The following is a 144,179-nucleotide window of genomic DNA, read 5'->3' as shown; positions in this document are numbered from 1 at the left end:
AACTCTATCATGGTGCAGGTGTATTTGCTGTATGTCACGCTGCTGATGTCAGTGCTCTCTATCACGGTGCTGGTGTCAGTGCTGTATATCACGGTGCTGGTGTGAGTGCTTTATGTCACGCTGCTGATGTCAGTGCTCTCTATCATGGTGCTGTGTCAGTGTTGTATATCACGGTGCTTGTGTGAGTGCTTTATGTCACGCTGCTGATGTCAGTGCTCTCTCTCACAGTGCTGGTGTCAGATAACTCTATCACGGTGCAGGTGTCATTGCTGTATGTCACGCTGCTGATGTCAGTGCTCTCTATCACGGTGCTGGTGTCAGTGCTGTATATCATGGTGCTGGTGTGAGTGCTTTATGTCACGCTGCTGATGTCAGTGCTCTCTATCACGGTGCTGGTGTCAGATCACTCTATCACGGTGCAGATGTCATTGCTGTATGTCACGCTGCTGATGTCAGTGCTCTCTATCACGGTGCTGGTGTCAGTGCTGTATATCACGGTGCTGGTGTCAGTGCTTTATGTCACTCTGCTGATGTCAGTGCTCTCTATCATGGTGCTGGTGTCAGATCACTCTATCATGGTGCAGGTGTCATTACTGTATGTCACGCTGCTGATGTCAGTGCTCTCTATCAGGGTGCTGGTGTCAGATGACTCTATCACGGTGCAGGTGTCATTGCTGTATGTCATGCTGCTGGTGATCATCTCCAGCACCCTCTTCTTTGCCTACCTTGACCTTCCCTCTCCTCCATTGCCTTCATGCGCTCCACAGTCCTGAATTGTCACAACAATTTCACATATAAAAAAAGAATGCTTGTAGTTGTCAATCCCAGATTCACCTCATACATGTGTTATGTCATTGGCCATGTGGTGGGACTATGTTTGCACAGCTAGTAATTATTTTGTGGCTGCAAATTTGACCTGTAGGTTTGCAAAGTTTGCCTCCCATTGAAGTCAATGGGGCCCGCCGCGAACGTTACGGTTCGTGAACTATCGGCCGCGTTCGCGGTCCGCGTTCGCGAAAACGTCCCGTCAGAATTTCGTCCATCACTATTCCAGAAACCGCATCCTGTTGTGGTACCACAGACTGGGTACATACACATCCTTTGCTGCTGCTCCTGATTTCATGGAAGCCTGGGCCTTTTTAAGCTCCTTCCTATATGTGCTTCTCAAGCTACCAATTTTCTTATCCACAAACTCGATGTCTGCGTTGGGGACCTGCGTCTTCACAAATTGCAGTTGTTTCTCCAGCGATGCCTTCCTAGCTGGTTTATTTTGATATAAGCAGTTTTTAACTTCCCACAGCTTTCTCATATCCCTGTATCTGTCTATGAATTCCATGAATTCAGGGTCTTTGAATTGTTTCATCTTTTCTGCAAGACAAAAACACTAATATCAGGCTAAACTCTCCTAATTGTATCCCAATATAGGCCTCAATCACGTATCAGTATAGGCCACTGATGTCCCTAGTTAAAATGTTACCTTCATTAGAACGTACCTCCCTCCTCCACACACAGAACGTACGTACGACACACGCGTGTTAACTTTATATACACTGCACATGTGTGAAACTCTGCCCGCATTGCCCGCCCCTGACGTTCTTTCTTGATTATTCCCCATCCCGTTTCTTTTGTCGCATTGGGAGAGAAACATGGCGGAGACACAGCTGGTGCGTAATAGCAGTAACGAGGAGGAGGAGGAAAGCCCAGAGCAAGAAGAAATATCCTGATCCAGGAGGAGATTTAAGGTGTCAAATATGTCGGTTGGTAAGATGGTGGACATCTTGAAGAGAGCCGGCTATGATGGGAAGCATGGACCGTACCCAAACCCAAATGTGAGAAAGGCCAAGATCATGACTAAAGTTGTGAAGAGTCTGCGCCGGAATTTTGGGGTACGATGTTTCAAGGAGCAATTGAGAAAAAGCTGGTCAGACCTGAAATTGAGGGAGCAGGATCAGTACAGAAGGATCAAGAAAGTGCTTCTAAAAAGTAAGTATTTGTCGTGTGTTCCTATTATTATTATTACTTGCATGCTTCTCCATGTGCTTTTCTTTACTGTTGCACAGTTTTAAATGGCTACTTTCATGTTCGTGGGCACAGTAATCGGTCGTAGGAAGCATTAATCGTTTGCCAACTAAATATGAGGTTTTTGGCAGATACAGGGTTAACTACATTTGGTCATGCTAATTTTTATGAACAGATGTTTAGGACATTGTTGTCTAGATGTCTTTGAAACTAGAATGAATTGAAAACTTGATTCAGTGTAATGTAAGGAGAGAACACTAGTGTGGGACACAAGAGCAAAATGTTTAGGGTGACCCACACAGGTGGTCCAGTGGATACTTGGGGTATCTCTATGTGTGAAACTTGTCCAAAAAAGGTAAGTATTCCAGCTTTGCTAAAGGAAAAAATCATGTCTTTAGCTTGGAACTCTGCCAAAACAGACAATTGTACCCCACTTCCAAGCAATGTTTCATATTCCTACTTCTGGCCTCAAATATCTGTTTGCTAAGTATACCTTTTGTTCCATTCTCATAGCGAAGAAAAGACTAGAGACTTCGGAGATCAACAGGAACCACCCCAACTCTGAAAGAAGGGGGACAGAGGACACCACAACCTCAGGATGTGGAGGAAGGAGAGGTGGAAGAAGTGGTTCAAATTGGCACCACAACAGGTCAGTGTCAGACACCACAGATTCAGGTAATAGAGGTATGCCTGCATATTTATAATACATGGTGTGTGTTTTTTATTTTAGGTGATGTGCGGGTTGTGGAAGAACAATCTCCTAATTTCACCAGGGACAGTGAACAAAGACTAATCCAGGACATAATGTGGTGTAGTTGGGATTTAGACATCATAAAGCAAAAAACAAATGAGATTGAACAAAAACTGAAGAACATGATTGATGTATTAGGTAGAATCTAAATAACCACAAAATGCCACCATTTTTTTTGTAACATTTGTAAAACATTTTTCTCACATTTTAAAAGCCAAATTTTGAAGATACACACAGTGGGGGTTATTTACTAAAGGAAAATCCTATTTGCACTGTAGATCTGAGGGGGATACGCAAAGAAAATAAAAAAAACAGCATTTTAGCTTGCACCTGATTGGATGATAAAATCAGAAGAGCTTCCCCTCATTTCAGATCTACCCCTTAGATTTAGAGTGACTACACTTGCAAGTGCACTTGCAGTGCAAAGTGGATTTGCCTTTCGTAAATAACCCCCAGAGTGTCAACATGTGCTATCTGCCATCAGGGGATTTCAATATATGCATTTTGTGGGTGCAACCCCTTCCTCACAACTCTAGTAGGTGTGAGGAAGTGGTTGTATCCCCAAAACATGTCCATTGATCCCCCATGATGGGCAGGGCCGTCTTTAATACTGATTGGACCCTGGGCAAAAATTTTCTTGCCCCCCCCCATGCACTTTTGCTCTCCATCTGCTCTGAGACATACAATAAATAGCAGCTAGACTTAAAATCAGTTTACTGTATCAGATCAGGCAGCAATTGCGATTGGTTACCAGCGGCTACAGCATATCATTACTGTGTAATGACTGGTTCCTAGAGGTAACAGCACACATTATGGCTCACTGATTAGTTGCTTGAGGTTACAGCAAATGATTTCTGCTTGTTAATTGGTTACTAGAGATTACTGTAAAGTAATACTGCTCAGTGAATGGTTGCTGGAGGTTACAGCCCATCATCTCCTCACTGCAGGGGAGCATGATACACATATGAATGCCACCTTTATTTACATATCAATGCTGCAGACCGCATCTATTTACTTAGTAATGCCGCCACTATTTACATATGAATGCCAGTTATTTACATGTAAACACAGGGTCTGCAGGTGAGTTACCTGTACACAACAATAGGGCAGAGCTAGGAATTTACACTGGGATAGTTGGCAAGTATGAGGCAGCTGCTTTGGGCCCCACAACAATGACAGGGCCCAGGGTAGCTGCCCCTTTTGCCCTGCCTTAAAGACGGCCCTGATGATGGGAGATAGCACATGTTGACATTAGGCATGGGATCAGGGGGGAAATCCCCAGTCTGACTCCCTATTTGTGTGCATCTTCAAAATTTGGCTTTTACAGGGGTGACATCACCCCATCTGATGAAGGCAAGTTCAACACATTTTTGACACTATAATGTGTGATATTGCCTTCAGCTTTTCAATTTTGAACTTTGTAAGTTTCTGAGTTGTGTATGTTATGTTTTGAAACATGCCTGTTTATGTACTTAAAAAACTATTTCAAGGTAAAAACCAAGATGGTGTTTTTTTTACCAAAATGTTTTCTAACACATGTGCACCGAGTAAAAAGGTTTTATACTCAACAATGTGTGGCTTCTTCTTTCAATGATCAATACCAGTTTTTTGTATTAAGTTGGTGTTTACAGTGACAATGGGGGTTAGTTAATAATGTAAAAACCACTTGCCACTACAAGTGCACTAGGAGAACCTAGGAGACAGCTAAAAGAAACACAAGCAGTAAATCAAAATCAAGATTTTATCAGATAATTTTTTTTTTTTAAATAGAAATTATTTACAAATCTGCTGGCATAGCAATGGCCCCCCTACCTGTAAAATAAAACACATATTTGTATGCAGCATGCTAGAACAATGTGGTTCAGTTTGCACTCCTCCATATTTATTGCCGTAAGAAATAGGCCAAATATCCCAAAGGCATTCTCCACGACTCTTCAGGCTCTGGCCAGCCAGTCATTAAAAACCCTCTTCTCCAGGGTGAGGGTCCTCAGGGCCCTTATCAGGTGATCACCTAGACCAAATGCTTTATCTGCGACAAACACAAATGGGAGTCCTTCCACGTTCTCTTCCACAGGTGACAATCCCAAGCCACCATTCTAAGGACGTCGGTAGATCTAGGTCTGGGCAAAGACAACTCCATCCGAATTCTGGCCATTCTTCCTCACGTCCACATAACAGTATAAAAATTCATATGTCGCCAACACTGCTGCCACCAACACAATACTATTAAACCCCTTATAATTAAAATAGTATGACCATTAATATGACAAAGTGTTTCCCTGTTATCAGTCCAGCTACCATCTTTTCCCCTTGTTTTTCTTTACAGGGGCCCCTCAGGGAAGTGTATCTGGGATTTTCTGTCCTGGCAATCATTAATGTGGAATATTAATGATACACCTTTGCTCCATTACATCCCCTGTCTTCCCCTCTTTGGGAAGCCCTGAACACTGGAAAAACCTGTTATCCATCTGATATTGCTCACTGCTCTTTTTAAAAAAAACTGCGGGATACATCCAATTGTTGTCGCAAGCTTTGTGAGTACCATTTGCATTCCGTCTTGTTTTCAACCCTCCATGTTATATCATCTGCCTGTTCGATTATTTGCCTGCTCTAATATTCTGTTATCTGTTATTCAATAGAGTCCTTTTGTTTATGTTGCATTTACACCCCTGAAGAAGGAGACTACCTACAGCTCCGAAAGGTGTAGGGTGATCGCATCTACATTTGACTATGTATAGTCTTGTATTTTGTTACCCACTGTTATAAATTTCCATGATATGTATCCATTTTTTATCGTTATGTGATTTTATATATATTTAATAAAGTAAATGAAATTGTTTTTGATTTTAGTTTGTACGTGCCAGTAAAATCCACTATTAGGGGGTCCTCTCTATGTAACTGCCTAAATTTAAGGACAACAATAACATTTGTACACATTTTTCGAGGTGTTTAGGGTAAAGCACTACAATGGAGTTAACAAAATACATTGTTAAGTGACTAGGCTAGGCTATCATGCTGGGGAGTAGGGATGAGCTTCGTGTTCGAGTCGAACGTACGTTCGACTCGAACATTGGCTGTTCGTCCGTTCGGCGAAGTCCGAACATTTTGGTCCGTTCGCGTCAAATTCGTGTGGCGCTCACGGCCCACTATGCACTGTGATGGCGCAGTGCATTGCTGGCTCATGATTGGCCAAGCATGCACTGTGACCCCCGCATGCTTGGCCAATCGCAGCGCCAGCAGCGAGGAGAGCCATGATTGGCCACAGGCAGGATGCCTGTGGCCAATCATAGCTCAGGCTGTGTAGTGCACGCCCCACACTATATAAGGCCGCCATCGCGGCGGCCTCGTGTAGTGTGTTGGCGTCTGAAGCAGTGGGTGTTCTGTGTACCTTCAACACAGTACACACCGATCGTTTTCGGCCGATTTTCTATCTTGCTGTTGTGTAGTGGTTATTGTCTGCGTGCCCTGACCGCAGTATACACCGCTATATTCACCTCACCTATATAGCTAGTGATCTATCTTTTATAATAGAGCTTGCAGTCAGTAGTGTTAGGAGATAGTGCGTGCTGTCTGCGTGCTCTGTACCCAGTAGTCTTAGGAGATAGTGCTCTGTACCCAGTACATACCGCTATATCCACCTACATAGCTGTTTTCTATTTGAGCCCACTTGCCATCTGCAGGAGTTATTGGAAGTTGTGTGTGCCTCCAGCACAGCACAGTATACATCTGTATATACCCCTTTATCTCTGGTGTTCTATAATAAAGGCATCTGCAGGAGTTAGTGGGTGTTGTGTGCCTCCAGCACAATATACACTACCCAACTGCTGTTTTACCCAACTCCCTTCAGGCCATTACCATGTCTGGAAGGCCAGCAAGGAGAGGCAGACAGGCGCGAGCCGATAAAAGAGGGCAAGCAGGCTCTGTGTCTAGAGACAACAGTGCTGGTCGTGGACGCGGTGCATTGTCATCAGCACGTGGCCATGGGACATGCTTGTCCTTCTTTTCGGCAGCTGGACATGTTGAACCGCAACATGCCAACGACTTGGTAGAGTGGATGACCAAGCCCTCTTCATCCTCCTCATCCTCTCTCACCCAGTCTCAGGGTAGTAGCAAAGCAGCTGCCAACGCATCGTCTTCCCTCCTCTCAATGTCATCATCAGTGACTCCTTCCCTAGACCCACCACGTCCTCCTGAGGAGTCTCCTGAACTCTTTGAGCACAGTGTTGGGTACATGCTCCAGGAGGATGCCCAGTGTTTTGTGGGCTCTGATGATGACACTCAGCTAGAGGAAGGCAGTAGCGTGAGCGCAGAGAGAGGGGATGCTCAAGAAGGACAGCAATCTGGCAGTCATGTTCCACAAGCTGCAGCATACTACCAGGTTTGCTACAGCGATGAAGAGGGAGGGGATGATGAGGGCACTGACTCCACGTGGGTGCCTGGAAGGAGGGAGGAGGAGGAGGAGGAGGAGGCACATGTCCAACGAGGCAGGATGCCCTCCGAGGGCCAGCTTAGGGGCAGCACACCGACTGAATCACACTGCAGAGCTCCGCCTGTGCAGAGTGCTGCCTCTGCGCGTTATTCTAAAAGTTCTTTGGTGTGGGCCTTTTTTGAGACGAGTGCATCAGATCGCACCGCTGCTATTTGCAACATATGTCTCAAGCGTATCTCACGTGTCCAAAACATCAGCCGCTTGGGCACCACATGCTTGACCAGACATATGTTAACCTGCCATGCAGCTCGTTGGCAAGCGTACCTCAAAGACCCACACCAAAGAACAAAGCGGACCTCTCCTTGCTCCTCATCAGCTGGCATCTCCAACCCCACTAGACCTTCAGTCCTCTCTGAAACCTGCTCTGAGAGGAATGAAGGTGTAGAATTAGGTATGTCACAGCCAAGTGCTTCCGGGAACTCTGCTAGCGGTACACCCACGTCCGATTATAGCAGGCAAATGTCCCTGCCCCAGCTGCTGGACCGGCGGAAGAAGTTCACTCCCAGCCATCCACATGCCCAGCAGTTGAATGCTAGCTTGGCTAAATTGCTAGCACTTCAACTGCTGCCTTTTCAGTTGGTAGACTCGGCCCCCTTCCGTGAGTTTGTACAATGTGCGGTTCCTCAGTGGCAGGTCCCCAAACGCCACTTTTTCTCGCGGAAGGTGATTCCGGCTCTCTACCGGCATGTGGAAGGCAATGTCTTTGCCTCGCAGGACAGGGCAGTCAGCGGTAAGGTGCATATTACCACTGACTCATGGTCCAGCAGACATGGACAGGGACATTACCTGTCTTTCACGGCCCATTGGGTCACTCTTCTGGCAGCTGGGAAGGATGCAGGACAAGGTGCAGTAGTGTTGGAGGTTGTTCCGCCACCACGCCTCCAAAATGCTACTATTGGTTGTGACACACCTCTCTCCTCCACCCCCTCCTCTTCTTCTTCCTCCATGGCCTCTTCCAGTGCTCTGTCCTCAGAACCAGCGGTGCTCCGTAGGCGTTCCAGGGGCTACGCAAGTACGCAGGCAAAACGATGCCATGCCGTGCTTGCGCTGGTTTGTTTGGGGGACAGGAGCCACACTGGGGCGGATGTTTTGTCAGCTCTGCAGGGGCAGGCCGAGAGGTGGTTGACGCCACGCCAGCTTAAGCCAGGAATGGTGGTTTGCGACAATGGCACCAACCTCCTCTCCGCCCTCCGACAGGGACAACTGACCCATGTGCCCTGTGTAGCTCATGTCCTTAACCTGGTGGTGCAGCGGTTCTTGGGCAGGTACCCCGGCTTACAGGATGTCCTGAAGCAGGCCAGGAAAGTCTGTGTGCATCTCCGCCGATCATTTAATGCCTGTGCTCGGCTGGCTGAGCTCCAAAAGGAGTTGAACCTGCCCAAGAACCGCCTTATATGTGACAAGGCCACCAGATGGAACTCAACATTGGCCATGCTGCAGCGGCTGCACACGCAGCAGAGGGCCATCAATGAGTACCTGTGCGACTACGGCACCAGGACAGGGTCAGGGGAGCTCGGTTTTTTCTCACCACGCCAGTGGGGCATGATCAGGGATGCATGCACTGTCCTGTCACCGTTTGAGGAGGCCACAAGGATGGTGAGCAGTGACAGTGCATGCATCAGTGACACTGTACCTCTTGTCCACCTCTTGGAGCATACGCTGCGTGGAATAATGGACAGGGCACTTGAGGCAGAACAGAGGCAGGAAGAGGAGGACTTCCTTGCCTCTCAAGGCCCCCTTTATCCAGACAGTGTTCCTGCTGTGCCACCCATCACACAGGAAGAGGATGAGGAGGAGGAAGAGGAGGAGGAGGATGATTGTGTCAGCATGGAGGTGGAGGCTGGCACTCAGCATCAGCAGCAGCAGCAGCAGCAGCAGTCTTGTAGGGATGATTTACATTCCCAAGAAACACGTGGACTTGTACGTGGCTGGGAGGAGGTAGCTGCGGATCATGTTGCCCTTAGTGACCCAGAGGACTCCGGACTGAATGCCTCAGCTAACCTACGCTGCATGGCCTCCCTGATCCTGCAAAGCCTGCAGAAGGATCCTCGTATTCTTTGGATCAAGGAGAGGGACCATTACTGGCTGGCCACTCTCCTTGATCCACGGTACAAGGGTAAGGTTGCCGACCTTATCTTGCCATCGCAGAGGGAGTAGAGGATGAGACATCTCTGGGAGGCCTTGCAGAAAGGTCTGTGCAACGCGTTCCCAGAGACTGGGAGGTTACAAACTCCTGGTCCTGGACAACGTGTTGCTGAGGCATCGGTCAGAAGGAGCGGTGGAGAAGGTGGCCGTCTGACTGATGCTTTCAGACAATTTTTTAGTCCGCAGCCCCAAGGTATGATCGTTTCCAGCACCCATCGCCAGCGTCTGATTTACATGGTGCAGGAATACCTAGGGACAAGGTCAGACTTGGACACCTTTCCCACCGAAAATCCTCTGGCTTACTGGGTCTTGAGGATGGATCACTGGCCAGAGCTTGCACAGTATGCAATTGAGCTACTGGCCTGTCCTGCATCCAGCGTTCTTTCGGAACGCACCTTCAGTGCTGCTGGTGGCTTTGTTACCGATCACATGGTGCGCCTGTCCACCGAATCAGTTGATCGACTGACCTTCATCAAGATGAGTCTTGGATCACCCACAGCTACCAAGCACCTGAAGCTGATGTAACCGAATAATTTTTTTTGAAATACCACATCCCTTCAAGACTGCCTATGCTGATGCTGAGTGACTGTCCTGTTATGTTGATTGTCTATCCTCTTCCTCCTCCGCTGATATGTTGGAAGAACATTTCTGGTTCTGGTTGATGCCATCAGCCCAATTTTTCTGCCCCTGTTTAACAGGGGCGTTTAAGTACAATTTTTGATGCAATGCTTTGCAGCAGGGCTAATTCCTGCAATAAAACTAGAGTATATGGCAGAGGTTGCAGTGTGGTGGCACCAGCACCAGTGCCTAAGGCCCAATTTTTCTGCCCCTGTTTAACAGGGGCGTTTAAGTACAATTTTTGATGCAATGCTTTGCAGCAGGGCTAATTCCTGCAATAAAACTAGAGTATATGGCAGAGGTTGCAGTGTGGTGGCACCAGCACCAGTGCCTAAGGCCAAATTTTTCTGCCCCTGTTTAACAGGGGCGTTTAAGTACAATTTTTGATGCAATGCTTTGCAGCAGGGCTAATTCCTGCAATAAAACTAGAGTATATGGCAGAGGTTGCAGTGTGGTGGCACCAGCACCAGTGCCTAAGGCCCAATTTTTCTGCCCCTGTTTAACAGGGGTGTTTAAGTACAATTTTTGATGCAATGCTTTGCTGCAGGGCTAATTCCTGCAATAAAACTAGAGTATATGGCAGAGGTTGCAGTGTGGTGGCACCAGCACCAGTGCCTAAGGCCCAATTTTTCTGCCCCTGTTTAACAGGGGCGTTTAAGTACAATTTTTGATGCAATGCTTTGCAGCAGGGCTAATTCCTGCAATAAAACTAGAGTATATGGCAGAGGTTGCAGTGTGGTGGCACCAGCACCAGTGCTAAGGCCCAATTTTTCTGCCCCTGTTTAACAGGGGCGTTTAAGTACAATTTTTGATGCAATGGTTTGCAGCAGGGCTAATTCCTGCAATCAAACAAGAGTATATGGGAGAGGTTGCAGTGTGGTGGCACCAGCACCAGTGCCTAAGGCCCAATTTTTCTGCCCCTGTTTAACAGGGGCGTTTAATTACAATTTTTGATGCAATGCTTTGCAGCAGGGCTAATTCCTGCAATAAAACTAGAGTTTATGGCAGAGGTTGCAGTGTGGTGGCACTAGCACCAGTGCCTAAGGCCCAATTTTTCTGCCCCTGTTTAACAGGGGCGTTTAAGTACAATTTTTGATGCAATGCTTTGCAGCAGGGCTAATTCCTGCAATAAAACTAGAGTATATGGCAGAGGTTGCAGTGTGGTGGCACCAGCACCAGTGCCTAAGGTCCAATTTTTCTGCCCCTGTTTAACAGGGACATGTAATTACAATTCTTGATATAATATTTCACAGGAGGGACCCTTCCTGTGCCCACCCAGAGTAACGGTGAGGACTTATAGTGTTGTGGCACCAGCACCACAACCACCAAAGGTCAATCTTTCTACCACTGTTCAACAATGGCATGTAATTACAATTCTTGATATAATCGTTCACAGCAGGGCGCTCCAGCGCCCACCAAGAGTCACTTTCAGGGCTTACAATGTTGTGGCAAAACCAACACCTTGTTCCGCCATTTCTGCAGAGCATATAGGGCAGGCCCCTACTTTCAAACATCCAACTTACAAACAAGACAACAGCAAGTGAGATGAAAAAAGTTGGACGACAAAACAAATTATACAGGGGTGATAACCCTTCCCTATGTTTTCCAAAAAGCTTAAAAATTGTTTTTTTGACTGGAGCTACACTTTAAAAATGTACCAGTTGAAAATTACAAACAGATTCAACTTAACACAACAAACCTACACAGTCCCTGTCTTGTTTGCACCGCCTGTATACTGCTGTTCTTAATATATAGGGCCTGGGGGGCCACACGCATTTCCTTTTTTTAATATGGGTACAGGGTTCCCCTTAATATGCATACAAGACCCAAATAGGCTGGTAATGGGCAGGTAGGGCTACCCATGCCATTTTTCTCAATGATTTTCAACCATATTGCAGGAACCAGATATAACATTAAAACCGCAAGCAGTTTTAAATGGTGTTATTTCCGTTTAATGTCATTTTGTGCAGGGACTGTTCTAAACACGGGAAACACGTGGCACTTCACAGGCATACTACAGACACCCCCCAGGCACGATATTTAAAGGAATATTTCACTTTTTTTTCACTTTAATCGTCATTAAAATCAGTGCTCCCTCCAAAACGGCCATTTTTAAAAACATTTTAGGCATTGACCCATGTCCCCTGGGGCAGGAGCCAGGTCCCCAAACCCTTTTTAGGACAGTATCTTGCATATTAGCCGTTAAAATTAGCACTTTTCATTTCGAACGTTCGAGTCCCATAGACTTCAATGGGGTTCTAACGTTCATTCGAATTTGGGGTCCGTTCGAAAGTTCTGGTGCGAGGTTAGTGAAGGCAAATATAGCATGTAGGCCAAAAAAGGAGCATTAAAAGCTTAAAGCATGCATGGGGATAAAGAGGACATTCACAGCCTATTCCAATCATGGTAATTAGGGAATGATGAAAGAAATACAAAACATTAACATACATGAAATACATAGAATGTGATGGTAAAGGAGAAAACTTACCCTAATATAGTCCTTCTGCAGGACCTGAATGATGGCAGAACAGGTCTCGGGAATAATGATTCCGAGAGCCTGGGGGGAGATGCCTGTCAAGAACTTGAGGTCCTGCAGACTTTTCCCTGTTGCCAAGTACTACAAGGTGGCGACTAGCCTCTGCTTTGGAGTGATGACTTGCCGCATGTAGGTGTCCTGCTTCATAATATAAGGGTACAGCAAAGCCAGCAGACGGTGAAAAACGGGATCCGACATCCAGAGAAAATTCCTGAAATCATCGTCAGGATCTCCTGCAGAAAAGGCATATGAGAGAATTAACAGAACTAACAGAACGCACTGAAAAACAGCAAGGCCTGTGAAGAGTGAGCTGAAAATCAGAAATGAGCAGAGAAGAACACACTGAAAAACAGATACAATCTGACTACACACAGTGAAAACCAGATACAAACCCACAGACACAAACTGAAGAGCAGTAACAATCGGAAAAGCACAAGTCTGAAAAGCGCAAATCGTCTCTCACCAAACTTCTACTAAACAAGATAAACATGAGATTAGCAGGAGCCCAAAGGGTGGCGCACTGTGTATTGAACTTCCATCTTATAGCCCCAGTCGTACGTGTTGTATGTCACCGTGCTCTTGACGGTCGGAATTTGGTGTGACCGTGTATGCAAGACAAGCTTGAGCGGAATCCCGTTGGTTAAACCATCCAAGGCTTTCCCGATGAGAATTACGATCATGTGTATGCGGCATTAGTGTGGAGCAGGTGTGTTAAATTTGGTGTTATCGCTCTCACTCTCTCATACTGGTCACTTAAAGTTCAACAAGGCACCTCATGGCAAAGAACTCTCTGAGGATATGAAAAAAAGAATTGTTGCTCTACATAAATATAGCCTAGGCTATAAGAAGATTGCCAAGATCCTGAAACTGAGCTTCAGTGCGGTGGCCAAGACCATAAAGCTGTTTAACAGGACAGGTTCCACTCAGAACAGGCCTCACCATGGTCGACCAATGAAGTTGAGTGCACATGCTCAGCATCATATCCAGAGGCTGTCTTTGGAAAATAGATGTATGAGTGCTGCCAGCATTGCTGCAGAGGTTGAAGGGGTGGGCACACTGCATCAAATTGGTCTGCATGGCTGTTATCCTAGAAGGAAGCCTCTTCTAAAGATGATGCACAAGAAAGCCCACAGTTTGCTGAAGACAAGCAGACTAATGACATGGATTACTGGAACCATGTCCTGTGGTCTGATGAGACCAAGATAAACTTATTTGGTTCAGATGGTGTCAAGCGTGTGTGGCGGCAACCAGGTGAGGGGTACAAAGACAAGTGTGTCTTGCCTACAGTCAAGCATTGTGGTGGGAGTGTCATGGTCTGGGTCTGTATGAGTGCTGAGGGCACTGGGAATCTACAGTTCATTGAGGGAACCATGAAGGCCAACATGTACTGTGACATACTGGAGCAGAACATGATCCCCCTCCCTTCGGAGACTGGGCCACAGGGCAGTATTCCAACACGATAATTACCCAAAACACACCTCCAAGATGACTACTGCCTTGCTAAAGAAGCTGAGGGTAAAGGTGATGGACTGGCCAAGCATGTCTCCAGACCTAAATCCTATTGAGCATCTGTGGGGCATCCTCAATCGGAAGGTAGAGGAGTTTAAGGTCTCTAACATTCACCAGCTCTGTGATCAGGGCCGCTGATAGAAATCATGGGGCCCCGTACAGCCTACCCGACGGGGCCCCCTTCAGGTCCACTCTGGTCCCTCCCCCAGTCCCTCCTCCAGCCCCACTCCTCGCCCCTCCCTAGATGGTCAGAGACTGCAGATATTCCACAGGAGATGGTCAGAGACTGTAGACATAGTACAGGAGACGGTTAGGGATAGTAGAGGAGATGGTCAGAGACTGGATACATAGTACAGGAGATGTTTAGTGATCGCAGACATGATTGATTCAGGAGATGGTCAGAGACTGCAGACATAGTATGGTAGATGGTCAGTGACTGCAGACATACAGTGGTGTGAAAAAGTGTTTGCCCCCTTCCTCATTTCCTGTTCCTTTGCATGTTTGTCACACTTAAGTGTTTCGGAACATCAAACCAATTTAAACAATAGTCAAGGACAACACAAGTAAACACAAAATGCAATTTGTAAATGAAGGTGTTTATTATTAAAGGTGAAAAAAAATCCAAACCATCATGGCCCTGTGTGAAAAAGTGATTGCCCCCTAAACCTAATAACTGGTTGGGCCACCCTTAGCAGCAACAACTGCAACCAAGCGTTTGCGATAACGTGCAATGAGGCTTTTACAGCGTCCTGGAGGAATTTTGGCCCACTCATCTTTGCAGAATTGTCCTAATTCAGTTACATTAGAGGGTTTTCGAGCATGAGCGGCCTTTTTAAGGTCATACCACAACATCTCAATAGGATTCAGGTCAGGACTTTGGCTAGGCCACTCCAAAGTCTTCATTTTGTTTTTCTTCAGCCATTCGGTGGTGGACTTGCTGGTGTGTTTTGGATCATTGTCCTGCTGCAGAACCCAAGTTCGTTTCAGCTTGAGTACACGAACAGATGGTCGGACATTCTCCTTCAGGATCTCTTGGTAGACAGCAGAATTCATAGTTCCTTTTATCACGGCAAGTCTTCCAGGTCCTGAAGCAGCAAAACAGCCCCAGACCATCACACTACCACCTCCATATTTTACTGTTGGTATAATGTTCTTTTTATGAAATGCAGTGTTCCTTCTACGCCAGATATACTTGGACACACACCTTCCAAAGAGTTCCACTTTTGTCTCATCGGTCCACAGAATGTTGTCCCAAAAGTCTTGGGGATCATCAAGATGTGTTGTGGAGAAATTGAGACGAGCTTTGATGTTCTTTTTGCTCAGCAGTGGTTTTCTCCTTGGAACTCTGCCATGCAGGCCATTTTTGCCCAGTCTTTTCCTGATGGTGGAGGCATGAACGCTGACCTTAACTGAGGCAAGTGAGGCCTGCAGTTCCTTGGACGTTGTTGTGGGGTCTTTTGTGACCTCTTGGATGAGTCGTCGCTGCGCTCTTGGGGTAATTTTGGGCGGCCGGCCACTCCTGGGAAGGTTCACCACTGTTCCATGTCTTCGCCATTTGTGGATAATGACTCTCACTGTGGTTCGCTGGATTCCCAAAGCTTTGGAAATGGCTTTATAACCCTTTCCAGACTGATAGATCTCAATTACTTTCTTTCTCAATTGTTCCTGAATTTCTTTGGGTCTCGGCATGATGTGTAGCTTTTAAGGATCTTCTGGTGGACCTTACTGTGTCAAGCAGCTCCTATTTAAGTGATGCCTTGATTGTGAACAGGTGTGGCAATAATCAGGCCTGGGTGTGGCTAGAGAAATTGAACTCAGGTGTGGACAACCACAGTTATAGTATGTTTTAACAAGGGGGGGGCAATCACTTTTTCACACAGGGCCATGATGGTTTGGATTTTTTTTCACCTTTAATAATAAACACCTTCATTTACAAATTGCATTTTGTGTTTACTTGTGTTGTCCTTGACTATTGTTTAAATTGGTTTGATGTTCCGAAACACTTAAGTGTGACAAACATGCAAAGGAACAGGAAATGAGGAAGGGGGCAAACACTTTTTCACACCACTGTACTACAAGAGATGATCAGAGACTGCAGACATACTACAGGAGATGGTCAGAGACTGCAGACATACTACAGGAGATGACCAAAGACTGCAGACATACTACAGGAGATGGTCAGAGACTGCAGACATACTACAGGAGATGGTCAGAGACTGCAGACATACTACAGGAGATGGTCAGAGACTGCAGACATACTACAGGAGATGATCAGAGACTGCAGACATACTACAGGAGATGGTCAGAGACTGCAGACATAGTACGGTAGATGGTCAGTGACTGCAGACATACTACAGGAGATGATCAGAGACTGCAGACATACTACAGGAGATGGTCAGAGACTGCAGACATACTACAGGAGATGGTCAGAGACTGCAGACATACTACAGGAGATGGTCAGAGACTGGATACATAGTAGCGGAGATGGTCAGAGACTGCAGACATAGTACAAGAGATGGTCAGAGACTGGATACATAGTAACGGAGATGACCAGAGACTGCATACATAGTACAGGAGATGGTCAGAGACTGGGTACATAGTACAGGAGATGGTTAGGGATCGCAGACATGATTGATTCAGGAGATGGTCAGAGACTCTGTTTATGGCTGAACCCAGTGTACAAGTATATTGTTATGTCTCTGGATGGTGAGTCTGACTTGGTGGAAGGAGACCTCTCTTACGGCTCTGGTTCGAGTCTCTCTGAAGTGGGGAACAGAGGGACAAGAGCACAGCGGGGTAGGAGCGTCTGGCCAGATGCAGCAGCGGACGCTGATGAGATGGAGATCTTCCAGATGCAGGAACTCTCCGCAGCAGATGGCAGCCGAAGATGGTTGGCAAGCTGGCTGTGAGATGGACAGTCCACGGACCTGGAGAGGTAGTAGCAGGCTCGGAAGGGTCTCTGAGCAGGAGGACAAGCAGGACCAGCAGCAAGCAGGAACCAGCAGGGGAGAGGCAGAAGAATAGTCAACAAGCAGAGGTTCAGCAACAGGTATCAGTCCGAGAAAGGTCAAGCAAGCCGGGGTCAGAGCAGGAGAAGGCAGCGGAGTCAAACAGAAGCTGAGTCGGGTATCAGGTAAACTTTCAGGCAGAATAACAGGTTGCTTCAGGTACTAGCTGCAGACGAACAGCACAGAACATCTGCAGCTGTACCTTTAAAAAGGGCCACTGGCGTCAATCGCGCTAACGCGCACACGCGCCGCGCGAGCATGCGAACGGCGTGCACCCGCACGCACCTGGGGCGCCCGGCGGCGCGCGTGCACGCGCCGACCCACGGCGCGAGTGCGCAGGCGCAAGCAGCGATCCGCTCGCACAGAACGGACGGATCCCTGACATTGCCCCCCCACAAGGGGCAACCTCCGGGTGCCCCTAGCGACTCTCTTTTCCGGATGTGCAGAAAAGAAGGCCTGAATTAATCTATCAGCATGCAGGTTAACAGCAGGTTCCCATGAATTATTCTCCGGGCCATAGCCCTTCCATTTGATCAAGAACTGACCTTGTCCCTGTCGTCTTCTGAAGTCCAAAATGGCCTCCACCTCATACTCTTCATTGCCATTAATCAACACAGGCTCAGGCGGTCTCATTCCTCTACCGGGAAAGGGATCAGGTACAGCAGGTTTGAGCAAAGATACATGGAAAACTGGGTGTATTTTCATGGAGTCAGGTAAGGACAGTTCATATGACACTTCATTAATCCTCCTCTTAACTGGAAATGGCCCCAAAAATTTGGGTGCCAGTTTCTTGGAGGGACAAGCTAATTTCAAGTTAGAAGTGGAAAGCTATACCTGATCCCCGACTTGAAGAATCAATTCTCCTCTTCTTCTTTGATCGAAGTTCCTCTTACTGTCCGCCTGAGCCTTAGCTATGGCTTCCTGTAGGATCCGGTTGTTATGATGGAGAAAGGACACCGTGTCCTGGACTGCTGGAACATGAGATTCTGAAAGGATATCAGGAAGAAAAGACAGATGAAAACCATAGTTAGCAAAAAACGGGGACTGTCCTGTGGTAGCATGACTGGCGTTGTTATAGGCGAATTCCGCCAGGGGTAAAAGGGAAACCCAATCGTCCTGGACAAAGGACTTAAAGCATTGAATGTACTGTTCGAGGGTTTGGTTGGTACGCTCAATCTGCCCATTGGTCTGGGGGTGATAGGCGGAGGACAAGGCCAGTTCTATTTTCAAGGTCTCACATAGGGCTCTCCAAAAACGAGAAGTGAACTGGACCCCCCTATCTGATACGATATTAGCGGGTACCCCGTGAAGTCTGATTATCTCCCTAATGAAGATGTGGGCCGTCTCAGATGCGGAGGGGGTTCCCTTCAAGGGTAGGAAATGGGCCATTTTGGACAAGCGGTCACAAACCACAAAGATGGCTGTACAGTTTTCAGAGGAAGGAAGTTCTACAATAAAATCCATTGTAATCATCCGCCAGGGTCGATCAGGTGCGGGAAGTGGTTTAAGCAGACCCCAGGCCCGGTTTCTGGGAACCTTACTTCGATTACACACGGGGCAAGAGTCTACATATTGTTTGCAGAATTCCCTCATGCCTGGCCACCAGAAGGTACGCTGTACAAGCTCCAGTGTTTTGCGGAAACCAAAGTGCCCTGCGAGAGGGTGATCATGAAGGAAACCCAGGATCCTCATTCGGACGTCTTCAGGAACAAAGATTAAATTGTCTTTCCAAAGCAGCCCCTCTCTGGATACCAGCGTAATTCCTGGGGGACAGGAGGATATGAGGGAAGCTCCTCTTAACTGGGACAACAGGTCTGGCTGGACGAGCAAAAAGGTGTTGGCAGGAAGGATGGTGTCTGGAGGTGCGATGTCCTTGGAACTATCAAACATGCGAGAAAGCGCATCCGGCTTCACATTTCTTGAACCAGGACGATAGGTAATGTGAAAGCAGAACCGGGAGAAGAAGACGGCCCAGCGGGCCTGCCGAGGCTTCAGGCGTTTAGCGGTACGGAGGTACTCAAGGTTCTTATGATCAGTGTAAATGAGTACGGGGTGAACCGCCCCCTCCAGTAAATATCTCCACTCCTCCAAAGCAGACTTGATGGCTAGTAACTCTCGGTCCCCCACGTCATAGTTCCTCTCCGCAGGAGAAAGTTTTCGAGAAAAGAACCCTACGGGGGGCATCAGATCATTTTTACCTTGACGCTGGGAAACCACCGCCCCCACTGCTACCTTAGAAGCATCGACCTCCAAGATATAGGGTCGAGACGGGTCCGGATGGCTGAGGATGGGAGCAGAAGTAAACAAGTTCTTGAGTCTCTCAAAGGCAGCCTGTGCTTCAGGGCCCCAATAGAAACGTACGTTTTGCTTAGTGAGCTGGGTGATGGGGGAGATGATGTCCGAGAACCCCTTAATGAATTTTCTCTAAAAATTGGCAAAGCCCACAAAGCGCTGAATCCCCTTTTTATCGGTGGGGGCTGGCCACTCAAGAACAGCGGAAACCTTCTGCGGGTCCGTTTTGATGCCTGCTGGAGAAATTTCAAGGCCAAGAAATTGAATGTTCTGCTGCTCGAACTTGCATTTTTCGGCTTTGGCTTATAACCCGTGTTGTCGGAGCCGAAGCAGCACCCTGCCAACGTGCTCACGATGCTGTTCCAGAGATCCGGAGAAAATCAGAATGTCATCTAAGTATACAATGACGAAAATGTCCAGAAAGTCCCGGAAAACATCATTTATCAGATGCTGGAAAGTGGCTGGGGCGTTACAGAGCCCGAAAGGCATAACCAGGTACTCGTAGTGCCCAAAACGAGTTCGGAAAGCAGTTTTCCACTCGTCGCCAGCCCGTATACGGACCAGATTATAAGCTCCCCTCAAGTCCAACTTGGTGAAGAAGGTAGCCGACCTCAGCTTTTGAAAAAGTTCAGGAATCAAACGGTAGAGGATAACGGTTTTTAACCGTAATTCTGTTCAGCTCCCGGTAATCCACACAGGGCCGAAGTGTCTGATCCTTCTTCGTGACGAAAAATATTCCGGCGCCAGCAGGAGATGTGGAATGGCGGATGAACCCCTTCTTGAGGTTTTCGGAAATGTAGACCTTCAGGGCTTCTTGTTCTTTCTCAGACAGGGGGAAGACACGTCCGAACGGAATCTCTGCTCCTGGAAGAAGCTCAATGGGGCAATCATAAGGGTGGTGCGGAGGAAGGGAATCAGCCCGCCGCTTACTGAAAATGTCCAGAAACTTATGATAGGGTGCAGGAACTGACTGACACAAGTCCAGGTCTGGGTCCAGACAGAGAAGCGTTCTGGGCTGAGCAGGAACCCCAGGAAGGCAGTGATCCAGGCAATAGGGGGATAGAAACCTCACTTCCCCGGAGGACCAGTCAATGGAGGGATTATGTGCCTGAAGCCACGATATGCCTAGGATCACTGGAAACAGTGGTGAAGAGATAACATCGAGTGTTAGCAGTTCCGTGTGCTGGCAGGAGGTGGTAGCTAGTAGTGGAAAGGTCTCCTGGGTGACTTGACCGGATTTAATTTGAGAATCGTCGGCCAAGAAGATGGAAAGTCCATGAGATTTTTTCCGAAGAGGTATGGAATGTAAGTCGGTGAAGGCAGAGTCAATGAAACAACCGCAGGCCCCGGAGTCAAGGATAGCATTGACGCGGACTGTTCTTTCCTGAAGCTGAAAAGAAAGTAGAAGGGCAATATGGGAAGTGTTGGCAGGCAAGTTTACGGAACTGTTGGACACAGAAGAAAGGCACTTGCGTGTCTTAACAGGGCAATTGGTCACGTAATGTCCGGATCCGCCACAATACAGGCATAAGTTCATGTGCCGGCGTCGGGCTCGCTCTTCAGGTGACAGGGTAGGCCGCAGTAGTCGGAGCTGCATAGGCTCCTCAGAAGTTTGAGCAACACTGGCAGGCCCCCCTTGAGGGGAAGGGGTGAAGAAAGGTGCCGGAGTAGGGGTTCTAGCGGTCATCCAGGCTGGTCTTTAGGGTTGAGAGGAGCGTTCAGCCCTACGCTCACGAAGTCTCCGGTCAATCTGAATGGCCAAAGCAATTAGGCCTTCCAAGGAGTCTGGGGTACCAACACGGGCCAGTTCATCCTTAAGACCCTCAGACAGGCCCATACGGAATTGATGTCTCAGGGCCGACTCGTTCCACTGGGTGTCTGCGCTCCAGCGTCTAAAGTCCGAAACATAGTCCTCAGCCATCCTACGGCCTTGCTGGAGCGCAGATAATGCAGATTCCGCGGTGGCAGTCCGTTGGGGATCGTCATAGAGCTGAGCCATTCCCTCGAAGAAAGAAGAGAGGGTCTGGGTAAGAGAGTTGTCGTTTTCCAGAAGGTGATGGGCCCAGGACTGGGGTTCTCCTTGCAGAAGGGAAATAATGAATCTCACTTTAGTTGCTTCCAGGGAAAAGGTCCTGGGCTGAAGGGCGAAATACAACTGACAGGCGTTGCGGAAAGCCCGAAATTTGGAACGGTCCCCTGCAAATCTCTCCGGGATGGGGACCCTTGGTTCAGGTGGAAGCATCATAACGGCAGAGTGGGTAGCAGGCTGAGCAGGAGGAGGCTGAGGTGCTGTGACTGCTGGACCGGAAGCAGATAGATGCTGAACCTGCTCTTCCAACCTGGTGTAACCTTCCTGAAGGGATTTCACGGCCTGGGTGAGAGCCGCAAGGTGCGAACAGATCTCCTTCATGGCGGAGGCCCCTTCCGCAGACTCAGTCATGGCTGTTCGTACTGTTATGTCTCTGGATGGTGAGTCTGACTTGGTGGAAGGGGACCTCTCTTACGGCTCTGGTTCGATTCTCTCTGAAGTGGGGAACAGAGGGACAAGAGCACAGCGGGGTAGGAGCGTCTGGCCAGATGCAGCAGCGGACACTGATGAGATGGAGATCTTCCAGATGCAGGAACTCTCAGCAGCAGATGGCAGCCGAAGATGGTTGGCAAGCTGGCTGTGAGATGGACAGTCCACGGACCTGGAGAGGTAGTAGCAGGCTCGGAAGGGTCTCTGAGCAGGAGGACAAGTAGGACCAGCAGCAAGCAGGAACCAGCAGGGGAGAGGCAGAAGAATAGTCAACAAGCAGAGGTTCAGCAACAGGTATCAGTCCGAGAAAGGTCAAGCAAGCCGGGGTCAGAGCAGGAGAAGGCAGCGGAGTCAAACAGAAGCCGGGTCGGGTATCAGGTAAACTTTCAGGCAGAGTAACAGGTTGCTTCAGGTACTAGCTGCAGACGAACAGCACAGAACATCTGCAGCTGTACCTTTAAAAAGGGCCACTGGCGCCAATCGCGCTAACGCGCTAACGTGCACCCGCGCGCGCCTGGGGCGCCCGGCGGCGTGCGTGCACGCGCCGACCCGCGGCGCGAGTGCGCATGCGCGAGCGGCGATCCGCTCGCACAGAACGGACGGATCCCTGACACATATAGTATCACAGGGCTGATCCACTCTATTTAAACCACCTCTGCAAGATCAAGTCAGTGATTTTCCTTTGAAAGTACAACCAAGTGACAGAACACAGCATCACATCCAATTTCCAAAATACAAATTTTCTTACAAACAGTGAAGTGGTCAGGATTACTGAGGACAGTAACCAGTTAATGGGGCTGTGAAGCTTCTGCCTGATTCAGTAAGTAAATCCTTCTCCAAAAAAAAAAATCAAACAATCTGTGCAGCACACACAAAGCTCTGGCCAAATAGTTGATTATAAGCTGAAATGGTTAAAAGCTGCTGCAGAGTCTTCCAGAAATCGTATCAGTGTGATCAGGCAATGTGCAGGTCAGGTTAGGCAGATAAAAAAAAAGTAACCAGCAAGACGAGAGGTAGGGGAGGTTGATCGATAACCTGTACACTGGCTGATCACATAGATATCTGGAAGACACTGCAGCCGGCCAGCTACATGTAACTGTGCTCCAGACGATCCTGTTTCCTGCAGAACTTGTATTGCTGTAGTCATACGTGTCTCCCTCCTGGCTCCCCCACTCCAGAATTGTTTACAGTTAAAGGTGAGTTGGCTGAAGAAGGGGAGGGCTACACTTTTTTTTTTTTTAATTAGTTAATATGCATTCTTTCATTCCGTGTTTATATTGCCTGCCCCCCCCCCCCCTGCTGGCCGGGCCCGGTACAACAGGGCCAGTTGTACCGGCTTATCAGCGGCCCTGTCTGTGATGTCCTCATGGAGAAGTTGGAAGAGGACTCCAGTGGCAGCCTGTGAAGCTCTGGTGAACTCCATGCCCAGGAGGGTTAAGGCAGTGCTGGAAAATAATGGTGGCCACACAAAATATTGACACTTTGGGCCCAATTTGGACCTTTTCACCTAAGGGTGTATTCACTTTTGTTGCCAACGGTTTAGACATTAATGGCTGTGTGTTGAGTTATTTTGAGAGGACAGCAAATTTACACTGTTATACAAGCTGTACACTCACTACTTTACATTGTAGCAAAGTGTAATTTCTACAGTGTTGTCACATGAAAAGATATAATAAAATATTTACAAAAATGTGAGGGGTGTACTCACTTTTGTGAGATACTGTATATGTATGTATAATGTGCAATTCTGCACTGCTGCCTGCAGGGGGTGTGTGCGCTGCCACCGGCTGGCCTCTTTTGCTGTTATTATTCACAGCAGAAGATGTTTTGCAGGTGCCGGTCACTGGATGTCCTCTGGCACCCGCCGATGGCCAGTAAAACACACAGAACTGAGGTCTGCCTATGTAAACAAGGTACAGTAGATCTCCGTTCTGACAGGGGGAGGTGGTATTTTGAAATCCATCATATTCCTTAGTAAAAACACCTAACACAGTACACAAAACTGGCTGGGCACACAGTTAATCCTTTAATTGCCCTTGATGTTTAACTCCTTCCCAGCTAGTGTCATTAGTACAGTGACAGCGCATATTTTTAGCAATGATCATTGTATTAGTGTCCCTGGTTCCCGAAAAGTGTTAAAAGTGTCCAATTGTCCACCACAATATCTCGGTCCCGCTATAAGTTGCTGATTGCCACCATTATTTAAAAAAAATAAATATATATATATATATACCCTTCCTGCATTACACATCTCTAAATGAGAGCAGAAGAGGGAGGGGTGGGAATCTACACAGCCAATAGAAGCTCCTCCTGATACCCGCACTGTATGGACATGCTTTTAAAGTGGTTGTAAACCCTTACAAACCACTTTGACCTACAGGTAAGTCTAGATTAAGGCTTACCTGTAGGTCCAAGAAATATCTCCTAAACCGTGTAGGTTTAGGAGATATTTGCCGAAAGACAGGCACCGCTGTCTATGGCGCAGGCGCCGTAGACAGCGGCGCGCAGGCGCACTGAGCGCGCCGCAGTTAACGGCGATATGCTGCGAGTGGCGGCTCCCGTGCACATGCGCGGGAGTGACGTAATTACGGCTCCAACGAATGACAGCTCCGAAGCAGCAAGACCCACCAAGAAGATGGAGGCTCCGGACTACAGGGGACAGCGGTGACTTCGCTTGGTTCCTGTGTCAGGTAAGTGACACATAATGGACTACTATACGATGCATAGTAGTCCATTATGCTTTACCTTTGCAGGGAATAAAAGAGAAAGTAAACCGGTTTACTTCCTCTTTAAGTTGTAGCTTTCCTGTGCTTTCTATGTGGTGGGGCAGGATTTGTGGAGGATGGATAGTTCTGATCTTGAATCGGGAGGGGGGAAGGGGGATGGTCTCTGTATTGGAATCTGAGGAGAGAACTATACTTGGGGGTATACAGCACATCCCTCAACCCAGCAACCTATACATAGTACACCCCTCAACTCTCCACCCTGTACACAGCGCACCCCTCAACCCTGCTCTCTGTACACAGTGCACCTCTCAACCCTGGACTCTGCACTCAGTGCACCCCTCAACCCTGCACTCTGTACGTAGTGCACCGCTCAATCCTGCACTCTTTATGTGGTGCTCCCCTCAACACTGCATTATGAATAAGGCACACTGCTAAACCCTGCACTCCATACAATGCGCACTCTTCAACCATGCACCCTGTACATAGTGGCACCCCTCAACCCTGCACTCTGTACACAGCACCCCGCTTTAACCCTGCACTCTGTACATAGCACACCCCTCAGCCATGAACTCTGTGCACAGTACACCCCACAAACATGCACTCTGAACACAGTGCACCCCTCAGCCCTGCACCCTGTATGTAGCGCATCCCTTAACTCTGCACTTTGTATGTAGTGCACCCCTCAACCATGCACTCTGTATGTAGTGCACTCCTGAGATCTATACTCTTGAATGTAGAGCACAGCGCAACCCTGCACTCTGTAGTGCAATTCTTAACCCTGCACTCTGTATGTAGCACACTCCTTAACACTGCACTCTATACACAGAGCACCCCCCAACAATGCACTATGTATGTAGTACATTCCTCAACACTCCAATCTGCACGTAGCGCACTCTTTAACCCTGCACTTTCTACATAGCATGCTCTTTAATCTTGTACTGTACACAGCTCACTGATGAACTCTAAGTTCTGTATGTAGCCCACTCTTCAACCCTGCACTCTGTATGTAATGCCCTCTTCAACCCTACACTCTATATGTAGCACAATCCTCAACCTTGCACTCAGTACGCAGCAAACTCTTCAACACTGCACTTTGTATGTAAAACACCCTTAACTCTGCACTCTGTATGTAGGGCACTCCTGAACTCTAAGCTCTGTATTTTGCACAATCATCAACCCTGCACTCTGTAAGCAGCACACTCTTTAACCCTGTACTTTGTATGTAGCACACCACTCAACCATACACTGTGTAAATAGAAGGCCTAACTGGCAAAAAATGCTGAGGTAAGGGAATGGTGCCAGAATGTCATATGTGCAATAAAAGCACTAATCCTTAACCTCTACTGTAATTTGCTAAATAAAAATTATATCCAAGAGGTTGTTCAACAAGGCTGTTGTGTACTTAAATTACATAATGTTGAATTTCTTAAATTACTGTATTTATTCTGAATTGTAGATAAGAACTGTAATGTGTGCTTGCGATAAAAGGCATATTTTTTCCTGTTATGTGCTGCCAATAATGTCAGAATATATGTTATCGATGAAGTAATATTCAGACATATCTCAACTACGCAGAAAGGAAAACACATTAGTCTTATCAAATCTTAGATGTCTTGTGTATGCAGGTTTGTGTCTGGCTATAAGAGTGTCTCTAGGTCTCTGTTCTGTCTTCTTTTTCCGTACTCCCAAAGGAAGCATCATGGCCACAGGATTGTTTCTCGTAGTAGTCTTGTCTCTATTTTCTCTTTTTGCAGCTAACGATGAGTTTGTAGGAGGTCCAGAAAACATTGATCCCAACAACCAGGATGTTCTGAAAGCTGCCACATTTGCTGTTAATTCATTCAACCAACAATCAAAGAAGGACTACGAATACAAGCTTGTGAAGGTTGTGTCAGCGAAATCCCAGGTACAATCCCAAATATGCCCAACCTGCTGTTAAAGTAACATAGTCATTAAATGAACCAGCAAAGCTCTTAAGTATTTTGCTTAAGTGTTGTTATACTGTAGTTGCTACATTGTTTCAGTAGTAGTAGTTAATTGGACCCTGTCATTATATATAAAACTTCCCAAATATGTATTTGTAAAAGATAAAAAACATTTTTTACATTTACCTTTCCAGCTGCTTGAGCTATCAAACACCTCTTTATTCAGTAGTAATCTTTGGAAGCGTCAAACTCTGGACCCCAACAGCTCTTACTGTTTTTTCCTGCTGACCTCTACATCATTACTATATCATTTAATGAGCAGAGGTCAGCCAGAACCAGTGGGAGCTGAGGAGGACTAAAAAATTAATGTCGCTTACACACGACCGGTTTTCCCGTCTGAATAAACTCCAAAGGTTTTTCCGATGGAATTCCGCTGGAGTTACACTGAAACTGTCTTGCGTACACACGATCACACCAAAGTCCGATCGCTAAGAATGCGGTGACATACAACACGTACGACGGGACTAGAAAAAGGAAGTTCAATAGCCAGTAGCCAATATCCTCTGTCTCGTACTCGCTTCAGAGCATGCGTCGTTTGTGGTCCTTCGGAACAGCATACAGACGAGCGGTTTTCCCGATACGAATTGGTTCCGTTGGAAATATTTAAAACATCTTCTATTTCTAGGTCCGTCAGAATTTTCATTAAAAAAAGTCAGATGAGGCATACACACGATCGGAATATACGATGAAAAGCTTCCGTATGACTTTTTCTGTTTGGCCATACACTAGTACATTTTCGTACAAATATTCATCCAAACATTCTCAATACGACCGATAAATTAACGAAAGCCATTCTAAATGTATTCAAAAATTTGGTTTGCGTTTAACATTCCATTTTGGAGTGAATGGACCTTCCCAAAAATTTGTTTCTTCAAAAGAGAACATTTCCATCCATATTCTTTGAATTTTCTCATCACTGTGGTTGAGAACAAACATTGATTTTACTCCACTAATTATTAAAAAAATTAATGAATGTTCTTAAAATGAAAAAAAAAATGAACACAATTCTACTAGTGTATTGCCAGTTTAAACATATACAGGTATGTGTTTAGGAAGATTCAAATTTAATGAAAGGGTTTCTCTTAAAGACTATAGCAAAGTCATTAGGAATATTGTATCACAAGATATTTACCAGGGTTTCTCAACTTTATTCCCATATCGATTGCTTATTACTGTACATAAAGTATATCTAAAAACAAACTTTTTCCTTTTGGATAGTGTGAAAGGCTTAGTAACATGCTGGGGAGTTACCATGTATGTTTGCCCTTGCGACTATTGTGCTAGAGAAAATATTTACAGTTGTCAGTGCATTTTCGGAGCCCTACCATAGACTTGAATGGGAGTTGTTCAAGGGCTTCACATTCCTCCAGGCACGAAATGAGGCTTTGAAGTGAAGTGATGCGATGCGACATGACGCAAATGCTTCATGTTTTGATAATGTGAACAGGACCAAATTTTGGACTTTTATTTAGGACCATTTTTCTTTTGCTGATTTTTTCATGTATCAATTTATTATCGTATATGCACTGGTTGTTACAATGTAACATTTATACTATTGTAGCAACATTGTTTTGCTATATCACCTTTAGGCCTCTTTCACACAGACGTCCCGTTCAGGCCCGCCTGTCAGTTTTTCAGGCGGACCTGAACGGGTGCTCCATAGAGGTCTATGGAGCGTCGGATGTCAGCGGTGACATGTCCGCTGACATCCGACCCGCTCCGATCCGAAAAAGTGTAACGGAGGAAAAAGCTATTTTTCCATCCGTCTGCGGATCGGATCGGGTGACGACGGGCACTGCGGTCCGTCGTCATCCGATCTCCCATAGGGGAGAGCGGCGCTGTGACAGGTCCATCCCTGCGCAGTGTGCAGAGACGGAGCTGTCATCTCCCTGCTCAGCGGGGATCGGCGGAGTGATCCCCGCTGAGCAAACGGACATCCACGGGGCGGATCAGAACTGATCCGCCCCGTGTGAAAGGACCCTTACTTTAATGTTGGGGTTGAACAGCAGGCAGCTCAGTCTTTTATATCTTTTTAGTTTTCATTTGTTTCTTTATTCAGAAATTTAGAATTGCAGCAGTCTTCTTTATAATTATAATTTCATTCACTAAAATCTTTGAGCGAGAGGTTTAGGCCCCTTTCACACATGCTGTCCGATCAGGTCCACCTGTCTGTTTTTCAGGCAGACCTGATCGGATGCTCCATTCATCTCTATGGAGCGACGGATGTCAGCTGCGACATGTCCTCTAACATCCGCCTCTATCCGATCCGGGCAGCCAAATCCAGACAGGTGGAATCCCTATTTTCCATCTGTCTGACGGATTGGATGGAATCGGATGAAAATGGACAGTCTCACATAAAGGAAAGCAGGGCTCTGACAGGTCCGTCTCTGCACAGTGAGCGGAGATGGACCTGTCAACCACCTGCTCAGCAGAGGTCGACGGATTGATCCCCGATGAGCAAGCGGAGTCTGTCAAAACAGAAATTCCCTGTGTGAAAGGGGCCTTACTTGTTTAAATTATAATAAAAACACACCAGAAAATTATGCAAAGGAAAAAAGTTCATGTGCCTGGATCCTGACAGACTACCAGAAATGTTTTGTTCACTACGTTCATTACCTATATTACCTACTGCACTGTGCACAGGATGGAATTCTATTCAGTGTTTTATCTGAGGGGAGCAGCAGGCCTATGATTTGCACTTTGGTGGGATGTGTGCATAGTAGAATAGTCTCTACCAGAACCTACAGGAAACAATGTGCAGGTAACTCACTTCTGTTGGCATTGAGTTATGCGGGCATTGCCAAAGGGTGAGTTTATCATAGCAAGGAGAAATTGTTCCTCTGATAAGGATTTTGTTAATGAATGTAACATTGTTTCCAGTAGGTTGAGAGAGCGAAGATATAGCAGACATTTAATAAATAGAGACAAAAGATTGACAGAAAATAGAGAACGTGGTGATCTGATTGGGAATTCCTCTTCTATCAGTAAGAAGGCACGGTCCAGTGGGAGGGGAGGTGTTCACTTTGTGACCACTTACTCACAACAATACAATCAGATTATTTCTATCATAAAACACTGCCCCCCTTTCCTACATGTGGATAAAACTTTGCATCATATTTTAAGCCAGGGGTGCAGTTTTTCCAGTAGAAAAGCTCATACTTTGTGTACTATGCTTTCACCTTCTCTATTTCGTTCCACTTCCCCTTCCATTTCATGGTGGGGGACAGTAGGCTCCTATCTCTATGGTTATAACACCTGTAAGCAAAGAAAAAGCACATCTGTCATTTCTTTTTCAACAGGTAGAACATATCCAGTAAAAAGTTTTCTAAATTGTAACTCAAAGATGATTGTCTACCTAATTGATTGCAGTACTTGTAAAGTACAGTATGTGGGATGCACTATCTACGTATTAGAATATCAGAACACTACAATGACACTCTAAATAGCAAAGCAAAAAATAATTCAAATGTATCTAAACATTTTAGAACAGTTCATGATGGTAATCTGGAGTCTTTTTCATTTTGCGGTCTGGAACAGTCGAAAAGATCTGTTGGGGGGGGGGGGGGGGGGGGAATACACATCACACCCTACTTCAGCGGGACGTGTGGTGGATACACAGATTGAATACTTGATTTCCTAATGTAATGAACAGTAGAGTGAACCTGTTTTCAAAATAATATAACTTGATTCCACAGGAGGTTAATAATTGGTTGGCCTAGAGTTTTCAGTCTGTGTTTTCCTTTCTTTCCCTTCCCCCTTTTCTCTGGTTCTACCAACCTCACGTGATTTTAATTGTTAATTGATTTTAAATTGAATTGTACTGTTCCCTTTTTTCTTTTGGAGGAATGGACACCCTTTCCTATATAAACTTGATTTTATTGTAAATCTGTATACTATGTGGAAGGCTTTTGCCGAAACACGTTAGCGATTTGATGTCGCACTGCTGTTTGTGCTCAAAAAAGATTTAAGAAGAAGCAATCGAGATGCTGGAATTCTTTTTGCAATTTTGATGTATGGGACACAATGGCCCGAGCACTGTCATTCAGCTCAACATCCTATAAACATGTGGTAGAGCTTGGGTGAGTTTTTGTCTACATTACTACGATTTGCTATACTCAATTAAATCCAGCAGATGTCACTGGTGTAAAAAGGGAGCACCCAGGAGTTGTGGCTGTTCTTTAGCATGTCTGCTCTGTATTTCAAGGTACCTAAATAACAAAAGACCAAGAAAAGACTATAATCTTCATATAGGGCAGCGATGATATACTAAAAAAAAATTCCATTATGTCACTTAAAGGAGGCAGTGGGGGTTATTTACTAAAGGAAAATCCACTTTGCATTGCAAGTACACTTGGAAGTAAAGTCGCTGTAGATCCAAGGGGGAAATGCAAGGAAAATAAAAAACAGCATTTTAGCTTGCACATGATTGGATGATAAAATCAGCAGAGCTTACACTCATTTCAGATCTACCCCTTAGATTTAGAGTGACTGTACTTTCAAGTGCACTTGCAGTGCAAAGTGGATTTGCCTTTCATAAACAACCCCCATTGTCCACACATGGTTCCTTTATGGAAACCATGATGTTTACTACAGTAAATTACAATATAAGAAAGAGCACAGGACAAAGACATTGCAAAACAAAGTCCAGATACAAATTGCTGCAGAACAGCACTATGCATTCAATGGCGTGGTGTAATCAGGGGCGGACTGACAACTCATGGGGCCCCCGGGCAATAGGAGATTATGGGGCCCCCAGGCAATCAGAGATTATGGGGCCACACAGTAGACACAAACACAGTATACAATCACACAGTATACACAGACATGTTTCTATTGGCTGGAGAGGTGGGGTAGCTATAATCTCAGGATTTTTAGACCAAAAGGATGTCGGTAAGGGACATTTCAGAGACAGATGTAAAAAAAAAACACATTTTTACATACTGTCCCTGGTTTTACTGAGGCTGTCAACCCTGATGGGGCCCCCTAGTGGCATGGGGCCCTCGGGCAGTCCGTCCCTGGGTGTAATGTGTTATCAGCCCATTCACAAAACTGATACATTGCAGAAACATTTAGGAATTTTAATATTGCTTTTTTATTATTATTAAATTCATGTTCTGATTTAGCTTTAAAATCTGGTATTAATGTAATATTATGTCCAGTATTAAGCAATGTCAATGTTTTTTTCAGATTGTTGCTGGAGTAATCTATACCTTAAATGTAGAAATTGGAAAGACAGACTGCAAGAAAGGCACCACAAATGACATACAATCTTGCAGTTTGATGCAAGATTCACACCTTGCTCAGGTCAGTAACTCTTCCCCCTCTCCATTCATTATTTTTTATTTTAGTGTTGCTAGGAGGACCCTGATTTAACCACTTCCCAACCGCCGGCCGCCATATGACATCCTTGACTTTGAGCGGGTATATCTGAATGGGTACAGCTGCAGACATCATTCAGATTTTGGCTTTTTCAGCCGGCGATTCCCTACACCACAAGAATGATCATAGCGGCTGTTCCACCGCTTGATCCTTATGGGCAGTGAGAGGGGACGTCTCCCCCTCACGCCACCCTCCGCTACTTCTACCGTCTCACCGCTTGCATCGGTGAGTCGCAGAACAGATCCGCCATCCCCAGATGCTTACGGTTGAGATTTATGGTGGACCAGATGGTCCCTGGAATCTCTATGATTGATCAGAGGCCGGGCGCGATGTTATGATGTCACACCCGGCCTCTGCATTCAAAACAAATGGCGCCGCCTCGGCAGCCAAGATCGTTTTTTTTTTTGTATTTCAGGCTTCCCAGCCTAAAAGTGAGATGTGGGGACTTATTGACCCCATATCTCCCTGTAAACAGGGCCAATCATGCCATATTCCTATTAAAAGGGATGTTTACATTCCTTGTAATAGGAATAAAAGTGATCCCAAAAATTTTTTTTTGCAAAATTAACAATAAAGAAAAAGCGTCCCTGTCCCCGTGTACTCGCACACAGAACTGAACTAATACAGTAATCAAACCACACATGTGAGGTATCACTGCGAACGTTAGAGCGGGCGCAATAATTCTAGCCCTAGCCCTTATCTGTAACTCAAAACATGTAACCAGCAAAATATTTTTAAATTGTTACCTATGTGGATTTTTAAGTACCGAAGTTTGGTGCCATTCCATGAGCGTGTGCATTTTGAAGCATGACTTGTTAGGTATCTATTTACTCAGCGTAATTTCATCTTTCACGTTATGCAAAAAAATTGGGCTAAACTTACTTTTTTGTTTTTTCTAAAGCACAAAAAAAAAATTTTTGTCCCAAAAAAAATGCGTTAGAAAAATGCTGCGCAAATACAGTGCAAGATAAAAAGTTGCAATGACCACCATTGTATTCTCTAGGGTCTTTGCTAGAATACATATATAATGTTTGGGGGTTCTATGTAATTTTCTAGCAAAGAAATTATGATTTTTACATGTAGGAGAGAAATGTCAGAATTGGCCTGGGTGGCAAGTGGTTAAAAAGTGTACAGATGGGGGGGCGTGGCTTGCCTTGAAGAGAGATGGCCGCTTAACTTACCACCTCCGTCAGACTGTAGCCTTCTTTTAGCTATCACGGGACACTTACCCTCTCTTCTGAACTTCAGAGTATGGGGACGGCATCCCGCAACAACTCTGCCTCACGATCGAGATCCCCGAGAGGTAATAGAACCCGCAGCGGCCATAACATCCCGGAGCTATTCCAGACTCAGAGAGCCAATATGGCGACCGTCTCCTCAGCTGCCTCACAAGCGCAAGACGGGATCGTTCTAGCGCCGGCTACCGCACATTCGACCGACATAGCAGCGGGTCCCCCTGCTCCCCAACAACCCACTCTGCAGGACCTCCGAGCGGTGGCTTCCGACATCAAAGACACCTTCACCGCCGCGATCACGGACCTCCGCTATGAACTACAGGCAATGGCGGGAAGAGTGCAGGAGGTGGAGAAGAAAACAGCTGTCCATCAGTCTGTGCTGCGGAAGGTCACCACTGTACTGGATTCTCACACAGCCCACTTGAGAGATATGCAAAGGCATATCGAAGATCTTGATAACAGGGGGAGAAGGCACAACGTGAGAGTGAGAGGTCTGCCTGAGAGTGTGGATAACTCTCAATTAACCCCTACAGTGTCAAATCTATTCAATGCCTTATTAGAGAAACCAGCCACAGACATCATTGAAATGGAACGTATCCATAGAGCCCTCAGACCACGCGGTAGGGAATCCGATCCCCCTAGGGATATAATTTGTTATATCAATGATTACAAATTAAAAGAAGATATTTTAAAACAGGCAAGACTCAAAGGACCACTGGAATATGATGGATGCAAGATTACCATTTACCAAGATCTATCAACCATAACTTTGCGGCATAGAAAGGATTTGCGCCCTCTACTGGAAGTACTACAAGCTAAAGGCATACCATACCGATGGAAATTTCCATTTGCGTTATCTGCAACATACCGCGGCCGTACATCAGTGCTTAGGAACCCTGATGAATTAGATTCCTTTTGCCAAGCACTGGATATTCCATTCACTGCGGTACCGAATTGGTATGCAGAATTTCACACCTCCGCTCCGACTTCCAAGGTACTGACTGAGGATTGCATGGAAACACAGGCCTCTCACTTTAGAAGACGCCGCTCTCCATCCATCGCAAGACTGAGTCCTCATGCAACCTCACATCCACCACAACACAGCCCTACGGCTGCCCCGCTACCAAGAAGAGCTCGTAGAGATCGTTAGATCCCTTTCAAGCCATCTCTATATTCCCACCACACTAATGCGGGAAAAAGAACCTCCCCACCCCCCCCCCTTTTTTTTTTTTTTTTTTTTTTTTTTTTTCATACTTTGGGGTCTCCTGCATACTATAGACGCGCTCAACATTGTTTGCTGTCAACAGTGCTTCCGTAGGTACCGAAAACGTATGTACTATATCCAGATCACCTCGACTGCTTTACGGTCTTTATACTTTGCATCTTTTTTTGCTCTTGACCCTCGCATCTGATTTCATCTCCACGGTTGCTAACACCAGTGCCGGTTTAAGGATCCGATTGAGACTAATAAAGGTCATGCAAACTATGAAGTAACCAGCGAATGACCTACTTTACCTTACAAAACTACTTTCAACAAAAGGTAGCTGATACCTGTCTCGCCTAGACTTGCTCAACAAGCTCACTGAACTCTCACGATCTTTACAGTGCTTGTTCCAAAAGGACTTAACCTCTTATGGATGACATGCTAACTTCCTCTTATAAGGTCCCCCGTAGGTATACAGAACATACCAGGTTATCTACTATTGGGAAGCGACCCCGCCCTATCCTCCCTATCCTCTTCCCCTGTGTGCTTTCTTCCCCCCCCCTCTCTTTTTTATGTATGTCTATGTGTATATATATATATATATATATATGTATGTGTGTATGTATATATATATATATATATATATATTTCTTATATTGTTTTTTATATACCAATTTATTTATTTATTTTTATTTTTTATTTCTCGCTCTTCTTTTCTTTTCTTTTTCCCGCACCCTGATTATATTAGAGGAAGAAATATATATCTTGTTCTATATTATACTAACAATGATATAGAACTACCAGTAGAAGTGTTGTACTTAGCTTTATTGCTGGGTTATACCCGAGTTTTTACTGTTATAATCGTTCTATGGTTCTCTTACAGTTTGAAAATCATATGTTTCTATTTCAGACTGATATGCACCTACAGCAGTTCCTCTATGTTACACTGTTAATTATATGCTGGCTAATAAGTTGACCTCCGAGGTTTTACATTATTGTCCTAATATCCGACTTCTGAATGTACAGGCTGTACAGCCACAGACCAAGACATGCAATTCACCCAGTGCCCTTAAATATAACCGCATGGGCATTACGACCCATACATCCCCTTATCTCCCCTCCTCACATGCCAACTTACACCAGACGGTTCTTTCCCCTATACTCTATGTATCACATTTCTCCCCAAAATGCACTAACTTTCATAGCTCTGAGGCTCACACTCTGACGACCATTTTAGGAACACATCTCTTTTCAACCGAACCACCTCCCACGAAGTGGTACACTGTCTTGCTACTTTTTATCTCACCACATTTATTCTAGTCACCACTGATCTATTCCGGCTTTCACCCTTTTCCACTTGTATAGGTGAGCTGGTCCTCACCTATAGCCGGTCTCCCTATTACCTTCCACACTACCCCTATCCATTCTCCACCCCCCTGCCCCACTTACCCCTTCCTAACAAAATACTTAGGAGTGTTCTGGATTCCGATTACTTGACTATCCGCTTTGCCCCAAGTTCGGCCTTGACAATCCGAATCCCGAACTGCCTCCACCCATTTGGCCATTCCAAATAATTTTATTAAGGATACTTTCCACCTTAATTCATAATGACTGCCAAATCGATACAACCTCCTATACCACAATTAAAGATTATCTCCCTGAATGTTAAGGGTTTAAACATACCCGAAAAAAGATCACAACTCCTTCTCAATATGAAACGCAATCGTGCAGATATAATATTTGTACAGGAAACCCACTTCCGCACAAACTCTATTCCAAAACTTCACAACTTTCAGTACCCCACTGTCTTCCACTCAACAAATACAGAATCGAAAACGAAAGGAGTCTCCGTACTCTTAGCCCGACATACCCCCTTCCAAATTACAGATTCATATATCGATGATCAGGGCAGATTTCTCTTCCTTAAGGGTACCTATCACGTTCGGAAACTCACTCTGGTAAATTTGTACGCCCCGAATAGTGGACAAGTGCCCTTCTTTCGCGACTTAACACGACGCCTGGTAGACTTCCAAGAAGGTACACTAATACTAGGTGGTGATTTCAACACCCCACTGAATCCCTTAGTTGACACATCAAATGGTAACTCTTCTCTACCATATACCGCCCTAAAGGCCATTAAATCTGAACTACAATCGCTCCTAATCCATGATACGTGGCGCACACTTTACCCGGATGGCAAAGATTACACCTTCTTCTCTCCACCGCATGCCAAATATTCTAGAATTGATTACCTCTTTATATCCCAATCAGCCCTCCCTTATCTTCAAAAAGCATCTATAGATCCTATGTACTTATCTGACCATCACCCAATCTCGATAAGCCTAACATTTCCTGAAACACATCCCAGGCCCCAATCATGGAAACTAGATCCTTCCCTACTTACCGACATGACTATTGTCGCAGATGTCACAACAGGATTACAACATTTTTTTTCGGAAAATAACACCTCTGACGTCTCACCACAAATTACGTGGGAAGCACATAAATGTGTGATTAGGGGCATACTCATTGCTGCGGCCTCCAAAAGAAGAAAACTCAGGGAGCTACAGCAAAAAACTCTACTCCAAAAAATTAGGTCCTTAGAAAACCTCCATAAAAAGACCCTAGCCCTAGATGCCCTTGACTCATTAATATCTGCCAGGAAGGAATTGTCGCAATTATTAGGAAAACAAATTAGACGCAAATATCTTTTATCCCAAAAACGCTTCTATGAATTTGGCAATAAAGCTAGCAAACTCCTAGCTAGAGCCCTCCATTCCAAAAAAGCCACCACAACCATCCACTCTATCACAGACCCACAGGGACGTAAAGTTACGTCCAATCCAGATATAGCTCAACAATTTCTGTCATATTACTCCAAATTATATAACCTACACTCCGCAGAAAATAGACAAACATCCTCCGACCGAAAAACCATGATAAAAGACTTTCTCGCACAATACGGCCCTACTCCGATCTCGGAAACCCTTTCCCAAGATCTCAACAAACCTATAACTGTAGAAGAGGCGGATCTAGCTCTAAACATGTTAAAAGTTGGTAAAAGTCCGGGGCCCGATGGCCTGACTGTCGGCTACTATAAATCCTTTAAACAATTATTGACACCCTTTTTTACCACCACGTTTGATGCATATGCAACACCTACTACACCCCCTAGAGATTTATTAACAGCACACATTACGGTAATCCCTAAACCTGGCAAAGACCCTCTATTAGTTCACAACTACAGACCGATCTCCCTATTAAATGTGGACCTAAAATGGTACGCTAAAATACTGGCCAACAGATTGCTTCCCCTACTCCCTGACCTTATACACCTCGACCAAGTAGGTTTTATCCCGGGCAGGGAAGCGAGGGATAATACCCTCAAAGCCCTTAACATCCACCATTGGCTTAACAAAGCTGGCCAAAAGGGGTTTTTTTTGTCGTTGGATGCGGAGAAGGCGTTCGACAGAGTGGCCTGGGATTACATGTCAGAGACCTTGAAAGCCATTGGCATTCCTAACCGCATGCTCCAATACATTCTCATGCTTTACTCCAAACCCACTGCAAGAATCCGCATTAATGGCCACCTGTCGGACGCCTTTCCCATATCCAACGGCACGCGACAAGGCTGCCCTCTATCCCCACTTATATTCGTACTCACCTTAGAACCCTTCCTTCGATGTCTCAGAGCGAATCCGGATATCAAAGGAATCACAATACAAAATCACACTTACAAATTAGCTGCTTTTGCGGATGATATTCTCCTATTTCTTACAGAGCCATTGACAACACTCCCAAATCTTCTGAAAACACTGGACCTATTCAATCAAATCTCCCATCTCAAAATTAATTTCACAAAATCTCATGCATTAAACATTACTTTAACCCCTCAACAATGCTCCCAATGTCAACTCAACTTCCCGTTTAAGTGGAACACCCATTCCATCACCTATCTAGGCATCCAACTACCAGCATCTCTAACCAACTTATATGATGTCAATTATCTACCCCTGTTACATAACATCCAAAATGACCTACGGAAATGGTCGTCTGGACTTTTCTCATGGTTCGGTAGAACGGCCATAATTAAGATGAACATCCTCCCGAGGATTTTATACCTTCTCCAGACGATCCCTATTAAATTACCGCCCACGTTTTTCTCAACCTATCGTACATTATGCACTAGATTCATATGGGGACCGATTCGCCCTAGACTAAACTATATCAAACTCACATCCCCTAAACTCAGTGGTGGTCTCGGCCTCCCTGATATTGAAAAATATCATCAGGCAGCACATTTGACAAGAATTCTGGACTGGAACATACACGCTTCCACTAAAGATTGGGTCCAATTAGAAAATTCATTATCCCACATCCCCCTAGCTCAGACACCATGGATACCGAATGAACACACTCCAGCTATCTATAAAACACACCCTTTGATTTACCCTACACTCTCCGTTTTTCAAAAAGCATGCTCAAAATACAAGATATCGTCGATAAACGGACCGATGACACCCCTCGCAATGAATCCAGCTTTTACACCAGGACTACACGCTCCCTTTTTGAAGATTAAATGGCCGCACATACCTGTCCGGGCTACTCACTTCTTCACAGACGACAAAATGCTCTCATACTCTACTCTCTCGAACCAGCTTAGACCAAACACATTTTCATACTGGACCTATATCCAAATTAAACATTACCTTGACACACAAGCTTCAAAATTGGAGTGGTCCCGACCTCTCACCCCATTTGAGGACATGTGCCAACACTCAGAACCCCATAGACACCTTATCTCCTTTACCTACGGATTACTGTTCCCGAACCAACAACAACGAAATTGCTGGACCACGATGAAATGGTCCACTGATTTATCTATCAACCTCACAGATAAGGATTGGGAAACAATACTTACCATCACACACAAAGGATCCTTGAACGTTTCTGCGCAAGAAAATGCATATAAACTGATTTCACGATGGTACCGCACACCTCTTAAACTCCATCACATTTACCCTTCCCTCTCACCGCAATGCTGGCGCTGTGGCACTGAAATCGGCTCACTGTTACATATATGGTGGGCCTGCCCTAAAATCCAACCGTTTTGGAAGAAAGTTCACCATTTGATACAAAAAATCACCACATACAATCTGGAATACACGCCTGCACAATTCCTATTACACTACCCTGCAAAACCACAACGTACCTACCTACGATCCCTCACTATGCACATGATAGCCGCTGCAAACATGTGCATCCCCAGGAAATGGCGATCATCGGCCACTCCAACCATGCGTGATTGGTTTGATAGACTCCACAAAACAGCCGAAATGGAAGACCTGATACATCAAGCCAAAGACACACCTTCCAAATTCATACAGACGTGGTCCTGTTGGCAACATTTCACCACCACACAGGAATATCGAGATCTGCTTACATGATATGAAAACTTAACACAATGTTAATAACGTCTCTCACAAATCAATCTTGAATCACCTCATTTCCGTACCCCCTCTCCTTACTCAACTAGACCCCCCTTTTTTAGATTTTCTTTATCTTTTACTACTGTTTATATACAGGTTTGGTTCACATTCTCAAGAACCATTTGAATTTTCAAACCACTTAGGCCATTGGAAGCATTTTACCCATTCTCCAATATCGGAACAGGCTATATACAGAACACTCCTATCCCATTCAATGTATTTACATTGATATCCTTCCACCGCCCCTACCTTGCCCCATTTTAGAATTTACTACTCAAATACCACTTTAGTGTCGAATGTGCAATTGGAAGGCAGCTTTGACTGCATTTATTTCACACAATGTTCTGGAATATGTTTTTAGTTATTTTTAATTTGTATTTCATTCCCCAACAAATTGTTCTATTCCTTCAGTATTCGTGTAAATTAACTCTAGTCCCTTTTCCACATTGTGACATCAAACTTTTCTGAAGTGACACCAAATCCCTCCACTGAGATCTCGAGATCTAATACTCTTTCCCCTTTTCTTTTTTTTTTTTTTTAGTAGACTAATTAGTTGAATAGACCATGCCTACAGATATTTACCTTAAAGAATGACATCATAGTATTGGTTAGAATTTCTTGCTATATGCCATTCGAGATTGTCGACTCTTATATGTACCGAATAATATTGTCACTTTTTTCACTCATACATATGTTATTGTTTTTGTTTATGATATTGTACATGTACAAATTCTTAATAAAAACTTCTTTAAAAAAAAAAAAGTGTACAGATTATTAATGTCTTTGTAAACAGTATTATTTTATGTGACATATAGGTGGGAAAAAAAACCTTAAAATATGTCCAAGTTGCTTTTCCCAGTAATTGTCCCACAGCCAGGCACACGGTCACAGTCACTCTTTGGCTCAATGACAAGTCCAGGATTGTTATTTTTGGTGTTTTAATTTTTGGGGTAACTTGGATAGGATTGGAGAATTGAGTGGGAAATTCCAAAAAGAACTATGTACAATAAAAAGACAGTAAACTTCAGTGGCAGCCCGTCCATTAGGGGTGCCCAGGCACCAATCCTTCTATCCACGACTGCCACCCTCATTCATGCATCCGGCCCCTTTCAGGACGCTGGGCACATGAATTACAGCGGCATGGATGCTTTTTTTAAGCACCTGATTAGAGCCAGAGGCTCTAATAGGCTTCAAAATAGGGTGGGCCACAGAGCATTGCGCTATGAGCCCACCTAGGTGTTACAATAGTGAGTGAATATTCAATATTAAAACACTGATCCTCAATCAGTCCAACCAGAAGTGGGTCTGAGACCCGTTTTCGGATTGGCCAAAAAGAGAAGAGTCCTGATTGGCCGCTGAGGAGGGAGGAAACAGAAACCGCTGCTGTGATGCCCGTGGAGAGCAGAGGAAGCTGCCGGTAGGGGAAGCCGCCGGTGACGCCCACCATAGATGGGGTAAGTGCTCCAGATCCGACCGATCAACCAACTAACCAACTGGGGGTGGAGGTACTGTTTGCGCTCTCCCCCAAAAAATATTTACACCAGCCGCCACTGGTAAACTTCCTTCTGTAGAACTGAAGCAAAAGTCCTTGCAAAAGCAGACCTCCTTTTTTTAGCAATCAGAGCGGAGTCCCTTCACAGAGAACTAGATAGGCTGAGCTCATCAGGACACCAGCCGGTGTCCCCTTTTTATGAACACACAGCTGACTCTCTAGGACCAGAGGGGATGCAGCGGCCCACAGCCTCTAAGATCTCTCACAGCAGTCTGTACTCACAAAATGTCCTTGAAAAGTTGGTTTCCTACTTCCAACATTCATGCAACACTTTTTCCCTGTGATACCTGAATAGATCTTCAGACAACAGCCCCTTAGTCAGCTCTCAGCAACTTCAGCAAACCAGGCCCACCTGAGGCCTCAGAATCTTGCAAGCACATGGCAGGATAGCACAAGGGGGCGAGCAACCCACATCCCCTCCTTAGGTTGTGTTCCACTCCTACAGGAAAAGACCTGGAAGCTCTGTGTTTTGGAATATTCATACTTACTCACAGCAACCATCTGGGCCACCCTCCCAGGCATTGGCCAGGGCTGTAAAAATATTCATGCTGCCCATTTGCCTTGCTCCACACCTATGTTCTGGAGGGATCCACAGTTCTCCAGAAAGTAGAGCAATCAAACCAGAAGCTGGTGAAACACTGAACAGACCAGAATAATCAACACAGCTACACTGATCACAGTGAGCACAACTTAATATACCTAACAACAAAACAGCAGCTCCACTGGATACAGTGAGCTAGAACTAAATTTACCTAATGCTAGAACTAGGAGGGTGAAAAATCAAGTGCTAAGTCCATAGTACCAAGTTATATACTGTTGATTAAAGAGCACTAGACAGTTCCAGCTGCTGTAGGGGACACTTGGAACAGTGACCATACAGAACAAAAGTACCAGAAATAACAGCGCTTAGGACCCTTGATCAATCCAATGGCAGTTCAAAGTTTGATGGAAGGGTATACTGTGAAAATAGCCTATACGATTCCAGCTGGTCTCGAAGTATGATTTATTAAACACATGCATGCAAAATGAGTCAACACGGCAACCCTGACTAGTGATGGACGAACTTCCGACGGGACGTTTCGCGAACGCGAAATGCGAACGGACCCAAACGTTCGCGAAACCGAACGTTCGCCGCGGGCCCCATTGACTTCAATGGGAGGCGAACTTTGCAAACCTTCATGTCGAATTTGCGGCCACGTGGTAATTATTAGGGGGTAAAACGTAGTCCCACCATCTGGACAATGACATAATACATGTATGAGGTGAATTTGGGATCGATAACTACAAGCATTTTTATTTTATTTGGGAAATTGTTCTAACAATTCAGGACTATGGAGCTAATGAAGGCAATGGAGGAGAGGGAAGGTCAGGGACCAGGGTAGGCAAAGAAGAGGGTGCAGGAGATGATCACCAGCAGCGTGACATACCGGAATGACACATGCACCGTGATAGAGGCATCTGACAGCAGCACCGTAATACAGAGCACTGACAGCAGCACCGTGACATACAGCGCTGACAGCAGCACCGTGACATACAGCGCTGACAGCAGCACCGTGACATACAGCGCTGACAGCAGCACCGTGACATACAGCGCTGACAGCAGCACCGTGACATACAGCGCTGACAGCAGCACCGTGACATACAGCGCTGACAGCAGCACCGTGACATACAGCGCTGACAGCAGCACCGTGACATACAGCGCTGACAGCAGCACCGTGACATACAGCGCTGACAGCAGCACCGTGACATACAGCACTGACAGCAGCACCGTAAGCAGCCCCAGGAGGAAGTCAGCACAGCACAGGGATGGTGTGATCCCCTCATAATAAGAACCCCCAGGAGGAAGTCAGCACAGCACAGGGATAGTGTGATCCCTTCATAATAAGAACCCCCAGGAGGAAGTCAGCACAGCACAGGGATATCATAAGCAGCCCCAGTAGAAATATGACACCGCTCAACCTCTTCAAAGAGGAGGGTAGGGGCATATAGTACGGTGTGCTTTTTTGGGTCAAGGAAGTGAGCCAAATGAATTAAGAAGGTCTGTGTGCTTGATTAAAAAAATAGTTTATAGACATATACATGGTCTACTGGTCACATGTGTTGAATTCCTCCGAGATCCATGCCTCATTCATTTTTAGAAATGTGAGGTAGTTAACACTGTGGTGAGCTAGGCGAGTACGCTTATCGGTCACAATCCCCCCTGCTGCGCTGAACGTCCTTTCGGACAGGACACTGGATGAGGGGCAAGCCAACAGTTCGATTGCAAATTGGGCAAGCTCTGGCCAGAGGTCAAGCCTGCCCACCCAGTAGTCTAGGGGTTCATCACTCCTCAGAGCGTCCACATCGGCCGTTAACCCAATGTAGTCGGACACCTGACGGTCTAGGCGTTCCCTGATGCTGGATCCGGATGACACCTGTCGATGGGTCGGCTGAAAGAATGACCTCATATCCGAAGTCACCAACACATCTTCAAACCGGCCTCTTCTTGCAGGCGCTGTTGGATTGGTACCCGCAAATCCTTCTCTGGGAGTGGGAATTGCTCCTCTGCCAGCGCACGCAAAAGCAGAATGCAGCATTTCTCGAAGCAAGGCCTGGAAGTGCTGCATTCTGACAGCCCTCTGCGACGGCGGTAACATTTCCGCCATTTTGTGTTTGTACCGGGGGTCTAAGTACGTTGCCACCCAGTACTGGTCCTTGACCCTCATGCTTTTTATACGGGGGTCCCTATTAAAACACTGGAGCATGAAGGCCCCCATTTGCACTAAAGTGGAAGCGGTGTGGTGGCCTGGCTCCTGCTCATCATCCAGGATAATGTCGTCCTCTTCATTCTCCTCTCCCCATCCTCGCACAACAGGGATCCCAGAAAGGTTTAAAGCATGCTCTTCTTGCTCCTGCTCATCCGCCCCGGCACCATCCTCCTCTGACTCCTCATCAGACTCCTGTTGTTGACTTGTCTCAGATAGAGTAGCCCCCCCTGGGAATTCATCCAGCATTGCGACTTCCTCATCTTCCCGCTCCTGCTCCTCCACAGCCTGATCAATGACACGACGCAATGCACGCTCCAGAAAGAAGGCATAAGGTACCATGTCACTGATGGCGCCATGGCTGCGACTGACCAGTTTGGTGATCTCCTCAAATGGCCGCAGAAGTCTGCATGTGTCGCGCATGAGCAGCCACTGGCGCGGTGAAAAAAAACCCAGCTCCCCAGAACCGTTTCTTTCGCAGAGTTCATACAGGTAGACGTTAACTGCACGTTTCTGCTGGAGCAGCCTATCAAGCATATAGAAGGTTGAGTTCCATCGCGTCGGGCAATCGCAAATAAGACGTCTGACCGGCAGATGGTGTCGCCGCTGAATGTCAGCAAGGCGAGCCATGGCCGTGTAAGATCTTCTGAAATGGGCCGAGATTTTCCTTGCCTGCCGCAAGATGTCCTGGACCCCAGGGTATTTGACAAGGAATCGCTGCACGACCAAGTTTAAGACGTGTGCCATGCACGGCACGTGCGTGATTTTGCCCTGTTTCAATGCGCTAAGCAGATTGGCACCGTTGTCACACACCACTTTACCAACTGTCAAATTGAGCGGTGTTAGCCACTCATCTGCCTGTGAACGCAAAGCTGAAAGGAGTGCCGGGCCAGTGTGGCTCTTTGCTTCCAGGCACAACAGACGCAGCACGGCATGGCAACGTCTCACCTGGCATGTGGAATAGGTTCTGGGGAGCTTGGGCGGTGCAGTGGAAGAGACGCTAGCAGCGGAAAAGGAGGAGGCAGCTGAGGAGGAGAGGGAGGAGGATGGAGTAGGAGGAGGAGAAGAAGAGTCAGGCCTGCATGCAATCCGTGGCGGTAAAACCAAATCTACACGGGTGCCACGGGTTACATGCTTGACGGCCGTCAGAAGGTTCACCCAGTGGGCAGTAAAACTGATATACCTTCCCTGCCCGTGTTTGCTAGACCACGTGTCTGTGGTCAGATGTATCTTGGCACCGACACTGTGTGCCAGAGATACATTCACTTGCCGCTGAACATGGCCATATAGCTCTGGGATGCCCTTCTCTGAGAAATACTTCCTTCCTGGGACCTTCCATTGTGGTGTTCCAATGGCCACAAATTTGCGAAAGGCCTCCGAGTCCACCAGTTTATATGGCAGTAGTTGGCGGGCTATGAGTTCTGACAAGCCAGCCGCCAACCGTTGGGCAAGAGGGTTATCCGGCATCATCATTTTTTTACGCTCAAACATTAGGCCCACGGAAGCCTGCCTTTTTGCAGAAAAATGTGAGCTTGGCGTGATGGAAGGTGGAGTGGAGGACAATTGTGAGGAGAGAGGAGAAGGAGAAGTAGAAGACGAGGCTGGACGGTGAGAGCCTGCAGTGTGGCTTTGTGTGTTCCGTTGCTCCCACTGGGCTCGGTGATGGCTGCTCATGTGCCTTCTTAAGGCGGTCGTCCCTAGGTGAGTATTGGGCTTACCGCGACTAACGCGTTGACTGCAAAGATTGCAGATGGCAACGCTATTGTCAGCAGCGGACACGTTAAAAAAAGCCCACACTGCGGAGCCATGTGCCGGTGTCCTGGGAGCGCCAGATGTGACCGTACATGGTCGATGACTCGCTCCTGATACATTTGCAGTCTGCTTTGTCCCTGCTGTGCAATGTAAGTCATTGCTGCTTCTCCTCCCTATCTGCTGGTCCATATCTCCCTCTGAACTCCCCTCCTCTTCCTCTCTTGTGGGCACCCACGTGACATCACTAGACACGTCATCATCAACGTCACCTTCCCCACCGCTATAAGTAGAGATCTCGGAGTAGGCAGCAACACCGGGGACCAACCTCCTCCTTGGGCTGATCTGGGTACTGGCGTCAGACTGCTGAGTAGCGCTTGTTGCTACCTCCTCTTCCTGATCCAATACCAAGAGTGGCTGCGCATCAGAAATGTCCTCTTGATATGGATCGGAAAATAATTCCAGTGACTCAAGCGGAAGGTATGTGGTGGTGGTGGTGGTGGTCGTGTTGTTGGTGGTAGTGTCTTTGGGGGTGCACATAGCAGAGAGTGAAGAAGAGGGTGCAGATCGAGAGGATGAGGAGGGTGCAGAAGAGTAAGGCTGAGCGAGCCACTCAACCAAGTCTGGTGCATCCTTTAAAGTAATTGAACGCACCTTCTGCAACTTCCCACTTTGGCTCAAGCCTGTTGCTCCTGCCCTACCCCTACCACCCCTGCGGAAGGGCCTGCCTCTTCCTCTGCATGTCATTTTTTAAATGACCCTGTGACAAAACTCTTAGTCCCTATACCGCTGAAGGACTGCTGCAGTATAGGTGAGCGGTCAGCAGTGGTGCACGTCAACCCTATCTATTGTGGACCTATAGCGGTCCTTACAGAACAGCAGACTGTACCGCACTCAAGCCTATGTACCGTAGCACCCTATACCAAGTTACCAGTCCTTATAAGAACTTTTGTGGACCAAGCAGGTTGTGTATTAGTGTTTAGCAGACTGTACGTCAGTCCCTATACCGCTGAAGGACTGCTGCAGTATAGGGCAGCGGTCAGCAGTGGTGCACGTCAACCCTATCTATTGTGGACCGATAGCGGTCCTTACAGAACAGCAGACTGTACCGCACTCAAGCCTATGTACCGTAGCACCCTATACCAAGTTACCAGTCCTTATAAGAACTTTTGTGGAACAAGCAGGTTGTGTGTTAGTGATTAGCAGACTGTACGTCAGTCCCTATACCGCTGAAGGACTGCTGCAGTATAGGTGAGCGGTCAGCAGTGGTGCACGTCAACCCTATCTATTGTGGACCGATAGCGGTCCTTACAGAACAGCAGACTGTACCGCACTCAAGCCTATGTACCGTAGCACCCTATACCAAGTTACCAGTCCTTATAAGAACTTTTGTGGAACAAGCAGGTTGTGTGTTAGTGATTAGCAGACTGTACGTCAGTCCCTATACCGCTGAAGGACTGCTGCAGTATAGGTGAGCGGTCAGCAGTGGTGCACGTCAACCCTATCTATTGTGGACCGATAGCGGTCCTTACAGAACAGCAGACTGTACCGCACTCAAGCCTATGTACCGTAGCACCCTATACCAAGTTACCAGTCCTTATAAGAACTTTTGTGGACCAAGCAGGTTGTGTATTAGTGTTTAGCAGACTGTACGTCAGTCCCTATACCGCTGAAGGACTGCTGCAGTATAGGGCAGCGGTCAGCAGTGGTGCACGTCAACCCTATCTATTGTGGACCGATAGCGGTCCTTACAGAACAGCAGACTGTACCGCACTCAAGCCTATGTACCGTAGCACCCTATACCAAGTTACCAGTCCTTATAAGAACTTTTGTGGAACAAGCAGGTTGTGTGTTAGTGATTAGCAGACTGTACGTCAGTCCCTATACCGCTGAAGGACTGCTGCAGTATAGGTGAGCGGTCAGCAGTGGTGCACGTCAACCCTATCTATTGTGGACCGATAGCGGTCCTTACAGAACAGCAGACTGTACCGCACTCAAGCCTATGTACCGTAGCACCCTATACCAAGTTACCAGTCCTTATAAGAACTTTTGTGGACCAAGCAGGTTGTGTATTAGTGTTTAGCAGACTGTACGTCAGTCCCTATACCGCTGAAGGACTGCTGCAGTATAGGGCAGCGGTCAGCAGTGGTGCACGTCAACCCTATCTATTGTGGACCGATAGCGGTCCTTACAGAACAGCAGACTGTACCGCACTCAAGCCTATGTACCGTAGCACCCTATACCAAGTTACCAGTCCTTATAAGAACTTTTGTGGAACAAGCAGGTTGTGTGTTAGTGATTAGCAGACTGTACGTCAGTCCCTATACCGCTGAAGGACTGCTGCAGTATAGGTGAGCGGTCAGCAGTGGTGCACGTCAACCCTATCTATTGTGGACCGATAGCGGTCCTTACAGAACAGCAGACTGTACCGCACTCAAGCCTATGTACCGTAGCACCCTATACCAAGTTACCAGTCCTTATAAGAACTTTTGTGGACCAAGCAGGTTGTGTATTAGTGTTTAGCAGACTGTACGTCAGTCCCTATACCGCTGAAGGACTGCTGCAGTATAGGGCAGCGGTCAGCAGTGGTGCACGTCAACCCTATCTATTGTGGACCGATAGCGGTCCTTACAGAACAGCAGACTGTACCGCACTCAAGCCTATGTACCGTAGCACCCTATACCAAGTTACCAGTCCTTATAAGAACTTTTGTGGAACAAGCAGGTTGTGTGTTAGTGATTAGCAGACTGTACGTCAGTCCCTATACCGCTGAAGGACTGCTGCAGTATAGGGCAGCGGTCAGCAGTGGTGCACGTCAACCCTATCTATTGTGGACCGATAGCGGTCCTTACAGAACAGCAGACTGTACCGCACTCAAGCCTATGTACCGTAGCACCCTATACCAAGTTACCAGTCCTTATAAGAACTTTTGTGGAACAAGCAGGTTGTGTGTTAGTGATTAGCAGACTGTACGTCAGTCCCTATACCGCTGAAGGACTGCTGCAGTATAGGTGAGCGGTCAGCAGTGGTGCACGTCAACCCTATCTATTGTGGACCGATAGCGGTCCTTACAGAACAGCAGACTGTACCGCACTCAAGCCTATGTACCGTAGCACCCTATACCAAGTTACCAGTCCTTATAAGAACTTTTGTGGACCAAGCAGGTTGTGTATTAGTGTTTAGCAGACTGTACGTCAGTCCCTATACCGCTGAAGGACTGCTGCAGTATAGGGCAGCGGTCAGCAGTGGTGCACGTCAACCCTATCTATTGTGGACCGATAGCGGTCCTTACAGAACAGCAGACTGTACCGCACTCAAGCCTATGTACCGTAGCACCCTATACCAAGTTACCAGTCCTTATAAGAACTTTTGTGGACCAAGCAGGTTGTGTATTAGTGTTTAGCAGACTGTACGTCAGTCCCTATACCGCTGAAGGACTGCTGCAGTATAGGGCAGCGGTCAGCAGTGGTGCACGTCAACCCTATCTATTGTGGACCGATAGCGGTCCTTACAGAACAGCAGACTGTACCGCACTCAAGCCTATGTACCGTAGCACCCTATACCAAGTTACCAGTCCTTATAAGAACTTTTGTGGAACAAGTGAGTTGTGAATGTTTAGCAGACTGCAGCAGAAGGGCAGCAGTCAAGTATAATATCCTTTCTATATTTGGAAGAAAGAATATTATACATGTACAAGCCTATTACTGTACCACTGATACCAGTCCTGAAAAGAACCTTTGTGGAACTAATAATAACAGCAAGTCTTTAAAATTACCCTCACTGCCTGACAACACTGCTTCCTTCCTGTCCCTATACAAATTGGCAAAAAAAGAGAACGATTAGTGGTTACTGGAACAGCTCTTTTGTGGACCTTGATAGTAACAGCTAATGATGATGATGATGATGATGATGATGAAAGACTAATCTGGCTGTCCCTGTAGCATACACCGTCCTTTCCCTTTCTCTAAACTAACAAAAGACACTCAGGCTGCTGCAAGAATCAGCAGCACAGCAAACCTATCAACACCTAACACCTATACCAGTCCTGAAAAGAACTTTTGTGTACCAAATAGCTAGTGGTTTATCTCTCCCTACTCCACACAGGAACCTGTCCCTATCTTAACAGAAGAAAGAATGTAAAATGGCCACCGGATCGGGTGTATTTATAGGTTAGGGGGAATGTACAAGTGTCCATGTGCTGTCATGTCTCAATTGGCTGTCCTGTATCACATGATAAACGTGTCACCAAAGGTTAAAGTTCTTGTATACATTAAACACGTAAGTCCGCCGCGGCGAACGACGGAAAAAGGCGTTCGAACGTGCGGACCGCGAATGTCGGAAATTCGCCGCGAAACGACCGCCGGGCGAACCGTTCGGCCATCACTAACCCTGACTGCTTGCAGGCCATCTCAGTCTCCCAAGGCTCTATTGTGGCTTCCCTCCCTTTACCAGCCCATGTCACTTCTGGTACGCCTGGTCAGCATGATCAGCTTGATACTGATATCCTCTGGCCCTAGGATATCCCACACACACCAGCACCCTGGGGTTTTCTAGCAAGAAGCTATTGATCTTCCATCACAGCCACTATAATTGGAAATGCTTGCATGTTACACTTTATCGTCTCTCATGACTTTATTACTTTTATGGTTTTATCATTATTTGGCTTTATTAAATGATACTTGAAGACCAGCTGGAAGCTTTTGGGCCTATTTCACAGTATATAATTCAGTGGAACTTTGAACAGCCATTGAATTGATCAGAGGTCCTTATGCAAGAGAACGCATACCCTTATTGCTCTCAAAATTCAGCCTAGGACAGTGGGGGGCCCTGGTTGCTGATGTGACCCTGGCACAAATGAGAAACATAGAACTACATCCTTGTGTCATAATCAGGTGTGTATTTTCTATGGTAAGAATGGTTGTCAGCTTGTCACTATGGCCAACAATTAGGACACGAGGCAACCGACTCATACTAACTTTACCTTTGTTGTTTCAGACCTTATTCTGCACATTTAGAGTACTGGAAGTCCCATGGGAGCATGTGGAAAACCTTCTTTCATTTTCCTGCATGGCCCACTGATGAAACAGTCACTGACAACTGAAATAAGTGTATATTTTATTTTCATGCAGAAACACTTCTAAATGTAATAAACTGCAAGGATCTGTGTTATCAATCTTACTGTGTCAGTGTCATATTGAGAACATGTGTAAACTCATCAGCCATATTCAAATATTAAAATTGAAAGTGTGCTTCTGTTAGAATAAAAACAAAAAACAAAAAAAAAAACTATATATCTAGTATTCAGTTAGAACTGTATTACAAAGAAAAAATCTGCTAAGGATTGCTCTGGGCAACATCAGCATTAGCTTAGAATAAAGAAAAGAAAAATGTCAGACAGGCCTAAAGGGAGCATCAGAAGTGTTCTGCAAAACAAAGACATGGTCAGGTTGCACCATCTAGAGGGAGAGCATGTCCACCTTTTCTATCTCACAGTGGTCATACTATACAGCCACAGCATACACAGGAGGTAGTTGAGTGGCTGACAAAGCCTTCCTCTTATTTCCTTTGCATAGGAGCAGAACAGCCAGTTGTCTGCTAATGAGCCCTCTTCTTCTACTATTACTGATTCCTTGGAATAATTTCATCAAATGATTCCTAACTTGCTGCAGGAGTATGAACCTAATCATGCACAAGTATTCCTTATGCATTCCTCATTTCATATATTGAGGATGAGGATGATAGAACCAGGACCATAAAGGGAGGTGACATCAGGTAGAGAGCAGCAAGAGAGAGCAATGTTCCAGCGACCAAGAGCTAAGTTTCAAGACCATCTGTAGATGCCATTGACAGTAAGAGAAAAGTTCTAAGGGAGAAGCAGAACAGCATTTGCATTTGGGCAGGGGCAGCTTGCAGAGAACTGGAGGGAGCATCCATCCTATTTTATTTTTTGGCACCATCTCACTGGTGTAGAAAAAATTATCCGCACTCTGGTTGTTGCTCTTAAAATTTCTTCATTTTATTGAATAGCCACAGTGAACAAACGCTGATTAAATCAGTTGACACATTTCAGCCTTAGTCATAACCACATTACAGACATAAAACTTTGAAATAAATAGTAGCTCTAAAGACCACAGGCTCCACCCATTGATTGTCTAAATTGACAGCAGGCAATTATCCAAAAAAGAGAATCAGCTGCAATACATATAGGGTAATCCATGTGTATGCCACTAATTTTCCCACACCTTGTAGTGACAATATGCACATGTATGCACACACAGGCATGTACACACACATGCATACATTCATACACGTATAGATATGTGCATTGAATTCAAAAAATATTAAATAAAAGAAAAAGATGAAAATAATAATCCAGGTATGTGAAAAAAAAACAGAAGAGAGAAAGGAAGAGAGAGAGAGGAGGCTCCAGGAGAAGCATTCTTAATATAAGTTCAGGTCCAGATCCCACCTTAGGTTTACCCCCTGAGTCGATCTAGTTTTTAATCTAAAAATCCACCATGCTCCTCTCCCCAGTATCCTTCTCCCTGTCACCTCCTCTGGGTGAGTGAGACAACCGTTCTATTCCTCTGAAGCGAAATGAGGAAAGATCGCCCTAATGACATTCTCTAAAGTGACGTGATGCATTCAAAATATTTCTAGCATTTGAATTGTTTGTGTCACAGTGATGTTCCCCTATATGGGCTCTCAACAACAATGGGTTAGTGATAAAGGAAGCAGATAAGGGAGGAGCAGTGGTGGTGATGACTAGGGAACAATATAGATTCAAAGCTATCAGACAGCGTAGTGACAGTGATACATATCACCCCCTGTCCAACAATCCCACTATACCTTTTCAATCAACTCTTTCTGCTTGGACCTAGAAGAAGGGGACATACCCCCGAAAGCTTGTCCTGAAAAGTTGTATGTTAGTGCAAAGTAAAAAAGTATCACGGACAGTACTCAATTTTCTCGATCAACTCTTTTAAAACGTTTACAGTTGGGCATTAGTATGAACATTTTATCATCCAAAACTGCTGAGTATCTTTATGTGGATAAACCTGTGGTGTGAGTCTTCCATCATCTCCCCAAAATTCACAAATTTACAGGGATGACCAATTGTGGCCAGAATTGGTTCCTTATTGGAGCATTTGGGAGAATGGGTAGACCGGCACCTACAGCCTTTAGTACACAGATTGCCTGGCTACATTAGAGATATGAGCACAGTCCTATCCCATATTACATCTGTCAAATGGACATCTACCTATGTGTGGGCTGCACTGGATGTAAGGGCACTTTATTCGTCGATTCCCCACAGCGCACTGGATTGCAGGCCATCCGATATCATCTTTGACGCTATAGCTCCTACTCTCAGGAGCTACAGGCGTTTATTCTGTTAAGCATTGAGCTCTTGTTAAAGCACAATTCATTTTTATTTGATGACAAGTATTATGTCCAGCGCTGTGGTGCGTCAATGGGTGCTAGATTCTCAATGTCCATGGTGAATCTCTACATGGGTTGGTGGGAGGAACAATTTTTGTTTTCTCCCAGCAACCTTTTTGCCAGGAAGATTGTGGTCGCGATATCGATTACTTTGTGATGGTGTGGAATGGTGGCAGTAAAAGATTGAATTTGAATGAATTTGCATTTTTTTTATTGAGCATGATGCTTTCAGTATCAACTTTTTAGACATCATTCTAATGGGCGATCCAACTACAGGTGATATACAGTAGTTGTGCATGCACTTATAGGAAACCATGCTCTGGTAATACTACACTTTTTGCAGCCAGTTGTCATCCATCTCATACCATCAATGAAAACCCTTATGGGTAGTTTATTCATGCCAAACTAAACTGTTCAACAGACTCAGCTTTTGAGCTGGAATGCAAGGTTATTCATTAGAGCTTATTGGACCAAGGTTATTACAAATCCGTTATACACCAAGGACTGGAAAGGGTTTTGATAATGGTGAGAGTATGAGAATAAAAATACATCTTATAAACCTTACAACTCTAGAAATAGAAGAAGAACAGGGAAGCCTATAAAGTTTTTTCATTTTCCCAAGAATATCATCAAATAGAATAATAAAAAAGAATCTGCCAATACTGTACACAGACAAAGATTTAAATGGGATTTTGCAAGCAGGTTGCCATTTTTCTAGCCGACGCACACCCACATTAGGGACTGCACTACCACCAGCGGTCTTCAAACGACGGCCCTCCAGTTGTTCAGGAACTACAATTCCCATCATGCCTAGTCATGTCTATGCCCTTGTACACACGGTCGGACATTCCGATGGAAGATGTCAGATCGGACCATGTTTTTGGATAATCCGACCATGTGTGGGCTCCATAGGACTGTTTCCGTCGGAATATCCGACGGACAAAGTTTTAGAGCTGGGCTATTAAAATTTCCGACAACATGATCCGATCGGACTTTGTCCGATTGTGTGTAGAGAATTCCGATCGGACAAAGTGCCACGCATGCTCAGATCAAATTCCTAGACCAAAGCTATTGGCTACTAGCCTGAACGTAGTCCCGTCCTAACGAAATAACGTCATCACGTTATGTACAATCGGATTTTCCAACAACTTTGTCTGACCGTGTGTATGCAACACAAGTTTCGAACAAAATCCAACGGATTTTGTTGTCGGAATGTCCGACCGTGTGTACAAGGGCTATAAATGTCAGAGTTTTACAATGCCTTATGTGATGTGTAGTTCCACAACACCAGGAGGGCCGTAGTTTGAAGATTCCTGCTTTAGAGAATGTCATAAGGGCGATCTTTCCTCATTTCACTTCAGAGGAATAGAACGGTTGTCTCACTCACCCAGAGGAGGTGACAGGGAGAGAAGACTACTAAGGAGAGAAGCACTGTGGATTTTTAGATTAGAAACTAGATCGCCTCAGGGGGTAAACCTGAGGTGGGATCTGGCCTCCTCTCCCTCTTTTCCTTTCCTTTTTTTTTTCACATACCTGGATTATTACTTTCATTTTTTTTTATTTAATATTTTTTGAATTTTATGGTGTGTTTCTTTATGCATATGTCTATAAGTGTATAAATGTATGCACGTGTGTCTACATGCGTGTGTATATACATGTGCATATTGTCACTACAAGGTGTGTGAAAATTAGTGGCATATACATGGATCACCCTATATATATTGCAGCTGATTCTCTTTTTTGGATAATTGCCTGAGGTCAAAGCAATCAATGGGTGGAGCTTGTGATCTTTAGAGCTACTATTTATTTCAAAGATTTATGTCTGCAATGTGTTTATGACTAAGGCCTTATAGGCTGAAATGCGTCAACTGATTTAATCACTGTGGCTATTCAATAAAATGAAGAAATTTTAAGAGCAACAATCGGAGGGAGGATCATTTTTTCTACATTACTCTACTCAGCCAGCGACTGTGGATCAAGTACCTGGGAGCTCTGCTATCTATGTGGTGTATGGGTAGTAGCACTGACTTTTCTATTTATACTGTCTCACTGGTACAGGCCACTGCTATACCCAGTTGAGGAAAGTGAAAAAATAGCGCTGGACCCATAGGGTTATCTCACTGATATTGCTCTCTTAAAGTATTGATGTTGATGCAAATCAGCTGGTTTATAGATAGGTAGCTTCTACACCCCAGAGGATCTCCATGGTCTCATTGGCTTGCAATGTATAACAATATTTTAAGCTTCCTTAGGGCTTGACTGACAACAATGTACATAAACTAGAGCTTTAATGTTATTTTTTCCAATTTGATTTGATTGAGCACAGGCCTTGTCTGTAGCTATTTCACACAAGGGAAAAATAATAAGGTCCAGTTCATTATTAGTTTATTCACACTGTTGCAATCAAGCCCTGATGAAGGGGGCACTCCTGGACCCACAAAACACATTTTCTACTCTTGGGATTGCCCCCTTTTATCAGAATAAAGTTGTATCTGAACCTCTTAGCAGTGGTGCGGCACTTCAATTTCAATTTTTGTTCCATTACACTGCTATATCCAGTCTTCTGCAGTGTGAACATTTATTAAAGTATCTGCTGCCAAAGGCACCAGGCATGTACTGGCCATCGGGACTACCGGGAGTTTCCCGGTGGGCCGATGGCTCAGTGGGCCACTCTGATGTAAAGGGGCTGGTGATGGACCACTCTGATGTAAGGGGGCTGCTGATGGGACACTCTGATGTAAGGGGGCTGGTAATGGGACACTCTGATGTAAGGTGGTGCTGATGGGACACTCTGTTGTAAGTGGCTGGTGATGGGACACTCAAAATGTAAGTGGGCCGGTCTGGATGAAGTCCAGGGCCAAATTTCTGTCCCAGTCCAGCCCTGAAAGGCACTATTATGGTCTGTAGCCTCTGCTTGCAGCAAGTCAACCATATTAAAAGTAACAGACATATGGGTACCATATGGATGAGGAAACACAAGACCCTGCACCACAAAGCTTGATGGGAGCAGTACCTCAATGAGAAAAGTTGGCAGCAAAAGGCTCACACTCACTTTTCACATCTCCCCACAAGCCACAAAAATCTCCTGATGCATATGTCATACAATCTGCAGCCACTATTGGCAAGAACGAAGTCTCAGAAGGTTAGGATACATTACATCAAGTGGGGAAGAAGATAATGGGACCATGCTGAGTAGGTTTGAGCAAAGGCTTGAACCTCTGTAGATTTTTCCTACACTGATTGCACGCTAATCTCCAGCAGGATCTTCTCAAAGTAGGTGTCTCTTCCACAACTGCTGTCATGGAAGAAAGAAATGTCCCTAATGCCACATACACACGATCGGACTATCCGGCGGACTTAGTCCGGTGGACAATCTGATGGACTTTGCAGCTGAGGTCCGACTTTCAAGCAAATGGACTCTGCCACACACGATCACTCCAAATTCAGGAGGATTCGAACGTGATGACGTAGAATAAGGAAGTTTATAGCCAGTAGCCAATAGCTGCCCTAGCGTTGGTTTTAGCCAAATTTTGAAGTCTTATTTCTAAGTCCGGACTTTTGGGAAGAAAAAGTCCGCTGGAGCCTACACACGATCGATTTGTCCGGACTAAGTCTGCTGGATAGTCCAATCGTGTGTATGTGGCATAAAAGTGGTTCTAAAGGCTAACGTTTTTTTTTTACCTTCATGCATTCTATGCATGAAGGTAAAAACCTTCAGTATGCAGCTCCCCTTCCCCCAATACTTACCTGAACCCCTTCTTGATCCATTGATGTATATGGTTCCGCTGCTGTCAATTAGAGCCAGGGAGGAGGAAGCAGGGTGCATCTTATGGACACACAGAGCAGGCCCCGGGAGTGAGCACACACAAGTGCACCCATAGCAAGTGGGTTGTTATGGGGGCATTCAGCAGAGGAAGGAGCCAGGAGGGCCAGCTGGCAACCCAAAAAGAGAAGGATCAGGGCTTCTCTGTGCATTTTTTTTGCTTGTTTTGCATATTGACTGACCCTATGGCATCTTTAATAAGGCAAGATTGTGTGTAACGATGGCACTAACCTGTTATCTGCCCTTCACCAGGGAAAATCCACACCCTTTTTCTGGCACTAGTTTTCAACCTGAGGTAAAATCACTTTGTCATTATGTACCTTGACTTCCAGGAGGTCTTTATTCAGGCCAAAAGGGTTTGTGGCCACTTTAGGTGGAAATGTCTAGTCAGTATTCACCTGGCAGAAATGTAGCACCAACACAAGCTGCCTGCCAAACACTTTATCTGTGACACCTTCACATGCTGAAGAGGCTGCACTAGCAGCAGAATGCCATCCACGAGTACCTGTGTGATCAGCGTACACGGACAGGCTCTGGGGAATTTGGATACTGTCAGGGAAGACGCATGCATGTGCGCAGTTGCATGGTTCCTGTAAGCCCTGATTGTGGCCGTTAAGCAGGTGCGTGTGCATGCGCGAGTGCACATTGGAACCGGGCGGGCTATTTAAACTGCACTAATGCTTTGTTTCAGTGCCATTTGGTCTATTACATTACTGAAGCATTCGTTTCTGTATTGCTCACCCATTGCCAACCCTACCTGACTTTGCCTGCATTCTGGCTGCACCGACTTGGCTCATCCCTGGACTATGCTTCTACCTTATCCTTCTGTTCATCTGCCTTGTTATTACCGAACCCCGTCTGACTTCTGACTACTCTTCTGCCTACTGCCTGTGTCTGATCTGCTTGCTAGTTGCTGACTTGGACTGTCTGACTTTGCCTTGGATCTTCTCTCTGCATCTGACCCATCCATAGCTGTACTCATCAGTTCCTGCTTTTATGCCAGGGTGCTACCATCCAGATGCTACTGCTCACCCAGACGCACACCAGCACTCTCCAGCAATAGCATAAGTCTTATCAGGCACTCGTGCCACTCTGTGCTACGGCATACTCTGTAATCCCTTGTACACTCGGTCGGACATTCCGATGGAAAATGTCCGATCGGACCGTGTTGTCGAATAATCCGACAGTGTGGTGGCTCCATCGGACTGTTTCCGATCATGTGTAGAGAATTCCGATCGGACAAAGTGCCACGCATGCTCAGATCAAATTCCTAGACCAAAGCTATTGGCTACTAGCCTGAATATAGTCCCGTCGTAATGAAATAACGTCATCAAGTTCTGAACGATCAGATTTTCCGACAACTTTGTCCGACCGCGTGTATGCAACACCAGTTTCAGACAAAATCTGACGGATTTTGTTGTCGGAATGTCCGAACGTGTGCACGGGGGCTTACTCTACCAGGGCTCCTGAACCACAGCTGTAAAAAAGGTTATAGATACTCTTTACAGTATCAGTTGTTCATCATTCAGGATATGTGTAGAATTTTGGCACATTTTCTAGAGGTGGCCAGAATGGTAAGTCACAATACAATCCCACTCATGTTCCTCCTGGAGTAAACACTCACCACACACCAGGCATTGGAGATGCATCAGTAGGAGGAAGATGAGAACTTGCTTGACATGTGAAGGACCTAATCCACAGTCGGTTAAGCCACCCGTTACACATAATATCCAAACCCTCCAAACCCCCTCACAAATGACATGACAAGATTTTTGGAGTAAATGGCCTTGACGGCCTTTTATTAACAATTACTTTAAACTTAAACAAATAACATTTTTTTAAAATAAATCTTAACCCAACTTATGTCCTCTTGGGGTATTCGAGGGTAACACACATCACTGGTCACTGCGACAAACTTCTTTTAACTTTAGGCCTCCAGTCGCAAGCCCCCTGACCCGGAGACGGTACTCAACTTTCGCAGTGACCTACCTTTTACCCCTTCCAGGTTAACCCCTCATTAACCGGAAGGTACCTGATAACCCCATCCACAGATGGGTACCACCATGTTAATCCCATACCACAAATGGGTACCAACCATGTTAACCCCATACCACAGATGGGTACCAACCATGTTAACCCCATACTACAAGATGGGTACCAACCATGTTAACCCCATACTACAAGATGGGTACCAACCATGTTAACCCCATACTACAAGATGGGTACCAACCATGTTAACCCCATACCACATATGGGTACCAACCATGTTAACCCCATCCACAGATGGGTACCAACCATGTTAACCCCATGCCACAGATGGGTACCAACCATGTTAACCCCATACCACAGATGGGTACCAACCATGTTATATATGCATATAACATCCATATTCTCATCCTCCGAAGACCCAACCACTGCCACAGGCTTTCCTTACCGCCCCTACTATAATGAACCATACTCGGGAGGGTGGGTGGGAATCTTCTCCACCGTCGCTCAGTGCTGATGTCACTCCCCCTCCTTCCTGCTAGCTTCCTAACCCAAGTGCCTCCCCTGCTCCGGCCACTCCCCTTTACTTAAAGGGGACAACATTTTTCTTTCCCAATAGCCTGACTGTGCTGTCCACACCTGTCATGCCGTCCCTGCGCTAATTCTTTTCTCTCCTTCTGCTCCGGGACTCTCTTTCTCAAGTTTAGCAGGATGCTACTACCTTCTTCCTTCAAAAAGAAAAGTAGTAAGAGGCAGAGAATGAATACACAGAGGGGGAAAGAGATGGGGTGCCGGAGGCGAGCAGTTTTCAAGAGGGAAATGCTACCACTCCCAAGCTCCAGGATTTGTCTATGGGTGAGGTAAGATTGTTAAGGACAGTGTTGTCCTCAGCAGCACTGAGATTTAAGGTCCTCTGCTGCAGGAAATATGGGCAAAAAGTTTTTTTTTTTTTATTGCCCAGATGCCTGACAGCGTGGCCCAGGTCACTTTTGTTATAATGAACCAGTGTTAAATTACCAATGACTACAAAAATCATACTGCTGATGCTACAGTACATAGTAAAATTGTAGTTTCATCCAAACACCCAAAAGAGCTTGACCTCAGCTTTGGAATGTCAAATATTTGCTGCAAGGAAAATCCAGCAATGCGAACTCTGCCTCCTTGAGGAAAATTTGCTGCAGAACCTTTAGCATTTAGACCTGGTTCACACCTATGTAGGTTGAGGTTGCGTTTTACAGGTGCGTTTTTTTTTCACATGTGTTTTTAATATATTTTTAGTGCATTTTTGATGTGTTTTGTATTTTTGGGAGGTGTCTGTTATTCCGGAGAAACCAGCAAAGACGTAGCAGAAAGGGATAAAAAAAAATGCAAGCACTACGTTTTTGTTGCACTTCCATTGAAAATGCAACCTGCTGCAGGCAAGAAAAAAAAATCACTGACCCTTTCCAAAAAACACACCAGTGGAAAATGCAGAGATGTAACTGTGACCCATAGGAAACCATGTTAAATAGACTGTAGTGCATTTCTGCAAAACTGAAAACCCACTGAAAAATGCATAGCTATGAACCAGGCCTTAGGACTGCCACCACCTGCATTTTACAGGCTAGGTCAGTAATTTCCAATCAGAGTATTTCCAATAAGCATCTGATTATTTGGGTTGAAGTGGGAGCTCCCTGAGAGGCTGGCATTCTTGGTGCTCTGTGATTAATTGTATATGTTGTCAACAGTGGCGGCTGGTGCTCAAAATTTTTTGGAGGGGTGCAAACAAACTGAAAAATTCTGAAAAAACCCCACTGATTGCAGCTTCACTGTGCCCATCAAACGCAGCCACTGTGCCCATCAAATGCTGCCACTGTGCCCATCAAAGGATGCCACTGTGCCCAAATGCCACTGTGCCCATCAAATGCTGCCACTGTGCCATAAAATGCTGCCACTGTGCCATAAAATGCAGTTACTCTGCCCATCAAACGCTGCCACTGTGCCATCAAATGCTGCCACTGTGCCCCCCCACCCACTTGCTATGCATGAATCTATCCATTCAACATAGAGCGGATGGCTGGAGAGAGGGCGTGGCGCTCATGTGCCCTAATAGATGCACCGCCACTGGCTGTTCATTGGATTGAGGTAGCCTATAGCAGTGCATGCATATAGGCACTCAGGCTTAGCTCACTGTGGATGAACTCTACTCTTCCTCCTCCTAAATTAGACTTGATGGCCACAGCAAATGCATTGTGTAATGTTTGCACAGCAAGGGCCAACCTTGGCGCCCTAAGGGAGCAGCTCTCTAATGTCAGAGTGCTGCACGTAAAATAAAAAAACCTTCTATAGTCAGCTCCCCCCTAAATACCTACCTGAGCCCGATCTCGGTCCAGCGTTATGCCCTAAAGTAAAGTAATGGTGATGCTCTCTCTCTCCCTTCCTCACTGGACTCTGTGAGAGCATTGGGAGCAATTGGCTTCTGCTGTTGTCAATCAAATTCACTGAGGTGGGACTGTGTGTGTGTGTGGGGGGGGTGTGTTCGAGCCTGCAAGTGTGCCACCATAGTGACCGTCTTTCTATGGTGGCACACGGAGAGGAGGAGTAGACGAGAGCGCGAGCAGGAGACCTGAGAAGTCGAAGATCAGGGCTGCTCCATGCAAAACCATTGCACAGAGCAGGCAAGTATGTCATGTTTATTATTTTTACAAAATCTACTTAGAATCACTTAACCACTTGCAGCCCACCATATAGCAGAATGACGGCGGCAAAGTGGTTTCAATATCCTGACTGGGCGTCTTATGGCGTCCTCAGGATATTCAGCCGCTGCATGCCACCGTGGGCATGTATCGCGGTGATCATTGTTGCGGGATGTCAGTCTGACACCCGGCAACACTGATCTAGGTAAAGAGTCTCTGACGGAGACTGTTTACCACGTCAGCCATCAGCCATGTCCAATCACAACTGATCATGCTGTAAATAGGAAGCGGGGAGCTCCTCACATTAGCCTTAAGTGAAAGCACTGTGTTGTGCTCTTTATCTCTCCCTACAGTGCAGTACCCGGCAGGAAGAGCCAAGGTAAAGGACTGCCTTTTTCTTTATAAGACTATCTACTGTATGTGTGTTTATATGTGTGTGCATGCATGCGTGTGTGTGCGCATGCATGTGTGTGCGTGTATGTGTGTGTGTATGTGTGTGTGCATGCATGTGTGTGTGGGGGTTTGTATGTATGTGTGTGTGTGTGTGCATGCGTGTGTGTGTGGGTGTGCATGTGTGTGTATGTGTGTGTGTGCATGCATGTATGTGTGTGTGCAGGGGTGTGCATGTATGTGTGTGTGCATGCATGTGTGTGTGGGTGTGCATGTATGTGTGTATGCATGCATGTGTGTGTGTGTGCATGCATGTGTGTGGGTGTTAATGTATGTGTGTTTGGATGTATGTATGTCATTGTGTGTGTGTGTTCATATATGTATGCATATGTATGTATGTGAATGTGCATGTGTTTATCAGTGGTGGTGCGTCCAAAAGGGTGCACAGATGCCGCTCCCTCTCTATTTAGGTGACCGATTTTTGGGGCGCCGGGCGCCTGAATTGCAGCGGCGAGGGGGTTTGAAGCACCTTATTCTCAAATAGGCTTCAAAATAGATGAACTGCGAGAGCCATGCTTGACGCTCACAGTCCACCCAGGTGTGTTAGGAAAGTGAATTAATATTCACTTTCCTAACCAATCAGGTGTGCGGGTCTGTTACCTGTCACCTGATTGGCTGAAACGATAGGCGCAGCTATTGGACGCCTATCAGGAGGAGAGGATGGCAGGAGTAGCATGGATGACCCCGCTCGTGGCAGTCACCCACTGCCCCACCAAGACAGGGTAAGTGTTGGGCAGACGGCGAGCGGGCGGTGGGGATTCACAGTGGCAGCATTTGATGCCACACTGGCAGCATTTAATGGGCACACCAGCAGCATTTATTGGGCACAGTGGTGGCATTTGATGGCACAGGGGCAGCGTTTGATCGTACACTGACAGCATTTGATGGCACAGTGGCTGTAATTGATGTTTTTTTTCAGAATTTTTCAGTTTGCTTGCACCCCCCTTAAAAATTTTGAGACCAGCTGTCACTGGTTTATATGTGCATGCATATGTGAATTTATATATATATATATATATATATATATATATATATATATATATATATATATATATATATATATATATATATTTGTAGTCAGAGTCTGGATACTAAAAGGACATGAAACCCCCCCAACCCTGGCGACCTGAGGTGTGCCATGGTCGCCCGTGAGAGTATACTTAAAAGAGGGCATACCCTAAGAGTAAATAAATGAAAAAATGGGAACGGGTGGGAGGGAACCCGGAAATGCAGCCGACAAGATCATAGGGGGAGAGGAGGGGATTAAGAAGCCCCACACTCCTCCTACAAATGCAGGCTAACCAATGGCCAGCCTTCTAACTTGTAGTCAGAGTCTGGATACTAAAAGGACATGAAACCCCCCAACCCTGGTGACCTGAGGTGTGCCATGGTCGCCCGTGAGAGTATACTTAAAAGAGGGCAAAAAGACACAAACTAGGTATGAAAAGTGATTTAATAAAACCAACAAGAAATGATCAACCTAACAACATGGTAAAAGCTCGTCTGACCTCAGCATGTGGATCCGGAATGTACCTAGTATAGCATGACGATTGCCAACGTCCCATGAACTTAATGACATGGGAAGGGACCCCCTGTTTGGAAGCTGCGGAAGCTGCGCCAATCCTGAATGATTGTCCTGAGAACTGTTTCGGGTTGAGCCCCAACCTACCAAGCAAAATTCTAACATGGGAAATTAACTGACTGGAGGAGAGGCCCTGAGAAGGAAAGGGTAGTAAAGAAAAGCCTGGCGCCGCAAGGGTTAACAAAACCCCGTAGGCAGAGGGCTGGCATGACTGTGTGAACAGTGCATATCAGCCCTGCATGATAGGGGGTGGGGGATTGGCCGAGGGGAGTAGGGTGGGAGTTACTCAGTGCAGAGAAATTGATCCCGCCCCCTCCACGAGGCAGCATCCAAGAAAAAAGTTTGTACAGGACAGCAGCATGGCAGCCATAGAGGAGCTGATTGCAAAGGTTAGAGAGGAGGCAGCCACTCGGGGGGAGGCATGGGTGCAGGAGACTCTGGGGGTTTTGCTGGGGCAGCCGGGGGGGACATCCACGGATGGAGGGGGTGCGGGGGGGCGTCCACGGAGGTCACGGCCCCCATCCAGGTTTTCACCTGAACCCCCCAGGAGAGGGAGGGCTGATGCCAGCAGTCCGGGGAGGGCTCCATCGGGCCCCCCGGCGAAGAGAGCCACCAGGACTGGTGGGGGGAGACTGAGGAGCCCATCCCCAAGGAGGCTGGGACAGAGGAGCAGGCCGGAAGGGGGATCTACAGGAGCTTCTGGGCCCCATAGGAGAGCAGTAGGAGCAGATGCAGCCCCCCCACCCAGCGGGGAACACGCAGGGTTAGGACCTCAGCGGGGGAGATCTCAGGCCGCGGGGGTGGGTCCACCCCCCCCCAGGGCTAGCATCACCAGGTCGGGTGAGAAGGGACGGAGACTGGCGTTGGCGATTGGTGGTCGATCGGACGGGGCTGAGGTGGTCCGCACCGGCCCTAAAAAGGCAGCGCAAAAATCCACTGGCGGGTACGCAGCACGGCGGCAGGCCAGGTCGGCTGTTTTACACTTGGCAGCCAGGGCCGTGTCCCCTGGTGGGCTGTCTGGAGAGGATGCGCTGATGTCCGGTCACAGGTCGGAGGGTGAGGTGTCCGGATCGGAGGAGGAGGTTCCGAGAAGTCCAATCCCTGCTAGGGTGTCCGAGAGATCGGCTGGTGGGATCGCTCCTGTGCAGCCCGGTGAGTACCCTTTAAGTTTACCTATTGGTGGGGGGGTTGTTTCGGCGGGTGCCGGTGGTGCTGTGAGTGCGGGTACACAGGAGGTGGTGGAGCAGGGGGGTTTGGGGACAGGTGGGGCTGTCAGGGCAGAGAGTGGGCTGTTGGGTTTTCTGGCTGGGATCAAGGAGCTGGTGGGCAGGTTTGAGCACCAGGAGAGGGCTGCTGCTGGCCCAGCGGTGGCGTGGGTCCCTTCTGGCGGGGTGTCCGAGGGTGTCGCAAAAGGCATGGGAGCGGTGGTCGGTGCCCAAGGGGTGGTTGTCCCGGCAGTGGCTGTGCCCGCGGGGCAGGAGCCGCCGGTGCCCATTAAGGCATCGAGCGGGAGCGAGTCCTCTACTAGACAAGACATTGTGCGTTTGGCGGACTCTTCGAAATGCGAGGTGTATTTCTGCTTTGAAGGGCCGTTGGGGGCTCATTTGAAACCGGAGGTACGGGAGAAAATATGGAAGGGTGAGTATGTGGAGATATTTTCACTACTACCACTAGAGAAGTTCAACCTGGACAGGGTCAAGCCGGATGATACTAAAAAAGACGACGAGGAGAAGCGGCAGTACAGACTGATACCGAGGACCTTTGCGAATTGGCTGCAGGCATTCGCCATCATGGCGAGTGTGATTGGTGAAAAGAACGCTGAGCATTGCTCGGCTCTTTTCTGTTACATGGACTCGGTTGGGGAAGCTTACCGAGTGTACGGGGGAACCGCGTGGCTGAGATACGATGAACAGTTTCGCCAGCGGAGAGCGGTGCGGCCGTCGCTGAGATGGGACCACAAGGACATTAGTCTGTGGATGCGCCTGATGACGTCGGCGAGGGCACCGGGCCAGTTTTTTCAGGGGGGGGGGGGGGGGGCGGGGGACAATCGGCCAGTAGTAAGAAGGGAACGTGTTGGCAGTTCAACGAGGGATCCTGTAAGTTCGGCAGATCCTGTCGGTACAAGCACGAGTGTTCCGGATGCGGGGGAACACACCCTTTGTCACGCTGCTTTAAACAGGGCAGGAACGGAGCTGAAGATGCTGCGCAAAAGAGGGAGGACGCCAGTGATGGTGGAAAGGATGCGACCGTTTCTCGGTAGGTATCCGGATAGGGAGGCAGCACGCCGATTGGAGGAGGGTTTCACAGAGGGGTTTCGGATACCGGGTAGGTTAGAGGTGGTCCCGCCGGTACCGCGGAACCTGAAGTCGGCCTTGCTGCATCCTGACGTGGTTTCTATGAAGCTGCGTAGGGAGGTAGAGTTGGGACGGATGGGAGGCCCTTTTCGGGTGGCACCTTTCCATGATCTTGTGGTTTCTCCTTTGGGGGTGGTTCCAAAGAAGGAACCGCAGAAATTTTGGCTAATTCACCACTTGTCTTTTCCGAAAGGGGGGTCGGTCAATGATGCCATTGATCCTGAGGAGTGTACAGTTAGCTACATGTCCTTTGATGCGGCGGTGAGTTGGGTCCGCCGATATGGGCGGGGGGCGCTGATGGCGAAAACAGACATTGAGTCGGCTTTTCGGTTGCTCCCCGTCCATCCCGAAAGTTTTCGGTTGTTGGGGTGTCATTGGGACATGTTTTATGTTGACCATTGCCTCACCATGGGGTGCTCCATTTCGTGCGCGGTGTTTGAAACATTTAGCTCATTTGTGGAATGGGTGGTGCGGGATGTTGCAGGGCTGAACTCTGTTATCCATTATTTGGATGACTTTCTCTGCGTGGGTCCGCCAGATTCCAGAGTGTGCGGGGTGTTGCTGCCGACGCCGGAACACGTAGCGGAACGGTTCGGCATCCCGTTGGCACCCGACAAGACGGAAGGGCCCAGGAAGGTCATCACTTTTCTGGGTATTGTGTTGGATTCTGAAGCGATGGAATGCAGGTTGCCGGAGGACAAGCTTGGGGATCTGAAGACCGTCATTCAGGGACTGTTGGACAAGCGCAAGGTGCAGCTTAAGGTTCTACAATCACTGTTGGGGAAACTCAACTTTGCTTGTAGAATTCTTCCAATGGGTAGGGTGTTTTGTCTGCGGCTGTCGGCGAGCACGGCAGGTGTGCGGTCACCTGTGCACTATGTGCGGCTGCTTAAAGTGCATAGGGATGATCTGCGGATTTGGCACCGTTTCCAGGAGGCCTTTAATGGAAGGGCTTTGTGGATGTCTGGACCGGTGAGTAATTTTGATATGGAATTATTCACTGATGCGGCGGGGGCATCAGGTTTCGGAGCTTTTTTCCAGGGCTGTTGGAGTGCGGGTCCCTGGCCGACGTCGTGGGTGGAGGCTGGGTTCACCAAAAATCTGGTGCTGCTGGAATTGTTTCCGGTGGTGCTGGCGGTGGAGCTCTGGGGGGCATCGTTCCGGGACAGGAAGGTTCGGTTCCATGGTGATAACCTGGGGGTGGTGCAGGTGATTAACAGAGTATCTGCATCGTCCCCTCCGGTCATCAAGCTACTGCAACACCTGGTTTTACGGTGTTTGCAGCTGAATATCTTCATTTATGCGGTGCACTTGCCAGGTGTGGAGAACGTGATTGCTGATGCGTTGTCTCGCTTTCAGTGGGACAGGTTCCGGGAGTTGGCGCCGGCCGCGGAGCAACATGGAGTGCCCTGTCCCGACTGGTTGTGGACGATTGCATTGGGCGACTGACAGGATGGATTAGGAAGTCGGTGAGCGAACCCACATGGAGAGCATATGGTAAGGTATGGGAGGAATGGGGGGTTTTCGTTCAGGGTTTGGGTGAGGATCCCACGGGCCCGGTAGTTCACTGGATGGTGCTGTATTACCTATCTAGACAGTTGGAGGAGGGAGCCTCAGGGGCTGCAGTGAGCAAGAAAATGGCAGGTTTGGCATTTCTGTTCAAATGGCAGGGGCTTCCGGATTTTACGAAGGATTTTTGGGTGCGCCAGGCGATAAAAGGCTACAAGAATTCGGTTGGGCGAAAGGATGCTAGGAGACCTGTGTCTTTTGCGATCCTGGGGGGCATTCTGCAGCAGTTGGTGGGGGTTTGCGCCTCGACCTATGAGCTGGGTTTATTCAGGGCGGCTTTTCTGTTGGCGTTTTTTGGGGCGTTTAGAATTGGGGAATTGGTTAGCCCGTCTAAGAAAGTCCAAGGGGGCATTGAGTTTCAGGACGTCCAGTGCGCTGCAGACGGGGTTTCGGTGCGACTACGGAGATCAAAAACGGATCAAGCTGGCAGGGGTAAGATGGTGTACGTCTACCCCTTGCCAGGATCGGATTTATGTCCAGTGGTGGCGGTTAGGGGGTTTTCGGATCACAGACCGGGGTTTACAGGTTCATTATTACTGCATGTGGATGGGTCCCCGCTGTCCAAATTTCAGTTTGTCGCTGTTTTCCGGAAGTGTTTACGGGGTATGGGTTTGGAGGACAAAGGTTTCTCTTCTCATTCGTTCAGGATAGGGGCAGCGACTGAAGCGGCTAGGTCCGGTTTGGACGAGGAAGCAGTAAAACGCATTGGGCGGTGGGAATCCAGGAGGTTTAGACTGTATGTCCACCCTCACCTGTTGTGATGGCAGTTTGGTTTTGGGGGGCTCAGGATATGTTGAGTTGGGGTTAAGGTTGTTTTGGATGGTCATGTTGGCACGTTTGTCTTTCTTTTATTCCAGATGCGGTGCAGTGCCTGATCTGGATTTTGGGCCACTCATATGTTTGCTGGGGGCCAGAAGGGCAGATGTCCAGCCTAACGGGCGGCAGCTGGGGTTTTCCATCCGAGAAGCCTGTGTTCGTTGGTTGGGGTTTCCAGGTATGTTATGGAGCAGAATGGTATCGGAGGTTCACCGTTTTGCACGGCGGGACCAGCCTCCAGATGTTTTGATTTTACATGTGGGGGGCAACGACTTAGGAGTCAGGTCCATGTTGGATATCACACGGGACATGAAGTTCGACATACTGCAGCTGCGTACGTCTTATCCGGACACTATCATCGTGTGGTCCGACATGGTGGCTCGTCAGTCTTGGAGGATGGCCAGGTCGGTGGAGGGTGTGAACAGGGCCAGACGCAAAATAAACAGGGGTATCAGCAGGTTTGTGATACAGCATGGAGGTTTGGGGATCAGACATCTGGAGCTGGAATTTGAAACTTGGCGGTACTGGAAGAAGGATGGAGTGCACCTTAATGATGTGGGGACTGATCTGTGGGCACTGGGGATACAGGATGGAGCTCAGCGCGCGTTGCGTGTGTGGCGGGGCTCCCAAGGGTAAGGGGGTTACCCTTGTTAGCTGTGGCTGGTGTTTGGTCTTTGTGGGTGAGGAAGAGAGTTCTGAATGAAGAGTCAGGATCTGTCGGTGGTACGGGTCCTGTGGGTGGTACTCCAGTTAACAGAGGTTATCTGGTAATTGGTTATGGGGGCATTGCGGTAGGTGGGTGTCTCTGAGTCAGCCTGTCGGCTTGAGGCCCAATAACCCACGTCAGAGGGACCGCAGTGTCATAATTTTTGGATATAACCTGAGGGTTATTGGTGTACCTGCAAAGACCAACACTAGGGGGAGCTGATGTTTTCGTCATAACTGATGTTATTGTTTTGTTACTGTTTTTATTATGGTTTATGTTATTTAAAGAGTTATATATTTTTGGATATTTTATACAGTTTAATAAATTAATGGCTGCTATGGCCTATTTTACTCCAAAAGTGGTATGGTCTTATTTATTATATAATGGGGAGGTAAGTGGAGTATAGGTTGGTAGCAAAATGCATATATGTTATACACTAGTCAAGAAAAGCCCAGCGCCGCAGGGGTTAACAAAACCCCGTAGGCAGAGGGCTGGCATGACTGTGTGAACAGTGCATGTCAGCCCTGCATGATAGGGGGCGGGGGATTGGCCGAGGGGAGTAGGGTGGGAGTTACTCAGTGCAGAGAAATTGATCCCGCCCCCTCCACGAGGCAGCATCCAAGAAAAAAAAGTTTCCCACCCCCCCTCCCTAACCTTGGGTTGTATATGTCGAGGTGTGTTTTTTCTGTGTTGTGTGTTGTGTTTTTCTCTTTCAGGACTAGAACGTGGACTGTTGTGGCAGTGGCTGGTGTTTGGTCTTTGTGGGTGAGGAAGAGAGTTCTGAATGAAGAGTCAGGATCTGTCGGTGGTACGGGTCCTGTGGGTGGTACTCCAGTTAACGGAGGTTATCTGGTAATTGGTTATGGGGGCATTGCGGTAGGTGGGTGTCTCTGAGTCAGCCTGTCGGCTTGAGGCCCAATAACCCACGTCAGAGGGACCGCAGTGTCATAATTTTTGGATATAACCTGAGGGTTATTTGTGTACCTGCAAAGACCAACACTAGGGGGAGCTGATGTTTTCGTCATAACTGATGTTATTGTTTTGTTACTGTTTTTATTATGTTTTATGTTATATAAAGAGTTATATATTTTTGGATATTTTATACAGTTTAATAAATTAATGGCTGCTACGGCCTATTTTACTCCAAAAGTGGTATGGTCTTATTTATTATATAATGGAGAGGTAAGTGGAGTATAGGTTGGTAGCAAAATGCATATATGTTATACACTAGTCATGGGCTGTCGGGAGGTGCTGCAGTGAACAACTCCCATGAGCTGATATAACACCTCCACTGGAAACCAGTCAGAGTGAGATCTGTAAAACTTAATGACAAACCCCTGCCCCACCTGGCGGTTCTTATTGTTGGGAAGCCGAAGTGAATAATGATCCGGCCACCTGGTGAGACTATTCTACAGGAGAACTGGAGCGTGACGCCCAGCACGAGACACCTCCCCTGGCCTCAGGAACCCAAAAAAACAAAGGTATATCGCTGCTTTCAGAACCACACTAGGACCCAACCCGAAGGGAGAGAGGGAAAGTAAATCTGCTAACCCCCGGAACACCTGCCCTGAAATAGGCAAACGTGTGACAGCTGGCCTCCCCTGCGTCTTCTGAATACCTTTAAGCATGGCTCTAATAGGATGAGCCGCAAAAAATTACGGAAACTCAGGATGAAGCAGGGAAAAGAAATGTTGGACCCCAGCGAGGTATAATTTGATGGTGCTGAAGGAAAGAGACAATTTATCATGGCAATAAGTCATGAAAGCCAGAATGTAACTGACATCACCCACCCTATTGGAGGGGAAGAGGGACCTGAAACCATTGAAACACCTCCAAGCCGTTCTGTAAGCCCTGAGCGTGTTCCTGGATAATGATGCATTGATTAAGCCGGCCGCTTGAACACCTAGGGCATCTAATCCAACCTCAGCAGGGCAAATGGCGGAACTGGCATGCCCCTCCGATATGCCTCTGGATGCTGTGAAAAGAAACGCTGAAAATCAGCCCTAGATAACGCATCAGCCGCCCCGTTAAAAACCCCGCTAATAAACTCCCCCTGGAAATGAAAACTAAATTTAAGGCCCAACCACGTCAATCTGCGCATAAATGCCATGATCACGAGAGAACCTGACCTCCCCTTGTTGATGATCTCCGCCGTGGCCATGTTGTCAGTGAAGAAAATAACCGTCTGCCCAGACCAAGAGGGACCCCAAGTGCAGGCAGCAGCCACAGCGGGGAAAATCTCAAATAGAGCGGACGTCCATGAGAAACCTGGAATGTCTGCCACCTCCGGCGCCCAGGGGCCCGCAAGCCACTGGTCCCCGAACGAAGCGGCGGCATCCGAAAAAACCCTGGGGGAAACTGACGTAAGGGCATGAATGAACAAAGAAATCCCATTCCAACCACACAAGAACCGATCCCACATGAGAAGATCGGCCCTAGCGTCAGCCCTCAACCGCACTACCGAATCTGCTTCTCGGAAGAGCGGGAGGAGGGCCAGGAGTCTGGACACAAACGACCTGCCCAGAGGAATGATCCTCATGGCAAAATTGAGCATACCCAAAAGCGACTGCAGCTCTTTTTTTGAGCACATCCCTTAGACCTGACCAACTTGTGAATGAACTCGCGGATCCTCACCAGCTTGTCCTGCGGTAAGCTAGCCATCATATGGACAGTGTCCAAAGTGATCCCCAAAAAGAGAATCACCGTGGACGGTTCCTCGACCTTGTGGGTAGCCAAGGGGACATTCAGATCACTGAATAACTCGGTGAGAACCGCGAGCTCCTTGGGTGGCTGAGCCGGGAACTCCAGCAGCAAGAAATCATACAGGTAATGAATAACCTTGCCACACCCCAACTGCGTAGACAAAATCCAATTGAGTGCAGAAGCAAAATTGTTGAAAATCCAAGGGCTACTCTTAGAGCCAAATGTAAGCTTGGTAGCGAAGTAAAACTGCCCCCGCCATTTGAAACCATGGCACTGCCAGAGCGATGGTCTGATCGGTAGGAGCTTGAAAGCGTCAGAGGTGTCTGCTTTCGACAACCATGTCCCCCTGCCTGACTGCAAGATATGTTGAATGGCAGAATCCACTGATGCGTACGGCAAGGAAAACTCCTCAGATGGGATAAGAGAATTTAAACTAGGAATATGAGAAGAATGAGGAGCCGACAGATCGTAAATCAAACGAAATTTATTTGAAAATTTCCCTTTTACAACGCCAATGGGGCTGACCCTCCGCATACTGAAAGGCGGGGACAAAAAAGGCCCAATCACAAACCCCTTAGACAGCTCATCCTGCAACAGCCGGTCCACCACACCGGCATTGTCGGCAGCAGAGACCAAATTGGCACATTCGTGAGACTGCAACGGGAGGGTGATTAAACCAGTGTGAATCCCCTCTGGAAACCCATCCACCAAGAACCGCCTGAAACCCGGGGAAGGATGATGGCACAACCAGAAATCCAACCTGGGAATATTGACCCGGCTCAGTCAAGACGCCCCGGATGGCTTGATCGGACAAGCGGTTTTAGGATGAGCCGTAAAGCAGTTGGCACACACATGCAGCAACCTACATTGATTGTAATTACAGGTTTTGTAATTGAAATTGTTACAAAGCTGAGCCTTACCCAGCAAATGAATGGGCCTGCCAAGCTTATCAAAGTGCCCCGAAGGCCCAGAGCAAGGACCACTAAAACCTGACCTGTGAGCCCCAGAAACCCCTGGGTGGTCCAGATTGGGACACCAATTGGCGGTGTGGGCCGCTGATTGACAGTTAGCACAAGTGGGAGATTTCTGACTAGCAAAGTGTCTACAGAATAACTCTGTGTCAATGTTACTCCAACATGTGACCAACTGGAACTGAGCCCACATTGCTGCCACTTTGGAAGAGAAAGACCTATGATAATCATAGAACGTGGAACCGCCATATTTGTGGGCCAAATCAACCACCTTGTGTAGGTAGAGGTCCAGCTCCTCCCTCCTGCCGGGACTAACCGTGCAGATGACATCCCTAAAAATACCGAAAGCCAGTACAAATTCAGCAATGCTTAGCTTGCGGTTAAGCCTGGGATCACGGGTCCTGAGGACCACCGAAACTTCCCCGCAAGCATAAGCTTTGTTCTCTACCACATCCTGCGATGCAATGAGTAGAGACGCCAGATTGACATCTTTCCCCTCCAAGATGTCCTTCTTCAGATTGGCCGGAATGAAATGAGCGGGAGAAACTGAAGGCAATAAGGCAGAAGCTGAAGGAATTATCAAAGGTACGGGCCCACTGCTGTTACCTGCAGACGGCACTGACAGCACCAGACCAGGGGACGCCACTGGCAACACCGCACTGGCTGGACGGGCCTCCAATACATCCAACCTGTCCTGCAACAGCTGAACAGAAGTGGACAAGGTATTCAATACCGCATGGATCTGCGTCAGTGACGTGACCAGGGATGCCTGATCCACGCTGGCGGCGGGCTGTGGCTGGGAAGGAACTGGAAAGAGGAGTCTAAATAATTCCGCTTTCCTGGCTGAGGCTGGGAAAGGAATGCCTCTTCCACAGAGTTCAGCCATGAGCCTAGGAACAGTCCAACTCCTCAAAGATGGTGTACTGCCGTGCTCCGAAGCCCTAGCCGGAGTGGATGGGATGAACGCAAATTCGGCACTTTCAGACACGTGTGACATGATCCAATCTGTAGAAAAACCAACCAAAACATCAAGCACAACCTGACATGCCCAAACCTACCTAACCTAACCGAAATGGTGAGTGGTGCTGAGAACACAGAACATAGCGCATGAGATGCTAGTGACCGTGACCCCCTGTGTGAGTGTAGCACGAGCCCGAGCAACCTGTGGCGCTAGAACAGGAAATTAAAAACGAAAAAACTCAGAGCTTAGTACCCACAGACCGTGGTAGGTACCAAATAAGAATGTAAGTGACGTGCAACATATGACGTATGAAAGTACAGGCGAGAAGATTGCAAATACAACCAATTAAAAACGAAACCTCAGCCTGTACGTATCTGAAGACGTGACAGATCAAATTATGTAAACGCCTAACTAACCCCTGGGCAAGAAACAAGCGAACACACCGGACGTTCCTGAAAGAACCGAAGAATCCACCTGCGACACTGCAATGAAAAGACCTGAAAACAATAACGAAATGCAAACGACATTACCCTAACCAAACAGAACCGAACCCCAAGGAAAAAACCCCACCCGAACAGAGAGAACGTGCTCTGTGGTGGGAAAATCCCTGGGTAAGAACAGTGGTAACAGTGACCCTGAGCCCCTGAAAAAAGAGGCCGAGAGCCCACCCAAACCTACCAGGCTGGAATAACCCCCAGCCCCCCCACACCTGCAGCCACCGTGACTCCCAGAGCCGTGGTCCTCCCATGAGAGCTAAGTGGCAGCCCGAATGAGGGGCTAACCGTGGCCACATAGCTGAGGAAAGCCCAAACCCCATAGGAGAAACCTGTGCGCCCCAGTCCATGTGCATTTAAAACCGACAGAACTGACCCCAGCACCGATTGGACCCAGAGCAACAAAAACCACGATGCCCCCCCCCCCCGGTCAACCCATACACCTACTAACAACAACACCAGAAACCCTGAACCCCCAAAGGGATAGGTACATGAACTCAGCTACTTACCCCCCCCTCCCTTTTTTTTTTTTCCTTTCTCACTTACCTTGACCAACAAACCGTATACCAACTGATCCTCCTGTGAAGAAAGAAAAACACCCTGTGCGTGGGGTGGAAACACCAGTGAACCCCTGCAGCAGCTTGACAAACACAAAATGAATATGACAGACATGATTGACCTAACCTGTAAAAAATTGACAGAAACCCAGACCAACAAATGCAAACACCCCCCCCCCCCTCCTCACTACGGCCACCTGCACACCCAGCAAGCTGCAACCCCTGCCCATAGGCGACCCCCCCCCCAGCCACCTGCCCAACCAGTATGCTGCAACCCCTGCCCAGAGGCGACCCCCCCCCAGCCACCTGCCCAACCAGCATGCTGCAACCCCTGCCCAGAGGCGACACCCCCCCTACCCTAACCCCCTGGCCCCAGACCTACCTGCACCGTCAGCAGAGTCACTACCCACCGCAGCTGAACTGCAACCACTGGCGCCGACCAGAAGACTGGAGCGACCTGCCGCTGATCCCTGGAACGAGCCTGCATGAGGGGAGATAGGAGAGTGAGCATCTCCCCCGACTGACCGATGCAGCAAGGACGACTGCAGACACCCACCGACCCCCCAGGAGGACAGCGCCGAATGTCCACGCTGTACAGCCGACTACCGCACGGAGCTGATCCAGAACCGGAAATGACGCTGCGCTCGTCGACGACCCGGAAATGCAGCCAACGAGATCATAGGGGGAGAGGAGGGGATTAAGAAGCCCCACACTCCTCCTACAAATGCAGGCTAACTAATGGCCAGCCTTCTAACTATATATATATATATATATATATTATATACAGTAGATGTGTGTGTGTGTTTTTATGTATGTGTGTGTGCATGTATGTATGTATGTATGTATGTATATATATATATATATATATATATATATATATATATATATATATATATATATATATATATATATATATATATATATATATATATATATATATATATATATATATATATATATATATATATATATATATTGTGAGGGGTTAGCTCGGCAGCGGGTGTGTGTGACCCCCTGGATGGGTTCACAACACAAAATCAGGCACAGCAGACAGCGTTGTAGGTGCAAAAAAAACAAAAAATGTGGTTTATTTCTGCTACATGCAGTGATACATATAACAGCCAAACAAAATAAAACATGAAAATAAATCCTGGTCAGCTTGACCTCTAACTACACACTTAGATTTCCCTGTCTAACAACTGAGAGCAGCCTTGTGCTGCCCCAGTCCCTGTCGTAGAGGTTTGCCACACAGGCGTTAACTCACCACACAGAACAGGTGTCACACTCCCCAGTCTATACAACACAAAAACTGGTTCCAGGATGGAGCATCTCCCTAAGCATGCTGGGGTTTTTTGTAGAGGTCTTAATGAGCCCACTTACTTCAGCTGGGCTCATTAACTCTTCCCCTCTAATTGTAAAGGTCTGCATAAAGCCTGAATCTAGGGCACACATATTTCCCATCCTGGATACAACCAGGTGATTTTACCTGCCTGCTGCCACATACCCCCCCCCCTCTTGTTTCAACCTTGGGGTTGTAACACAAGCAGTCAGACACGCATGTATCCGAGACAAAGCATCCACATTCCCCATTTTAACACCAGGGCGATGCTTAACTGTAAAGTTAAATTCCTGTAGGGCTAGGAACCACCTATTTACTCTTCTATTGGTCTCCTTGTTTTGAGCCATCCACTTTAAAGGAGCGTGATCAGTCACCAGGTCAAAGTGCCTACCTAGCAGATAGTACCGAAGGGAATCTAGAGCCCACTTCACTGCTAAACATTCCTTCTCAATCGTGGAGTAATTTACTTCATGGGACTTCAACTTCCTGCTGAGGTAAATGACTGGGTGCTCTTCCCCGTTCCAGACCTGGGATAACACTGCTCCTAACCCAACGTCTGACGCATCAGTTTGTACCACGAAGTCCTTAGAGAAGTCTGGTGAGTACAACACTGGCTGGCTACATAAGGCTGTTTTTAAGGACTGAAATGCTTCTTCAGCCTCTGGGGACCATTTAACCATGACAGACTCTTTCCCTTTTGTCAGGTTGGTGAGGGGCACAGCCTGAGAAGCAAAATGGGGAATGAATCGTCGATAATAGCCAGCGATTCCCAGAAAGGCTCGTACCTGTTTCTTGCTGTTGGGACGTGGCCAACTCTGTATGGCCTCGACTTTATTGACTTGGGGTTTTATGACCCCCCTCCCAATAGTGTACCCAAGATATTTGGCCTCCTCCTGTCCAATGGTACACTTCTTTGGATTGGCCGTAAACCCAGCTTCCCTGATAGAGTCTAGGACTGCTTGCACTTTCGGCAAATGTGAGACCCAGTCTGTGCTATGGATAATCACATCATCCAGGTAAGCTGCAGCATATTTCTGATGGGGCCTCAGAATCTTATCCATTTTCCGCTGGAATGTTGCCGGTGCATTCTGTAACCCAAACGGCATTCTCTTATATTGGAATGCCCCATCTGGGGTTACAAACGCAGTTTTCTCCTTGGCCGACTCGGCCAGGGGAATTTGCCAATACCCTTTGGTGAGATCAAGAGTTGTCATATATCGGGCTGTTCCCAGCCGGTCAATCAACTCATCTATACGCGGCATGGGGTAGGTGTCAAATTTTGTAACTTTATTTAATTGTCGAAAATCGTTACAAAACCGCCAGCTCCCATCAGGTTTGGGCACTAGTACGATAGGACTGGACCAGTCACTCTGGGACTCCTCTATCACACCCAATTCCAACATCCTTTGAACCTCCCCACGTATTGCCTCCCGTCGGGCCTCTGGTATTCTATAAGGTTTTAGTTTTACCCTTTCTCCTGGCGGGGTGATAATGTCATGCTCTACGCCAGATGTTTGTCCCAGAAGCTCCGAGAAAATCTCTTTGTTACGAAGTACAAACTCTTTAACCTCCTGTTGTTGGGGTTTCGATAAGGTGACCGCTATTCCAACCTCAGGAACTAAGCAATCAGGCTGTACTTGTGACAAAGTCTCTGCGACTAGGGATTCCCTATCCCTCCAGGCTTTCAGCAGATTGACGTGATAGATCTGCTCCGGCTTTCGCCTTCCTGGCTGTCTAACCCTGTAGTTCACCTCACTAATTTTTTCAATTACTTCATATGGACCTTGCCATTTGGCCAGAAATTTGCTTTCAACCGTAGGGACTAGCACCAAGACCCTATCCCCCGGGGAAAAAGTACGGGTCTTGGCCCCACGGTTGTACACTCTCTGCTGTGCTAACTGCGCTTGGGTTAAATGTTCCTTTACAATTGGCATTACCTGTGCAATTCTATCTTGCATCAGGGCGACATGCTCAATCACACTCCTGTGAGGAGAACTCTAATTTTCCCAAGTTTCCTTGGCGATATCCAGCAGCCCTCTTGGGTGTCTCCCATAGAGCAACTCGAAGGGTGAGAAACCCGTAGAGGATTGGGGTACCTCCCTAATGGCAAACATCAGATAGGGTATTAGACAGTCCCAATTCTTTCCATCTCTATCCACCACCTTCTTTAACATTTGTTTTAGGGTTTTGTTGAATCTTTCAACCAACCCATCTGTTTGGGGGTGATACACAGATGTACGCAATTGCTTCACTTTGTACAACTTGCATAATTCTTTCATAACCCGGGACATAAAGGGTGTACCTTGGTCCGTAAGCAGTTCCTTACAAATACCCACGCGGCTAAAAACAAGAGATAGCTCTTTGGCTATGGTTTTGGCCGAGGTATTTCGGAGAGGAATTGCTTCCGGATAACGGGTGGCATAGTCCAATATAACCAAAATGTACTGATGGCCCCTGGCGGACTTCATTATCGGACCTAAGAAATCCATTGCGATCCTTTCAAAGGGGACCTCAATGATAGGAAGAGGTACCAGCGGGTTACGGAAATGTGGCATAGGTGCCGACTTCTGACACACAGGGCAGGAGGAACAATAATTTTCTATTTCCTTCATGACCCCAGGCCAATAGAATCTCTGCAATACCCTCTCTCTGGTTTTCTCTGTCCTCAGATGACCTCCCAGAATGTGCCCATGAGCCAATTCTAACACCAACTTCCTGTAAGGTTTGGGCACTACAAGTTGCTCAATGAGTTCTTCTGCCCTTTGAGCCACTCGATACAGCAGGTCCCTTTCCATAGTGAAGTAAGGATAAGGGCAAGTCTTATCTGGGTTCACTAACTCGCCATCTATTTTCACCACATTTTCCCGTGCCTTTATTAGGGTGGGGTCTTTTAACTGTTCTGTGGCAAAATTTTCCCTGTGAACCTCAAGATCCGAAAACTCCACAGACGGCATGTTTTCATCTGAGGATGTTGGCTCCTCCCCAGTTTCTCGAGTTTCCCCCGCCAATACCGACAAGGGAAATTCAGGAGAGTCCTCACCACTCCCAGAGGAATTCTGGTCATCTTCCTGGTTTATAGGGGCACCAGTGGGGGGCTCAGGACAATCCCAGAGTTCCCAGAATTTTGGAAAATCCCTTCCCACAATAGCATCATGTGGTAAGTGAGACACTAACCCCACCTGATGAGAGAGGTTACCTTTGGGGGTCTCAAAAAACACTGAAGTTACAGGATACTCTCGGGTGTCCCCATGCACACAAATAACAGCCACCCTGTTCTTCCCAGAGACCTCCGTAGTAACTAATTCAGCTTTTATCAATGTTACCAGGCTACCTGAATCCAGCAACACATCAACATTTCTACCATTAATACACATTTTACATAAATGTTTCTCAGGTCCCCGAATGGCAGTGCATGCAACTGTCGCAAACAGCGACTGACGTCTCTCCCTTATAAAGTCACATTGCATAGGCTCATCCACAACGGGGCAATTGGCTGCAATATGTCCCTCTTGCCGGCAGCGGTAGCAAATAATCTTTTTCACTGTCTCTTGCAGCATGGGCTCCCTGGGCTGCTCCCGCCAGACCTTAGGTAGAACCCCCACCCTCTCACTCTCTCCACCCTCACCCCTTGGAGTCATCTTACCCGCCACTGGGGATGATCTGGTCTTAGGATGGAAAGTCCGTGAGTCCCTGGAAGAGGTGGTCAAGTTCTCTGTAGCCAAGTACCTCTCAACCAGATCCACAAGTTTATCTGCATTTTCTGGGTCTCCATGGCTTACCCATTTTTGGATGGCAGTAGGAAGAGCTCTCAGGAAACGATCCATAACAACACGTTCCACAATGTTTGGTGCAGTCAAAGTCTCTGGCTGCACCCACTTCCTGCTCAGGTGAATGAGATCATACATTTGAGACCTGGGAGGTTTTCCAACCTGAAAAGTCCAATTATGCACACGCTGAGCCCGGACGGCCAGGGTAACACCCAGCCGTGCCAATATTTCTGTTTTTAGCACCACATAGTCTTTTGCTTGGTCAGGCTCTAGGTCATAATAAGCTTTCTGCGATTCCCCAGTTAACAGAGGGGCCACCAGTCCAGCCCATTGCTCCTTAGGCCACTTTTCCCTTTCAGCAGTCCTTTCAAATGTGGTCAAAAACACCTCCGGATCATCCTCTCCAGTCATTTTTGTCAATAAACGGCTCACACCAAAGGATGCGGTATTATTGTAACCACTTGCTTCATGGGTCTGCGGACGTTGCTGTATTAATGTCTCTATTTTCTGTTGAAAACTCTGCTCTTGCTTCTGCAACAGGTCTATAAAGCGGGCTTCAGATCGCTGCTGGGCTTGTTGCTGAGCTTCCAAACTTTGCTGCAAAGTTGCATTTGTCTGCTGCTGATTTGCATTTGTCTGCTGCTGGGCTTGTTGCTGAGCTTCCAAACTCTGCTGGTGAGCCTTCTGCTGATTTTCCAGACTCTGCTGCAAAGTTGCATTTGTCTGCTGCTGGGCTGCAAGGCCCTGTTGTTGAGCTGCAAGGCTCCTTTGTAAACCCGCATTTGTTTGCTGCTGATTTGCATTTGCTAGAGCCAGCTGTCTCAGTATCTCCTCCATGCTGTCCTTTAAAAAAAAAAACTGCCAAAATTCTCCACCAACTGTGAGGGGTTAGCTCGGCAGCGGGTGTGTGTGACCCCCTGGATGGGTTCACAACACAAAATCAGGCACAGCAGACAGCGTTGTAGGTGCAAAAAAAACAAAAAATGCGGTTTATTTCTGCTACATGCAGTGATACATATAACAGCCAAACAAAATAAAACATGAAAATAAATCCTGGTCAGCTTGACCTCTAACTACACACTTAGATTTCCCTGTCTAACAACTGAGAGCAGCCTTGTGCTGCCCCAGTCCCTGTCGTAGAGGTTTGCCACACAGGCGTTAACTCACCGCACAGAACAGGTGTCACACTCCCCAGTCTATACAACACAAAAACTGGTTCCAGGATGGAGCATCTCCCTAAGCATGCTGGGGTTTTTTGTAGAGGTCTTAATGAGCCCACTTACTTCAGCTGGGCTCATTAACTCTTCCCCTCTAATTGTAAAGGTCTGCATAAAGCCTGAATCTAGGGCACACATATTTCCCATCCTGGATACAACCAGGTGATTTTACCTGCCTGCTGCCACAATATATATATATATATATATATATATATATATATATATATATATATATATATATATATATATATATATATATATATATATATATATATATATATTATGTGTGTGCGTGTTTGTGTGTTTACATGTATGTATGCACATTTTATGTAAAATGCTGTTCCTCCGAAAAGCGATCCATACTCAGATCGCTTTTCAGAGGCATTTGACAGCCAGTAGAGAGGCAATATGTTGCCTACTGACCACCTGTTTTAAAACCTTAAATGCATCATCACTATGCTGCAACTGCATGCAATGCACACAGTTGTACAGTGGTCACCTAGGAGTATACTTCAAGGCTGCCCTGACTGGAAAAAGATTGTGAAACACTGACATAGAGGAACCGGTCTCTCCATTTTCCTCCTGCAGCCGCTGAGTGCCTGTGGGTGGGAGAGGAGGAGAAGTGGGGGGGGGGGGGGGGGTGGAGAAATCAGTTCCTTTATATGCAGCCACCCACTTGTGACTGGGTCCAGGCTCGGAGTAAACAGCTTTGTCCGGAGGCCCAGAGGGTTCTAGTTACGCCACTGCCCAGGCAGCTGCCAATCAGTGCCCACTGACAATGCCTACCACTGCCAGTGCCACCAGGGATGTCCATCAGTTCCTCATATCAGTGCCGTGTATCAGTGCCCATCAGTGCCACGTATCAATGCCCATCAGTGCCCAGCAGTGCCGCCTATCAGTGCCACCCATAAGTATCCATCTTTTCATCCTTTCAGTGCCCACCAGTACCCACCTGTGCCACCCATGAGTGCCCATCAGAGCTGCATATCAGTGCCCATCGTTGTTGCCCGCTCATTGGTGCCACCTTATCAGTGTTTGTCAGTGCCGCCTTATCAGTGCCCAGCAGTGAAAGAGAAAACGTACTTATTTTAAAAACTTTATAACAGAAACAGAACCAAAACTTTTATTTTTTTCTAAATTTTTGGTCATTTTTTATTTGTTTAGCAAAAAAATAAAAACCGCAGAGGTGATCAAATAAGACCAAAAGAAAGCTCTGTTTGTGGGAACAAAATTATAAAAATTGAGTTTGGGTACAGTGTAGCATGGCCGCGCAATTGTCATTCAAAGTGTGACAGCGCTGAAAGCTCAAAATTGTCCCGGGCAGGAAGGTGTATAATGCCCTGTATTGAAGTAGTAACTAGTATTTTAATGCAGGTTGCAAAGTAAAATAACGCACGTCTCTCTTTGGCCCTCAGTCAATCATATATAAGTCAAACACAAGGGAAATCCTAAGATGCAAACACAAAGGTAAACAGGCGATGCATGGTAAATAAGGCCTAAATGATAAGGATACAGAAATGATACGTAATGACACTTCAGTTCCACCATGGATTTTCCCTTCCTGTATCCTCAGTGTGAAGGTGGAGTTAGTTAGAAACAGCTGATGGTTCCGGAAAAACCTGTTCTGTGTCGACATTAGCACAGTCCTGTTTATCTCTGTGGTGTCAGCATACGCAGCGTGTGAAACAAAAGGTCGTTGTTTTGAACAGTAAGTAGAAAAATTAATTAGAATGCTTTACTTTACAAGATGTGACATGATAGCAAAAAAGACAAACTAAACACAACTAAAGGTTTTTTTGGCTAATTAAAAGGCAGGCCTTAGATGAAAGTTTCTAAAACTCTCCTAAGCCTAGGTTTACACTGACTGCGGGAATGAAAGTGTACGAGTTCATCTGAACTCACCCACTTTCATTCCCGTATGTCAGTCCCGACTTGGGTGGAGGGGGGGGGGGGGCAATTTCAAAAACATCTGTGCGGGTTCCTCACAGATGTCAATGGAAATCACACCCCAAAAACGGCAAAAGCAAAAATGCGGCATCGCACCGATACGGACACTGCCATTGCTGCCGAATCGCATGCCAAATCGCATCAATGTGAACCAGGGCGAAAAGGAAACATAGGCAACAGATCCTTCTGAACTATAGTTGGACAGGATGAACGTTAGCTTTTTGGCATCCATGACCGTTCAGTTTGTGTCTGCATTTACACAGTGGACAGGGGCAGACCCATGATGGGTCTATAGGCGGCTGGATGTAAACAGACTTGTGTCTGTTTAGATCAGGCTACCTCTGATCCATCACATTTAGATGTAGACCTGGACAAACTTGGAGGTAGGCAGGTGAAAATGGACACAGTTTCATAGTTAGTAACGTTGAATAAAGACACCAGACCATCCAATTCAACCTGAGTGAGTGTCTACAATTGTCCCTATCCCTGTACATTGCACACTCACATCAGTCCCTACCCTCAAGGAGCACACAATCCAAGGTCCCTATTCATATACTACTACTTCATATACACACAGGCACAGGGAGAACATGCAAACTCCAGGCAGGTAGTGTCATGGTTGGGATTTGAACCAGCGACCCTTTTTACTGCTAGATGAGAGTGCTAACCACTACACCGCTGTGCCGACACAAGTCTGTTTATATCAGCCTGCCAATACACCTAAGGTTCCATGCACACTGAAGCTCAAAAAAGCTTTTTCTGGACGCCAGATTGCTGGCAGAAAACGCTGGTTGAAAAACTTGCTTTTAACAGCGTTTTGTACTAGCGTTTATGAGTGTTTATTATCGTTTATTAGCGTTAGCGTTTATGGGCATTTTCAATAAAAATACACAGAGGACACTCCAAAAATCCCACAGTGCATTCCAAAATCCCACAATGCATTGAAAAAATAGAATTCCGAACACTAATTAATGTTTTTTTCTAAGCGTTTGTCGTTTTTTGGCGGTGAAAAACGGCACTTTGAACGCGAATTTCTGGCGTTCAGAAAAAAGCCCATAAACTCCACTGCTCATTAAAGCTGAAAAACTTCCATGTGTGCATGGACACATAGGCTAACATAGAGTGGAGTTTATGGGCTTTTAAAAAAAATGCCCAAACTCCAATAAACTGCAGTTTATGAGCTCCAGTGTGCATGGAGTCTAAATGAAGCCTCCGATCAGGGCCATCTGAAAAACCAACAGACAGACCTGATTGGAAAGTGCCCCTCAGAGTGTAGACCGAGTTAGAATCAGCTGATGATGCCTTGCTTGCTCCATAAACCCTGGTTCACACGGAATGCAACGTTAAAGTGGTCAGATTTGGTGAGCATGACTTCAATGCGATTTCAATGCAATTTCTGACGATTTCAATTAGGGGTGCGCATCTTCACTGGTTTCACGATTCAATTCGATTATGATTATCATGTCAACGATTCGATTCAATTCCGCGATGCATCACGATTACTGCCCAAGTGCCCATTTTTTTTTTTTATCCAAAAATCCAAGCAGTCAGTAATTTAAGAACTATTTTTTTATTTCAGCCTCGGAAGGATTTGCCATCCTTAATGACCAGACCATTTTTTGTGATACGGCACTCCATTGCTTTAACTGACAATTGCGCGGTCGTACGACGTTGTACCCAAACAAAATGGATGCCATTTTTTTCCCTACAAATAGAGATTTTTTTGATCACCTCTGCAATTTTTACTTTTTGTGCTATAAACAAAAAAATGTGCGTAAATTTTTAAAAAAAAGCTATATTTTTTACTTTTTGCTATAATAAATACCCCCCCAAAAAATATAAAAAAACAAATATGTATTCTTCTACATGGAACAGTTTTAGTGGTTCAACATCATAAAACACCTAATAGATAAGGCACCACATCCCTGAGAATTGAAACATGAATCAAAAGCAAGAGAGGGAATTAGCGATTTTAACGGTGCAAATAATGACTAGATAGTAAACATTATTGAATAGGATACAGAATTATGATACAAATATTTATTAAATTCAAAGTTAAAATCATTAACAAATTATGTTTGAAATATAAAAACACAGGACAATGCAGTGTAGTGGTTGTTTTTATTAAACACACATAATCCCGACATGTTTCGCAATAGGTTGCTTCTTCAGGGGATGTGTGAATATTTCAACGAAATCTTAAACCACTACGTAGATGATAAAGTAGGGAATTTGTCCACCTCAGGAGTTAACCACAACCATGCTGGGTCGCAGGGGGCTAAAAAACCGGCCAAAAATTGATCAATTAAATGACTGTAGAAATATGGACGAGCGTTGATAATTTAATACTCAAGAAGACAAACTACCGAAAGAGTACCAGTGGTAAGTACAAGCTAGCTGCAGCCAAGGGTGACGCTTTATTCTCAAGACCTTGTACTTACCACTGGTACTCTTTCGGTAGTTTGTCTTCTTGAGTATTAAATTATCAACGCTCGCCCATATTTCTACAGTCATTTAATTGATCAATTTTTGGCCGGTTTTTTAGCCCCCTGCGACCCAGCATGGTTGTGGTTAACTCCTGAGGTGAACAAATTCCCTACTTTATCATCTACGTAGTGGTTTAAGACTTCATTGAAATATTCACACAACCCCTGAAGAAGCAACCTATTGCGAAACATGTTGGGATTATGTGTGTTTAATGAGAACAACCACTACACTGCATTGTCCTGTGTTTTTATATTTCAAGCATAATTTGTTAATGATTTTAACTTTTAATTTAATAAATATTTGTATCATTATTCTGTATCCTATTCAATAATGTTTACTATCTAGTCACTATTTGCACCGTTAAAATCCCTAATTCCCTCTCTTGCTTTTGATTCATATTCTTCTACATATTTTTGGTAAAAAAAAAATGCAATAGGCATATATTGATTGGTTTGCATAAAATTTATAGAGTCGATAAAATAGTGGATGTATTTATGGCATTTTTATTATTATTTTCTTTTTTTTTACAAGTAATGGCAGGATTGCGACATTGCTGCGGACAGATCTGACACTTTTGACACTTTTTTGGGACCATTGACATTTATACAGCGATCAGAGCTAAAAAATAGCCAATGATTAATGTGTAAATGTCACTGGCAGGCAAGGGGTTAACATTAGGGGGCGATCAAGGGGTATATGTGTCCTAGGGAGTCTTTCTAACTGTGGGGGTATGGGACTGCCTGGAGGAGGAGACATATCGCTGTTCATAACTAGGATGAACAGCAGATCTGTCTCCTCTCCCCTAACAGAATGGAGATCTGTCTGTTCACATTGACAGATCTCCATTCTGTCTCTCTCAGGAGCGATTGCGCGCCTCTGGCGGCATGCGCTCACCCCGTAGTAGTTTCAAAGCGGCCGACGTATACCTACGGTGATTTGCCCGGGAGAGCCAACCTGCCGCAGTAGAAGGACGTGGGCTGGTCGCCTACTGGTAAAAAAAAAGGACACTTCCCTGCATATAGTAAAGTCTGAACAGTGAACACAGCAGACAACAACAGTATTTATTTAGAACAGTAAATACTATGGCATCAAACTGTTGTAGTAGTACAGTTAACTTCTTCATAAAAGAAAATATTAATTAGAGGCAAAACATTTTTTTTTTGTTTTTGGATAGAGTGGAAATTGAGTAGAACATCTGTCAGTGTTTTTTGCTGTCTGTGTGCCCATAAGAGAGATTCACCCCCTCTATTTTTCCTGTTTACCAATATCATTAAAAGTAAAAAAAAATGTATATCTCCAGAAAAGTCATAGAGGGGAAATATTCCAATTGATACAGTAGTTGTGATGAACTGGGAACCCCCCAAGAGATTCCTTTAATCCTTTAATTTGCAGGGATTTCTTCTCACTTCCTGTTTTGGCCATGGGACAGGAAGTGGAAAAGAAACCCACTATTCACAGAAAAAAGCTGTTAGCAGTCACCACATCCTGGTTATATAGAAAGAAGAAAAAGCCCCCATGGGAATGGGATTTTGAAAGTGACTGGAAACATGAGAGTGTGTAAAAAATATAAAAAGTTTATTTTGTATAATACAAACATTCATGAGTTAAAAATAAATCATGTGGAATATACAAATCCAATTTGAATGTAGATTTTATACATATAAAAAGTGGCTCTATGTAAGACCCAACGACCGTTTCCGGCTTGATGCCCTTCTTCAGGGGTTTACAAACGTATAGAGCCAAAATGTCTAATGAAAGAACATATTGCATTAGTATATCAAATAAAACATATATATATATCCTGTTCAGCGAAAGCAGTGTACAGGGGCAATTAAATGAGGACAGAAAGATCTTACATCAATGAAGATTCTCCATGGTATCCCACATGACAAGAAAAAAGTGTTAAAAAGTTCTCTCCAGATCCAAAGAGTCAGTAAGTCCCAGCAAGGGTCCCCGCACAGTCTCCAAGGAAGGAACAACTCGCAGACTAAAGATCTAAAAATAGTGGCAAATAGGTTATGTATTTTTAAAAAACAGCTAAAAAAAAATGTCTTTCAAGATTAATTGAAAACTAAGGTAAACAAAAACCTGACCAAATTTGAGAATCAAAAAGATAATTAGCAACCCAAAAGGCCCAGCTATATAACAAAATAAAAAATATGGAAAGAGTATCCAAGTCCTACTATAATCCATAGGGTATGCCTATGGATGCAAGTAAATAGCTATCATTAATGCCCAGGAGTAAATACTAAAGTGACAACATGGGGGTGAATGGATAGCAAAACAGCTTGTTTACCTGATTATTTGTATAGCGAGGAATGAGTGGATATATATCAGTGGTATGATATAGCATACACATAGCACCGAGAGGCAGGGCTCCTTGTTCACAGTGGCAGCGCCCAACTAGGAGGGGGCATTTTCTCCAGCCCCTGCTCCAAGCCACCAATCACCACTACTGTTCTTTTACCCAAGAGAGGCAGGGCGTGGCGGGGTAGGGTGGGATGACATAATTGCTAATCAATTGCAGCTGTTCTCCACATCGAAATACAATAAAGAAACCACACGGTTAATTAATTATTAAGCAATGACTGATTCACCCATCAGACGGGATACCTCTTCAAAAACTAACAGTTTACTATAAAAATAAAATATTGGGACAACGATGTCACCAGAGAGGTAATTAAAAGGAGGGTCAACTACAGTATATTTGCAAAAATTATAAGACTTTATTGATGAAACATTTAACACAGGTGTTAAGTTCACCAGAGGTGGTATGGAAAAAGCCCCCTCTAGTGGACCACGCTCTCATAATGTACCATTATTAGTTAAAAATAAAAAATATAGCACATTTGACAGGACTGTCATTAGAAAACACTAAGCTCAAATAGCCCCCCATACACTCCATACCTGAAATCCCGCCTCCAGGTAGGGAATGAACAAATGGCGTTTATGACTTGTAAAGGTCACACAAAAAGCCACGTTCTCATCCAGTAGATTTATACAGCAATTTATTGTTGGCAACCGATGTCCACAAGGACTATTTATCAATTACCATCAACAATAGCAGATATCCAGTGGAAAGATGGTGGATAATGGAATATTGTATTTAGCTCCTGATACTTGATCCTAAGGTAAGTTAATCCTGCAATTATACCTGTATATTGCAGACCATTCTGTAACTCAAGCTTAGCATTGCAGATAACATCACATTGCTACGCTATATACTGTGCAAAGTCTTGTTAACAACAGGCCATGTAGGAGTTTAATATTTCCGATTTCATAATTCCACTGAAACAAAAGAAAAGTTTGAAGTTCAAAGCTCCAACAGACTGATTTACGGCAGACAATATTTGCATATAGGTGAGAATATATTCAGAGTCTCTCAATAAGCTGGCAATATTCCTCCGCGTGATTCCATTCTTTAGTATAACAAGCGGGATGCAGCACTTGAGTGTTTTTAGGCAATCAATACAGTGTTCAGAGCAGGCCTTCCAATACTGCTAGTAACATATGCAGAGTTCACCCTGAATGGCCGCTTTTGCCATTTCAGGTATGGCGGCGATAGTGGTATCTTGCTTTATTCTGACCGTTTACCGGGAACTCTCTGTATTGCCTTGCTTCTCATGACTCATTCAAATGCTGTTTGTTTGTCTGCTCAAAACAAGGTTTGTTTTCCTCACGTAGGGTGTGTCGTAGTAAGGGCAAAAAAACACCAAAGGAGCTCACAGTTAGTTTTCAGGGAAGTTCTTCCAAAATATTTCTGGTTCAGTGGCTGGAACACATGTCTACAGTGGCCAAGTTGGATCAAACAAACAGTGGAAGTAAAACACCATGGTGTCCCTGGATGTTTAAAATGCAAGGGAACACCTTACATTCCTGGGGCAGGGACTGGAGAGGAGGATGAAGGTGAGCTGGTGTCAGCTACGTTGACGCATGCGTTTCATGCACTTTACTGTGCACTTCATCTGAACGTTGAACATAGGTTGCTCTAAACTATTTATAAAGGAACTATGTCCAATCAGAACTCACCTACGTAATTACTATTTTATACTGCCATCTTGTGGTGACTTAAAAATGCCACAGTTCAAAAATTAAAGAAAATAGACAGATGGGATACCAATCAAAGGGACATAGCATAAGGTCCTATGTTAGAGATAGCCTTGAATTAAAAGTAGTCATCACAGCTTCTCACATGGTCCTAAACTATAAATTTCAGACAAAGTCACAGCAAGGGTAATGGAGCAGGCCGGATGATTTTAACCACTTGCTTACTGGGCACTTAAACCCCCCTCAGTCCCAGACCAATTTTCAGCTTTCAGCGCTGATGCACTTTGAATGACAATTGCGCGGGCATACAACACTGTACCCAAATGAAATTTTTATCATTTTTTTCCCACAAATAGAGCTTTCTTTTGGTGGTATTTAATTACAGCTCCGAGTTTTCTTTTTTGCTAAACAAACAAAAAAAGATGCAAAAAAAATCATGTTTAATAGTTTGTTATAAAATTTTGCAAACGGGTCATTTTTCTCCTTCATTGAAGTGCGCTGATGAGGCGGCACTGATAGGCTGCACTGGTGGGCACTGATGGGCTGCATTTGTGGGCACTGATAGGCTGCATTGGTGGGCACTGATAGGCTGCACTGATAGGCATAGTTAAGGCGGCACCGATGGGCACAGATAAGGCGGCACCGATGGGCACAGATAAGGCGGCACCGATGGGCACTGATAGGCACTGATAGGTACCACTGATAGATGGGACTGATGGGCACTGATAGGTGGCACTGATAGGTGGCTCTGATAGGTGGCACTGCTGGGCACTGATGGGCGGCACTGCTGGGCACTGGTAGATGACACTGATGGGCACGGATATGTGGCACTGGGGTGCAGCACCTTTGTTGAGGCAGATTGTGGGCACTGCTGGGTGGCACTGTGGGCACTGCTGGGTGGCACTGTGGGCACTGCTGAGTGGCACTGACAGGGGGCACTTACTTTTTATTAATGTGGCACTGGCAGGGGGCAGGTGGGCACTAGCAGGGCTGGCTGTGATCGGGACTGATGTCCCGATCACGGCCGCCGGTGATCGGCTTTTTTTTTTCTCCTCGCGCTGTCAGCGCGAGGAGGAATAATAGCTGATTACCGGCTCCGTTATATCACATGATCAGCTGTCATTGGCTGACAGCTGATCACGTGATAAGGGGTCGGGATCGACCCCTTGCACGGATCAGTGATCAGGCGAGTCTCATAGACTCGCCGATCACAGAGCGCGCCGCACGCGCCCCTCAGGGGGCGCGCAGGCCGCTCGTGCACGGGACTACATCTATTGACGTCCTCCCGGAAAAGGAGATGCGCGCTGTAGCCGTCATTCGGCTATAGCGCGGGTCTCAAGTGGTTAAGGAAGGTTCAGTCATTCAAATGGTTTTGCTAATATTCCCATTAGTCTAATAATAGATCAGAGGAGTAGAGGCCATATTCCAAAGTGTCATAGTCTAGAGACATTTAATCTGGCATGCACTAACTAGTTCCAAACAGCAGCAATGTTGTAACAGAGTGAAAAGTGAAAAGGTTTATTTTAAATAATTTGTAGTGACCCTAAAGCCTAAATAGAGGGGTGAAGTGACAGAGAGGGGTATGATTTATGTTAGTGTTCAAGAAATATCTTCAGGCTCAGTTCATTATTCAAGCCAGCCGGCTGAAGTGTATTGAGCCTAAAGATCCAGTATTTTTCCTTACGGAGGAGCACGTATCAAAGTCTCCTCTCCGATCACTAAGTTTAAGGGAATAGCCTTTTACTTTCAGCCCTTGTGTTTTTCCCCGGTGGATCTTTACAAGTCATAAACGCCATTTGTTCATTCCCTTTCAGATTTCAGATATGGAGTATATGAGGGGCTATTTGAGCTTAGTGTTTTTAATGACATTCGTATCAAATATGCTATAGTGTTTATTATTATTTTTTTGTTTCAATAGTTTTTTATTAAAGTTTTTCAGAGAAAATACAGAGTCATTGATACATTCTTTTACATAGTGGAATAATAAATCCATAGTAATGCAACGAATAAGAGAACAAATTTCAAATAGATAGATTTAGAAACAACTAGTGTTTATTTTTAATTAATAAACTGGTGCATTGTGATTGTTTCATCAATAAAGTCTTATAATTTTTTCAAATATACTGTAGTTGACCCTCCTTTTAATTACCGTACCTCTCTGGTGAAATCTCTTTGCCCCAATATTTTATTTTTATAGTTCTCCACATCAATGCTGAATCAGGAACGGCTGCATTGAGATGCATTGATTCGCCAATCATATTCAACAGCCCTAATTTTAATATTCTGTGACTTGGCTATGTCCAACTAAAAAAGTAGCGTGTGGCATAAATCCAAAAATTTGAAGAAAAAAAAACAGTGTGGCGTCCCTCCAGTCCATACCAGGCCATACTATACCAGGCCCTTCGGATCTGGTATAGATTTTAAAGGGGATTAATACTTTTTACCGACTTCAGTGTGATTTATCTCTTATTGACTGTAATGTAAATCCCACTAAATTCACGCCTGTGTCCATATCAGTGCGACTTTGGGCCATTTTTCACTTTATTTTTATCCTTTTCCTAAAGAATTGCTGCCAATTATGGAAAAAAACTGCCAAAACCGCCAAAAACAAATAAAAAAAGGATGTGGGCCCCCTCAAAATTCATACCAGGCCCTTGTCCGAGCATAAAGCCCGGCAGACCAGGAAAAGGGGGGGGCAACCCTGGGACAAGCCCGATATGGCTCAGCGGGGGTGTGTTTGCTTGCCCCCCCCCCTTTCTTGGCCTACCAGAGGCATGCCTGGATAAAGGTCTCAGTATCTGCATTGACTCCGTGAGAACAGCAGGAGCCATTGGCTTCTGCTGCTGTTTATCAAATCCAATGCGGAGGGAACCGGGGAGGGGGGAGATCGAACCCGCAAGTGTGCCGCCATAGGGAGGGGATTTCTATGGCGGCAAACAGAGATGAGGAGGAACAGAGTGTGAGTGGAGGACTCGAAAAGTGGAGGATCGGGACTGCTTCATGCAAAAACATTATACAGGGCAGGTGAGTATGCCATGTTTGTTATTTAAAAAAAAAAATATCTTTACAATCACTAGAAGTCCAAGTAACTAGTATTTTAATGCAGTCAGCAATGGATGCTTACACATTTCATTTGTCTCTTTGGCCCCCTGCCAAACACAAGGGAAATCCGCATAAACAAATGAAAACAGACAATATATACTAAATATTACGGCCTAAATAATGTAAAGATAAGGAAATGATGCGCGATACTTTAGCACCGCCATGATTTTCCTTTCCAGTATTCTCAGTGTGTAGAGTGAGTTAGAAACAGACCTAAAAAAAACTTTTCCATTTACACATTTAGAACAATTATGCTGAAACAAAAGCTTTACTAAGAGAATTGTTTTGAACAATAGATAGGAAAATTTACTTTAAAAAATGTAATGTGATAACAAAAACAAAAAAGGCAGGCCTTGGATAAACTGAACAAAGCTTTAAAGGAAATATAAATAAGTTAACACCTTGCCTCAGCTTCTTTATTGCTAAACTCAGGGCTATCGCCTGGTCTGTATTTTACAGGCCAGGCCAGCAAATCCATCCTCAAGTGATAGAGTCCTCCATGGAGGATTTTTGTTGTATGCTTTTAAAATCAAGACAGGATCACTTTAAACTCTGAGGTCTGGCTGTCTTGCATGGATTATATAGCATAGTTTAAAGTGAAAAAAACAATCATAATAAAGAAATGTATCTTTAGCCTATAATTTCCAATTAGAAGTGCTCAACCACTTATGGATGATTATAAAACAAATTATATTAATAAAAATGAATTATTACTAATACTATCACATAGAATAAACAATGAAAATGATAATGACCAAAATGGGGGGGGGGGGGGGGGGGGCTAATGAGCAGGGAGCCCTTGTAACTAGACAAAGGAAACCGACAAACTAGGGGTGCCGCTGTCAGCAAGGAGGAAGGACTCCAACAACAATAAAGGGGGCAGGAATGTCTCCCCCTAACCCCCCCTCTCTTTACTGAGAAAGTTTGTACTTATTTTCCTAAGACTTTTCCTAAGAATTTTTGTTTGAATTTTTTTCCATCTATGGCCAGCTTAAGAAAATTCCAATCTTCTAGCATCACAGGTGCCTCTTAGGAGCTTGACATCTTCAGAGGCAAATCTTGCCCACTCTTTCTGATTACTAAATTACACTAATGGTTTCATCAAGGGATCTTAGAACAGTAATACCCCATACACAAGGTCGGAAATTCAGACGGAAAAAGTCTGATCGGATTATGTTGTCGGAAAATCCAATCGTGTGTGGGCTCTATCGGACTTTTTCTGTCTGAATTTCTGACTGAAAATTTTAGAGCTGGATCTAAAATTTTCTGAGAAAATCCGATCGGACTTTTTCCGATCGCGTGTAGAGAATTTCGACACACATGCAAGTGCCGTGCATACTCAGAAAAAATTTGGAGACAAAAGCTATTGGCTACTGGTCTCTACGTAGTCCCGTCGCACGTTTTGTATGTCACCTCGTTTCGAATGATCAGATTTTCCGACAACTTTGTGCAACAGTGTGTATGCAAGACTAGTTTCAGGCAAAATCCGTCAGAAAATATCCGACGAATTTTGTGGTCGGAATGTCTGACCGTGTGTATGGGGCATAAGAGCTGCCATGTGATAGCCAATGGTGGCTGCTTAGCTGTGGTATGGATGAAAAAGAGAACCTAGACAAAAGAGCAGCTGTAGAATGTCTACAGTTAGTACTATATCATTCCCAATTGACTTGTCCTAAACTCATTAAAATATATTGTTTGAGTCTAGGTCAACTTTAGGCTTCAGTAGCTAGCATTTTAATACATACATAGAACCACAAAGCCCTATGTATGGACTCAATATAATGATCAGTCTGTACATCCTACATTATATTGTAGATATCTCTTTTTCGTATATATGATGGGTCACATGATGACCCTACCATGAATCAATTTTATAATGTGAAATGAAGGTGCTCTGAGAAAACCATTAGACTGCCCAAGAGGTTGCTACAGCCCTGTTGGAATATGCTTTTAGTTCAGTTCAGTCCGATACTGGCAGGTTCTGTTTTTGGAATATTTTGACTAACTAGGATGCTAGCATACTAGTTGATGCTTGATGACCATATACAATCACAAAGAGCTTTTCTGAGGTTCTGTAGGGAGTTGTGGCCAAAAGATTTTCTCTTAACATGACAAAAATATCCAATGAATGTGGATATCCTATGGTAGCTGGAAATTAGGGTAGAATGACTTCTTTGTTAAAGTGGAATGATGGTGCCGCTTTTGGGATAAACTGACCATCCTGTCTAGAGAAAACTCAAAATCCAAAATTATTATGGCCGATGTTATAGATACAAGAAACACAATTTTAAAGTGTATCGAAAAGGGACAATTTTTTTCCCTTAATGCAATACCCGCATTAAGGTATGTAGCACTACCCCTGTAGAAGCCACCGATTAGGATGGATCCTTCTTTATCTCAACTTTTTCCAAAAACCTCAGCGTCTTTAACACACCAGGTTGAGTGTACAAACATACAATATCACAGAAAACCACTGAAAGTAATACTTAGTACCCTGTAGTGGGCATACCCAAGGGGAGCGCAGCAGCGCCCACATCACAAGAAAATAGGCACCAAACTAGGTAGTGAAGGCAACCATAATATATTGTCACCCAATATGTTTGTAATTATGCAAGCATAAAATGGACTAAAGATGGTAATAACACAATTTAGCATACTAAGTGATTACCAGTAAGTACTAGGCATAAAATGACATTGGGTACACTTGGTATCTTACTCTTAGTTCCTGCAAGCAGTTTCAGTAATGGGTGAATAGCAGTCTCATCAGTCCTTGGGATGCTGTGGTGACCTTTCACTGTAGAAAGGGGGCCCCCTTGGTCACTACCTGAAAGCCTCTGGTGATCAGCAGTAGGAAGCAGAGGTTGAGTGGACGCTCCAGTCTCCCTACGGCAGCAATGTGCGCGTGCACGTGCTTCTTAGCCCTTGTACACACGGTTGGAGATTCCGTCGGAATGTGTCCGATCGGAGCGTTTTGTCGGATATTCCGACTGTGTGTGGTATGCATCGGACTGTTTCCGTCGGAATATCCGTCGGACCATATTTTCCAACTTGCCGGAAATATTTTCCGACAAACTGCTCCGATCGGACATACTCCAATCATGTGTAGCCTACTCCGACGGACAAAGTGCCACGCATGCTCAGATCAAATTCTTAGACCAAAGCTATTGGCTACTAGCCTGAACATAGTCCAGTCGGAACGAAATAACGTCATCACGTTATCTACAATCGGATTTTCCAACAACTTTGTCCGACCGTGTGTATGCAACAGTTTCGGACAAAATCCGTCGAACAAAATCCAACGGATTTGGTTGTCAGAATGTCCGACCGTGTGTACAAGGGCTTAGAAATTCGGGAGGCATCTCGGAAAAGGTCGCCTAAAGCTCTTAGGGCTGAGGCTGCCCACAGAAGAGAGAGATAGAAAGGCTTGAGAAAGAGGGAAGAACAAAAGCCATGGAACACTTTTTTTTTTTTTTCATTCCAATGGCATAACTCTACCATAAACATTTCTGCATGCCTAAAAAAAAAGACTTTTGGATATCCCAACATTTTACGTCCCACTGACAATGGCTACCAAGTTGCACAGAAAGGTTGAATATGCTTGGTGGGCAAAAATATGACAGGGGTTTTAAAACTTTCCTACTCTACTTAAAACAAAAAAAAAAAGTTTGTAGCCTTGGATTTAATAAAATGCAAACATCATAGCTTTATGCAGTAACAGTATATAATTAAAAGCATTGTGTTTCTAAACACTTTATCGCAGGTCAATACACTAGTGTGGGAATGTTTTAAGGAAATGTGGTGTATATTAGTATTTGGCAGTAAAATGAAATCAGTTTAGTTCCTTCTTATGATAGCATTAGCCCTTGTACACATGGTTGGACATTCCGACGGAAAATGTCCGATCGGACCGTGTTGTCGGATAATCCGACCACGTGTGGGCTCCTTCGGACTGTTTCCGTCGGAATATCCGATGGACAAAGTTTTAGAGCTGGGCTCTAAAACTTTCCGACAACATGATCCGATCAGACCTTGTCCGATTGTGTGTAGAGAATTCTGATCGGACAAAGTGCCACGCATGCTCAAATCAAATTCCTAGACCAAAGCTATTGGCTAGCCTGAACGTAGTACCGTCGTAACAAAATAACGTCGTCACGTATGATCGGATTTTCCGACAACTTTGTCCGACCGTGTGTATGCAACACAAGTTTCGGACAAAATCCGTCGGACAAAATCCGACAGATTTTGTTGTCGGAATGTCCGACCGTGTGTACAAGGGCTCAGATGTTCTTAGTTTCACTCAAATTGTTCCTCAGTCCCTCCCCAATAAACCTGTGCAGAAAGTTGAACCACATGCTATTTTATTTTTTAATGCCATATGGGTATCACATACAGATAGCAATGCAGAATGGGTGGAGTAACAGGTTATACAATGAATCACTTATCTGAAACTATACAACATCATAATATAAAAGGAGAAACTAAACACTAAGGGTGACTGAAAAGATTTGTTTCAAGGCACGAGAAACAAGTAAGTGATGACAGCTTCATATTTGCTAATACACGCTTTTATATTTTTTAACATATAGTTTTTTTAAACAAAAATGTACTATTCCATCACAATAAGACAAATAGATTTGTTACATTATCAGACACAAGACAAGTCTATAAATACACTGACTACACCTCAATTTTGGAACAGTTTTGTTTTTTTCAAAACAGTTTTTCTAGAAAGAACTTAGATAAAAGCAGCATTCTAAGGGTCTTGTGGGTTCTTTGTAAAAAACATATAGTCAGCATTGACCCATTGCTAAAAATTTATTAAAAGTATTCTTTTCATAAGAAGTGCGTACATTCTTGCTTAACTAAACTATCTACCATGTAAGCCTAGAGGAGAACAGACTACCTCTTTGTCCTAGAACTGAGACAAAAGTGATAAGCAGAGGGGCCTAAATGTCTCTGCCTGCCAAACAACTAGGTATCCTTCTGCGCATTCACGAGTCACGCTGCGTGTTCTGAGTGGTCCCTGCTGTCTTCTGGGACCTGTGTGTCTCCCAGGAGACAGCGAGGGGGACGGAGGAGGACCTGTGTCTCCCAGAAGACAGCAAGGGGAACAGATGAGGGGCCGGACATGGCGTAGATCGCCGTAGATACTGCGGCAATCTTATACCGGAAGTGGGAGCAAATACCTGTATTAGATCCCTTCCCCCTGAAAGGTGCCAAATGTGACATGGGGGAGGGGGGGGGGGAGAATCCAGACAGCGGAAGTTCCATTTTTGGGTGGAACTCCTCTTTAAAACAAGTCACATGTTCCATAAACATTTTTGTTTTTACAGCACTTTTAAAATGTAGCCCTCCTTTGAAGGGGGATTATGACAAATGGCCCTCCCTAAATGGGCTATTGTGTTTAACCTGTAGGTAGCTAAGAGAAGCAAAACCTTCACTGAGGCCGCGTACACACGCGGGGACTGTTCGCCCAACTTTGTCCGTCAAACAGTTTCGGCAAACAGTCCGCTCAAAATTAGCATGGACGGACATGGCCACACACGACGGACGAACAGTTTGCTGAAACCGTGCGCGATGACGTGAACGGCACGTACGACGGGACGAAAAATACGACGTCCTATACACTGCATTATAACTTTCGGCGTGAAAATCCTTTCTGAGCATGCGCGGAACTTTGTTTGACGAACAAGCCTACACACGAGCGGACTGTTCGCTGAAACAAGGTTTCAGCGGACAGTTTTTCGGAAATTCCGAAAAACCTTGTCCGTCAAACTGTCCGCTGAAACTGTCCGCTGAAAGCCCACACACGAGCGGACTGTCCGCCCAAACACTGTTCAGCGGACAAAGTTGGGCGAACAGTCCGCCCGTGTGTACGCGGCCTAAGTGGAGGAGTGGGTTTGATAATAAAGTTGGTAGTGCCTCCACCTAGGACAGGGCTTCTGTGAACAGAGGGGATTTCCTTCAAGGGAAATTAACCAGTAATCTAAAAAAAGTAATTGGAAGCAGAATAACTACTGCGACTTGCATATAACATTAACCACTTGCTTACCACAGTAACAAAAAACTTGTATTTATTTTAAAAACAATATACATTTTTATGTAGAAAAATTACAAAAACAATAATTAAACACACAATCAAATACAGTCATGGAATTCCTACCAAAGGATGTTACTGCTATTATATTAAATTAATAGTGTACTTAGTGAATAAAAATATATCTGATGGACATAACACTCCCAAATATAATGTACAAAACAGAATCTCGAAACCTCCAAAATAGGTTGGATGATGATACTATGCTCGACATGTTTAGCGTGTGTTCGCGCTTCTTCCGGAGCCAATCATGACTGACTACCAAAATAGAAAAAAATATATGATAGTAGAGATAACAAAAACATTTTTCAATATAAATTATTAAACTCAAAAAATAACAAGATATGAGCCATACAGCCTGATAACCAATAAAGACATTGGTACAGAAAGAGGGGGACAGCCTTTTGAAGGACACCATGGGGGCGTGTGCAACATAATAAAAAAGGGTAAAACAAGAAGGGAAGGGGGGAGAGAGAGGGAGGAGAAAAAAAAAGCCAGTTTTTCTATTTTTGTTTTCAAATTTCAGGACGGGGCACGCTTCAGTAATATACTTGTAACCACCATACCACTTGGTGATCTGATACATTTAATTTTTTATTAACCACTTGCTTACTGCACACTTTCACTCCCTTCCTGCCCAGGCCAATTTGTTGCTGTCGCACTTTGAATGACAATGACAATGACCAAAAATTCTGGAAAGAGAAAACTAAAATTTAGCAAATAAGTAATTTTTCTTCTTCATTGATGTGCGTGATGAGGCTGCACTGATGGGCACTAATAGGCTGCACTGATGGCCACTGATAGGCTGCTCTTAAGGCCACTGATGAGGCGGCATTGATGGCCACTGATGAAGAGGCACTGATGAGGCTGCACTGATAAGGCAGCACTGATGGGCACTGATATGCTGCACTGATATGTTGCACTGATGGACACTGAACTAATAATCATTGGCTCTATACCCTAATCAGTGATGCGCTGTGTCTCAGGGACACACGTCACCACCAATCGCCTGCCCCCCGGCGGCGTGCATACGCAGCTTTGCTGGGAGGGCATCATATGATGTCCACCAGGAAGCAGGAGAGTCAGGTTAACCATAAGTATATAGATGCACACCATTATAAAAAAATACAAGCGTTATATTAGAGGAGATTAATAACAGTATATGCATCCAACGTATAAACAGGTATTATCAGCAATGGGCCCGATAGGAGTCCTGGTGGAATTGTGCACATAAACCTGGGTATAATGTATATGTATATATATATATATATATATATATATATATATAGTTATAGTTATAGATGTTGCAGTAAAGTCTATTTGCACGGGCCCCTGAGGATAATGCAGCATCTGTATTTGTGTTGGAGATCTGAAGATAACATCTGCAAACATGGGGAGATCATTCAACTGTTGTCTAACCAGCCTAGAATATAGCTTGTTACCAGCAGGAACTGTGGTGTGGCACTGGAATTCAGAGTCAGCCTACTACTACTGTACTCTGTGCTTTAGTCTCTTCCTAGTAGACATGTGCAGAGTAAAATATTTCGTTTCGGAATTTCGTTTTCGTCCGAAAACTTAATTTATTTAGTTACTCCCGAAATTCTTTTTTATTTATTTAGTTTTTCGTTCAAAAATTGCATTCGTCCGAAAATCCACATGAATTACGGTCGAATCTGTCTTTGAAAGCTTATGGTGTCTGTCGAATGTATAAAGAAGATTCGACGGAGCTAATATATAGCATACTTTAGAACCCCTATTAAAGTCTATGGGACTCCGACGTTCAAAATCTAAAGTGCTAATTTTAAAGACTAATTTGCAAGTTACTGTCCTAAAAAGTGTTTGGGGACCCGGGTCCTGCCCCAGGGGACATGGATCAATGCAAAAAAAAGTTTTAAAAACGGCCGTTTTTTCAGAAGCAGTGATTTTAATAATGATTAAAGTGAAACAATAAAAGTGTAATATTCCTTTAAATTTCGTAGTGGGGGTTGTCTATAGTATGCCTGTGAAGGGGCGCATGTTTCTGGTGCTTAGAACTGTCCCTGCACAAAGTGTCATTTATGCAGGAAAAAAAGTCCTTTAAATTCACTCGCAGCTATTATGAATTGTCGGCTCCGTAATACAGAGAACACTCATTGAAAGTCATTGATAAAAAAAAAAAAAAAATTTTTAAAAAAAAGCGTGGGGGTCCCCCAAATTCAATTACCAGGCCCTTCAGGTCTGGTATGGATATTAAGGGGAACCCTGCCTCAAATTTAAGAAAAAATTTGACATGGGGTTCCCCCTAAATATCCATAACCAGACCCTTCAGGTCTGGTATGGATATTAAGGGGAACCCCAAGTCAAATTTTAAAAAAAAATTGACGTGGGGTTCCCCCTAAAAATCCATACCAGACCCTTTATCCGAGCACGCAACCTGGCAGGCCGCAGGAAAAGAGGGGGGGACGAGAGAGCGGCCCCCCCTCCCTCCTGAACCGTACCAGGCCACATGCCCTCAACATTGGGAGGATGCTTTGGGGGTCTGTGACCCCTCAAAGCACCTTGTCCCCATGTTGATGAGGACAAGGGCCTCATCCCCACAACCGTGGCCGGTGGTTGTGGGGGTCTGCGGGCGGGGGGCTTATCAGAATCTGGAAGCCCCCTTTAACAAGGGGACCCCCAGATCCCGGCCCCCCCCTGTTTGAAATGGTAAGGGGGTACAAAAGTACCCCTACCATTTCACAAAGAGAGTGTAAAAAATAGTTAAATAAGACAAACACACTTTTGAAAAATTCCTTTATTAAAAATAAAAAATAAAATAAAAAAAAGATTCCAGCGGTGGTAATCCACTCTTGCTATCCAGCGACGGACGGTCATCTCTCCAGCGATGTCTCATTTCATCCAGCGCAGCGAATACATCCTTCTTCTGTCTCCACGGAGGAGACACTGCAAGGATTCCGGAGCCTGACATTTCTTATATATGGAGGGCGGGGCCACCCGTCACCTGACCCCGCCCCCCTCTGACGCAAGGGGAAACCCGGGGTTCCCTGTGACGTATGGGTGACCCCGCCCCCCTCTGATGTAACGGAAACCTGCCTGTGTTACATCAGAGGGGTGCGGGGTCACCTATACGTCACAGGGAACTCCGGGTTTCCCCTTGCGTCAGAGGGGGGCGGGGTCAGGTGACGGGTGGCCCTGCCCTCCGTATATAAGAAATGTCAGGCTCCGGAATCCTTGCAGTGTCTCCTCCGTGGAGACAGAAGAAGGATGGATTCGCTGCGCTGGATGAGATGAGACATCGCTGGAGAGATGACCGTCCGTCGCTGGATAGCAAGAGTGGATTACCACCGCTGGAATCTTTTTTTTATTTATTTTTTATTTTTAATAAAGCAATTTTTCAAAAGTGTGTTTGTCTTATTTAACAATTTTTTACACTCTCTTTGTGAAATGGTAGGGGTACTTTTGTACCCCCTTACCATTTCAAACAGGGGGGGACGGGATCTGGGGGTCCCCTTGTTAAAGGGGGCTTCCAGATTCTGATAAGCCCCCCGCCCGCAGACCCCCACAACCACCGGCCACGGTTGTGGGGATGAGGCCCTTGTCCTCATCAACATGGGGACAAGGTGCTTTGAGGGGTCACAGACCCCCAAAGCATCCTCCCAATGTTGAGGGCATGTGGCCTGGTACGGTTCAGGAGAGAGGGGGGCCGCTCTCTCGTCCCCCCCTCTTTTCCTGCGGCCTGCCAGGTTGCGTGCTCGGATAAAGGGTCTGGTATGGATTTTTAGGGGGAACCCCACGTCAATTTTTTTTTTAAATTTGACTTGGGGTTCCCCTTAATATCCATATCAGACCTGAAGGGTCTGGTTATGGATATTTAGGGGGAACCCCACGTCAAATTTTTTCTTAAATTTGAGGCAGGGTTCCCCTTAATATCCATACCAGACCTGAAGGGCCTGGTAATTGAATTTGGGGGACCCCCACGCTTTTTTTTTAAATTTATTATTATTTTTTTTTTATCAATGACTTTCAATGAGTGTTCTCTGTATTACGGAGCCGACAATTCATAATAGCTGCGAGTGAATTTAAAGGACTTTTTTTCCTGCATAAATGACACTTTGTGCAGGGACAGTTCTAAGCACCAGAAACATGCGCCCCTTCACAGGCATACTATAGACAACCCCCACTACGAAATTTAAAGGAATATTACACTTTTATTGTTTCACTTTAATCATTATTAAAATCACTGCTCCTGAAAAAACGGCCGTTTTTAAAACTTTTTTTTGCATTGATCCATGTCCCCTGGGGCAGGACCCAGGTCCCCAAACACTTTTTAGGACAGTAACTTGCAGAATCTTTTCTCTCTGTCAAATCTTTTTTCTCTGTCGAATATTTTCTCTAGATAATCTTGGACTAATAGAGGTAAGGTTAGGCACATTCGACCACAGGTTCTATAGACACAGATTGTTATTGTCAGAGTCATGTCGAATCTCCTATTCTATATCGAACTGTTGTAACAATGAAAACTAAAATAAAGCATTTATTTATGTCGGATCTTTCGTTTTTCAGATTCTGTGCTTTCGTTATCGTTTGTCAAAACGAAAACGAAAATAGCTGAAATTCGGACAAAAATGCATTCGGACGAAAATGAATGCACATGTCTACTTCCTAGTAGTTTCTAGTCTGACACCAGAAGTGGCCATAAGTTGCCTAACTTGACTCTAGCCTATGCTGGTTATTGAGGCATAAGCTAAAACTAAATAAAATAACCTTAGACCAGAAGAGGCAGAGTTAGCTAGAAAGACAAGATATGTGTCTTTGTACAGCAGGGTCACTTGTGCACCTTAATCAAGGAGGGCCCTCATGTAGATGCCTTCCACTAGAACAGGCACAAAAGTCAAGCCTCGAGTAGCATATTCAATGCAGCTAGAGGTGCAGACCCAGAGGTCCGAGCCTGCGCTATTCTCTTTTTCTGAGGATGCTTCAGCCTGTCAGAATGCCAATTCTTTGGTTGGTGTTCATTTTTCTCCTATGATAGAAAAATAAAGATAGGCTCTATTTAAGGATTTAGGTCTCCCTCTTCTCTTCTTTTTAGATTTGGAGCAAAAGAATGTAATTGGGCAGTCGGTTGGCTCATTCACAACTCTACTCTTTGCTACATGATGAACAGACTTCCATTAGTGTCTGTGATTGTGAATTACATATGAAAAATCAGGTGGAGTTCTTAGCTTATTAGACCAGTAAATCACACTATACCCCCCTTTCCTCCCATGTCAAATCAGCATCAACTGAACCACAACCAAGCGAGAAGCATGCATTTAACTTTGGTAGATTGCTAACGTTTGTGTCACTCAGTCCAAAAAATCCAAGTGTAACCCAAAATAAATGATCTAATTCCCGAACAATTCTGTTGAGTTATGCCCTGTCCAAACGGCCAGTTTTCCCGTCGGAATAAACGCTGAAGGTTTTTATGCCGGAGTTCTGATGGAATTCCGCTGAAACTGTGTTGCGTACACATGATCACACCAAAGTCCGATCGTCAAGAAAGCGGTGACATACAACATGTACGACGGGACTAGAAAAAGGATGTACAATAGCCAGTAGCCAATAGCTTCCTTCTTGTACTTGCTTCAGAGCATGCGTTGTTCTTGGTCCGTTGGAACAGCATACAGACGAGCGGTTTTCCCGATAGGAATTGGTTCCATCGGAAATATTTAGAACATGTTCTATTTCTAGGTCCGTCAGAATTTTAGAAAAAAAAAAAGGCAGATGAGGCATACACATGATTGGAATATACGATGAAAAGCTTCCGTCTGACTTTTTCTGTTGGCATTAGGTTTAACCACTTGAGGACCGCCGTATTGCCATTGTACGTCAGCACAATGGCACAGGCAGGCATAATCACGTACATCTACGTGATTGCCTTCCAGCGGGTGGGGGGTCCGATCGGACCCCCTCCCGCTGATTACGGCGGTCCGATTCGGTCCAGGAGCGCTCCGTGATGAGGGGATGGCCGTTGGTTTTCGGCCACCCCCTCTGGATCGCTCCTGGCCAATGAGAAGCTTCCTCCCCTGTGTATTGTTTACACAGGAAGGAGGAAGTGATGTCATTCTCCTCGGGGCGGTCTTTTTGACCGGACTACGAGGAGAACAGTAAAAGTAAGTGTGCACCAACACTACACTGACATGTAGGTACACACAGGCACACAAACCCCCCCCGATCCCCCCCCCGCCCCCCCTCCCCCCCCAGTCACAGTGTCACTGATTGCATTGATCATTTCTTTACTGATCAATGCATTCAGTGTCAGTTGTGACAGTAAAAACTGTCAGGACAGTTAGTGTTAGGTCCAGGGTAGCCCCCTATCACCCCCCAATAAAGATTTAACCCCCTGATTGCCCCTAGAGTTAACCCTTTCACCCCCTTTTGCCAGTGTCACTAAGCGATCATTTTTCTGATCGCTGCATGTGTCGCTAGTGTCGCTAGGTAGCTAGTTATTTTTTTAGGTTCACCGCCAGGTTTTTATAGCGCTAGGTACCCCGATATACTACCCAATAATGTTTTTAACCCCCTGATTGCCGCTAGTTAACCCTTTCACCCCCTTTTGCCAGTGTCACTAAGCGATCGTTTTTCTGATCGCTGCATTAGTGTCGCTACAGTCGCTAGGTAGCTAGTTATTTTTTTAGGTTCACCGCCAGGTTTTTATAGCGCTAGGTACCCCGATATACTACCCAATAATGTTTTTAACCCCCTGATTGCCGCTAGTTAACCCTTTCACCCCCTTTTGCCAGTGTCACTAAGCGATCATTTTTCTGATCGCTGCATGTGTCGCTAGGTAGCTAGTTATTTTTTTAGGTTCACCGCCAGGTTTTTATATCGCTAGGTACCCCGATATACTACCCAATAATGGTTTTAACCCCCTGATTGCCGCTAGTTAACCCTTTCACCCCCTTTTGCCAGTGTCACTAAGCGATCGTTTTTCTGATCGCTGCATTAGTGTCGCTACAGTCGCTAGGTAGCTAGTTATTTTTTTAGGTTCACCGCCAGGTTTTTATAGCGCTAGGTACCCCGATATACTACCCAATAATGGTTTTAACCCCCTGATTTCCGCTAGTTAACCCTTTCACCCCCTTTTGCCAGTGTCACTAAGCGATAATTTTTCTGAACGCTGCATCAGTGTCGCTAGTGTCGCTAGGTAGCTAGTTATTTTTTTAGGTTCACCGCCAGGTTTTTATAGCGCTAGGTACCCCGATATACTACCCAATAATGGTTTTAACCCCCTGATTGCTGCTAGTTAACCCTTTCATCCCCTTTCACCAGCGATCACAGTATAAGTGTCACTGGTGACGCTGGTTAGCCAGTTAGTTATTTAGGTTCCCCGTCAGGTTTTTATATAGCGCCAGGGACCCCCATATACTACCTAATAAAAATTTGAACCCCCTGATTGCCCCTAGTTAACCCTTTCACCACTGATCACCGTATAAGTGTTACGGGTGACTCTGGTTAGTTTGTTTTTTATAGCATTTTATATTCAAATCCGGAAGGCAGTGCTTGGTTTTCGGGGTCCCGTACGTGGCTAGGCTTTGGGGGGTTTTGTGCTATTTTGGCATTTTATGGCCTTCGAAACTGTGATAGGTAGTGAGGAGTTAAATCAAAAATTTGCACCCTTAGAAATCCTGAAGGTGGTGATTGGTTTTCGGGGTGCCGTGCGCGACTAGACTCCCAAAAAGTCCCACACATGTGGTATCCCCGTACTCGGGAGAAGCAGCAGAATGTATTTTGGGGTGTCATTTCACATATGCCCATAGCATGTGTGAGCAATATATCATTTAGTGACAACTTGGTGCAAAAAAAAAAAAGTTTGTAATATTCCCGCAACTTGTGGCAAAATATAAAATATTCCATGGACTCAACATGCCTCTCAGTAAATAGCTTGGGGTGTCTACTTTCCAAAATGGGGTCATTTTGGGGGGTTTTGTGCTATTTTGGCATTTTATGGCCTTCGAAACTGTGATAGGTAGTGAGGAGTTAAATCAAAAATTTGCACCCTTAGAAATCCTGAAGGTGGTGATTGGTTTTCGGGGTGCCGTGCGCGACTAGACTCCCAAAAAGTCCCACACACGTGGTATCGCCATACTCGGGAGAAGTAGCGGAATATATTTTGGGGTGCAATTCCACATATAACCATGGCATGTGTGAGCAATATATCATTTAGTGACAACTTTTTGTAAAAAAAAATTTTTTTTTTTTTTTTGTCATTATTCAATCCCTTAGGACAAAAAAAATAAATATTCAATGGGCTCAACATACCCATCAGCAATTTCCTTGGGGTGTCTACTTTCCAAAATGGGGTCATTTGGGGGGGATTTGTACTGCCCTGCCATTTTAGCACCTCAAGAAATGAGATCGGCAGTCATAAATTAAAAGCTGTGTAAATTCCAGAAAATGTACTCTAGTTTGTAGACGCTATAACTTTTGCGCAAACCAAAAAATATACGCTTATTGACATTTTTTTTACTAAAGACATGTGGCTAAATAAATTTTGCCCTCAATGTATGACTAAAATTTAGTTTATTCGATTTTTCTTATAACAAAAAGAAGAAAATATCTTTTTTTTTCAAAATTTTCGCTCTTTTTCCATTTATATCGCAAAAAAAAAAAATCGCAGAGGCAATCAAATACCATCAAAAGAAAGCTCTATTTGTGGGAAGAAAAGGACGCAAATTTCGTTTGGGTGCAATATTGCATGACCGCGCAATTACCAGTTAAAGCAGCGCAGTGCGAAATTGCAAAAAGACCTCTGGTCCTTAAGGTGTTTATTGGTCCGGAGCTGAAGTGGTTAAGCAGTAATTAACATAAGGTAAGGTAACATGCTCTTTCACTAGATTTCAATATTTTTTAATTTCTGTCCTTGTCACCTGATTCCACAAATCCCAATGAGTGGCACTATGACTCCAAATAAGAGATCCTATTCTCAGAGTGCCTTTAGCAGAGTTTTTTGTCAGTAAACGAGAGAAGGATAGGGTGAGTCATTTTTAGGTGCTGTTGAAAGGAGGAAGTACTGGGATAACATCATGACATTGTTAAGCAAATAGACAGGCTGTCAATAACAGCCCATACTCAAGTGTTTTGGAATGTTTTTTGCTTCACAAGCTTGGGGCCCAGTGGAGAATCCCCCAGCTCGTCTATAGGCCAGTCATAGGCGTGTGCAGCCTTATGCATTAGGGTGTGCACCCCAAAGCTCACACGTGTGTGTGTGTGTATATATGTATGTATATATATATATATATATTTACCCTATATTACTAAAAGTATCGGGATGCCTGCCTTAACACGCACATGAACTTTAATGGTAGGCTGTCAGGTGTAAGGGTAAGGGTAAGGGTAAGCCGATACACCGACAATGTTCATAAGACCTGCATGGCATCAATGATCTGCTGATCGCTGGTGCAATGCTTTCCAGGCTTCTGCAACAAAAAATAATAAATGCACATTTTTCTTTTTTATTGATGGGCACACTGGCAGCAATTGATGGGCACACTGACAGCAATTGATGGGCACAGTAGTGGCAATTGATGGGCACACTAGCAGCAATTGATGGGTACAGTAGTTGTGTTTGATGGCACAGTGGCGGCAATTTATGGGTACAGTGGCTGCTTTGATGGGCACAGTGGCTGCAATTGATGGGCACAGTGGCTGCAATTGATGTTTTTTTTTCCAGTTTATTTGCGCCCACCCCCCCCCCCCCCCAAAAAAAATTTGAGTTCTAACCGCCACTGCTCCAATTTGGGCTGACGTACAGGTATGTTAACCCACATTTGTCACTGCTTACCGCCCGCCATATATTGGAGCGGTGGGCATGTGGGAAGTGGTTAATATACACTTGGGATTTTTTTTTATACCAAAGACGTGTTGTGTGTGTGTGTATATACAGTATATATATGTATATATATATATATATAGTTTATTGTGTAAAAACATATATTAGTTATATATATGTATGTAATATATATATATATACAGTGGTGTGAAAAAGTGTTTGCCCCCTTCCTCATTTCCTGTTCCTTTGCATGTTTGTCACACTTAAGTGTTTCGGAACATCAAACCAATTTAAACAATAGTCAAGGACAACACAAGTAAACACAAAATGCAATTTGTAAATGAAGGTGTTTATTATTAAAGGTGAAAAAAAATCCAAACCATCATGGCCCTGTGTGAAAAAGTGATTGCCCCCCTTGTTAAAACATACTATAACTGTGGTTGTCCACACCTGAGTTCAATTTCTCTAGCCACACCCAGGCCTGATTATTGCCACACCTGTTTACAATCAAGGCATCACTTAAATAGGAGCTGCTTGACACAGTAAGGTCCACCAGAAGATCCTTAAAAGCTACACATCATGCCGAGACCCAAAGAAATTCAGGAACAATTGAGAAAGAAAGTAATTGAGATCTATCAGTCTGGAAAGGGTTATAAAGCCATTTCCAAAGCTTTGGGAATCCAGCGAACCACAGTGAGAGCCATTATCCACAAATGGCGAAGACATGGAACAGTGGTGAACCTTCCCAGGAGTGGCCGGCCGCCCAAAATTACCCCAAGAGCGCAGCGACGACTCATCCAAGAGGTCACAAAAGACCCCACAACAACGTCCAAGGAACTGCAGGCCTCACTTGCCTCAGTTAAGGTCAGCGTTCATGCCTCCACCATCAGGAAAAGACTGGGCAAAAATGGCCTGCATGGCAGAGTTCCAAGGAGAAAACCACTGCTGAGCAAAAAGAACATCAAAGCTCGTCTCCATTTCTCCACAACACATCTTGATGATCCCCAAGACTTTTGGGACAACATTCTGTGGACCGATGAGACAAAAGTGGAACTCTTTGGAAGGTGTGTGTCCAAGTATATCTGGCGTAGAAGGAACACTGCATTTCATAAAAAGAACATTATACCAACAGTAAAATATGGTGGTGGTAGTGTGATGGTCTGGGGCTGTTTTGCTGCTGCAGGACCTGGAAGACTTGCCGTGATAAAAGGAACTATGAATTCTGCTGTCTACCAAGAGATCCTGAAGGAGAATGTCCGACCATCTGTTCGTGTACTCAAGCTGAAACGAACTTGGGTTCTGCAGCAGGACAATGATCCTAAACACACCAGCAAGTCCACCATCGAATGGCTGAAGAAAAACAAAATGAAGACTTTGGAGTGGTCTAGCCAAAGTCCTGACCTGAATCCTATTGAGATGTTGTGGTATGACCTTAAAAAGGCCGTTCATGCTCGAAAACCCTCTAATGTAACTGAATTAGGACAATTCTGCAAAGATGAGTGGGCCAAAATTCCTCCAGGACGCTGTAAAAGCCTCATTGCACGTTATCGCAAACGCTTGGTTGCAGTTGTTGCTGCTAAGGGTGGCCCAACCAGTTATTAGGTTTAGGGGGCAATCACTTTTTCACACAGGGCCATGATGGTTTGGATTTTTTTTCACCTTTAATAATAAACACCTTCATTTACAAATTGCATTTTGTGTTTACTTGTGTTGTCCTTGACTATTGTTTAAATTGGTTTGATGTTCCGAAACACTTAAGTGTGACAAACATGCAAAGGAACAGGAAATGAGGAAGGGGGCAAACACTTTTTCACACCACTGTATATATACATTTTTAGCAAGAAAAAAACTTGCGCTGGACAAAAAAAATTAAACTAAATAGCAGCAACACCACGTCAGATACAAACAAATAAGTGTCCAAAATCTGTGAATATTATAGTGACAGCTTGTGACGATTTCCACAATTGAGTGATATTGCTGGATAAATCCCACCACTGAGTGAAGTTTGCACTTACCAGGCTAGGGACACATGTCCCAGTGACAGCTGCCCAAAAGAGACTTTGGTGAGATTTCCTCTCATTCCATTTTCCACTCTCATATTTAAGGAAAAGAAAAAGGAGTGGGATTTAAAGAAAACCTTTAATAGGGGATTAGACTTATTTCTATTTACAATGGTACCTTTGACTATGAGCATAATTTGTTCCAGAAGAATGCTTGCAATCCAAAGCACTCGTAGATCAAAGCGAGTTTCCCCATATAAGTCAATGAAAACACAGATAATTAGTTCCACAGTGACTTCTATTGTATGCAGTACCACATGTGATTAGAGGTGTGTGGGCGCCAGAGACACTCGTAAACACTCAGAAACTGCTCTGAGCCGCTCGGATGCACTTGGAAACACTTGAGAACGAAGTGTTTTTGATCGGCTCCGAGTGTAACCACACCTCTGGTCAAATGCGATACTGCACACCGCAGAGGCTAGAATCCTGCTCGCTTTGCGACACAACACAACACAAACCAAGTCAGGATTTTTAAACAATAATAATAGCTCTTAATGCGAAACGTTTGTTAACCGTGTTACTCACAATCTGAGGAATTACTGTATTAGGAAAGTCTTCAAACCTTTGCTGTCTGGGGAAACTTTTGTTACAACTGTGTACTCTAGACACAATTGTCAAAAGTGGCATTGGCACTCCCTTTGGGGGGGATTTCCTTACATGTCCTGTCATTGTACCAGTATAGTCAGGAGAGACAGACAGCAATATAAACCTAAGGACTTTTTTACATGGGCAATCTGATCAGTTTTTCAGGCATGCCTGAAAGGAAGGGTCATGCATTCCTATGGACCAATGTCTGATTAGGCCCGCTTAAAGACATGGAGGAGTGTCCTTTTCCATTAAGGTAGACTGAAATGGAGGCAGCCGGGTGTAAACAAACAGAATCCATTTACTCCTGGCCACCCATAGAGCAGAGCAGGGTCTGTCCTTGGTCTGTCTGCTCCAAACAGCAGGGGATCAGCGGACCAATCCCCTGCTGTTTGGAACAGAAGGCGCCCGTGTGAAAGGACTCCAAGAGTTCTATTCCCACCACATTATCCAATGTTTACGCAAACAAGTTTTGGCCAGAATCACTCTTTAGGCTGGGTTCACACCAATGCGAATTGGACACAGATTTCTCTGCATCCAATTTGCAGGACAGAAGATTGTGATCAGATCCCTATGGAGCCGATTCACATATTTCCATTGCGGCTGCAGAGTGGCTTGCACAGGATTGCTGTGCGTCTTTGGCTCGGTTTCCAGGCTGAATTCAGGCAAAAATTCAGCCCTGATTCGCCCCTGAAACAGAAAACAGGGACGCTTTGGACCCCTGCTGTGAGCCACATCAGTCGGAGGTGTGAACCCAGCATTAATGACTACCATGTAATGCTAGTCTAAATGCTACATTTTATAATTTAATATGAATATGGTTTCTAACAGCAAACTTTTAGACAAAGATGACCGAGTTCTTACATAAGAGAAAGCCATTGTTTTTACTGTCTATGTACACTATCTTCTGTTAAATATGTGGTCTGTGAAAGGATATCATTTTAGATGCAGCAAGGACCCGTTCCCACTGCCCACACACGGAGACATTAAAGTGTTACTAAACCCACAACAGTAAAAATCAGTCTGTATATGCAGTAAAGCATGCGTGTTATATTCCCTGTGGAACCCAAGGGGTTAATCCTCTGCATTGTGTAAAAAGCCTGTTTGATCCTGCCTTTTGTGATCCTCCCCTTCTTGCACAGTCCCAATTACATCTCTTGATAAGACAGAGCCTGTGGAGTCACTCTGCACATGCTCAGTTTGGTGTGTATTGCTAGACAGTTTTTTTTTCTTGTGAGCGTGAATGTGATCACCACAGGGCCAATGAGCACTCTTCAGATAGAGAGTCAGGGGTCCTACAGTCTCATAGGACAGTCAGACACTCCTACAAGCTTTAACCAGACTGCTATATAGTGCTGAGGAGTAAAGGTATTTAGCAGTTTATATTTACTGAAATAATTGCATTTCCATGTTTCAATGGGTGGTGTGATGAGCATTTTACCGCATCAACACAGTTCTTTTTTTATTTTGGCAACTTTATTTAAAGTGCACAAAGTGACACTTTGTTCATTTCACTGCACAGCAGAGTGGTGTGTTGCACTGCTGTGCAGTGACATACAGAAGTGGTCATCAACCCTGTCCTCAGGGCCCACTAACAGGCCAGGTTTTATGTATTACCTTGGGGAGATGCAAACTAGAATCTGCAATCACTGAGCAGCAAATGATATCACCTGTGATGTATTTCGGTTATCCTGCAAACCTGGCCTGTTAGTGGGCCCTGAGGACAGGGTTGATGATTACTGAGTCATACAGTGCTTCTTGTGCACTGCAATAAAGTGCAGTATGTACTGTACATTATAGTGAGAATATGGCACATTGAAAAAATATTGTTTTTTCATGTGCCTGATTGGCGTTCTTCCAGTTCAGTGTGAATGAGCCCTTAAAGCGGAGGTCCACCCTAAAGTGGAGCTTCCGCTCATTGGAACCCTCCGGCGCCACAATTGGCACCTTTCAGGGGGGAGGGGGGTGCAGGTACCTGTACAGTACAGGTATCTGCACCCACTTCCGGCGTAGATTCTGCAGAAACTACGCCCCTTTCCGCAGAATCTATGCCCCTTTCCGAAGGTCCCCCGCTGTCTGCTGGGAAACACACGGATCCCAGAGACAGCGGGGACCATCCTTATTGCGCAGCGCGACTCGTGCATGCGCAGTAGGGAACCAGGAAATTAAGCTACAAGGCTCCACTTCCTGATTCCCATACCCAAGATGGCGGCAGCAGCACCCGAGAGACGATCGAGAGATCGGCTTCGGGTGCCGACATCGCGGGCGCGCTGGGTGGGTAAGTGTCATTATTTTAAAAGTCAGCAGCTGCAGTATTTGTAGCTGCCGGCTTTAAAAAAAAAAAAAAAAAAAAAAAACGGCGGACTCCCGCTTTAAGCTGGCCATACAATTTTCTTATTCAATTTTCTTTAGATTTACCTTCAACTATGTAGTAGAAGGGCCTGCCTGATTGTATACAAATTAAAAGCGTTTAGGTTTGACCACCTATTATATGATTTGGGTAAATCTAAAGGAAATTTGCACAAGAAAATTGTATAATTTATGGCCAGCATTAAGCCTGATTCACATCTATGCATTTTTAGTGTGTTTTGCAGATTTTCACTACAAACCATGTTAAATGGACTGTAGTGCAAATCTGCAAAATGCAAAAAGCACTAAAAATGCATAGGTGTGAATCAGGACTTAAGCCCCATACACACTATTAGATTTTATGCAGATTTGTTTTTAGATTTACCAAAACACGTAGTGCAAGGGCCTGCCTGATTGCATACAAATTAAAACTCTTAAGGTTTGACAGCATATTATATGTTTTTTGTAAATCTGAAGACAAAAATCTGCAGAAAATCTAATAGTGTTACCTTAAGTCTAGGTTTTCACTAGTGCAACTTTTCATGCAATTCGGGACTGAAAAGTTGCATGACAAGTCGTACCCCATGATTTCCAATGAGTACCCAGGGGCAGACTGACCATTGGGCCACTCGGGCACTGCCCGAGGGCCCCATCAGGATTGCCAGCCTCAGTAAAAGCAGGGACAGTATGTAAAAATTTGTGTTTCTTTTTTACACCTGTCTCTGAAATGTCCCTTAGCAACATCCTTTTGGTCTAAAAATCCTGAGATTATAGCTGCCCCACCTCTCCAGTACCTTCTCAGCCAATACAAACATGTCTGTGTATACTGTGTGGCCCCATAATCTCTGATTGCCCGGGGGCCCCATGAGTTGTCAGTCCACCCCTGCGAGTACCATTCATATTTGTGCAACTTCAAGACGCGGTGACTTCAAAGTAGTCCCTGCACTACTTTGGTCAAACTTTGATGCGACTTGAGGTCCATAGACCTCAAAAATACACAGGCATTGCTTCAAGTCACGGCAAAATTGCACAAATTTGGGCACGCAATAGTGGAAACATATCCTTAGGGAACTTGCTTTACTAGAATTGTTTAATACAATGCCAACTGACACAAGACATGCCAGGGTTGGCATACTTCATAATACAGGCTGCATGTGGTTTAATGGCCTTTGCATTGTATATGACTGATTAATCAGTGTAGCGCTTTCAATCCAAATATACAAAAAATAAACAATTATACATACAAACGTGCAAACAATATATCCAGTGTGAAAAGAAAAGTCCAAAATCACAGTGTAATAATAATAATCATAAAAATATGAGCCCCAATGTAAACACACAATCACAGTGTAATAATAATCATAAAAATATGAGCCCCAATGTAAACACACAATAAACTCCTCTGTGTATTTCATGTGACCATGCAACAAAATCACTGGACAATCCATGTACTCCAATGAGCAATTCATGCAGACCTCTGTGTAACTTTGAGGTCAATACCAGAAGGTGAGCAGTTTGGAATGATAGGGGAGAGGAGTGCACTAGTGATGGACGAACTTCCGACGGGACGTTTCGCGAACGCGAAACGCGAACGGGCACAAACGTTCGCGAAAACGACCGTTCGCCGCGGGCTCCATTGACTTCAATGGGAGGCGAATTTCGCAAACCTTTAGGTCGAATTTGCGGCCACGGGGTAATTATTAGGGGGTAGCACGTAGTCCCACCACCTGGACAATAGCATAATACATGTATGAGGTGAATTTGGGATCGATAACTACAAGCATTTTTTTTTTATTTGGGAAATTGTTCTGACAATTCAGGACTATGGAGCTAATGAAGGCAATGGAGGAGAGGGAAGGTCAGGGACCAGGGTAGGCAAACAAGAGGGTGCAGGAGATACAGAGCACTGACAGCAGCACCGTAATACAGAGCACTGACATCAGCACCGTGACATACAGCGCTGACAGCAGCTCCGTGACATACAGCGCTGACAGCAGCTCCGTGACATACAGCGCTGACAGCAGCTCCGTGACATACAGCGCTGACAGCAGCTCCGTGACATACAGCGCTGACAGCAGCTCCGTGACATACAGCGCTGACAGCAGCACCGTGACATACAGCGCTGACAGCAGCTCCGTGACATACAGCGCTGACAGCAGCTCCGTGACATACAGCGCTGACAGCAGCTCCGTGACATACAGCACTGACAGCAGCTCCGTGACATACAGCGCTGACAGCAGCTCCGTGACATACAGCGCTGACAGCAGCACCGTGACATACAGCGCTGACAGCAGCTCCGTGACATACAGCGCTGACAGCAGCTCCGTGACATACAGCGCTGACAGCAGCTCCGTGACATACAGCACTGACAGCAGCTCCGTGACATACAGCGCTGACAGCAGCTCCGTGACATACAGCGCTGACAGCAGCACCGTGACATACAGCGCTGACAGCAGCTCCGTGACATACAGCGCTGACAGCAGCTCCGTGACATACAGCGCTGACAGCAGCTCCGTGACATACAGCGCTGACAGCAGCTCCGTGACATACAGCGCTGACAGCAGCTCCGTGACATACAGCGCTGACAGCAGCTCCGTGACATACAGCGCTGACAGCAGCTCCGTGACATACAGCGCTGACAGCAGCACCGTAAGCAGCCCCAGGAGGAAGTCAGCACAGCACAGGGATGGTGTGATCCCCTCATAATAAGAACCCCCAGGAGGAAGTCAGCACAGCACAGGGATGGTGGGAGCCCCTCATAATAAGAACCCCCAGGAGGAAGTCAGCACAGCACAGGGATGGTGGGAGCCCCTCATAATAAGAACACCCAGGAGGAAGTCAGCACAGCACAGGGATGGTGGGAACCCCTCATAATAAGCAGCCCCAGTAGAAATATGACACCGCTCAACCTCTTCAAAGAGGAGGGTAGGGGCATATAGTACGGTGTGCTTTTTTGGGTCAGGGAAGTGAGCCAAATGAATTAAGAAGGTCTGTGTGCTTGATTCCAAAAATTGTTTATAGACATATACATGGTCTACTGATCACATGTGTTGAATTCCTCCGAGATCCATGCCTCATTCATTTTTAGAAATGTGAGGTAGTTAACACTGTCGTGAGCTAGGCGAGTACGCTTATCGGTCACAATCCCCCCTGCTGCGCTGAACGTCCTTTCGGACAGGACACTGGATGAGGGGCAAGCCAACAGTTCGATTGCAAATTGGGCAAGCTCTGGCCAGAGGTCAAGCCTGCCCACCCAGTAGTCTAGGGGTTCATCACTCCTCAGAGCGTCCACATCGGCCGTTAACCCAATGTAGTCGGACACCTGACGGTCTAGGCGTTCCCTGATGCTGGATCCGGATGACACCTGTCGATGGGTCGGCTGAAAGAATGACCTCATATCCGAAGTCACCAACACATCTTCAAACCGGCCTCTTCTTGCAGGCGCTGTTGGATTGGTACCCGCAAATCCTTCTCTGGGAGTGGGAATTGCTCCTCTGCCAGCGCACGCAAAAGCAGAATGCAGCATTTCTCGAAGCAAGGCCTGGAAGTGCTGCATTCTGACAGCCCTCTGCGACGGCGGTAACATTTCCGCCATTTTGTGTTTGTACCGGGGATCTAAGTACGTTGCCACCCAGTACTGGTCCTTGACCCTCATGCTTTTTATACGGGGGTCCCTATTAAAACACTGGAGCATGAAGGCCCCCATTTGCACTCAAGCGGAAGGTATGTGGTGGTGGTGGTGTTGTTGGTGGTAGTGTCTTTGGGGGTGCACATAGCAGAGAGTGAAGAAGAGGGTGCAGATCGAGAGGATGAGGAGGGTGCAGAAGAATAAGGCTGAGTGAGCCACTCAACCAAGTCTGGTGCGTCCTTTAAAGTAATTGAACGCACCTTCTGCAACTTCCCACTTTGGCTCAAGGCTGTTGCTCCTGCCCTACCCCTACCACCCCTGCGGAAGGGCCTGCCTCTTCCTCTGCCTGTCATTTTTTAAATCACCCTGTGACAAAACTCTTAGTCCCTATACCGCTGAAGGACTGCTGCAGTATAGGGCAGCGGTCAGCAGTAGTGCACGTCAACCCTATGTATTGTGGACCGATAGCGGTCCTTACAGAACAGCAGACTGTACTGCACTCAGGCCTATGTACCGTAGCACCCTATACCAAGTTACCAGTCCTTATAAAAACTTTTGTGGACCAAGCAGGTTGTGTGTTAGTGATTAGCAGACTGTACGTCAGTCCCTATACCAATGAAGGACTGCTGCAGTATAGGGCAGCGGTCAGCAGTAGTGCACGGCAACCCTATGTATTGTGGACCGATAGCGGTCCTTACAGAACAGCAGACTGTACTGCACTCAGGCCTATGTACCGTAGCACCCTATACCAAGTTACCAGTCCTTATAAGAACTTTTGTGGACCAAGCAGGTTGTGTGTTAGTGATTAGCAGACTGTACGTCAGTCCCTATACCAATGAAGGACTGCTGCAGTATAGGGCAGCGGTCAGCAGTAGTGCACGTCAACCCTATGTATTGTGGACCGATAGCGGTCCTTACAGAACAGCAGACTGTACTGCACTCAGGCCTATGTACCGTAGCACCCTATACCAAGTTACCAGTCCTTATAAAAACTTTTGTGGACCAAGCAGGTTGTGTGTTAGTGATTAGCAGACTGTACGTCAGTCCCTATACCAATGAAGGACTGCTGCAGTATAGGGCAGCGGTCAGCAGTAGTGCACGGCAACCCTATGTATTGTGGACCGATAGCGGTCCTTACAGAACAGCAGACTGTAACGCACTCAGGCCTATGTACCGTAGCACCCTATACCAAGTTACCAGTCCTTATAAGAACTTTTGTGGACCAAGCAGGTTGTGTGTTAGTGATTAGCAGACTGTACGTCAGTCCCTATACCAATGAAGGACTGCTGCAGTATAGGGCAGCGGTCAGCAGTAGTGCACGGCAACCCTATGTATTGTGGACCGATAGCGGTCCTTACAGAACAGCAGACTGTACTGCACTCAGGCCTATGTACCGTAGCACCCTATACCAAGTTACCAGTCCTTATAAGAACTTTTGTGGACCAAGCAGGTTGTGTGTTAGTGTTTAGCAGACTGTGCGTCAGTCCCTATACCGCTGAAGGACTGCTGCAGTATAGGGCAGCGGTCAGCAGTAGTGCACGGCAACCCTATGTATTGTGGACCGATAGCGGTCCTTACAGAACAGCAGACTGTAACGCACTCAGGCCTATGTACCGTAGCACCCTATACCAAGTTACCAGTCCTTATAAGAACTTTTGTGGACCAAGCAGGTTGTGTGTTAGTGATTAGCAGACTGTACGTCAGTCCCTATACCAATGAAGGACTGCTGCAGTATAGGGCAGCGGTCAGCAGTAGTGCACGGCAACCCTATGTATTGTGGACCGATAGCGGTCCTTACAGAACAGCAGACTGTAACGCACTCAGGCCTATGTACCGTAGCACCCTATACCAAGTTACCAGTCCTTATAAGAACTTTTGTGGACCAAGCAGGTTGTGTGTTAGTGATTAGCAGACTGTACGTCAGTCCCTATACCAATGAAGGACTGCTGCAGTATAGGGCAGCGGTCAGCAGTAGTGCACGGCAACCCTATGTATTGTGGACCGATAGCGGTCCTTACAGAACAGCAGACTGTACTGCACTCAGGCCTATGTACCGTAGCACCCTATACCAAGTTACCAGTCCTTATAAGAACTTTTGTGGACCAAGCAGGTTGTGTGTTAGTGTTTAGCAGACTGTGCGTCAGTCCCTATACCGCTGAAGGACTGCTGCAGTATAGGGCAGCGGTCAGCAGTAGTGCACGGCAACCCTATGTATTGTGGACCGATAGCGGTCCTTACAGAACAGCAGACTGTAACGCACTCAGGCCTATGTACCGTAGCACCCTATACCAAGTTACCAGTCCTTATAAGAACTTTTGTGGACCAAGCAGGTTGTGTGTTAGTGATTAGCAGACTGTACGTCAGTCCCTATACCAATGAAGGACTGCTGCAGTATAGGGCAGCGGTCAGCAGTAGTGCACGGCAACCCTATGTATTGTGGACCGATAGCGGTCCTTACAGAACAGCAGACTGTAACGCACTCAGGCCTATGTACCGTAGCACCCTATACCAAGTTACCAGTCCTTATAAGAACTTTTGTGGACCAAGCAGGTTGTGTGTTAGTGATTAGCAGACTGTACGTCAGTCCCTATACCAATGAAGGACTGCTGCAGTATAGGGCAGCGGTCAGCAGTAGTGCACGGCAACCCTATGTATTGTGGACCGATAGCGGTCCTTACAGAACAGCAGACTGTAACGCACTCAGGCCTATGTACCGTAGCACCCTATACCAAGTTACCAGTCCTTATAAGAACTTTTGTGGACCAAGCAGGTTGTGTGTTAGTGTTTAGCAGACTGTGCGTCAGTCCCTATACCGCTGAAGGACTGCTGCAGTATAGGGCAGCGGTCAGCAGTAGTGCACGTCAACCCTATGTATTGTGGACCGATAGCGGTCCTTACAGAACAGCAGACTGTAACGCACTCAGGCCTATGTACCGTAGCACCCTATACCAAGTTACCAGTCCTTATAAGAACTTTTGTGGACCAAGCAGGTTGTGTATTAGTGTTTAGCAGACTGTGCGTCAGTCCCTATACCGCTGAAGGACTGCTGCAGTATAGGGCAGCGGTCAGCAGTAGTGCACGGCAACCCTATCTATTGTGGACCGATAGCGGTCCTTACAGAACAGCAGACTGTACCGCACCCAAGCCTATGTACCGTAGCACCCTAGACAGACCAAGTTACCAGTCCTGATAAAGAGCTTTGTGGAACAAGTGAGTTGTGAATGATTAGCAGACTGCAGCAGAAGGGCAGCAGTCAAGTATAATATTCTTTCTATATTTGGAAGAAAGAATATTATACGTGTACAAGCCTATTACCGTACCACTGATACCAGTCCTGAAAAGAACCTTTGTGGAACTAATAGTAACAGCAAGTCTTTAAAATTATCCTCACTGCCTGACACACTGCTTCCTGCCTGTCCCTATACAAATTGGCAAAAAAGAGTAGGCTGGAACGATTAGCTGGAACAGCTCTTTTGTGGACCTGATAGTAACAGCTAATGATGATGATGATGATGATGATGAAGAAAGACTAATCTGGCTGAGCTGTCCCTAAAATAGCAGCATACAGCGCTCTGTCCCTTTATCTAAACTGACAAAAGAAACTCAGGCTGCTGACCTAACACCTATACCAGTCCTGAAAAGAACTTTTGTGTACCAAATAGCTAGCGTTTTCTCTGTCCCTACTCCACACAGGATCCTTTCCCTACAGTGACAGAAGAAAGAATGTAAAATGGCCACCGGATCGGGTGTATTTATAGGTTAGGGGGAATGTCCAAGTGTCCATGAGCTGTCATGTCTCAATTGGTTGTCCTGTAACACATGATAAACGTGTCACGAAAGGTTAAAGTTCTTGTATACATTAAACACGTAAGTCCGCCGGGGCGAACGACGGAAAAAGGCGTTCGAACCCGCGGACGGCGAAAGTCGGAAATTCGCCGCGAAACGACCGCCGGGCGAACCGTTCGGCCATCACTAGAGTGCACCACCTGAGGACTGCTTTCTTGATGAAGAGGGTGTGTCTGCATGAATTGCATATTGGATTTTATTGAGCGCTTACACAGATTGCCCAGTAAATTTGCTGTATGGTCACACGGAATACACAGAGGACTTTAGTGTTTGTGAGTTATGATTGCTCATAGGGTAGGTGATATTACTAGTGGTGTTAGTGAGCTGTCACTGGTTGTATTGAGCAACACATTTTTCATAGTATTTTCTTTAATTCGTGGTTCCGCAGGTTGATTTTTATTTTATTTTTTATTTTATTTTTATTTTTTTATTTTTTTTTGTTATTTTATCATTTGCTTTGTATATGTTTCAGTGGTAGAGGAAGGATACTGGGAAATAATAGGTTGCTGCAGATTGAAATTTAAAGATAAGTTTTATTGACATTGGAGTGCAAAATTAATTATAAATTAATAGTAAAAAAAAAAATATATATATATATATATATATATATATATATATATATATATATATATATATAATTTTTTATTTTTTTTAACTAGTAATGGCGGTGATCAGCAACTTATAGTGGGGCTACAATATTGTTGCGGACATTCAGACACTAACTGACACCTTTTGGGAACCAGTGACAGTGATAAGTGCTAAAAATATGCACTGTCACTGTACTAATGACACTACCTGGGAAGGGGTTAAACATCTAGGACGATCAAAGGGTTAAATGTGTGCCTAGTCTATGTTTTGGTGTACTGTGTGCTTTTCTTACTAAAGGAAGTAATGGATTTTATTCCCTGCTTTGTGGAGAAGCAAAATCCATTACTTCCCTGCTGACAGGACAGGGTTCTGACTTGCTTTTATAGTCCTGTGTGAATTCCCGATGATGCTGATTGACACGTGCTGCTTTGCTGACGGCACGTGCGTGTGCCCCCTTCCCGGAAGTTCCGAATCACTTACCTAGCAGGTAGGGTTGCCACCTTTTCTTCAAGTCAAACCTGAACACTTTAGCGGCGCACAGCAACTGCACTCGCAATCCTGCTGGGAAGCCATAGTCAAGTCTGAATAATGTGTCCGGGTTTCAGGCAGTCTGAAACCCAGATGCATGATTCCAAACTCGAACTGTCCGGGTGAATCCCAGACAGGTGGTAACCCTACTAGTAGGTGATCTGGCGCTGAGAGATGCTTTGCTGTCACATATGTATGTTATATGGTCGGCAAACGCTTAAGGGCCAAGAAGAAGGGGGTCATTTCAAGGCCACCTGAATTCTCACAGTTGGATATTCTAGGATCCCGGTATCCAACCTGCAGCCCGGGGGCATATACCAAAGGGCCTCAGCAGTCTGTAGCTGGAACACTGATTAGGGCAGTGATGGCGAACCTTGGCACCTCAGATGTTTTGGAACTACATTTCCCATGATGCTCAACGACACTGCAGAGTGCATGAGCATCATGGGAAATGTAGTTCAAAAACATCTGGAGTGCCAAGGTTCGCCATCACTGGATTAGGGTAATAGCAGTGATCTCTACTAACCTCATGTAAACTGTTCCCAGTTTCATATTGTCTTCTGCAGCATCTCCCATGCCAACAATGTATCCTGGTCACACTCTGACCCTCTTTTCTTCGATTCGAGTCTGTAGTTTGACAGTCCTCTCAAGCATTACATATAGTGAACATTATGTGCGGCCCTTTGGTGATGTCAGGGACCACATCTGAGGCCCCCTTTAGCTCCTAATTTGACAACCACTGATCTGTGAAGTTCTGATTTGCTTGCTAAATAGTGGGCATGACTAATCACAAGTCTCAGTTTGTCGCAGCAGGTAAGGCTTTTTTTTTTATTTTAGCAACCGTGTCGCTTAAGGGCCAATTTACACTGATCCCTTTTGGCGCATTGCAGTAATTTCCACGGCACCACAGGTTGCGTACATAGCTAATTGCAATGGCATATTTGGATAACACCCCAATTCACTAACCCAACAGATCTCTGATGCATATGCGTTGTAATGCACTGCACCAGAAAAAATTATACATGCCTTTTTTTTGCCTCTGATGTATTGGCAACCAATTTATTTAAATCAACTGACTTAAGACAATTTACGTTAACGCAACACGCCAAAACTTATACATGTAATCAGGCCCTTGATCTACCTATATGCAGCTGTTAATATCCACCTGATGATGAATATGCAAATTTGGTAGTTCTGCGTCAGTCAAAAGTGTAAATAAGAGGGTTATACTTTTTCATAATGAGCTATAAGTGAAAAATATCTGTCTCTTCAGCCAAAAATGTATTTTTTATTTTATTTTTTGCATTTATGTGTATCTGTTCACTGTCTTTGGCAGGGCATACTCTTGAGGGTCTATTTACAGGACATTTATTAAGCAAATGTCTTACAGGCTGCACGGATTTAGCAGCAATATTGGTTACTTTCTAGAATGGTCAGCGCCATCTAGTGGTCAATATACAATGTAGTATTTGAAAAAAATTTAAGAAAATACACCACATTGTGTATAGGAATTTATCAATTACAAAAATTACAGCCATAATTCCTGCATTCCGTAAAAATGTGCCAACCGGCCCACACATTTTTATAAATAGACCTCTAGGTCCTATGGTCATCATCTGTCATATGATCTGTTAAAGTTACATGACCAGCCCCTCCACCAATCAGTTTTCTCTGCAACTGTATTCTGAGAACACACTGTAGAACAGCACATTCTTTACACTGTCATTAATTGGTATGTTTATGCAATCTTCGTTTTATGTATTGCATACAGGTGACAACATGGCAACTACCTTCTACTTATGCCTCATTACTGCACTTTGTTTCCTATCTGTATTTGATACAATGATGACTGGAGGATGGATAAAACGCAAATCTGAGGATCCAAAAATTCTAGAGATTGCCAATTATGCAGTTGAGGAATACAACAAGCGATCAAACTATATCTATGCATTCACACTGTGTAATGTCATCTCTGCTGAATCTCAGGTAATGCATCATTAATGCCTTAAAAAAACAAATGTGAAGGTTCACTAAAGGGCCATACACATGGGTAGGATATAAGGTGGCGTTGGGATGTTCAATAGAAACTGGCCAACATTAGGTCCCTGTGTATGGAAGCCGGTCCTAAGGAGCATGACCGAAAGGTCTGCTGATCAGCGCTCTCAGCCAATGGCTGACCAGTGTGTTTCGGCGGGGGGGGGGGGGGGGGCATCACCATCAGAACACAATAGCTCAGTGGGGGAAATCGCTTTACTAACATTGCATAGTTAATACAGTGGCTCCTCCCGAGCTCTTTTTTTTATTTTTTTCTCTGTTCAGCCTGCTGGGTTGAACAAAAAAAGGCGAATGGTGTGTACTAGGCTTAATTATGGCATATTTAATTCACATTACAAGTTACAATTGGGTAATGCATATAATATTAAATAAAAGAGAGGCCTGTGATATATATATATTTTTTTCTCTTTTATACATATTTGGTTTTCATTTTTAAGTGTACCTTTCATGCTAGAAGTAAAGGAACTTCCATAGCTGACCTCCTTCTGAATACGTTGTCATGCTGAGCCTTTTGCTTTAATTACTCAACAATCTGACCTAAAACAAGTATAAATATCAGAAAAGTCAAAACTTTAAAAACCGTCCTTCCCTCCTCATCTCTCACTTTCCACAAATGAATATTATTTTTGAGGGGGGTTTGGCAGGGGAGGTACCTTTTTTCCAATAGATGCCCACTTTCCAATTTGATGACCTCAGGAATGAATATGGCGGTGCAGGGGGTGGCTTACACCAAACAGCCCTGCATTTGATCGGCAAATGAGTATGTGTTTTTTTTTTTTTTTTTTTGTTATTTTTTTTTTTTTTTTTGGACAACCCAGCTGTCAAAGGGGAGAAAAAAATAGAGAGGTGAAGTTCCTTTTTAACTTGTTAAGGATACTGAAGCAATGTCAGCATGACAGCTAGGCAGGATATTTTCAAAATTAAATCTCAACATTAGTATTCTCAATGATTCTACTGTAGCAAACTGTCTTTCATTTATTTTTAAGCAGTATGTATTGCATGGGCTTTTGTTCGCAGGATGTAGAAAATGACATACTTTACTATTTGCTGCTCAGGATATAAGTATACATTTTCATACAAAAAAAAATAAAAAATCTGCCATATGAGTAGCTCCAAAAACATGAAAATAAATACATCAAAATACAAATACAGAGAGTACTGCAAGTACATCTCCCGTTTTATAAAGAAGTTACTTTATGATGTTTACCTGTACAGAAATGAAGGATATGTGCACAATTTTATGATCGCATGTTAGTTTACCTTAACTACGGTAGTTTAGATTGCCTAAAGCAATTGCATACATTTCCTGTACTTTTCCTATGTGATTCAGTTACACTTGAAGATGGGGTACAGCAGGATGTGGCAATAGCACGCACAGTCCAAGTGTGATGAAAGAACTTGTATTGAAAGTATGCAAAAACAGTTCACAATAAACTCAGAGGGAAGTCAGTCCCACTAGGAACACTTGCGGTTCCAACAGTGTGTACAGCGCAGCTTTCAGCCGAGCTGACAGTGCCTGTTAGGAGGAGGAAAAAAATGTGGCCTGGCCATCTTGTGCCTGAGTGGGAGATGTCCAGAGAAGTTGCAAGTTCTACGCTTTCCCTCATCTGGAACCTTTCTCTGCCACTAGTTCTGTTCCTACCAGGCAGAGTACCTGTCCCTACACTACCCACTCTCAATATGCATGCCAAACCTGGGAGACAGGGCCTTAAATGGGCTCTACCTGGCCCAAGATGGCTGCTAGTCACATGGTGTGGCAATTGGATAGCTTCCGCAGTGACCCAGAAAGCCATAGAGGAACCATGTTCCTCTTGACTTCCTCTCCAACTGTGTTGCAGCATTGTCTAAATAAGTTTTCTTAAAGCAGTTCTTTGCTGCATATGAGCACCAAAAACACTGTTTAACCACTTCAGATCCGCGCTATTGCCAAATGACGGCATTAGCGCGGACCTACATTTTCAGGACTACGTCTATTGACGTCGTCCTGGTTACGAGCGGCCTGCGCGCCCCCTGAGGGGCGCGCGCGGCGCGCTCTGTGATCGGCGAGTCCGTGAGACTTGCCTGATCACCGATCCGTGTAAGGGGTCGATCCCGACCCCTTATCACGTGATCAGCTGTCAGCCAATGACAGCTGATCATGTGATAGAACGGAGCCGGTAATCGGCTATTATTCCTCCTCGCGCTGACAGCGCGAGGAGAGAAAAAAAAAGCCGATCACCGGCGGCCGTGATCGGGACATCAGTCCCGATCACGGCCATCAATACAAGGGACCACCTGCCACCTGCCTGTGCCCACCTGCCTCCCGCAGTGCCATCCTGAAGTAAAATAAAAGAAAAAGTAAGTGCCCCCCGTCAGTGCCCCCTGTCAGTGCCCACAGTGCCGCCCACAGTGCCGCCCACAGTGCCACCCACAGTGCCACCCACAGTGCCACCCCACAGTGCCACCCAATCTGCCTCAAAGGTGCTGCACCCCAGTGCCGCCCATCAGTGCCCAGCAGTGCCGCCCATCAGTGCCCAGCAGTGCCACCTATCAGAGCCACCTATCAGTGCCACCTATCAGTGCCCATCAGTCCCATCTATCTGTGGTACCTATCAGTGCCCATCCGTGCCACCCATCCGTGCCACTTATCCGTGCCACCCATCCGTGCCATCTTATCTGTGCCCATCTTTGCCCATCAGTGCCGCCTTATCTGTGCCCATCGGTGCCGCCTTATCTGTGCCTATTAGTGCCGCCTTAACTATGCCTATCAGTGCCCACCAGTGCAGCCCATCAGTGCCCACCAATGCAGCCCATCAGTGCCCACCAATGCAGCCCATCAGTGCCCACCAATGCAGCCTATCAGTGCCGCCTAATCAGCGCACTTCAATGAAGGAGAAAAATGACCCGTTTGCAAAATTTTATAACAAACTATTAAAACATGATTTTTTTTTTTTTTTTTTTTTGCATCTTTTTTTGTTTGTTTAGCAAAAAATAAAACTCCGAGCTGTAACTATATACCACCAAAAGAAAGCTCTATTTGTGGGAAAAAAATGATAAAAATTTCATTTGGGTACAGTGTTGTATGCCCGCGTAATTGTCACTCAAAGTGCATCAGCGCTGAAAGCTGAAAATTGGTCTGGGACTGAGGGGGGTTTAAGTGCCCAGTAAGCAAGTGGTTAATTATTTTTTTTAATATTCAAAGCAAACTCCCATATCCATCCATCCATGTGTCCATGCTTCATTATTTTATTTTTATTTTTTTTAACATTACAGTTACATAATTAGTCAGGTTGAAAAAAGACACAAGCCTATCTAGTTCAACCAAGAGAAAAAACAAACCAAAAAAAAACCTACAATCCCATACCCACAGTTGATACAGAAGAAGGCAAAAAACCCCAGCAACACATGATCCAATTTGCTACTGCAGGGGAAACTATTCCTTCCTGATCTCCCGAGAGGCAATCCAATATTGCCTGGATGAACTTTACCTATAAATGTTAATACCCAGTTATATTCTGTATATTTAGGAAAGAATCCAGGCCTTTTTTTTTTTTTTTTAAAGCAATCTACTGAGCTGGACAGAACCACCTCCAGAGGGAATCTATTCCACATTTTCACAGCTCTTACTGTGAAGAAACCTTTCTGTATTTTAAGATGAAATCTCTTTTCTTCTAGTTGTAAAGGGTGTCCCCTTGTCCTCTGTGATGTTGATCATATCCTCCCCTTAATCCCCTCTTCTAAAGAGAGAATAAATTCTTTCCTCATAGCTGAGCTTCTCCATGCCTCTTATCAGTTTGGTTGCCATTCTCTGTACTTTCTCCAGTTCCCCGATATTATTTTTGAGAACTGGTGCCCAAAACTGAACTGCATATTCCAGATGAGGTCTTACTAATGATTTGTACAGGGGCAAAATGATATCTCTCCATGGAGTCAATACCTCTCTTAATACAAGAGGATTTTGCACGCTTTGAAAATCGCAACCTGGCGTTGCATGCTATTATGAAGTTAATTAATAAGAAGGGAGGACTGCCAACATCCATAATTGCATAAAAAGGCTTTAAGAAGTAAAAACTTGCTCAAAGAAAAAGGACTTTATGGGCACAACATGAGGCAGAACGGCTATATATTCTCTGTTCTGCCTCATGTTGTGCCCATAAAGTCCTTTTTCTTTGAGCAAGTTTTGACTTTCTCAATTCTTTTTATATTAGGCTTATGATCCACCAAAAACCCCCAGTTCATTCTCCACCATTGATTCCCCCAGTTATACGCCCCCTAGTGTGTAGGATGCATGCATATTCTTAGCCCCAAGTTCATTTTGTTGAGAAGTCACTTTGAAAAAAGCCACCCTAGCATTCCTGGCCATGGCTATCTTGAGTAAAGGCAAAAGATTCATGTAGAATTTACTTTCCTAGAATTCATCTGCCCTTAGCTCAAGCTTGCATGCACGAGGGTATGCTTAGCTGAAAAAAAACTTCCTGAAGACTTCCTGGGATGTATGACAGCCTAGACAAGAAACCAGGAAGTAACTGAAGAAATGTAAAAAAAAAAAAAAAAAAAAAAAAAAAAGTTTTAAAGCAAGTAAATATGATAGAAAAGTATGTCAATTTACTAATGTTGGCAGCAATATTAAAAATCACTTTTTATTGGAAGAGTGATGTTCCACTATAGGAACATAAAGTATAAGGCTCTTAGTTGGTAGCAAAAACCTTATTTTATAACCTTTATTATAGATTGAAAAATGGGGAAATGTTAAAAAAAACTTTGAGGTGCTATGGTTTGCCCCAACCCCTTTTATGGGCAGCTTGGTTTGTATGTAAAATATGGGGGGAAAAACATACTGAATAATATCATAGGTATTAACCTTTTTAGGAAACAAAAATGTTCACTATGGTAAACCATTGGCTGGCTACTTTAAAACTCCACGCCATAAAGAATATAAGAACCTCTTATTGATAGAAATTTGGGGATAATGCTAGAAATGCTAGTTGCCTGGTGATTTCTGGCTTCGATACTTTGTCACTGAACCAGAACAAACATGAAGCAAGTGAAGTTGGGACACCTGACCTGCATATTTGTATATAAGTCAGTAGCTTAAAGAATAGAGCAAGGGGTAGGCAACCTTTTAAGCACAGTGTGGTGAAAAATGTTTTCAAAGACATTGAGCATGCTGACTTTATAACAAATTTACACTCTCAATCACGAAAAGGATTTTTTTTTATAAAGTAAATGCTGTAAACTACTTGCATAGTAGAGACAAACCTAACATCCTGCACTCACGTCTCAGATCAGCTCCAATTCCTGCACCTTCATACTTCAAATCACTGCCCCCCTGCAGATCTGTTTCACCACTGTAACCCCCTGATCATCTGTCACAACTCGGGAACCCCCTGTACATTTGCCCCACCACTGTACCACTCTGCTCTTCTGCCCCACCACTGTACCTCCCTGCAGGTCTGCTCCACCGCCGTACCCCCATGCTCTTCTGGCTCACCACTGAATCTTCTCATTTGTCCTAACACTGAAGTTATCTGCACATCTGCCCTACCACTGTCCCTGCTGCTCATCTGCCCCACCACTGTAACCCCCTGCTCATCTGTCCCAACTATGCACCTTCTTTCTTCTCTGCCTTGCCCTGCTCTTCTGTCCAACCGTTGTAACCCCCTGCTCATCTGTCCCACCAATGCACTTCCTTTCAGATCTGCCCCACCACTTTACCCCCCTGCTCTTCTAACCCCCCTGCTGAACCCCTTTCTCATCTGCCCCAACACTGAACCCCCCCTGCTCATCTGCCCATCACTGTACCCCCTGCTCTTGTCCCTTTGCTGAACCCCCTTCTCATCTCTTCCACCACTGTACCTTCATGCACCTCTGCCCCACTATTGTACCCTCCTGCTCTTCTGTCTGACCTCTGAACCCCCCCCCCACTCATTTTCCCCACCGCTGTGCCCTCATGCTCATCTGCTCCACCGTTGTACCCTCTTCTCCTCTGATATGCGTGATATGCAGAGTGGTGAAAGGAAGCAGAGATGAGACACATCTACCTGTCCTGGCACACTCATCCTGCTGATCCACCTCTCGTATCCAGCCCATATACTTGTGTGTGATGTATGGGATGTCACATACAAACATCTGGAATGTATGTGCAATGATGAGTTCAGGTCAGGGGGGCATTTTCTGAAAGCAGTGGGCCTGTGTGCAGAATCATAAGTTGGGCCCGGCAGCTGAGAAAAAGTGCGGCCCTCTGCATCGCAGCAAAAGTTGGGTGTGATTTTATTTATTTATTTTTCATTGCGCTAAATACTGGCTGTGGCTTAAAGGGACACAGAGTGCAGGAGTTCAGTATTAAGTGAGACAAAGGTTCACGAATAATTTCAACAAAGTTCCCAGAAGTAATTCCACAAACTGTCCCCAATTGTGGTTTTCTTAATCACAGTGAAATCCTTTCTTTCTGAGATTGGTAGTGACAACCAAGCGAGTCATCTTCCTCCAGATGATGGGCGTGGCCAGCAGGACTGTGATTGGCTTTAGCAGTGACCAATGACAGTCCTCCTGGGAACGGGGACCGCCCCACCCCCAGCAGAATTGCACCCAATCTTTTCCCTATCACAAGAGCTGACGATCGCAGCTACAGCAAAGTTAGTGAACCAAACAATGTTTCCCATGTTGTACAATGTGTGGGGGCACAGTGCCTCCCCCCTCAGTGCAGGTGCGGTGTGGGAAACTCTGAAACTGGAATACATTAGTGTGTCGCTGACACTTCCCTGCACTGCTCTGCTGATGGGGAGGGAAATGAGGTTTTGCGTGCCGCTTCCGGCACCCTTGCTGAGGGTTACCTACCACAGCTATAAGGCTCCATGCACACTGAAGCTCAAAAAAGCCATTTCTGGACGCCAGATTTCTGGCAGAAAACGCTGGTTGAAAAACCTGCTTTTAACAGCGTTTTATACTAGCATTAATGAGCGTTAATGAGCGTTTTACAGCGTTAGCGTTAATGGGCGTTTTTTATAAAAATACAGAGGACACTCCAAAAATCCCACAATGCATTGAAAAATAGAATGCCGAACACTAATGAACGAGCGTTAATGAGCGTTAATGAGCGTTAATGAGCGTTTGTCGTTTTTTGCCGCTGAAAAACGGCACTTTGAACGCGAATTTCTGGCGTTCAGAAAAAAGCCCATAAACTCCACTGCTCATTAAAGCTGAAAAACGTCCATGTGTGCATGGACACATAGGCTAACATAGAGTGGAGTTTATGGGCTTTTACAAAAAACGCCCAAACTCCAATAAACTGCAGTTTATCAGCTTCAGTGTGCATGGAGCCTAAGGGAAAAACTTTTTAGCCACCTTACTACCACCATATTTTAATTTAATATACAATTTTTTTTGTTTGTTTATATAGTTAAAAAAAATAAAACAGTTCAAATGCCACCAAATGAGCACTCGAAAAAAATGTATAGACATTTCATTTGGATACAGCATTGCATGACCGCGCAATTGCCGGTTAAAGTAGCGCAGTGCAAAATGGCCATGAAGGGGATAAAACCTTCCGGAGCTGAAGTCATTAAACAGTGGGCTCCTGCATGAGTGAGCGCTACAATAATGATCCAAAATACTGGTTTATGGCTTATGGAATCCAGTCAGGTACATAAACAGCAGCTGATGGAATAAAATTTACAATCTCAGTTTTCTCTTTTCAGAACACCTTTTATTGCTTTCTTTGTATGCTTGAGGCATAAATGCAAAGGAAATTCAAACTCCTACTATTACAGTCATAGGCTGCCATCTAGTGGCTAATATGAATTACTATAGTAATGTGCATCTAAACCCAAAAAAACTGAAATGTACCAAATGGCAGCTGAACCTAGGTCAGGATGTGTGTTGTTGGCAAAATCGCAAGATAAGAAAAAAAAAAGGGATGAACAAATGAAACCAATACAGCCATCACATCTAAGGGCTGGTAAACTGTAATATATTACATTTTTTGAGGTTTAGATACACTTAAATATGCACATCAATCCCACCCCATGGTCTCTGGTATCAGCTGCAAATGTTGGCCAGTTGGTAATTGTGTGAGTGTGTTATTATTTACAATATTTACAGAAAAGGTGTATGTTTGTAGCTCATCCTCTTCATTCATGTGTTGTCTTACTGTCCTTTTTATAGTGTGTAAGTACTATGTACTTATCTTATTTTGCCATAGGTTGTTGCAGGAGAAAAATTCAACGTGAAAGTGAATATTGGGGAAACTGATTGCAGAAAAAATTATTCCGAAAATGGGAATGCCCGAGCCTGTAATCCGAACAAGCCAAAAGGAAACAAGGTACTTTCACATTCTTCCCCAGTCACCGAAAGGGTAATGAATAGGCACTTTTAATGTATTTATGCAAAAGCATGAGCTGCCCACCTCTTGTATAATACTAGCCTCCTGTTCCTGTAGTGACAGGGCTATATGTCTGCCCATAACATATGTGCCTGAATGCCAGTAACACATTCTCATGTATAATATTGGGCTATAGACTGGTGCCCTGTCTGTCATTGCCATCTGATTGGACTCTCCTGGTTTCTGCTCCAACACAGTTTGTAAATTTTTGCCTGCAGAATAGCATTGCTTCCAACATTCTCAAAACATTTGTAAGGACACTTTTTTTTATCTGTAGGCTGGGTCTTATTATAATTAGGGGGTCGGGCATTCATTTGTAGGTGTGGTGTAGCGAGGTGGAAAAATGTGGCACCCATTAAAAGGGGGCATGGTCTAAACTAAATATCGAGCATGGCTTAACCACTAGAGATCCGCGCTATAGCCAAATGACGGCTACAGCACGGACCCCCTTTGCCGGGACGACGTTTATTGACGTCGTCCCGTGCACGAGCGGCCTGCACGCCCCCTGAGGGGCGCGCGCGGCGCGCTCTGTGATCGGCGAGTCTATGAGACTCGCCTGATCACAGATCTGAGCAAGGGGTCGATCCCGACCCCTTACCACGTGATCAGCTGTCAGCCAATGACAGCTGATCATGTGATGCAACGGAGCCGGTAATCGGCTATTATTCCTCCTCGCGCTGACAGCACGAGGAGAAAAAAAAAGAGCCAATCACCAGCCCTGCCAGTGCCCACCTGCCAGTGCCACCTCATTAATAAATAAGTGCCACCCATCAGTGCCCACAGTGCCACCCATCAGTGCCCACAATCTGCCTCAACAACGGTGCTGCACCCCAGTGCCACATATCCGTGCCCATCAGTGTCATCTACCAGTGCCCATCAGTGCCCAGCAGTGCCACCTATCAGAGCCACCTATCAGTGCCCATCAGTCCCATCTATCAGTGGTACCCATCCATGCCACCCATCCGTGCCATCTTATCTGTGCCCATCTTTGCCCATCAGTGCTGCCTTATCTGTGCCTATCGGTGCCACCTTATCTGTGCCTATTAGTGCCGCCTTAACTATGCCTATCAGTGCCCACCAGTGCAGCCTATCAGTGCCGCCTCATCAGCGCACTTCAATGAAGGAGAAAAATGACCTGTTTGCAAAATTTTATAACAAACTATTAAACATGATTTTTTAATTTTTTTTTTTATTTTGCATCTTTTTTTGTTTGTTTAACAAAAAATGAAACCCCCAGCTGTAATTAAATACCACCAAAAGAAAGCTCTATTTGTGGGAAAAAAATTATAAAAATGTCATTTGGGTACAGTGTTGTATGCCCGCGCAATTGTCATTCAAAGTGCATCAGCGCTGAAAGCTGAAAATTAGTCTGGGCAGGAGGGGGGTTTAAGTGCCCAGTAAGCAAGTGGTTAAAGGGGTGTGGTTAGAGTCTGAGATGGAAGATAGGTATGTAGAAAGAAAGCGAGAGACATACGAAGAGAAGGAAAGAAAGGGGGATGGAGGGACAGCAGGCCCAGGTCATACACCACAATAGAAATGTGTGTATTACAGAAAGTGTAACAATCAGCAGATAAAGATACTCCAAACACCTGGTGTTGGCACTTAAATCATCACAGCACCATGGTTGTTATGGTATCAGGATGATAGAAGCGCATTATTTCTTATATAATATTGTAATATAAAATAGTTCAGCTCACCATAATGCTGAATCAGTGGGAGCCCTGAGCGCGTCACTTGCCACCGTTGCCTACCACCAGATGCAGAATTTCACTTTCCACGTCGCCTGGTACCAGATGCAGTTTATGCCACTTGTTACCACAGATGTGCTTGTTACTTGTCACTACAGATGCAGTGCTCACTTGTCACCACAGATGCAGCTAGTCCATGCTGCTCTGTATCTGTGATTTGGTTTCCGCAACATTTACAGAAGATCAGCTTTCGTGGAGGCCAAAGAGAATAAAAGAGGTTGAGCCTGGGTCGCAATGAAAGCAGCTGTCAATATTGGCAGCCGCTTTCATTGCCAACCAGCTCCACCTCTTGTTTCTTCCTCACAAGAGTCAGTCTTCTGTAAAATGGCAGTGGAGACAATTCACTAGTGTTGGCTCTGGTGAAAAATCTGGGAAATGCCAATTTCCTGTAAAATTTCCCAGGACACGGTAAGACTGGGACAAGGGTCTAAATACTGGGAATGTCCTGGGAAATTTGGGACTGTTGCCAACTATGGAATAGTATTCTGTGTATCCTGTATGATGCCTGAATGTTGTTGTGATTCGAAGTGTATTCAGTTGACTTGAGTAGGGAGAAGTCACAGATCAGTTGGTCTTGGGAGGAAGAAATCATTAATCAACCCTGTTCACTGACCAGTAAAGAGGTGGCAGGTCACATTTGACATTGATAGGAAAGGTGAAGATTTGCATGTAAACTATACAGGAAACCCTCTAATTCTTCAAATGAGATTTGGATCCTGCACAGCTCACGCTTTCACAGTTCACTCTCCCTCCTGCAGCACTGCTTAGTTCCCCTGGGATGTGGAGTCCTTCTGTTTAGGTTGCCTTCCTGGGGACTACATTCCCCAGCTTCAATGCTCCTTTTCTCCTTGCAATTGCTGGATTGGGCTGACCAATCATATTTCTTCTCCTCTTCGGTGGTGGGCAGGGCTTCCTGGGGTGGAGGCTGCAACCATTGTCCAATGTCCTTCTCCACCACTCACTGGACAGCCACAGTCCCATCATGGCAGGGGAGAAGGGAGACCGCAGCACTGTTGGTTAGATACATGTGGTTTGTTTTGTTCCAAATTGGAATTCGGGCCAATTTTTTTGTTATTTGAAAATAGAATAAAGTAAAGCCAAACAGAATAGAAAATAAAAATAAAATGGAATGATATTGAAAGATTATAACCATCTTCCGAATTTCAAATAGAATAGATTTGAATAGAATAGAAAATAATAGAATAAAAACAGTAGAATATAACCATCTTCTGAAATTTGAATTAGATAGATGAGAATAGAAAAAGGGATAGAAAAGAATAGCATATAAAAAAAAAAAAAAATAGGTGAGAATAGAACCATCTTCTGAAATTAGACTTTCAAATAGAATTTTTTTTTTTTTATTCGAATTGTCCTAATTCAGTCAAATTAAATTTGTTAAAAAAACAAATAAACAAAACTAAACGTATTCTGAAAACAAATTAAACATCTTTTAACAAGTTTAACTAAATCATTTAAATTATGAAAATGAAAACAAAATGCATTTATAAAACTCTTGCTTCACTGAAATTCTAATGAAGCCCAAACAGACACACGCTATTGACAGTCCATGTACTGAAGGTAACGTTTACAGGGTAATGTCAAGCCTTTCAACACCTGACAGGGGAAAAAGTTTTTGTGCAACAAAGTATATATGTGGTGATGTGTTCCAATCCCAACAAGTCTAATGTGATGACATTCAAGCCACTACAACATCACGATCCACCTTGTGAACACCCCATGGGGATCTACTCACCAGAGTTAAGTATTTCAAAGCCTGTAAAATCCTCACAGCATGAAGCAATAGCCCCTCTCTGGGCATTCCGAGACCCTTAGCAGTTACTGTTCACTCACCATGTAAAAATACAAAAGGATGCCTTCCATAGTGTAAAACGTTTTTAAAAAAACCTCACAAATCCCCCTGCTTACAAGTTATGCTTACAAGAATAAAAGAATAGCTCAGCATGTCTGTTACAGCCTAGCATCAAGCTCACCAACTGCCCAGGGTTCAAACGAACTGCCTGCCGCAATGAGTCCCGGGGGTGATGTTGGCTGTGATTGACAGGTAAGTCGCGTGGTCACGCACTGATGCGTTTCATCATTCCGTCTTCAGAGGGTGGTTGGTGATCTTGATTTTAGGCTGTAACAGACATGCTGAGCTATTCTTTTATTATTGTAAGCATAACTTGTAAGCAGGCGTATTTTTAATCTTTTTAAAAATAAAACGTTTTACACTATGGAAGGCATCCTTTTGTATTTTTACATGGTGGGAGCTGACACATTGAACCGTTCCTGCCAAGGATAGCTGAATGGAACTATTGCTTCATCCTGTGAGGATTTTACAGGCTTTGAAATACTTACCTCTGGTGAGTAGATCCCCCATAGGGGTGTTCACGAGGTGGATCAGTGACGGTGTAGTGGCCTGAATGTAATCACATTAGACTTGTTGGGATTGGAACACAACACCAGGTCTATACTCACACAAACTTTTATTTTTTATTTTTTCCTCTGTCAGGTGTTAAGAGGCTTGATGTTACTCTGTAAATGTTACCTTCAGCACATGAAAGATCAATAACGTGTGTCTGTTTGGGCTTCATTAGAATTTCAGTGAAGCAAGAGTTTGTTTTATAAATTTTAATTTTGTTTTCGTTTTCATGTTTTATTACTCTATACTGCAATGTATGACATATCATAGCATAGAATATTTTCAGATCTAAGCGCTGTCAATGCTCTGATTCTTATCTTAGCATACTTTAACATTTTGGTTACCTTTTTGTAATAGCGACTAGAGTGCAGTTGACCCATTTTTCATTGAGCGCTGGGATCAGAGTCACTTTTGTGTCCTTGATATTTCACTACAAAAATTATTTAAATAACGACAAATGTTTTAGTTCTGCACATGTCTACTGCTGGTAGCCTGTGTGGCTGCAATGACAGCGGGGTTTGTTATTACAAAGTTTATGGTTTGAAATGTGTCCCTGGAAAAGTCATTTTTTTTTTTGTTTTGATTTTTGTTTGTTTTTTAAGTAGCTGCACATCATTTTCACGTTTTTGCGAGAAAAAAAAAGGAAATTTTTTTTTTTTAGATGTACACATAAATTAGCTTGTGCAAATATATTCTTAGCAATGTTTGTTTAATCTTTTTTGTAATAACACTGTTTCTATGCATAATTCTATATTTTTTGCCCCAAGTGGTAGACATATTTGTTACATTTTGTAGACTCTGAATTCCACCTTGCTGTACTGCACAGTGGTTGGGTTTTACTGGCCCTTCCTACAATGTATGTTGATCAGTTAGCTAACTCACTGGAAAAACAATTGGCCCCCTGTATCTTATTTTATCATTTAGGCAGCGTCCAAAGTCTTTATTTAATTGAAAAAACACAAACGGGAAACAGAAGATTATAAAAATGACAAAGGGGTCAATTCTTTAAAAGTTAAATAACGGCTCATAAAAAAGGTGTATAAAACAGAGTTAAAAATACAGAATGCGGTACTTCTTCAATTTAGTGGTAATTACCGCATTAGATAATGCCGTAATTTACCGCATTGAGTGGGCTGGGAAGCCGTCAGTGGGTGACTCGTCAGCTGTCAGTGGAATCCCTGCTGACAGATGAATGTTAAAAAATAAAATAAAAAGCGAAAATTTAAAAATGATGAGATAAAAACTGCACCGAAACGATGCTGCAGCCACCTTGGTGAGCATTTTGTTTTTTGTTTTTTAATTCCCACACTTTTCTTTTAAGAGTGTAGTGAACAAGAGTATGTCCTATAAAGCCACATAGTATCTATAGTGCAGGGCTTAGGAGTGTGTAATGCACAGATTACAAGTTTAAAAAAAAAAAAAAAAAAAACCTTCTCCGGGTAAAACTTCCCAGTACCATATTCCCAGAGTACAGATTGCCCCCCCCCCCATAAGTACAGCCTTGTCTGGGGTCTGTGCTACATGTGGTTTTGTTTTTTTGTTTATTTTAAAGCTTTTTCTCTTTCTTGCAGATCCTCACATGTGATTTTACAATCTTTGAACAACAATGGAACAATTTGAGAGAGTTGACAAAGCATTCTTGCTCTTCTTGAGTTTTGTGGAATCGCTGATTTTTTTCCTGCAGCATTGTATTAAACCTTAAAAGGCTTTTACCTGGTCTGGTGTTAAATATTTTTTTTTTTTCAAACATAATGTTCTTTTATAAAACTTTACAATGTCCCATCCCTTCTGCAATGAATAATAAGAAACTGTGGGGGCAGGGGTGTATATGGGGGGGGCAGGGGTGTTGAAACCCCCCCAGGGCCAAAATTAAATTCATAGTGTCCCTGCTCTGCAGCCGTGCATGGCACCAGTGACAGACAGCACTGCACACAGAGTGTAATAATGCCACTGCAGCAAGTGTAATGGATCGTTGGGCATACCTGCATGCATGTTGTGGTACACCGCCAGGCCGGTCAATCGGGCTGAAGGCTGACAGATCTATCAGCAGGCAGCACAGTGGGAGCCGGCGGTGCGTGTAGTCTTGCCCACTGCCCTGGGCCCTGGAGCGCAGAGTGCTTGTAAAGTACTGTGTAACCACCGCCCCACCCCACATGGATGAACTGCTGCTGTCCTGTCCAGGTATGTCCCGCTTTCCCTTCTGCCCTAGTCTCAGAGAGTGTCCTCAGACTTGCTACTGCTCAGACTGCTGTGCAGCTGCTGGCATTCTGCTGTTCATACTAGGTAATTGTGAGTCAGTGAGAGACAGCCTGTGATTTTGTGTGGCAACTGTCAAAGTATGTGATTGAGGCCGGCTGGGCTAAATTTTGCATTGCTTGTGTTACTGACAGTTGACTGAGGCTAAGCTGAGTTTTCTATTGCTTGTGTTACTGACAGGCCAACCTTGCACTGTCAAGCTTGTTGTGGTGCTCACCAGTTTACTGATTCAGCAGTTGAAACCACAACATGTCTGTCGATGCCAGAGCCAGGCTGGACTTTCTACTGCCCCCAGTGGCATGCCTTGGCCCTGTTTTACCCCTGGTTCATACATATGTGATACAAGAAATTATGCAATCCCTGTACGTTTCCCGCACCGCATTGCAATTGCACTGTTTTTGATCTGCTGCAGGTGTCAATTCAAAGTTAACAACTCCCCAAAAGAAGGTCATAAATGCAGCGGTTTTTATCTGAACCAGATCGCATGGTTCTGTTTTCAAAAGGTGCCTGCACTTCTTTGGTGCAATTCAGACCATTCAAAATGGGCTCAGATCACACCACACAGAATCGCATTTGAATTGCACAGGAATGTGGTGCATTTCTTGTGCAATTTACATGCAAACTATAGTTTACTAAAATTGGTGCATTAAGAATCTGGTGCAGCTGTGCATGGTAGACAATCGGCTTCTAACTTCAGCTTGTTCAATTAAGCTTTGGAAATAAAACCTGGAAGCCGATTGGTTTCTATGCAAAGCTGAACCAGATTTTGCGTTCTCCAGTTTTAGTAAATACCCCCCGTGTTAGCTTTTTAGCCTCAATCACATAATAAAAGGTAATGCACCATGTTTCATAGTGGAATTGGGCTTCCTTTTGGACACAAATAACAATAAATAAAATTTATTTTGACACACATATTTTTGCCATCATAGTATTTTATATACATTTAGAATTTTTTATACATATCCATTTTGCCTCAGTCTAAAATGCTGTCCTTACATGACGCTAATTGTCTACACAGTTATAGACGCTAATTGTCTACACAGTTATAGACGCTAATTGTCTACACAGTTATAGATCCATGTCACTGCGATACAGTAACCACTTCAGTCCCATCATCTTGAGGGGAACCAATCATAACTGGGCCTATGCAGTAATTTCCTTTTTTAAAGGAAATCTTTACTGAGATAAAGATGTATATTATATTTATTATTTCTATTAATATTTATTTACAATATTGTGTAATGATGCAGCACCAGTGAATATAACAAGTGTACAAAAAATAAACAAATGAGCAGTGTTCAATGTACCAAACATGAAGTCTCTCTTAAAGTGATACTAAAGTATTTTTTTTTTAAGTTAACAATAACAAACATGTTATGTTATACTTGCCTGCTCTGTGTAGTGGTTTTACACAGAGCAGCCTGGATCCTCCTCTTCTTGGGTCCCTCTTTGTCTCTCCTGGCCCCTCCCTCCTGTTGAGTGCCCCCACAGCAAGCAGCTTGCTATGGGGGCACCCAAGCAGAGCCACAACTCCCTGTGTCCATTCAGACATGGAGCTGCAGCTTGACTGCGCCCCCTTTCTCACTTCATTGGCTGACTGACTTTGACAGCAGCAGGAGCCAATGAGGAGGGGAGCCCCAGGCAGCTGAGAAACTCCTGCAACATGGGGCTCAGGTAAGTATGCTGCACACAGAAGGCCTTTTATCCTAATGCATAGAATGCATTAAGATAAAAAAAACTTTCTGACTTTACAACCACTATATAATATAATTTTATATTATATTCAAATAAAGAAGATCTTCCACCATTGATAAGATTTGTTACAGAACTGTGTAACAAACACAGAGTGCCACTACCTTAATCAAATGCCCCTTGAAAATGTCAGTTTGGATGAAACTAGTCTGTGTAGAGTCTCAGTACTCGCATCATACTGCTGTATGCTTTCAGGTCATCAGAAGCTTTTTCAGCCAGTTTTTACTGTTTGTTGTGTGTTTTTTTTTATTTCCATATTATTTTATCTGGATAACTGGCTTTGTTTTACAATAAACCTTTTATTTAACCTACTACCCTAGCAGTGGCTTTCTGTTGGCTCCTTTTGTGAGCTCTTATCTTTTCCAGTTGGGAGTTGTCTTTAGCTGCTGCCTAAGGCCATGCACACACGACTGGACTTTTCGTCAGCAAAGGTCCGACGGAACGAATCCACCGGACAATTTGATCGTGTGCGGGCTTCATCGGACCTTTGCTGTCTAAAAATCAGACGGACTTTAGATTTAGAACATGTTTCAAATCTTTCCGACGGACTTGAGTCCGGTCGAAAAATCAGTTCGTCTGTATGCTAGTCCGACGGATAAAAACCGACGCTAGGGCAGCTATTGGCTACTGGCTAAGAACGTCCTTATTTTAGTCTGGTCGTACGTCATCACATTCAAATCCATCAGACTTTGCAGTGATTGTGTATGGCCAAGTCCGTTCGTTTGGAAAGTCAGTCGGAACTCTGCTGAAAAGCCAGTCGGGAAGACCGTCGGAACTAGTCTGCCGGAAAGTCCGGTCGTGTGTACACGGCATTAGAGGAGCTATTCCTGACTGTAAGTGCATACACCTGGGGAGGACTTGTGTCTGAGAAACATGCTGTGCTGGCTGTACTTGTTACAGCTTATTGTTTGGTGAGAGGTGGTGATTTTGTTACACTGCAAGGATATGATGGATAGTGGAAGAGCTTCTTTATTTGAATATATATGGATTTTGATTTAAGAGAGACTTCATGTTTGGCTCATTGAACACTGCTTATTTATTGATACGTTGTGAGTTTTTGTTATATTCACTGCCGCAGCATCATTATACCCAAATGTAAAAACATAAGGTTTATAAAAATTTGTTTGCCAAGGGCAACACGTGTTATTCACCATGCAGATTCATTACAATATGTTTTATTTATATTTTCATTCTTGACATACTTTCATGATGTGATTATTACTACAGGAGTAACTTGGTTTGAGAGTGCTTTGCAAGACCAGCAGCATTTTTAACCATATTGCTACACTTAGAGGCGCCTTGCTTCACTTTTATACTCTGTAGCTCCCACTGGATGTTGCTTCTAATCCCCTTGTGGAGGTTGCCATTTGGGGATAGACATTTTATGGTTGTGGCTATAGCATTGCTATAATCTTTTGTAGTAGTGTAGTTGCCTCTAGTAACAAGCATCCACCACATCACCCTGCTGCCAGACCTCCATATATCACACTGAGACAATGAAAAGTTATTTGCTTTGTTTTGTTTATGGGGGGGGGGGGGGGGTATAACTTGGTTGGGGTAAGGGGTATATGGGATGCCCATAGATCAGATCACTTTGCCATTATATTTTAAATTAGAACTTGGTTTGAGCCTGAAGAAATGATGAGCATGTATAACATCTACAGTCTCTTCCCTACATCTCCATGCAGATTATTGCGCCTCCTCTGCACTTCTCCTGCAGACTATTGCGCCCAAAAATCTTTCCCTCCTGCACAAACTTACAGTGGTGTGAAAAAGTGTTTGCCCCCTTCCTCATTTCCTGTTCCTTTGCATGTTTGTCACACTTAAGTGTTTCGGAACATCAAACCAATTTAAACAATAGTCAAGGACAACACAAGTAAACACAAAATGCAATTTGTAAATGAAGGTGTTTATTATTAAAGGTGAAAAAAAAATCCAAACCATCATGGCCCTGTGTGAAAAAGTGATTGCCCCCCTTGTTAAAACATACTATAACTGTGGTTGTCCACACCTGAGTTCAATTTCTCTAGCCACACCCAGGCCTGATTATTGCCACACCTGTTCACAATCAAGGCATCAATTAAATAGGAGCTGCTTGACACAGTAAGGTCCACCAGAAGATCCTTAAAAGCTACACATCATGCCGAGACCCAAAGAAATTTAGGAACAATTGAGAAAGAAAGTAATTGAGATCTATCAGTCTGGAAAGGGTTATAAAGCCATTTCCAAAGCTTTGGGAATCCAGCGAACCAATTTAAACAATAGTCAAGGACAACACAAGTAAACACAAAATGCAATTTGTAAATGAAGGTGTTTATTATTAAAGGTGAAAAAAAATCCAAACTATCATGGCCCTGTGTGAAAAAGTGATTGCCCCCTAAACCTAATAACTGGTTGGGCCACCCTTAGCAGCAACAACTGCAACCAAGCGTTTGCGAAAACGTGCAATGAGGCTTTTACAGCGTCCTGGAGGAATTTTGGCCCACTCATCTTTGCAGAATTGTCCTAATTCAGTTACATTAGAGGGTTTTCGAGCATGAACGGCCTTTTTAAGGTCATACCACAACATCTCAATATGATTCAGGTCAGGACTTTGGCTAGGCCACTCCAAAGTCTTCATTTTGTTTTTCTTCAGCCATTCGGTGGTGGACTTGCTGGTGTGTTTAGGATCATTGTCCTGCTGCAGAACCCAAGTTCGTTTCAGCTTGAGTACACGAACAGATGGTCGGACATTCTCCTTCAGGATCTCTTGGTAGACAGCAGAATTCATAGTTCCTTTTATCGCGGCAAGTCTTCCAGGTCCTGAAGCAGCAAAACAGCCCCAGACCATCACACTACCACCACCATATTTTACTGTTGGTATAATGTTCTTTTATGAAATGCAGTGTTCCTTCTACGCCAGATATACTTGGACACACACCTTCCAAAGAGTTCCACTTTTGTCTCATCGGTCCACAGAATGTTGTCCCAAAAGTCTTGGGGATCATCAAGATGTGTTGTGGAGAAATTGAGACGAGCTTTGATGTTCTTTTTGCTCAGCAGTGGTTTTCTCCTTGGAACTCTGCCATGCAGGCCATTTTTGCCCAGTCTTTTCCTGATGGTGGAGGCATGAACGCTGACCTTAACTGAGGCAAGTGAGGCCTGCAGTTCCTTGGACGTTGTTGTGGGGTCTTTT

General features: G+C 45.1%; 2 protein-coding genes across 3 annotated transcripts; both read left to right on the top strand.

Annotated features, from left to right (window-relative positions):
- Positions 1-26,273: 26,273 nt before the first annotated feature.
- Positions 26,274-51,121, top strand: LOC143987478 (cystatin-like). Its single transcript, XM_077486215.1, has 3 exons — positions 26,274-26,517; positions 31,784-31,900; positions 50,944-51,121. Exons 1-3 carry the CDS (start codon positions 26,311-26,313, stop codon positions 51,025-51,027), a joined length of 408 nt encoding a protein of 135 aa, XP_077342341.1. The 5' UTR covers positions 26,274-26,310; the 3' UTR covers positions 51,028-51,121.
- A 31,786-nt stretch (positions 51,122-82,907) lies between these two features.
- LOC143987477 (cystatin-like) lies at positions 82,908-138,713 on the top strand. Of its 2 annotated transcripts, none has more exons than XM_077486213.1 (4): positions 82,908-83,066; positions 124,184-124,398; positions 132,647-132,766; positions 138,568-138,713. In XM_077486213.1, the coding sequence occupies exons 2-4, from the start codon at positions 124,192-124,194 to the stop codon at positions 138,646-138,648; spliced, it is 408 nt and encodes a 135-aa protein (XP_077342339.1). In that variant the 5' UTR covers positions 82,908-83,066; positions 124,184-124,191; the 3' UTR covers positions 138,649-138,713. The 2 variants fall into 2 exon arrangements, with proteins under 2 accessions (XP_077342339.1, XP_077342340.1); XM_077486214.1 differs by lacking the exon at positions 82,908-83,066 and adding an exon at positions 97,344-97,469.
- The last annotated feature ends 5,466 nt before the right edge of the window (positions 138,714-144,179 follow it).

Source organism: Lithobates pipiens, unplaced genomic scaffold (assembly GCF_037356315.1).
Source record: "Lithobates pipiens isolate NorthernLeopardFrog02 unplaced genomic scaffold, aLitPip1_a1.2 Scaffold_18, whole genome shotgun sequence".
Classification (NCBI taxonomy): domain Eukaryota; kingdom Metazoa; phylum Chordata; class Amphibia; order Anura; family Ranidae; genus Lithobates; species Lithobates pipiens.
The sequence above is the reverse complement of the archived record's forward strand: the minus strand, read 5'-3'. Positions and strand labels throughout refer to the sequence as shown.

What these genes read in the sequence shown, in the direction of transcription:
- LOC143987478 (XM_077486215.1), top strand. Translation starts at nt 26,311, where the DNA reads ATGGCCACAGGATTGTTTCTCGTAGTAGTCTTGTCTCTATTTTCTCTT. An exon ending in TTGTGTCAGCGAAATCCCAG is followed by an intron (nt 26,518 to 31,783) that starts GTACAATCCCAA and finishes TGTTTTTTTCAG; the next exon opens with ATTGTTGCTGGAGTAATCTA. An exon ending in AAGATTCACACCTTGCTCAG is followed by an intron (nt 31,901 to 50,943) that starts GTCAGTAACTCT and finishes TTGTTGTTTCAG; the next exon opens with ACCTTATTCTGCACATTTAG.
- LOC143987477 (XM_077486213.1), top strand. Translation starts at nt 124,192, where the DNA reads ATGGCAACTACCTTCTACTTATGCCTCATTACTGCACTTTGTTTCCTA. An exon ending in TCATCTCTGCTGAATCTCAG is followed by an intron (nt 124,399 to 132,646) that starts GTAATGCATCAT and finishes ATTTTGCCATAG; the next exon opens with GTTGTTGCAGGAGAAAAATT. An exon ending in ACAAGCCAAAAGGAAACAAG is followed by an intron (nt 132,767 to 138,567) that starts GTACTTTCACAT and finishes TCTTTCTTGCAG; the next exon opens with ATCCTCACATGTGATTTTAC.